Source organism: Tenrec ecaudatus, chromosome 1 (genome assembly GCF_050624435.1).
Source record: "Tenrec ecaudatus isolate mTenEca1 chromosome 1, mTenEca1.hap1, whole genome shotgun sequence".
Classification (NCBI taxonomy): domain Eukaryota; kingdom Metazoa; phylum Chordata; class Mammalia; order Afrosoricida; family Tenrecidae; genus Tenrec; species Tenrec ecaudatus.
The window spans coordinates 160,494,818-160,638,005 of record NC_134530.1 but is presented as its reverse complement, the minus strand read 5'-3'; the positions used below and the strand labels follow the sequence as shown (position 1 = coordinate 160,638,005).

General features: G+C 49.2%; 2 protein-coding genes and 2 pseudogenes across 3 annotated transcripts; 1 reads left to right on the top strand and 3 right to left on the bottom strand.

Moving 5' to 3' along the window:
• The first annotated feature begins 1,153 nt into the window (after positions 1-1,153).
• LOC142437442 (histone deacetylase complex subunit SAP18 pseudogene) lies at positions 1,154-2,015 on the top strand (annotated as a pseudogene).
• Positions 2,016-31,216: 29,201 nt separating this feature from the next.
• TUFT1 (tuftelin 1) lies at positions 31,217-71,672 on the bottom strand. Of its 2 annotated transcripts, XM_075562096.1 has the most exons (12): positions 71,543-71,651; positions 53,334-53,408; positions 52,849-52,950; positions 48,935-49,024; positions 47,860-47,949; positions 42,767-42,880; positions 38,013-38,141; positions 37,448-37,542; positions 35,395-35,500; positions 34,335-34,418; positions 33,197-33,306; positions 31,217-32,802 (listed from the first exon to the last, which is right to left on the bottom strand). In XM_075562096.1, exons 1-12 carry the CDS (start codon positions 71,600-71,602, stop codon positions 32,739-32,741), a joined length of 1,119 nt encoding a protein of 372 aa, XP_075418211.1. In that variant the 5' UTR covers positions 71,603-71,651; the 3' UTR covers positions 31,217-32,738. The 2 variants fall into 2 exon arrangements, with proteins under 2 accessions (XP_075418211.1, XP_075418222.1); XM_075562107.1 differs by lacking the exon at positions 53,334-53,408 and having other exon boundaries at positions 71,543-71,672.
• Positions 71,673-73,165: 1,493 nt separating this feature from the next.
• On the bottom strand, positions 73,166-97,518 carry CGN (cingulin). The gene is made up of 20 exons (XM_075540344.1): positions 96,657-97,518; positions 95,890-95,990; positions 95,681-95,750; positions 95,493-95,588; positions 94,623-94,750; positions 93,870-94,002; positions 93,352-93,564; positions 92,802-92,950; positions 92,540-92,672; positions 84,659-84,877; positions 84,160-84,366; positions 81,361-81,618; positions 80,129-80,299; positions 79,499-79,660; positions 77,610-77,699; positions 77,096-77,179; positions 76,888-77,006; positions 76,481-76,589; positions 75,210-75,373; positions 73,166-74,610 (listed from the first exon to the last, which is right to left on the bottom strand). The coding sequence occupies exons 1-20, from the start codon at positions 97,509-97,511 to the stop codon at positions 74,469-74,471; spliced, it is 3,603 nt and encodes a 1,200-aa protein (XP_075396459.1). The 5' UTR covers positions 97,512-97,518; the 3' UTR covers positions 73,166-74,468.
• On the bottom strand, positions 77,999-78,898 carry LOC142429247 (glutathione S-transferase Mu 5 pseudogene; annotated as a pseudogene).
• Positions 97,519-143,188: the final 45,670 nt, after the last annotated feature.

Below are 143,188 nucleotides of genomic sequence, written 5' to 3'. Positions count from 1 at the left end.
CAAACCTAGATCACATCCCCAGGCCACTCACTCACTACTATTCAGTCAATGCTGACTCCTAGTGACCTTCTAGGACAGGAGAAGTGCCTCTGTGGGATTCCAAGACTCTAACTGGGGGAGTAGAAAGCTTCGTCTTTCTTCCACAGAGGGGCTGGTGGTTTTGAACTGCTGACCTTGTGGTTAGCAGCCCAACTCGTAACTCCCCCTGCCACCCGAGCTCTTTTCTGCCCAGGCCAGGTGCCTGCAAGAAAGCTTGCTCCAGAGCCATGAGGAGCAGCACCACACAGGGCTTAGCATCCGTGAGCATGTAAGTCCACTTCATGCGTCGCCATGATTGTGTCACTTCTCTGCCGGCTCTCTACAACTGCAGGATTGCAAAGCCTGGCTAGCTTCACAGCCTGCCCCGTCTTCTGGTTGCCATACACTGTCTCTGAGATGCTGGGTTCCCACTGGGGGGGGGGAGTTCCCTGGTTCTGACAGGTACATTCTGTTTTCTCTTCTGGCTCCTTTCACTACACTGTAACACACACATACAGCATACACCTATGTACATACATGCACATATACATGTATATGTATTTCAGAAGACAACTCCAAAATATCATTCTTACCATCCTCCTAGTTGCCGCTCCCCAGGTAGTTATCGCTGGTGGGTGGTGGGCTATGTGTTGGACACTAGCCTCAGGGTCAGCAGTTCAAGCCTGCCTCTGCTCTTCTGGAGAAAGACGAGGTGCTCTGCTCCCGTAAAGATTTACAGACTCCGAGGTTAATACAAGACCCTATTATGTGACCCTCCTTTGACTCGTGTTAAATAGCTTCAGTTTTTAATATCTCCTGCTTTCTCTGTTTTGTTTAGTCATTATAGTTTTTTTCCTTCCTGTTTGTGTGTTATATGATTTTCTGTTTCTGAAATTCAGGATAGATAAAGCTATAGCTATATTAACCAGATTAATAATTACCCAGATTAATAACTACAGCAGGGGGGATGGGGGAGAAAAGGGGCATTAACAACTGAGCGTGGGAGGAAAATGTTCTGAAATTGATTGTGATGATGATTGCGTAACTGCTTAATATGATCGAATTATGAAGTTGTATGATATGGGAAGCATAAGTCAGTAAGACTATTTTTAAAATATTAATTCATGAAAGAAACATGTTTACAGCCATCGAAACCGCAGCAGGTAGCTCTGCCCTGTCATGTAGGGTCACCAGGATCCGCACTGACTCAAGGGCCATGAGTTGTATGTAGCTTTCTCCAGGGTTCTTTTTTTCAAACTCATGCTCAATTTTCCAAGAATCCTTTTCCTGGAAATCACTCCCCAGGTCCAGCTGGTCAGATGGCTCGGAAATGACAGACTGGGAGATCCCCAAACAAAAATACCGTGGGGCTCTGAGTCATGGAAAGGGATTCATGATGGGCTTTTGCATTGGCCCCTCCCATTAACTTTAATCCTTAATCTATTGATTAAGAAGCTGTGGGCTGCATGTACAGAAAATTCAAAAGTGGATTAATTAGGACTTGGTTCTCATGCTCGTGGCGGAGGAGGCCGGAGGAGGAAGATGGCGGTGGAGTCGCCCGTCACCCAAGAGGAAATTAAGAAGGAACCAGAGAAGCCGATCGATCGCCCAGAAGCCTGTTGCTGCAGGTCTCCCCACCAGCCACAGCCATCCCCCCAATGGACGAGTTCTTCTGCAGAGACGTGCTGCCCAGCGAGGTGCAGATCTACACTTGGATGGATGCGACCTTGAAGGAACTGCTGCGGAGTTTAGTAAAGGAAGTTTACCCAGAAGCTAGAAAGAAGGGCGCGCACTTCAATTTTGCGATTGTTTTTACCAATCTGAAAAGACCTGGCTATCGAGTGAAGGAAATTGGCAGCATCATGTCGGGCAGGAAGGGGAACTTCGATTCCATGACCCTTCACTCACAGAAGTTCCAAATAGGGGATTATCTGGCCGTAGCCATCGCCCCTCCCAACCAGAAACCCCCTCCCTCGGGGCACATGAGGCCATACTAAAGTGTATCTGCTGTGTTTTGAATGTATTTTCCAGTCAGTTATGTAAAATAAACCTAACTCTCTGCCTCCTTTGAATATTGCCATTAAGCCTTTAAACTTTCAACAAATTGTGATGCTTCTATTTAGGTTAGATTTGACTGTGTTCTGGGATGACCATTGATTCAAAGTCCATATTGTTTCAAGCTCTCCTGTAAAATAGGAAAAAAAAGTGCTCTTAGCATTGTGTAAAACTGCATTGTGAAATCAATGTGTGCAATTGAGAAAAAAGAGTGGATTAATTAATAATTCGTGATCAAAGTTTATCATCTCATATAAATAGCAAGACTGGAAGTAGGACTCCCGAGCTGGCTAGTTCAACAGCTTCTTCACATCATAAAAGATCTGGGTTCCATTCAGCCCTGCCAGCCATCTTCAGTGAATCGTCTGTGGGAGATGGATAACTGACTCCTCTCTTGGGAGGACCCCAGCTGCTGGGCTCCCTCTCGTGGGGGGACCCTGGCTGCTGGCCTCCAGGCCTGGCCGACACACATGGCCACCACACTGAGCAGGAGACAAAAGGAGTTTCTTGGGTCTTTTTGTAAAAGTGCAGAAGCTCTTCCCAGACGCCCCACGTCAGAGTTCTCTCATGGCTCCTGGACCAAACTTGTATCCCACGTCCCTCACAAAACCAATCATTGGCAAAGAGGCCGAAGTTACCCTGTTGGACTTCTTTGCCGGAGTGCGTTTGCCAGTAAAATCTGGAACCAAACCGGGTCTCTGCCAATGGGAAGAGGGAAGAGGGGAGGCGGGGACGGGAAAATGGATGGGGATAAGCAGCTGATTGTACCGGATGCCGCTACGTTCTCTTCCCCTTGGTGGCTAGATGATCCCGCCTGTAATAATACCATAGACAAGGGGCCAATTCTGCAGGGTGCAAGAGGCGAGCTCACGGAGGCAGAAAGCAGGGGTGAGACTGGGGAGAAATTGCGTTCTGGGCGCAGCAGTCACTGTGCAGGCGAGGATGACTATGGTGCTAGACTAGAGCACGGTGCCGGCTTCCCCGCATCGTGATCGTCATTAAGGGCACTGAATGCTGCACTTTAAAAGGGCGAAAGGAGCCATTTTTACATTACATATGATTTACTAGAATTTTAAAGAAACCTATGAGTCCATTTAAGATATAAAGCAAAGGAATTGTGATATATATATATATATATATATCACAAAATATGTATTATTAAATCCACAGTTCCCTGTCCTAATTGTAGGGTGAACTTGAGCCTGTTTTCCTCGGTGGGTGACGCCCAAGCTTGGTCGGTTTCCCAGCCGCCCCTACCACGCCCTTCCTCAGACTCCTGGTTGTTCTGACTGAGGTGTAAGTCAAGAAAACCCCACCCAGGAAAGGGCCCTCCAAGTGACTCCCCGACAGAGTGGAATCAGCCATAAGATTCACTCGGCTTTTCCTTGAGGTGACCTGCGCCTCTCACCTTTTACCTTCCAGCCCACATCCAACGTACCTGATGGTCCCCGCATCTGTGGCGGGGGGGGGGGGGGGGCAAGACGGCAGAGCGGAGGACTGGCAGCCAGAGAGAAGCACCAGCGGGTGCTGGCAGCTCTCTCCAAGTCTCCTTCCTGACAACCCATATGCGCTAATATTTACAAAGCCCTCAGATGTTTGCAAATGGGAGCAGGCTGTGAGGGGACACGCAGGGAGGTGGCAGCCTTGGCAGAGCCAGGCCCTTCCACGTGAACCCACGAAGCCTGCCCCCACGCCCCCGGCCCAGAGCTCAGCAAGCGGCCTTGCCCATTCAGGGTGCAGAGACCCAAAACCAGAGGCCACCCGTCCATCGGAAACCTGCTCACACCGACAGCTTTTCTGAAAAGAGGTCACACACCATCTCCCCGACCTCCTGTCCTAGGACTTAAGCACCTGAGCAGGAAGTCTCTCTTGCCCTGTAATCTTGTGTAATTCAAAGGTCTCCTGGCCACGCAGCCTCCATCTAGTTCTGCCTGGTGAGCGCCCTCCAACCTACAGACACCGAATGGCAGCACCTGGGTCTCTGCCCTCAGTCCCTGGCACCCAGGGAGAGGGCCCTGGGCGGCCTGGGTGGTTTGCCCTTGGCGAGCCCCTGAACGAAGGCCTGGAGAGCTGCTCCCCTGAGATGGCCCAGCTGTTCATGGTCACCGGGTCAGTTTCCAACTTCTCCACGAAGGCGGGGGTTTTAGAAACTATCTACATTGCATTTTCGATGAGAGTGTAAGAGCAAATTAGATTCCCATTCAACCGTTCCTGTACAAATGGTTCTATGCGGGGCTCCCCAATGCAGCACCCTCTCACCAGCTTTACCCTGCCAGCTCTGTTTACAAAGGACCCCCGTGGTGTGCTGGTGATGCATTGGGCCTTTAATGCCAAGGACAGAAGTTTGAAACCATCAGCCTCTCTGAGGGAGGGAGAAGGGGCTTTCGACTGCCATGCAGAATTGCAGTCTTAAGAGCCCACAAGGGTCCTGCTACCCTGCCAGCGAGGGTCCCTGAGTCCGAACTGACTTGATGGCAGTGGGTGGTTTGGGTTTGGCCCTCTTTGCCACAGAGCCCTGGTGGCGGGGCGCTCCTGGATAAGCACCAGACTGCTAGCGGCAAGGTAGGCAGTTCAAACCCACCAGCTGCTCCATTGGAGAAAGACGAGGCTCTCTAATACTGGAGAGATTTCACAGCCTTGGAAAACCCTGGACAGGGTCACCATGTGTCAGAGGCGACCTGAGGGCACGTCAGTAACCGCAGGCCCACGCACAGAGCGTGAGCATGCGCTCTTCACAGCGAGGTGTCCTCACCAGCAACAGAACTAGAGCGCTGATTGGTTTCACCCCCTCACTCTGGGGCCGCGGAAGGGTGGGTGGCGGGGGGATGAAGCTGCCCACCGCCTTATTCACCCAGCCTCCTTTCTGGACGTCTGTCACCTTGCCAGCTGTATCCTAAATGTACCACGTCCTGCCTCACCTCTTGGCTTTTGCCCTGTGGTTCCTTTGGCCTGGTACACGCCCCCTCTCCCCTCCCCCCTCCTTGCCTTATCCTTCTGGAAAGCTTTTCTTCGTTCTTCCAAACCCTTCTCAGATGACACCGGCTCCGCGAAGTCCTCCCTGACTCCCTCGAGAATTCCCATTCAGCGTTCCTCATCCCTCCTGGGTGCTCCCACAGCAGCCGGTACAACACCTCCCACACCGTGTGGTGACGGCTTGTTTTCACGTCTGCCTCTCCCACCAGACCAGAGAATCCCTGAAGGCCGGCGCCAGCCGAAGCTTCCTGTCTGCATGCAGGGGCCCTTACACTGTGGGCCCTCAGGCCAGGCCTGCTGAACTGAAGGGTTTGCTTTCTTGTACCTCCACCCAGGCCCCTGGCATCAGCTGCTCATTTCCCCCCTCCCTCTCCGCTCCCCCTCCCTCCTGACCCCTTGATACTTTATAAATTATTATTTTGTCATATCTTTCCCTTTTTTATATATAGCTTTCCCTTTCTGACGTCCCCCTTCACCCACTTTTCTGTTGTCTGGCCCCCAGGGAGGAGGTCACATGTAGATCTTTATAATTGGTTCCCTCTTTCCAACTCACCTTCCCTCCATACTCCCAGTATCGCCACTCACAACACTGGTCCTGAAGGGATCATCTGTCCTGAATTCCTTGTGTTTCCAGTTCCTATCTGTACCAAAGTACATCCTCTGGTCTAGCCAGTCTTACAAGGTAGAATCGGGATCATGATAGTGGTGGTGGTGGGGAAAGTATTTAGGAACTAGAGGAAAGTTGTATGTTTCATCGTTGCTACATAGCACCCTGACTGGCTCATCTCCTCCATGAGACCCTTCTGTAAGGGGGTGTCCAGTGGCCTACAAATGGGTTTTGGGTCTCCACTCCACACTTCCCCCCTCATTCACTATGATATGGTTTTTTGCTCTGATGATGCCTGATACCTGATCCCTTTGACACCTCGTGATCACACAGGCTGGTGTGATTCTTCCATGTGGGCTTTGTTGCTTCTGAGCTAGATGGCCACATGTTTACCTTCAAGCCTTTAAGACCCCAGATGGTATATCTTTTGATAGCCGGGCACCATCAGCTTTCTTCACCACATTTACTTATTCACCCGCTTTGTCTTCAGCAGTTGTGTTGGGAAGGTGAGCATCATAGAATGCCAATTTAATAGAAGAAACTATTCTTGCATTGAGGGAGTACTTGAGTGGAGGCCCAATGGCCTTCTGCTACCTTAATACTAAACCTATAAATATATGCACATAGATCTATTTCCCCATCCTCATATATAAATATATTTGCATATGTACATGCCTTTATTTAGACCTCTATAAATGCCCTTTGCCTCCTCCCTCTTTCCTCTATTACCTTTGACTTTCTTCTTGTCCCACTATCATGCTCAGTCTTCATTTGGGTTTCAGTAATTCTTATTGGTTACATTACCCTTGATCATGCCCTACCAGGCCTCCTGCACCCTCCTCACCACCGATTTGGATCACTTGCTGTTCCCTTGTCCCTGGGCTTGTTAACACCACTTCCTTTCCCCCAACCTCCCCCTCTCCCACGTCCTGCCGGAACTGTCAGTCCCACTGTTTTCTCCTCCAGATTGTTCATCCAGCCTATCTTATTTAGACAGACCTGCAGAGAAAATAACATGCACAAAAACAAGACAGAGAAAAACCAAGCAACAATATACAACAAAACAACAACAAACCAATAACAACAAAACACAACAGTAAATAAAAGCTTGTAGTTAGTTCAAGGACTGTTTGTTGTCCTTTAGGAGTGTTTTCCAGTCCAGTCTGTTGGGGCACCACGCCCTGGCCCCAAAGTCCACCTTCAGCGTTCCCTGGGGTCCTCGCCGCTCCATTCCCTTGCTGTTCTGCTGCACCCCCTTAGTGTTTTGCCTCAGTGTGGTGGGTTCCGATCGGGTGCAATTCCCATACTGTCTCCGGTGTTGTCCCCTGTAAGGCTATGGGTCAGTGAGGGGCGTCATGTCTCAGTGGGGCCAGCCATGTGGTCCTCTCTGTGGACTGACTGCTCTAATTGGGAACATCGTCTTCAAGGCCTGTTGGGCCAGGATGTGCTCCACTCTCCTCCTCCCCCTTCATCTGCTCCCGTGTGCTCCGATCAGATATGTCCCTCTCCCGGAGGTGCAGATTCAATGCCATCCTTTGAAATAAATTCTTCTGGGGGGAGGGGCCCCACAGGGTTTTCAATGGCTGTAATCTTTATTTAAATCGTTTTTTACTTTATTTATTTTAATCATTTTATTGGGGGCTCATACAACTCTTATCACAATCCATACATCCATCCATTGTGTCAAGCACATTTGTACATTTGTTGCCCTCATTATTCTCAAAATATTTGCCCTTGGTATCAGCTCCTCATTTCCCCCCTCCCTTCCTGCTCCCCCTCCCTCATAGACCTTTGATAATTTATAAATTACTATTATTTTGTCATTACTTACACTGTCCAATGTCTCCCTCCCTTCACCCACTTTTCTGTTGTCCATCTCCCAAGGGAGGAGGTTATATGTAGACCCTTGTAATCAGTTCCCCCTCTCTACCCCACCCTCCCTCCCTCCAACCTCCCGGTATGGCCACTGTCACCACTAGTTCTGAAGGGATCACCCGCCCTGGATTCCCTGTGTTTCCAGTTCCTATCTGTTTCCAGTTCCAGTGTACATCCTCTGGTCTAGCCAGACCCTCGAGGTAGAATTGGGATCATGATACTGGGAGGGGGGAGGGGAGGAAGCATTTAGGAACTAGAGGAAAGTTGTATGTTTCATTGTTGCTGCATTGCCACCTGACTGGCTCCTCTCCTCCTGCAACCTCAATGACTGTAGCCGTAAGGAAGGTGTCCCTAGATGAAGCAAACAGTTAAAGGCTCAGCAGTTCAAACACACCCAGAGACCCCTTGGAAGATAGGCCTGGTGGTCAGTTTCCTCTGGGGTGACTAGCCATTGAAGATACAAGGGTTCGCCTCTTTCCCTTGGAAGCAAAGGGGAAGGAAAAAAACCAAAGATTCAAAGAAGAATGAATCCACAGGCCTAAGGGATCAGTGCAAACCACAGTCTGTTCTAGCCAGAGACCAAAAGACCTAGATGGTGTCCCGCCACCACTTCTGACCTTTCTGACCAAGAACAAAACAAAGGTCCTAGTCAGAATGGGGCCAGAGCCCTGATGGTGTGGTGGTTACTTGTGGGGCTGCTAACCACAGGGTCAGTCGTTCGAAACCACCAGCCAGCTCTGTGGGAGAAAGACAAGACTTTCGATTCCAGTAAAGGGTCACCGTCTGGGAAACTCACAGTTTTATCTGTTGCTATGAGTCAGAAGTGGCTCTATGGGCGTGAGTTTTTGCATTCCAATGGGAGAAAAATGTAGAACAAAACTCAAATTCATTTAAGAACCAGACTTCCTGGACTGATAAAGACTAAAGGAACCCCTGAGGCTTCCATCCTAAGCTGTTCTTTTAACCCTACACCCCCTGCGCTTCCAGAGATCCCCTCTCAGTCAAAGCGTAGATGGGCCTCTACAATGAACACCTGGGAGGAATACGCTCCGTTTAACTCTAGGAGTGTGTTAGGCGGAGTTCTCTAGAGAAAAAGAACCAGGACCCATGAATAGAAAGGTAGATAGATGGGTTTATACATCAAGAAGGAAGATAACAGCTAATTAGTCCACACAGCAGTGCAGAGGGCTCAGTCCAACTCACATTTGTGGAGCAGTCAATGCACTGGAGGTCTTTCAACTTATGCCGGCTGCTGGTCCATGGCCGAGGACGCAGACAGCGGAATCTGCCCTCAGGATAAGCAGCATTGTCCGACAACAGCAGACGTGACAGGTGGGACAGCAGCAGCAGGAAGGTGAGCGGTGGAGGTGTAGCAGAGACCAGGAGCTCAGGATCTTCGGGAAGCAGGTCCCACGGAGCCTTGAGCTCCAGCGATGCACGCGTGGCCACAGGATCCCTGGGTTGGCTCTGCCTATGGGTGGTGCAGCACACAGTGCAGGCAAAGGACTAGCTCGGGCAGCAGTGTGCTGGTCTGATCACCAGGGAGAAAGCGAGAGAGGCCAGCACTTGAAAACCATTTATCTCAGTCTCCCTCCAATCAAGCTGCCACCTGATTGACAGGCTACACTCTGCCCACATGTTCCTACAGGAGCCAGGTGGGCACAGAAAACCAAATCTTCACAAAGAGACCAAACCGTCAACATTCACACAAAAGCAAAGAGGGGTAGAGAAATTGAGTGAATTTAAAAAGGACCCAGAGCAAAGCATCTCCATCTTGTCAATTCCAACCTGTATACGGTTTGGAACCCTATACAACCCTGTCAATCTCTGGGAGCGGATGACCTCATTCCCCACCCCCAGAATGGCTGGAGGCTTTGAGCTAGAACCAAATGTTGCCCAACCCTGCGTCACTCCCGTGGTTGCTACGTTAGAGGCCATGGTTGTAGTCACTGCATCATCCGTCCAACTTGTGTAAGGCCTCTCTCTGACCTTCTGCTTCACCTAACACGATGTCCTCCTCCTGATGATGCCCCAAACATGTGGGGGTGTCTCTTCGGAGGAATATTCTGGCCGTTGGGTCCTCTAAAACTGATCGGTGTGTTCATCTGGTTGTCTGTCATGGCAGGTTCGATATTCTTCGCACACTCCATAATTCAAACGCATTGAATCTTCTTCGGCCTTACTTTTCCATGGCCCCACCAGGCCCACGTGGACTCGAAGGCAGGGAGTTTGAGAGCTTTCTCACGGGCCTTCTGAAAGACCATCATGTCATCTACTGAGAGCGAGCGGCAGTCCCCTGGAACTTGGGGCAGTTGTAATGACTTGAAATGACTTGCTGCTGATGAGAGAGGCTGGCACTTGATTGCCTGAGTACCTGGGCTCTCTCAGGGAGATGGACGGTCAGCCCACCTCGCCCAGCTCATCAGAGCAGAAGGAGCTGGCTCAGCACCCAGCCAGGCTCGCCGGCTCACCAGGCTCGCTGAGTATTCTCCCTGTCCACTCTTTGGACACTTGTTAAGTCTGGCTAGTTCATCCTCTCCGGGGGCAAGGGGCCCCATGGCTGAACTTTCAGGAAGCTTCCAGAACCAATTATTTCCTGAGTATCAAATGGGACAAAAAATGAACTGCAATTTCTCAAGGCACTCAAGGTAAATCAGGTCTCACACACGCATGCTTTATAAATGAGGTTTAAAAATTATCCTTCAGCCTGTCGAGACTGTTACCAGCCTGTGAAATGCCCCGAGCCCTTAGAGCTCCACCCCTGACACTCATAGCTGTAGGCAACTTAAACTAGGACAAGGATATGCTTTCAATTTTTCATCCAATATTTACTCTCCTAGAATCCAAGTTCTTCTTAGGCTTTTTTTTTTTTTAATCTTTCTGGTGTTAGATCTAATTTGCAAAACTGCTGCCTTGCCTCAGCTCATCCCAACCTGGCTGGCAGACTCTGCTAAAGAAAACAGTTTGGAATTCACCACTTGAAACCTCCAGGGATCCAGGCAAGGAACTGAAAGGATGAGCGAAAAAAGGCTTGCTAGACTTCCCCAGGCCACCTGCCCAGGTGCACAAGGATCTGCTGCCCTCTAGTGGCTGTAATTCGGGGCGCAGTAGTACCTCCACGTGGCAAAAAGAAAAAAAAACCAAAAAACCCTTTCCTTATTTTCAGGTCACTGGCTGAAAGTGCTTGTCTTCTCTAAGCCCTCCAGCCCCCCAAGACATGAGATATTTCAGAGCTGAAAGGGACCTTATTCCAACAACATGTGCTTTTTAAAATTTTTATTTTAAAGAGAAAGAATCCGAGAATCAAAGATGAGGTCATTTATCAAATGGCCCACACCAGATTTAAATGCAGCCAGAAATAAAACTCCTACCCTCACCAGAAGACAAGGAAGGAAGAGGAAAGTCATTGTTTAAAATTCACAAAGATAGGGTGGTGACTGGGCAGTTGTGGTTCTTGGTTTCCATGCAGGAGACCTACCGTATACACTCGAATATAAGCCGCCCCGAGTATAAGCTGAGGTACCTAATTATTACCTGGGAAACCAGAAAAACTGATTGATTCAAGTATAAGCCTAGGGTGGAAAATGCAGAAGCTATTTGTGAGTTTCAATAATCAAAACAAATGAAAATAAAATTACTAAAAATTGAGACATCAGTGGGGTAATGTATTTAAATATTTATTTTAAATAAAAGGACAAGTCATTTAACATTAGTAAACCAGCACAGTAAGTGGAAAATAGGTTCAATAAAAACAATAAGGTATCACCAATTATACCTTAAGAGTACTATTCCCTGGGCTCAATCAGCAGCCAAGCTAAAATGTAAAGAGTTAAAATCCTTCAAAACCGGATTCCTCATCATCATCTGTATCCCAATGTAGAGCTTCAGCTGGTGTGAGATCATCATAGACACTGTCCTCACTGAGATCACCGTCATCACCATCACTGCTGTCATACAAAGCGCAGTCTTCATACAAAGCGCAGTCTTCACTGCCACCCATAGCATTACTAATACTACATTTCTGGAAGGCACATCGCACCATGTCTTCTGGAATGTCTTCCCATGCATCTCGAACCCACTTTGCTATTAACTCTATGTCAGGCTTCATGAGATTTCCTCCTTTTGTTAGTCAGTCTTGACCAGATAACATCCATTCATGCCACATCCTTCACACTCGGTCTTTAAAAGGCTTCTTCAAAGAGACACGTCATAGGACGGCTCTGATTGGTTAGATGTGAGTAAACAAACAAAGCCCTGCAGTGTCAGTGAATGAACAGCTGAGAAACTGCAATCACTCCTGAGAGAAGGGGGGAGGGGCAGTGAGATGTTACACCTCGCTGGGGTACCACTGACCCGTGTATAAGCCGAACCCCAGTTTTTCAGCACATTTTTTTTTGTGCTGAAAAACTTGGCTTATACACGAGTATACACGGTAGGTTCAATTCCCAGCCACGGCCCCTCCTGAGCTGTCACCCACCACCTGTCAATGGAGATTTGCTTGCTGCTCTGATGTAAAATAGGAGCCCTGGTGAAGTCATCGTGGCTTCTGCACTGGGCTGCTAACCACAAGGTCACTCGGTCAGACCCAGCAGCTGCCCCCAGGAGGAAGATGCTGCTGCCTGCTCCCCCACAGATCTAGTCTTTGAAGGCAGATGGGGCAGCCCACCTTGTCTCCGAGCATTGCTCTGAGTTGGAATCAAGTCAACGGCAGTGGATTTTCAGTAAGTTTGATGCTAAATGGGTTTCAGCAAAGCCTCTGGACTAAGAAGGACTGGGAAGAGAGGCCTGGGGATCTATTTCTGAAAATCAGCCAGGGAAACCCCTAGGAATCACAATGATTCCCTGAGCCCTGCGCCCCATCATCTACCCCCAAGGAAAGTAAATGCACAATGGGCCTTGGCTAGGAGCCATCTCTTTACCCACCCACCCCACTCCCCTGCCCCGCTGCTCCCTTTATTTTAACGGTGAGAATCTTCCCGGCAAAACGCCCGAGTTCCAGTGTGCACATGCGCCGTTCAGTGGCACTGAGGACGATCCTTGAGTTGTGCAGTCATCTGTACCCTCCCCATTCACGTAAGCTCACTGCCCGCCAAGGCTCCTATAGAATCTCCTCCCCCACACCACCCCAACCCAGCCGCTGCTGCCAATACGATTCCATCGGAGCAGTTTCACAAGAGCATTCTGTTCAAGGCTGGTCTTTGTCACTACTTCAGTCAGACCATTGTGTCGCTTCTCTGGGAGCATTGATTTCAGGGGTTGGTCCACCCTTCGAAGCCCCAGGAGGTGTAGAGTCCATGAGAATCTGAAATTCTGTTCTGCACCTTCCCTCTGTTGATCAGGATTCTTCCGTGGACTTTGTAGGCATTGTCCGGTTCTTCTGGCCTCCAGGTAAAGGAGCAATTGGCCAGGAAGGTAATTTCTCTACCTTTTAATATATTCTCCCCGTCCTAAAGACAGCACTCCCTAAAAAAAAAAAAATTAAAAAAAAAAAAAGACAGCACTCCCGTGTCCACCCGGATTCTTGTCCCAGCTTCAACTTCAAGTATGTCATTTCACTCTGTCTTGGGGCTCAGTTTCCTCATCTGGAAAATGAGAGCATTGTACTTACTAGATGGTTCCCAGTGTTACTCCCCGCCTACCCTGTTTTTAAATTTTATCGATTTAATTTTATAGCAGTGACAGTTATGATTAAAGTGTCCCTGGTCACAGACTGGGCAGCTGACAACAGCTCGTGTCACGTCCCCTTACTGAAGCAGACTGCAACACAGGACATGTCTGGGGTCACATGGGGGGGGGGGTCACAGCAGAGCGAACCAAGAAGGGAGCATACCAGACTAGCAGCTGGAGCAAGGCAGAGCTACAAAGCCCCTGAGGAGCCCCCAAGGCGGGCTCCAGGCTGGGAGGGGCAGCTCCTGGACTGCCATGAAGGCCAGCAAACAGACCGGGATTTTTGTATATTTCTTCTTCTTCTCCTTCTTCTTCTTCTTCTTCTTCTTCTTCTTCTTCTTCTTCTTCTTCTTCTTCTTCTTCTTCTTCTTCTTCTTCTTCTTCTTCTCTCTCTCTCTCTCTCTCTCTCTCTCTCTCTCTCTCTCTCTCTCTCTTCTCCCTTTTCTTTTCCTTCTTGTTTCTTCTCCTTTTCTCTTTTCAATCTTTTTTTTTTTAATCAGTTTGGGCTATGTCATAGTCAGTGTGCCTACCTCTATAGGATAGGCATGGGAGGCATGCCCCAGGAGAGAGCAGTGGGACCAATGGTCCTGGGAGACCTGGGGGGCGATGGTGGTGGGGGAAGGGGAGGTGAGCAGGCATCGCCATGGACAGAGGAACAACAGGGGTGTTGGAGTCAACAACAAGGAGGAGATAGGGATCTGAGGCGGGGGCAGGGGGTGTGTCGGAGCAACAGCAAACTAGCTAAGAGGAGGCACCAAGAGGCGGAAATAAGGAAAGTGACAGTGGGGCAGGAGGAAGGTAAAAGGAAGCACAGGAAGGACCAAGGAAGCAAAGCAATGGATAGAGGTTTAAACATAGCGGTGTACATATATAAATACATCAATCCACAAAAATAGAGGTATTGGCCTAAGTACATATATTTATACAGCAGTACACAGAGGTAGGGGATGGACTTCAGGCCTCTGCTCATACCCTCCCTCAATACAAGAACACTTTGTTCTAACCAATCGATGGTCTGAGATGTTCACCCTTCTGACACAATCGCTGAAGACAAAACAGGTACATAAGCAAATGTGGTGAAGAAGGTGGATGGTGCCTGGCTATTAAAAGATATAGTGTCTGGGATCTTAAAGGCTTGAAGTTACACAAGCCTCCATTCAGCAGAGAAGCAACAAGTCCACATGGAAGAAGACAGGGTAACAGGCATCAGCAGACACATAACAAACAAAATCATTTTTTAGAACGAGGGGGCTGGAGCAGAGATCCCAAGTCTATCTGTAGACAATGGGACAATCTCCCCACAGAGGGGTCACAGGGAAGGGATGAGTCACCAGGGTGCAGTAAAGCATCGATGAAACACACTATATTCCTCTGGTTCCTTGAGGCTTCCTCACCCCCCACTACCATGACCCATTGCTGCTGCTCAATTCAGACTAGACCGGAACATGTACACAGTAGGTAACAGATGGGAGCTCACGACACACAGAATCCAGGAACAGGAGAGGGACTAGTGATACCAGAAGGGTAGGGGGAAGAGGGAAAGAGGAGGGGAGGAAGGCGGAACCGACCCACGTAACCATACACCCCTCTCCAGGGGGAAGAACAACAGAAAGCATGGGGGAAGGGAGACAGCGTTGGTGTGAGAGATGAAAATAATAACAATGTACAATGTATCAGGGGGCTATGAGTGGGGGAGGGGAAAAGAGGAGCTGATACCAAGGGCTCGATATAAAGTAACTGTCTAGAAAAGAATGAAGGCAACATATGTACAAATTCACCTGATGCAAGTGATGTATGGATTGTGACAAGTTATGAGTTTAAAAAAAAGAAGTGTCCCTGAGTGGCATAAGGGTTAAGCACCCAACTATGAGCCAACTTCAAACCCACCTATAGGCACCTTGGAAGGTGGGCCCAGGGATCTGGCTCTGCAAGTGCACAGTCTTGCAAACCGGACAGTTCTATTCTGCACACTTGGGGGCGAGAATCTGACGTGTGACGAGTCACAGCCACAGTTTAATGGTGGGCCGCTTACCTCTTGGCACACAAGTACCTCGCGGGGCTTCCAGATGGTGAGTAACATGAGGACAAGGCTCATGCCTTTTGATGCCAACTCACAGGGGTCCTACAGGGCAAGGTGGAACTGCCCCGGTGAGTTTCCAACCCGTAACTGCTCACAGGAGCAGAAAGCATGGTCTTTCTCCCAAGGAGGGGCTGACGGTTTCCAACTGCCGACCTTTCGGATCACAGCCTAACGTGGAACCACTGTGCCCCAGGGACTCCTCTTTGACATAGGAGATGCTCAAAACATCTGAGCAATCACTGACATCCTCTGTGACTGCTACATGCCAGACATACTACACATGATCTGTACATGGGATTCACACCCTTGCCACTCAGGGCAGGTTGTGAAGCACAGTGCTCTGGGACCAGATCCTCTGGGACTGAATGCTGAGTCTAGACTTCCCTCCTTGTGAACCCTGGGCTGAGAAACGTGCTCTGTGTCTCTGTCACTGCCGCCGTGGGTTCCAGAGACTAACTCTACGGGAAAGGAAAGCCGCATTTTTCTCTCAAGGATCGACTCGGTGGTTCCAAACTGCTGACCTTGAGGTGAACAGCCCAACACAGAACGCACTGCCCCACCAGGCCTCCTTCATGAAAACTTAGAGATGGAATAACTTTTTCGAACCAACATGGCAGGTGAATGCAACCCAATCCAGGAAACCCAATCCAGGAAAAAGTGAATGAGCGAATGATATTCTTTCTTGCTGATCGTGGTGCTAATACTTGGCACTTGATTCAACACGAGGAAAGTGCTAGTATTCAGGATCCATCTCTTCCTCACGTCCTGGGACGAGTGGGCAGTGAAGCAATAAAGCAACCAATGGAGGAAACAGGAGATGCCGTCCTCGACAGAAGGGCAAACGCATGTCTCTTCTAACTCAAGGAGCACTTACGGAGCCCCGGCTACAAATGTTTGACCTCTTGAGCTGCTAACCCCAAAGTTGATGGTTTGAATCCCCCCCAAGGCACCTCGGAAGAAAGGCCTGGCCATCCACTTCTGACCAAACCAGCCATTGGAAACCCGGGAGCGCAGTCCTTCTCCGCTACCCAGGAGGCCATCACGAATGGAGGACTCTGAGCCCATAACCAGGAGCACGGGAGGACTAGGGCCGAGCCCTGCAGACAGGACTCTCGGACCTTCGGAATGAACAGATGCCAAGCCAGCGGCACAGAGTGGGGTAAGACGTTATCCCATGCCGAGACAGGGTGGCGGGATGACTCATCTTCAATGGGTTCAGAAAGGCTCGAGAATCCTGCGGAAGCTTCAAGAGGCAACTTGGGCTAGATCTTGAGTCTTTCCTCCAGGGGGCCCTCTCTGCCATCAAGTCCGTGTTGACTCACAGCGACCCCCTGTGCGCTTCCCAGACGGTAACTTTTCTCCCGAGGGGCTGTTGGTGGGCTTGAACTGCCAACCAGTCAGAGCGCAGCCCAGTGTGTAACCCCTACTCCCTGGCCCACCGCTGCTTTGGCTGCAGCCTTTGCCTTTTCGGTCTGGTGTCTTACGGTAACGTTAACAAGCAGAACATCACCTTCCACCTTTAGGGGCTAGAAGTCTGAATTCAGGGCAAGGGTGGGGGACCTTATTCTGCCAGGGGCCGTTTGGACATGTATAACATCACTCGTGGGCCAGACTGGCCAGACACTTCATGAACGCACCCTGAATGCGATGGCTGGCTGGGACGGCCTCTCCTGGGTGAGAGGACAAAGTGAGTCCCCTGGCAAAGAGAGAGACTGACACGAGCAGCACACGGCTGCGCGGAGACCGCCCGACCAGGTGGCGTTTGGTTTGGTGGCTCGCAGGAACCCACTGCAGGGCACCCAGCAACACGAGAACATCATTAGGCATATATACCGCATGCAACGTCGCGCCACAACTGGTCGGTATTATTGTGCTCAGACGTTCACCAGCACAACGTGCAAAGCTCTGCTGCACAGCAAGCTACGACATAAATCAATAAAGGGAAGGAGGTGTTGCCGCCCTAAGTCAGGGACTGCCCTGAAGGCCTCCAGACCTTTCTTCCGAGTGCTTCTGGCTGCAGCGGAGAACATTAACCGTTTGCATCGCCCAGGGACTTAAGTAGTCGGGAAAAGAAGTGGAGAGGCTCTGCTTACATGCATCTACTACAGCCCCTTTGCTTTCAGATGGGAAGCCCAGGCTCTCCCAGGCAAGGCTCCTTCTGTGTCCTTTCCTTCCCTGAACTTCCCGCCACTTTGCCGCTGGACCTCTGAGCTGAGACAGCTTTTAGAGGCCCCGTACCCCCCCCCCCGCCCCCCACACACGTTTTTCTCATTCCCTAGGATCTGTCGCCCGTCCATCTCTGCATCCCTCTCATGGCCCTACTTGTCCTTGCTCCTGCAGCATTTCACATATTCCAATATAATTAACCTACACCATGCTTCTCCCCGACCCCTCAACAATAACTAACGACGCCTGTAAAGCCGTTTGCCAAGTGTTATCAGCGACATCAGTGATTCCCAAAGTGGGCAGTACAGTTCCCGGTGGGGCACAGACACAATCCCAATCAAACCAACCCCACTGCCATGGTGTTGGGTCCAGCTCACAGCGACCCCAGAGGGCCGAGTAGAGTTGCCCTGGTGGGGTTCCGAGAGGGTCACTCTTTACAGGAGGAGAAAGCCTCGTCTGTCCCCCAGGAGGGCACTGGCGGTTTTGAACTGCTGACCTTCCCGTTGGCAGCCCAGCATGTAACTTCTGTGCCACCAGGACTCCTTATGGAACCCTCCGCGGGAGCTGCAAAGGCAGGGCCTAGACTTTATCCTGGATTGGGGACTATCATGCGAAAGTTGTTCGTCGCCAAGGGAGTGCTAAGTCGTTTTTCCTCTGCAAAGTGGGCAGGAGGCCAACTAGATTTGGAAGCTGCCGATTTCCGTGATACCTGACCTTTCTCCTGGGGCTGCACCGCCCCGCTTATCAGTTCTCTAGAAACAGGCCCCAGATTACCAGGTCACAAGGGGACGGCGTTCCAGGTGGGGACACAATTGCAGGGACCAGTGAACCAAAGCTGATCGGGCGAGGAAAATGATCAAGCCTTGCTCAGTGGAGAGGAGTGAGCCCTACAGAAGTCGTGGAAAATGAAGAATAAAAGTGACAAAAGACAAATAGGAAAGAAAAAAGTCCCCCCAGGAACGTGGTTAGCAACCGGCATATTTCCCCTCAGCCTTTTCAGGAGCGTCTGTCAGTTAGTTTTGCAAAGCTGCCCTCAGCGTCCCCACTCGTTTGCGTCCTACTTCTTCCTCCTTAACCTTCAGAGCACTGCCCCGCCCCCCCCCCCCCACGCAGACTCATCACAGAGAGCGACAGCGGCTGCACCCTCATTCACAGTGGGCACAGGTTGTTCCCCGTCCTCCTCTGTCCGGGTTGCTCTGCCACAAGCCTCCTGAGCCAGCCGAGAGGTCTGGAAAGACGGTGGGACTGGCGGAGACCCTCTGCTTGAAGCACCACTGGGCTTTGCTGTGACCTGAGCCAGTAAGAACGACCTTTTCCACTCTCACCATTGAAGTCACATGTTCTCTGCCGCCTCCTTGTCCGTCCAATGCAGGTCTCCCAGGGCAGGATTGCGCTGATCTTCCTCACTGCTGGGGCCTTGTTGAAGCCCAGTCCCCGGCAGGTGTCCTGCAGAGAGGGGCTTCTACAGAGCTTAGTGAGCAGGCGCAGGTAAGACCACAGCCTGCTGAGAAGCTCTTCGTTCTTCTCCAAACCATGGAGCTCGAGAGAGTGTCTCTTTTCCTATCTGTGTGTTGGAGCTTGGTTAGAACCTTGCTGCCTCATCCTCCTGGTCTTCTCTGGATCACCTGCCATTCAGAAATCTTATTTTTATGAGCTACAATGGTCCCATCAGGATGTCTACTACTGGGTTTCTAAATGTACGTGTGTCCTCTCAGAGTTGATATTCCACTGCAGTTTCTTCTATTTTTTCTATAGTGTTAGAATATTTCATTTCCTTACCTTGCCTAGAATTTAGTTAGGTGAACTGTTAAAAGTCAGTCCCAGGATGGTGCCCATGATTATGCTCTGGAATATTTCCTGAAAGGCTAGTGGTTCAATCTCCCCAGAGGCTCCGTGGAAGAGTGCCCTGGCAATCTGCACCTGCAAGGAACAAACAAACAGACAAAAAACAACAACAACGAACAACAACCCTCCCTGCCATCAAGTTGATTCCAACTCATGGTGACCCCTTAGGACAGGGTAGAACTGCCCCTGTGGGAGCAGAAAGCCTCATCGTTCTCTCAAAGAGCAGCTGGTGGTTTTGAACTGCTAACCTTGTGGTGAGCAGCCCAACTACACCACTGCCCACCAGGGTCTTGAGAAAGTCTGTGGGACTGACACACATGACTCAATGACAACTAGCAACCGAGAGTTCAAGTATTACTATTTTTTTTATCAATTACTCAAATGGCTTTTAACCATCTAATGAGTTGAAATGCTGCTCTTATCATTTTGAAGTGCTTATAGGAAGCAAGGTCTATATCTGCCTAGCCACACAGGAGCTGCTAACTGCAGTGGTGCTTCGAACTCATCAGCTGCTCTGGGGGGTGGGAGGGTAGGAGGGGGGCTTTCTGCTCTGATAAGGATTTACAGCCTTGCAAACCCTCAGCGGCAGGCCTCCTCTGTCCAATAGGCCAGCTGTGAGCCAGAATTGGCTCAAAGGAGGTGAGAGTTTGAGTCGACTAAAAAAGGAACCCTGGTGGTTAGCTCAGCTGCAAACCTGAAGGCTGACCGTTAGCACGCAAGGGAGGGTGGGGCTCTGCGGGAGAACGCCCTGGTGCTCTTTAACAAGCAACAGCTTAGAAAGTCAGGACGGGCAGTTCTGCTTTGTCACGTGGGCCGGGATGAGTGGACATCAATTCCACGGCACACAACAACCAACATCCTGCAAAACTGACAGTGTTGCTCTTGCCGACTTTTCAGTGGACTGCCAGGCCTAGTCTGCCTTAGTCTGCAATTCTTACCTTGCTGTTTGTCATCCGACCAGGTGTGCAGGGCGGAACTGCACGAAAGGGTCTTCAGGAAGCAGATCACCAGCCTGTCTCCCCAGGTGCCTCTGCGTGGGTCTGAACCGCCAACCTTTCAGCTCACAGTCGAGAGCCGCGCCCCACCAAACAATGTCTCATCGCCATCGGCGCTCTGTCTATAAAACATTCTTTGCTGTTCTCCCATGTTTATTCTTCCAGGTGAATTTTAAAAATAATTACATTCAGATCTAAAAAGATCCTACTGGGATTTTCACTGTAATTACCCTAAGCCTAAAAATAAATGAAGGAGGATTTTTTTTTTTCTTTACTAGGCAAATGTTTCTTCATGTAAGATTCAGGAGTGGGAAGCTTTTTCCTGCCAAGGGCCTTTTGGACATTTATGACATCATTCCTGAACCACACACACTGGTCAAACCTTGCGTGAACTCGCCCTACTGTGATGGCTGGAGCTGCTCCCTTGGGCCGGTGCCATGTCTGCGGGCACTGAGGGGGTGTTTCCCTCCCCTGAGTTAAGAGTTCTGTTTCTCCACAGTTTGGTCATTTTCTTCGCCTTGTCAATGAAGGTGTGCTTGTTTGGGACAGTGGATGCTATTTTCTTACTGAGACATTGCTGGCATACAGGGGGAGACTTGTGCTTTACCAGACAGACCCCCTCCCCCACCACGCCCCACCCCGTTGTCAACACAGCTCCCACTGGACCACTCTGCCTACTCAGGCAACAGGGAGAAAAAATTACACCTCCTCTCATGGGTCAGACTTTCATGTTTTAGTAAAATATCGTTTATTTATTTTTGGTGGCAATATACACAATCAAAACCAACAAGCAACCAACCCCGCTGCCATCGTCCTGACTCTGACACATAGACTCCCTGCCATCGAGTCGATACTGACTCACAGCGGCCCTAAAGGACAGGGGGGAAGGGCCCCCGGGAGCTTCCGAGTTGTAGCACAGTTTCCAAGGCTGTCACTGTTTCTGGGGGAGGCTGGCGAGTTCGGACCACTGACAGTGCACCGGCTACTCCATCAAGCGCACCACTGTGGACCTTTCTCTCGGAACCAGGTTGTGGTAGATACATAGTTGTTTGTCAATTTGAGGATTGAGAGTGAAGGGGTGGACTCTAGTCTGTCAATCGGATCATAGCCAATGAGACCTCTGTGTGGGCATGACTTTCTCCTGAGAATTCTGGGGAATCTGAAATTTCCTCCTTGGAGGCAGGAGACACCTCTCTCTGCCACTCCCCGGGAGACATAGCCGCTGACAAGACGCATGGACCCACCCTGATGCAGCCAGACCTAGGGACAGACATAGGGACAGACCCCTGCCAGCGCTGAGGTGCTTACAAAGCCACTGCATCCAAAGACTTTCTACCCACTGGCCTGTGATTTTCTACATTCAGCGTCATTGCATGTGTTTCGTGAGTCTGAAGAGGACTTTATAGATTGGTATCAGACACATGGACTAATATCAGTTCTATGGCCTTGGACTGGACTGGGTTGGGATGCTTTCTTAATGTACACTTGCTCTTGTATATAAACCTCTTCCTTACACACATATAGGTGTCCACGGATTTGTTTCTCTAGTCTACCCAGACTAGCACACAGGTTCTGTTGCACGTACACGATGCGTCAGATCCGACTTCAAGACTCTGGCACCGAACAACCCCTATACTGACAGTTTCCCAAGAGTGGTTCCAGGCTTCCCACCGCGTCACCTTTCTGTCTCGGCCACATCGGTTCCTCAAACCCACCAGCTGCTCCATGGGAGGAAGATGAGGCGTGCTCCTCTGGTAAGGAGTCCCGTCGCCGAGACCCACAGGGGTGGTTCTGCTCGGTCCCACAGGCCCTGTGAGTTGGCATGCACCCAATGGCAGCGGGTTGGTTACTGGGTTATTTAGGTTAGCGATGGCTTCTTGAGAGAGCTTCCATTCAAGGCTGAAAGCTAGTTTCCAGGCAGTGGATTCATGGGTTCTTCCAGTCTCAATGGCTCCAGTCTAAACGTTTATCTCTTGGAAAACAGATACCATTTTCCCTAGTCGCTTTTTTTTGGTCCTGGCTAACCAGCTCCTACTGGCAAGATGAAAAGAGTGTTTGTGGGGAAGACTCAGGGACTATGGTAGGGAGCATGGATTTGGGGCCGGTGAGGGACAAGAAGTGGGGGTTCTGTGAGAATTCGCTCCTGTGGCACTTCCAGGCTTCAAGAGATGGACACAAGCTAGGTCGTGGCCACCAAGAGCCGCAGGGTCTGCAAAGGAGGAGACATAAGGTCCGCTGGCTCCCTGGAGAGGAGGCAAAAGAATGGAAAGTGGGCTCAAAACTGACTTCAGGTTTTCGAACGTGAACCTCTGAAGAGGTTCTACTTAGAGAAAGTGAGAGAGGATGGAAAGGGGAGACGATTGGAAGGAAGTCCATTTGGACCTCCTGACCCTGAGGCTCACAAGTATCCCAGAGAGAGGTCTGCCCTGCCCACCAGTGTTCTTCAGTTTCTGACCATGACCTTCTGCGTGATCAGTCTGTTTATGCACACACAGATAGAAATGTGAAACCGACTAATTTCAGCAAACACCATTGCTTCCTTAATAGATCAGGGCAAAGAAAGAATTATTTCTATAAAATCAGACACCGTTCTTAAAACTATCAAACTTTGAATTTCTTGTTTCTTGACACATCCTCCTTCTAAGTTCATATGCTTATTTTTCTAAACTTAATTGTGAATTGGGAGGCTTGGCGACATGGGGGTTAGCTTTCTGGGCCCTGTGTAAAGAGTTACAGACTCAGACACCCACAGGGGCAGTTTGACTCAGCCCTGGAGGGTCCCTGTGAGTAGGAATCGACTCCGCGGCAGTCAAGAGTGTGTTTGATCATCCATGGGTGCGAGTTTACAGAGCAGATCAATTTCACATCCAACAATTCAAGCACCTTCTGTTTCCTTGAACTCATCACAATCCCTTGAGTGTAACATCACCCATCCCACCTCCTCTCTGTTTCCAGTCTCCGTTCTTCCTCCTTTTCTGGCTCTCTGAACTTCGTCCCTAGGTAAATGCTGCTCTCGTAACCCTCCTCGGTGAGGATTGTTCTGGTCTCTTACAGACCTGTCTATTGTTGGGCTGAAAAGCGAGCCACAGGGGAGAGTTCAGTTCCCGATCAGAAATGAGACCAAGGAGTTTCCATCGGTCTCCATCCACCCAGCAAGCCTGGTAGCCTTCGTGATTTGGGATGTTTTCCCCTTCTTCCCAGCCTATCCAGACCCTTCTAATGTGGCCCCTTGTGGATCCAAGCACCGTCTAATTTCACTGGAGGGCTTGTGGAGACTGATGTTGGCATGGTACAATGGACAAGCCATTGCCTTTCTTCCTTCCAGAGAGGGAGGGACCAATCGTTGTAGCTTAGATGGCCACTCATGAGCTTTTCCGACCTCGGTTACTCTTCCCCAAAGGAGAGGCCCAGTTGACCTTGTGTCCCGGGACTATGATCCTGAGCCTCAGGGCAGAGACTCATTCTCTCAAGGTGCTTGGTGATGGCCAAGACATGTTCATAACTTTAACTCTTGTGTGTGCCAACACATCCTTGGATAGAACGTCCAGATGTCCTTTGTCAGAATTACATAACGTTCTCTGAGGGGCTGATACAAAAGGAAGTCTGAAGGGTGAATGGAACAAGATTGCCCAATGAACTCCAAATGTAAGGTTTCCCGGGTGAGAAATACCTGGGTCCTTGGCTTTGCAGGAGAAAGAATTCACACCGAAGCCTGGTTTGTGATAGAGTGTGTTTTATGAAGGACAGAAGAAGTTTCAGGTTTTACGCAGGCCCCCTCAGGGCACTTCACCCCCACCCATGGAGACCTGAGGCCGTGGAGGAGCAGCAGCTGAAAAGAGGACGGTGGGCTCTGGAATACGGCTTTTCAGGGCCCTCCCCTGGAGGCGTGGTCAATGGTACTGGTCGACCCCATTGGCTGAATTAAGCCCACCTGGCCTAGATTGGGGCCCTCCCAGGTGTACTGGCTTCCTGTCTCAAAGACCTGAATGGGAGCATGCCCTCTAGCCTTACGCAGCTTCCAATTTCCCCCGTAAAGGAGGAGGGAGGCTTTGGCATGTAGAGGGACCAGCCCAAGCGCTGTCTCTAGCTCCCTCACACTAAGACAGCTCTTGCTGCCCTTGAATAAGCGGTGCGTTGTTGTGAAAGCGTGGGTGGGGGGGTGGGAGGGTTGTAAAATTCCTTGACATAGTTTTCCTAGCCTTTTGCTCAACAATGCAGTTTCCAGTTTTCTCAAAATGTCTTCCTAATAAGCCCCTGTGACTAGTATGTGTCCTGAGGACATCTCTTAAGAATAACCCTTCAGAGTCCCCAGACACAGTCCCTTATAGCCTTCCAACCTGACTGTCTTTCTTAAATGGAACTGGCTAGCAGAGCCCTCAGAAGCCTGTGATTTGATTGGACCTTTTTCTATTTCAAGAACCCCTAAGACAGCGGTTCTTAGGGGTCGTCAAACACCATCAGAAAACACATTTCCGGTGGTCTTAGGATCCGAGACACTGCTCCTCTGTCTGTCTCCATGCGGGTCTACCTACATGCAGGTACACCCACAGACGAGTACCCGGTGTGATGACATCATGGCACCAACCCCATCGCATACACCCTGTAAAAATAAAGGTGTATGTGACAGGGTTGGTACCATAATGTACTTATCCAGACCAGTCACACATGTGTAGAGAGCAGCTGCTGTGTTGAAAGCAGCAATATTGGAGGGAAAATGACACTTCATGAATTACAATCACTTGGTAAATGTAAAATCATGTACTATAAAATCATCAACAACTACTGCAAAAAATATATATCTGTACCATGGGAACTTAATCTCGATGTTCATCTGTCTTTTTATATTCAGCTGTGGTTGATGTGAATACTACCCCCTTGTGAAAGTAACAGGTATGTTAAAAAAAAACAACAGAATGATAAATCATAGGAAACTTTAATGAATTGTATTGACTGAACTATGCCATGTAGCATCTTTTGTATTATTAAAGATATTGTTATATATTATTTTTATTAGCAAAACCATCCCATGACAATGGATTGTGTGGAGAACATTAAGAAAAGAAAATATAGTGAAGATTTTTTACAGTATGGTTTTACCTCCATAATGATAGCAGGAATTGAGAAACCGCAATGTGTTCTTTGTTGTGAAGTTCTATGAGCCAAATCTATGAAGCCGAACAAACTAAAACGCCATTTTGGTAGCAAGCACCTGAGCTTTGCCGGCAAGGATGCCGACTATTTTAGAAGCAAAGTTGATGGACTCCAGAAAGCCAGACTTGACACTGGTGGCAAGTACTACAAACAAAACGTAGCAGCCGTTGAAGCTTCCTATTTGGTGACACTCAGAATCACCAAAGCTATGAAACCTCACACCACTGCTGAGGATTTACTGTTGCCAACGGCCAAAGACACTGTTCCAGTTATGATCAGACATGTCTGCTGATATTCTTGATCAGGTAATCCAGGCAATTAAATCTGCTCCACTGCCAATATTTAGCATCCAGCTGGATGAATCTGCAGACGCTGCAAACTGTTCACAGTTACTGGTCTACATGAGGTATATCAATGATGGCGATTTTAAAGGTGAGTTTGTTTTTTGCAAACCTCTTGAAACGACAACCAATGCACGTGATGTATTTGACACAGTTGGTTCATTTCTGAAGGAGCATCAGATCTCTTGGGAGAAGGTTCATGGTGTTTGCACAGATGGTGCTCCAGCTATGCTAGGATGTCCATCTGGATTTCAATGCTTGGTACTAATGAGTCACCAACGGTCATCAGGACTCACTGTATCGGCAAATGTTAGCAACGAAGACGCTGCCACAGAGTTACAAGAAGTAATGAAAAGCGTCATAAATTCCATCAACTTTATAAAGGAGAGCACTTTAAGCAGTCGCCTGTTTTGACAACTATGCGATGAGTTGGATGTGCTGAATAATGCTCTGCTATTTCACACTGAAGTGAGATGGTTGTCGAGAGGGAAAGTTTTAAAACGTGTTTTTGAGCTTCGTGATGAACTAAAAATGTTTTTAAATCAGAAAGCAAGACTGAAGTTCCAAGCACTTTTCAGCAATAAAAGTGAACTGCAGAAGATAGCTTACTTGGTTGACATCTTTGCCAGTGAATGAGTTTATCACTGGAAGGACCAAATGCAACATGCCTCGATTTGTCCGAAAAGATCTGATCAATCCAAATGAAACTTCAGGTTTGGCAAAAAAAAAAAAAAGGATAAAAATAAAATTTGCATGTTGCCTACCTTACCTGCTTTCTTTGAGGAACATGACACTGAACCAGACAAACGGATTACAGTGATAACTTCAGTGAAAGAACACACTTGCATCACAATTTCCAAATCTACCTGACACCCCATTTGCACTTACCAGACCCCATTCACAGTCAAAATAGAAGATCTTCTTAAGACCGCACTAGAGGAGTCCATTGAACTTATTAACAGCGATGCAGCGGGAACTGATTTCTCTACAATGTCAGTTACAAAATTCTGGATCAGGTGTTTGTAGTCATACCCTGTTCTGTCTGAGGCTGTGTTGCGTCTTCTTCTTCCGACACTATTTCCAACACTTTCTACAACACACATCTTTGTGACACAGGGTTTTCCAGCTTGTTGGTTATCAAGTGTAAATACAGAAGTAGACTTGCTGTGGAAGATGATCTTCATTGATCTTCCAAAACTGCCCCTAGAATTTCTGATCTGGTGACAAAAAAGCTATCTCAACCTACGCACTGAAGTTGACTTTTTACTCATATTGCTGCAAAATGTAACAATGTAGTTTACTGTTGTTATATTAAGACCGTTGCGAGGTAGGTGTTCAATAAATTCTCAGTAGAAAAAAAAAAAAGACCGTTGCTCATGCTACACCATGCTTCAAGACAAAACTTTCATTTATTTGTAATTAGAACTATATCACAATATACAATTACATATTGTTTTTGTGAGTAATCACTATGCTTCAATGATGTTCAATTTGTAACCATGAAAATACATCCTGCAGATCAGATATTTACATGACGATTCATAACAGTAGCAAAATGACAGTGATGAAGTAGCAATAAAAATAATGTGATGGTTGGGGTCACCACCACATGAGGCATTGTATGAAAGGGTCTCAGCATTAGGAAGGTTGAGAACCACTGGTCTCAGAGGAGCACTGGTGGCATAGTGATTATGTATTGTGTTGCTGACCCCCAGGCAGCGGTTAGAAACCACCAGCCGCTCCTCAGGAGAAAGAGGAGGCTTTCCACTCCAGTAGAATTACAGTCTCAGAAAGCCACAGGGGCAGTTCTGCCCTGTCCGGTAGGGTCACTACGAGTTGGAATGGGCTCAGTGGCAGCGAATGAGTCTAAGACAAGTGTGTTCCAGAGAGAACTTGTCTGCAGTTGACTGTTCACAGGGAGACATGTTTGAACACTTTTGGTTTGGAATAAACCCATGTATATATGAACTAGATCCTCATAGCAATACTTTTATTTGCCTTAGTATACAAAGCACTCTGACATTTTCCACTCCTTTCCATCTTGGGGCGGTGCCCTCCCCCCCAGGCTGGAAAGCACTGCTGCAGGGGCCCCGGGGGTAGGGGTTGGAGCATGGTGAGAGGGCGGTCCGGGCTGGGTGTGTCGTGTAGGCACCCACGGCACCAAACTGATAGATTAAGTCATGAGAACTAATGACTTCCTTTCCACCAGCTGTTGGATCCTGCCGTCTGAAACTTGGCGACCAATGCCCTGTCAGAAAATAAATTATCCTGCCACCAGCCAGCCTCAATCTCATATCCCAGAGGGCTCCGGGGGGGAGGTGTGGAGGGGGGCGTAGGTATCAGGAAGGCCACACACATCTTAAGACCTCAAAGCAGGTCTCGCTGCCAGCCCAGAGAGCACAGTGTGCTAGAAGTGACGCACCCTTATGAGTCATCTTGACCCACAGACTGGATAAGGGTTTTCTTTGGAGAAAGGAAGGCTGAAGAGTAAGGTCACGATAATTAGAAATGGAGCAGCGAAGATCGGGAACAATCTCTTCTTGCAGAAGCGTGGAAAAGAGGCCAAGGGCCCTAGGCAAACATCTGCTGTTGGGTCACAGCCTGAACACGCTCGGGCCCAAGCTGGGTAATGCTTGGCTCTGCAGAATGATGGAGCCCAGGGGGTGATTAGAGGCCCCGTGAAAAATAGCCCCACACAACGAGGAGGTGACCGAGAAGGAAAACTGCCGTTCTACCCCAAAGGAGAGCATCCTGCTTGAAGTTGTAGCTCATGGGCAGCACAAATGACGGAGCACTTGGGTCACTAGCCAGAAGGTTGGCAGTTCGGGCCCACCCAGACTCCTCGGAAGACAGGTCTGGTGATCTGCTCCCCAGAGGAGCCTTGCAAACCCCACGGAAGCACTGCTCTACTGTGTCCACTCAGGGCACCACTGGCATCAGAATCGACTGGACAGCAACTGCTGTCTTGTCTGAGCGTCTCCCTAACACACGTCTGGGAGTGTGTCCTCGTGGGAGGTACTCTCAGCAGAGGAAGACGAGCCCATCAGGTCTGGCCCTCAGCAGTGTCCTTTACAAACTCAAAACAAGTTGCAGTGTCTCCTTTGGGGGAACGAACATTGGGGAGCTGGGAGGCCTGGGGAGTCTCTGGGAGGCCAGGAGGGCTCCTGCCAGCGTCTTTTCCCACGTTGAGGCTGCAGCTCAGGTTTACAGGAGAATGTTGATGATGGCTGCATGTCTGGGCAGCTCCGAACACTCAGCTCAACGGATTGGCCTTGGTGGCAAACGGCCCAGGGAGGCCCAGTCTTCCCTCCCTTCACCAGACATGCGGAGCCGGCTCCGACAGGACACAGCATGGCGAGAGGCGGGAGCTCCCTGCTCTTTCCCAGGCCCTGGGCTCAACGATCCTTCTCTCCTCCCGCATTCTCCATCCCCCACTGAAAAGGCTGCTAAGACTTCGGCCGTCTTCTCACAGACTACATTCCCTTCCCATTCCCTGTTTTGTACTGGACATCTGGAACCATCCGGAGGCTGGCGCGGGGCCAGGCAGCGGTCCATCCTGCTGCACCTAGGGGTCCCACTTGACAGCCTCCCCACCACCATCCACCTCCAGTTGGTTCGGACGCCTGGTGACCACGTGTTGGAGTAGCAGCGGATTTTCCAGGCTGTGGTTATCAGGCAGTCTTTCCTGAGGGGCCGGTGGGTGGGCTCAAGCCGCCAAAATTTTGGCTAGTATTTGACCATTTGTACCACCCGGAAAGCTAACCCCTTTCCGCTGAGTCAATTCCAACTCATGGCGACCCCCGGTGGTGGAGAGGAGAACTGCTCTGTGGGTTTTTTCCTGGCTGGAATATTTAGGGAGAGGATTCCTGCCCGTAGTGCAATGGTTCAGTGCTAGGCTGCTAACAGAAAGGCTGTGGGTTCAGACCTGGCGGTGGCTCCAGCGAAGACCTGACGGCCTGCTCCCATACATCAGTCAAGAGCACTTGATGGGACGACGCTGCACTGTCACCGCGGGTCATGGAGTTAGAACAGATTCCATGGAAGTTGCCCAGAACCATCTTTAGAGAAGCAGATAGCCAGGGCTTCCTTCCGTGTTATCACAGGCTGGGCTTGAACCTCTAACCTCTAGGTTAGTAGTCAAACACAAACTGTCGTGTGCCACCCACCTCAGATCTGTTTCTTCTCCCTTCACTCACCCACCTACTGTCACTGAGTCAATTCCGACTCACGAGGTCACCTGTAGGACGGCATACAACCACCCGGTGGGTTTCGGAGGTGATAAGTAAGCTGTTACAAGAGCAGACAGCCTCATCTTTCTCCCAGGGAGCACCTGGTGGGTTCAAACCTCTGACCTTGTGGCTCACAGCCCAAAGCATTACCCAGTCTGCCACCAGGGCTTTCTCTTCCAATGCCTTGCTCGTTCCCCGGGCACGTCTCTGCTCCTTTCAGCAGGGGCCCAACAACCGAACTAGGGCCCTGGTGCTAGTCGGCCTCGACCACAGGGTCATCTCCAGCCCCAATCTCTGCTCATCTCCCCAAGCCTGGGAGTCTCCCTTTCCTCCCTGCAGAACAGCTTGCTCATTCATCTTCATCCAGGCTGGTGAGTCTGCCTGGCACCACCGCCAGCCCCACCCTGCTTCTACACGGTCCTGTTCTACCCGAGGCAAGCCCCATCCCAAAGGGATGGAGACTGCCTGAGGAAGAGTGCTGCTGGAGGTGTTAAAAGAGGTGCAGGATTTGGAGTGGAAGGTTCCCAGTGCATTCTGTAGCCTGGGTGTGAATTAGCTGAGAAGCAGGAGGAGGATGGAAAGTCCTACGTGAAAAAATGCACATGCTTTCAGGAGAGAGGGAAGCTGGAGAAGAGGATTAGAGATGAGGGGGCTACCGTCCCTGTTTCTCGGGTCCAGAGATGACCGAGTAAACTCAGCTATGCCCCATCCGGCCCTCTGGTCAACTGTTTTCTTGGCACGGGGGGGGGGGGGGGGGATGGAGTGCTAGACAATTGGACTAATGAGTGCCGCTCAGAGATAGCCAAAAACCAAACTCTGAGACAGCTGCAGTCGGCATTCCCCGTTCCATTCACTTCTGCTAAGGACGGGGCTTCATCGACACCACTGCTGCCGGCTCGGGTTCTCCGCAATCACAGTGCTTGTCTCTTACCAGCCCTTTCCTCCAAAGGGGAGCACACGCTGGCCACGCTTAGGGATCCTCCAGGCTCCCACACCATTCAGTGCCAGAGCTAATGTTTGGCGCCACCCCTCCCCGCCCCAGAGGACTGACCAGCACAGCTCTGCATGCCTCTAAGACCTCGAGCCTTGTATTGGTGATGCTTGGACCACACCTCCCAGAAGCGGCTAACGGCGTGACCTTCATCTTCAAGGGGGATTAAAGTTCTGCTCTTTCATCCTGCCCCACAATGAAGGAAACGAAACAGGCCAGGAGCTCAGAGAGGCATTAACATAATTTATTAAAGTCATTATACAAAGAATATGTCACAGAGGGGAGAAAAACAAAAATCAAAAACCAAATATATGTATCAGAGCTGGAAGGTTGCAGGGAGATCATCTGGCCAAATCCCTCATTTCACCATTGAGGAAGAGGCCTGAGACCCCAGCACTCCAGGGTAGACAAGGCCCGAGCTAGACACGCCCAGACCCACGGCTCTGGATTTCAGCCAAGTGGAGCCTAAGTACTCAATCCCTGTTTATGTGTAATGCGTCTGCTTCCACACGTCTCTCTGGAGGGCGGCAGGAAGAGCCCTGGAGAAAGCCGGGCTTGTGGGCCATCCAAAGCCCGGGCGACAGAGCAGGTACAGAGCAGGGGGGCAGACGGGCCGGGCAGGACTCAGTCCTCGCCCCAAGTCCTGGTTGTCCTCTTCCATCAACAATGCGTACACGCAGGACACACCTGGGGGGTGGGGGTGGCACCCTTGCCTTCCTGAGGGATAGGGCGGGGTTTGGGAGGAGGAGAGGTCCAGAGGAAGCAGCAGGAGATTCCAGTAACAACGTCATTCCAAAGTCCACACGTCCGGCAGGAAGGCTCTTTCCCCAGTTTGGAGCAAAATCCTAGCATCACGAGAGAAGGCTGCAGAACTTTGGTATCAAATCCATTGCGAAGTACACGCGAAAACACCAATAACTTAGAAAAATAAATACAACTGGGGTTTTCCGGGACCCAGAGGACACGTTTGCAGGCCCCAGTGGAGGAGCTCGGAGTGTGGCTGGCGCTGTATCTTGGGAGAAACCGGAAGCGGTCCTGGGAACCTTCACAGAGAGGGAAGTCACGCGTGGCTGTTCGTGGCCCAAGAAATTCATTCTGCTCAAAGCGCCGCCAGAATGTACACTCCCATCTCCCCAGAAAAACAAGCCCATCAAAGATGAGGCTCCCAGGCCCTGACCCTGACCAGGCCCAGGCAGGGAGGCCCGTGTCTGTCCACAGGAGGCCCAGTGCAGCCTGGGTGGAGGGTGAGGCAAACAGAACACCAAAGTGCTGGTTGCTAAGAACCGAGCAGGGCTTGCAGGAGCTTCACTCCTTGGCCAGGACACTCTGCAGTCACCGTGGACATCGGGGTCTTCAGCTTCTAGGGCTGAGGCAAATCTTGACACCACTCCCGAGCTGGTGAGGGCCTGGCTTCTGGGCCAGTGGGCCGGCCAGCTGTTTACAACAGACAGGAGGCTCTGCTCCAGAGAAAACTTCTAACTATGGCGCTAAGGAGACCGCCCTGGCTCCTGCTGGTGGGGCGACGGCTTCCAAAGGGCTGCGGTGTCCAGAGGAGGCGCTCTCCCTCCGCCTGCCTGGCATCCTGAGGAGAGGAGTTTGGACACGGGTCACATGAGCACGAAGCCCGGCCAGCAGTCAGGGAACAAGGGTCAAGAGTCGGCGCGAATGGCCTGCAAGCGTGGCAGGCTTCTCCACAGGCAAGAGGTGGCAGCAACAGCAGCGTCCACCACCCATCCCTGTCCACTTCAGGTTTCCACCACTCGGATGAGAGGCATGGGCTTGGGGCTGGGGGGCATGGATATCCTGATGCTGGAAAAGAGAGGTGCAAACACTTAGGGCTGCGTTGCTGCCCACCTTCCCAGGGGACCCCCTCCCATGTCTGCCCGGGCCGCCAGCTCTGCGCTGATTGCTGCTTGGGTCCCACATGCTTTGAGATGCTTCTTGCTGATGTCCAAGGGCAGTGGCTGGGGCCGGGAAATCCCTGAGACCTTCTCCCAAGAAACAGGCACACAGGATGCACATCCAATGTTTATCCAAGGGGTGGGGCATGCACACCCTCCTGGCCATGGCACCATCAGCCTCTACCTGAGCTGGTTAGAAAGTGGTTTTGAGGGGGAGGGGGGCAGTGGGGCAGTGGAACACCTGGGTATAGAGGAGCCTTGTCCCTGCCTATTCTCATCTGGGTGCCGGCCCCCGAGCTCACCTGCTCCGGTGGTCTGTCTTGGCCCCAGTCTGGGTGCTGAAGTTGCTGTGGTGCTGGTTGCTGACCTGCTTTTCGATCAGGTGTTCCATCCGGTCGTGCATCTCTAAATTCTGGGAGACAAGCCAGGGCGTGCGAATGGGCCCACTCCTCCATGGCCACCTGTTACCTTCAACTGGCTCACTGCAGCTTCCATGCCCCAACCCCCCACCCTAGAACCACCACGGGACACGCTCTCCCCGAGGCTGCTCCTCCCGGTGGCGCTCTTCTTCCAGGTCCTGTTCCGCCCCTGACCTCAGAGTGTGCTGCCCACCAACGCTGGGAGCCCGATGCTCTCCCAGGGGGCTGGTCTGCTGTGTCCATAGTCGGGCCGGCCAGTCATTTACCGCCCTTGCTGTTATACTATTCCATATTCTAGGGTCTTTAAAAAGTGTATTTTTCTATTTTAGGTCTTTTAAATATGTGCACATCAGTTGTCTATCCTTCCTCAGCACTTGTTCCAGACCACAAGCTCCCTGAAATAAGCAACCCCCTCTTCTCCCGTGTCTTTGTGTCTCTCCGCAAGTGCAAATTAAGCCAGGGAGGCAATTCATTAGCAACTCAAGCTCCCTGTCTCAGCTGTGGAAGAGAATCCTCTTAAAGCAGTGGTTCTCAACCTTCCTAATGCTGCGACCCTTTCATACAGTGCCTCATGTTGTGGTGACCACCCCCCCAACCATACAATTATTTTCATTGCTACTTCATCAGTCATTTTGCTACTGTTATGAATCAAGCAACTCCCATGAAAGGGCCGTTGGGGTTGAGAACCGCTGTCTTAGAGAATGCCGCCCATCTCCCTAGTCCGGTGCCATGGCTAGCTCCTCCTGTACGTGAGGCCGCAGGATGAGAATCCGGGGCTTGCTGCCATCTGGTCGAGGCACAGGGGCTTCTGCCAAGAGGACATGTCCTGTGAGAGCAGGGACAGGGCTCCTCACTTCCAGCAACCGCTTGAAGGCTGCCAGACCGTGTTTCTTCAGCCCACCACCCAGTCACTCTCTTGGGAGCAGCACCCCGACAGGTCCAAGGCCCCTTGGTAGCCTCCCTAATTCTGGCCTTCCCTTTGAGAGCCCACCCCTGGCCAGGGGCTGCCAGGTGCACACACCTCAGCCTCCAGGTAGGCGATTTTCTCCTTGAGCTCCTGAATGGCAGTGTCCTTGGCCTGGATGACGGCTTTTGAATTCTGGAGCTGCGAAGATGCGGGAGACACGGGGGCGCTCTTGAAATGAGCCAGCATCACACGCTCATCGGCTGTCGGCCCGAGGTAGGCAGAGCTGCCCCGTCCCAGGATTCTCTTGGCTTTTCTAGAAAAGCCTTCTATCAGCCAACATGAAGCTCCTTATGTGAGAGGTCCATTTCCCCGATCATCCAGATAAATGGACGATTCAAAAAGCCATTCCATGTGGCTTTGGGAAATACTAATTACTCAGAGACTGACTTACCGGAGCACCTCCTGTACGCTGGTCACAATGGGGACCAGCAGAGCACAAAACAGATGGGAACCTTGGCCCTTGCGGAGCTGACGTAAAGCGAAGAATACCGCCCACGTGAAAACGGCTGCCACCCTTGACCTGCTCACCGAAGGTCAGTGGCTCCAGTCCAGCCAGAAGTGCATCAGAAGCAAGGCCTGGAAATCTACTATCTCCCCTCCCCCCAAACTCCAATCAGCCTTTGAAAATCCTCTGGAAAGAGGCCCACATACTCAAGTGAACTCAGTGCCAAGTAAATCGGTTCTCATAACAATTCTGCAAATGGGGATAACCTGAGTCCACCCCGCCGGGGCTATGGCGGCCGCGGAGCAGCTCTGCCGCCGAGGCGCAAAGGTTGCGCACCCCTCTGCAGAGCCGAGTGCACCGTGACTGTTACTCACCGGCCAGCACTCTTCTTGGACGCATGGCCCCTAACCTGCTCCTTTGCTTTTCCCAGCAGAAAGCGGACATAAAGCAGAGGCCAAAAAACAGCAGAAGAAAGATGATGAGCGGAAAGTGCTCTGAGTTCTAATAACTGATAGCTATAAATGTTTTATGGGAAACACGAGTCTAAGGACCAGCTCCCTTGGAGAATAAACAAGCAGTGCTTAGACGCAGCAGAAGAGGAGGGCTAGACACTGACGCCGTGCCCTCTGGAGGAAGTCGCCCCAGGCAGGGCAGAGCAGATGCTCTTACCTGCTCGATCATTTGCCGGACTTTGCGCTGCTGGCTCTTAAGCATGTCATCCAGGTGGTGGATCTTCTCCCGCAAGCCAGCCACCTCCTTTTCCAGGTTAGCAGCCCTAGGGGTAAAGAGCCGGGGGCTGAGGCAACAGAAAGAGACGCCTGGTCTACCCAGTCACAGGAAGAGTCTTGGGCACGGGACGGTTCCATCAAGTGGGATCCCCGCTCTCTGATGCCCAATAGTCTGCCCCAAAGAGCAGCTGGTGGGATCCCTTAGAACAGCAGTTCTCAACCTGTGGGTCACGACCCCTTGGGGGGTTGAACAACCCTTTTGTAACAATAGCAAAATGACAATGATGAAGTAGCAACAAAAATAATTTGATGGCTAGGGGTCACCACAACATGAGGCACTGTGTGCAAAGGTCGCGGCATGAAGAAGGTTGAAGACCACTGCCTTAGGACAGCACATTGGGAGCACTGTCAAAGACTTTCTAGGCCAACGGAGGAAACTGAGGCTTAGAAAGGGCAAATCATTTTGGAGAGTTACAGAGGGCAAAACTAGGAGCCAGTACGTAGATGTTCCGGGGACTGCGTTTTTGTGTTAGCACAGGACGACAATTCTCTGTGTTAAAGCTGTCAGAAGGTAAGCTGCCTTACAGGTAATGAGCTTCCCCTTTCCTGGAAAGATTTGAGGTGGAGCTGGGATCACTATTCCAGCGCCAACAAGCTACCGGCAGGGGTTTTATTCTAGGAGGGAAATAGGACTTGAGGATGTCAAGCTTTTCCCGACTCCCAGACCACTGCTATTTCTTTTGCATCTTCTGAGCCACAACCCTTAAAGATCAAGCCACTGGGAGGGTGTCCAGCAGACTCTGAAGATCTGCCGGTCCCCAGGTCCTGCAAGTCTGCCCGAAGAGCTGACAAGTGCATGCTGCTGAAAGACAGGCTGAGTGGGGTGGGGGCAACCCAGCAACCGCTCTAGGCCCAGGCTTCCACCCTCAACTTGCCATCTCTTCTGGTTGAGAAAATTCCCAAGGCAATTTCCCAAGCCTCTGCTTGGGATGGTCCAGTCCTGTTGGATTCCCCTGCTTCTCGTGCTTGTGCCCAACCCCCCCTAGAGGAGGGGATGCTGAACAGCTGCGGGCCATGCTGGTGTGAAGATGGGTCAGGAGACAGCCTGTGATTTCACGCCGAGCAGGCTTAGGTGTAGTGTACCCAAAAGGTGAGAAACTGCCCCCAAAAGACGGAGTGGTCCCAGAACCCAGCGGTGACCTGAGTCTTAGCAGGCCTTTTACGGAATGTCTCCTGAACTACAAAAGGCCCAGGCGGCCCTTACACTGATGATCAGACTCTATGCTGGCATTCAATTCAATCCAATTTACCACTGGGGGTCTTATGGAATTGCCAACACCATTCAGGATTCCCAGGTTCCTGAGGGGCCAGCAGGGGCCAGTCTCCGCTCTGTAGGCTTCCTGGGTCTGGAGCCTTACTCTGCACTGAGGGATTCTGCCCAAGTCTCGACCCTGGGTGTTGGGAGGAACCTGGGAGATGCCCTGCCTGCTGCTGTTGCCTGGTGGGGAGATGGGGCAGTGGCACGGTGTTTTTCTGTTTTGATCCAAATTAGTTTTCAAGTGACAGGAAGTTCATAATCCGTCCTGATAAAGCCGCTGATGTGATTTTTATAACAGGATTGATAGAAAAGTATTCATTTTTTGCCCCCGGTTTACAGTTGACTGTTTGGTTGTTTTGTTTTTTGGGGGGGGGGCATCCAGTCGGATGAATGAGCTGCCTTGGCAGATGCTTTAGTTCAGCAGCTCTCACTGAGCCTTCCTTCTTTCTTCACGAATAACCTTCTCCAGAAGGTTCACACTAAGACCTTGTCTGTGGCTTTGGGTTCTGTGGAAAGTGAACTCCCAGAGCTGGCAGCTGCCCAAACAGCTCTCCTGGGAGGGGCCCGCCCTGGGCAAGCATGCTGTGAGTCAGGGGAGGCAGATCTGACGTCAGCCCAGGTCTGAATGCAGCTCCCCCCGCCCCCGCCCCAACTTCCCAGTGAGCAGGGCCCTTACTTTTCTTGTTCCGCTCGGCAGTCTGTGCTCTGGGTGCGAAGTTCCTGCAGGGCCGCCTCTCCTACCCTGACTTTCTCCAGCAAGTCCTGATGCTCCTGGGGGCGCAGGGGGTGGGGGGGGTCAGAGGAAGGAAAGTCTAGGCTGAGAGGATGGCAAGCGCTTCGTTATTTGGGGGGAGATGGACAGCAGGGTCAATGCTCAGCCTCGACTTGCCTGGGACGGCTGCCAACGAGCAGCAGGCCAAGCTGGTTTGCTGGGAGCCCTCCCCTATCAGGCAGAACCTCTCCCAGCCTCCCTGCACAGAAACTCCCAGCCTCGCCCAGCAGCTTGAGGGTGAGCCTGGGCGCCCATTCCTCAGGTCCACCTGCCAGCCTTGGCTTTCCAGCCCGGAGGAGCCAGGCGGAGCGGCTGCTTTGAACCCAAAAGGGGCAGCTCTAACAAGACCCCACCTGGGATGGAAAGGGTTAAACGCTAGGCGTCTGCAGCTCTTGCCTCAGTCACACCTTGGGCCCCTTCTCACCCCAGGGACCTCTCACTAAAAAGCAAAAGCAAGGCCGGCAGTTACCATCTCCATGCCCGACAAGCGCCTCTGCAGCTCTCCGATTTCCACGTCCTTCTGCACCGCTCTGTCCTCCTCTCTCTGGAGGGCCACGTTACTCTCTTCGGCGTCTCTCTGGTACTGGCTGAGCATGACCTGTAACACGGCACACAGCCCAGACCCGACCCTCACCATCGAGCCCATTCTGACTCCGCCCACGGGCTACAGAACTGTGAGCCACTGGCTTCTGGGCAGGCAGCTGACCGAAGCAGATCACCAGGCCTTTCCTCTGAGGCACCCCTGGGCAGGTTCAAAAGCCAAACCCTCTGTTAACTAGTGTGTGTGCCACCCTAGACTGCTGACACAGGGCAAGGGGCTGCTACATTTGGGCTGGGGCGAGGGCAGTGGCAGAGAAAATAGGTTAGAGGAGGCTAAGTCAAAAAGTATCACCTCAGACTAATTGAAAGCCTTTAGGAAATAGATACATCAAAATGTGAAGCTACTGAAGCTTGACGAAGCCTCCACCCGGTCTGCTCACTGGTGAAGGTGGTGCCCCGTCTCTCTCACGCTGCCTGATGAAGTGACAACACGTCCAATTACGTATGGGATGCCCAAATTACGCCCAAATTGTCAAGATTCGTTGAGTTTGGGGAACAAAAAGCAGCCGGGCAGGGGCAAGACCAGGGTTGTAGGGTGGATGAAGTAGGGCCTCCCAATTCCCACCGGACAGCGCTTGGTGCACAGCTGTGGCAGGAAAATACCTGAGCACAACCTCCCTGGCCTTGTCCCCCTCAGTGCAGTTTCCAATGTTCCTAAAACTTCTCCCGGATGAGCCCCTATGATTCATCTTGTGCTCATCAAGAAAACCCACCACCAAGATTCCCCTGTACTCTGGAAAACCTCCCACTGCCATCAGGGGCAGGATGCCACCTCCCAGCGACCCTTTAGGGCAGGAAGGGCAGGGCTGCCCTGGGGGCTTCTGAGACTGGGACTCCTGATGCAGGGAGCAGAAGGCCCCATCAGCCTCCCTTGGAGTTGCTGGTGGTTTTGAACCGCCGGCCCTGCAGCCCAGCGTGCAACCACTATGCCACCAGGGCTCCTAGAGTCCCCCCAACCAGCCACCGATCCCCTTCAGGGCTGGCTTCTCTAGCCAGATTCCCTCTTTGGATGGGACCCTGTCTTTGAAGGCGCCCCAAAGTGATGGAAAGCTAAGTGCAATCCTGAGGGGCTTGCCTGCAGCCACTCCCCCAGTGTTCAAACAGGTCTTGTCTGGAATCAACCTGTGCATGTATGAACTGGAAGCCCATCGGGCTCGCCCTCCTAAACCTCGGACAGGAAGGGGGGCTGGTGCGCTCGGGGGCAGTGCCACAGAAAGAGGGCGCCTCTGGTGAGCTCACCCCTCGCTTGCTGCGTAGCTCCGAGGGACTCAAGCTCAGAGCTGATGGGGCGACACTAACGTCCCATGTCTCCAAGCATCCTCTAATGCCGCCCCAATGTAACCCAAACTTGGGAGATGGGTGTTCTTGCCAACTTCCAAGGCAGTGAGCCCATGGAAGGCATTCCAGCCCGGTTCAGAGGCAGGAGGGCCCAGGTACCGGGAAGAAACTCTCTCATCAGATGAGAAACCCAGCAGAAGCACGAGGAGCAGAATTTCAGGGCTAGACAGGCCTGGTCACTCGCTCCCCTTCCTCCACCTGTGTCCTGCCAACACCTAGTGATCCTCCAGTCTCTGGTCAGAACCCCCCCCCCCCCGAGCCTGCCCCCTCCCCTGAGAGCCTTCGGGGCCCTGGGGGAGATGCTCTTCCTCTGTGTATCCGCAGGGAACATTTCGGATTTGGCCTGCCCCTGTGTGCGCGCCCCAGGAGACGTCAGCATCCATAAGAAGAGTTCACATCTAGTGACTGGAGGAGCTAGTGCAGAGGCCGGTACGTCCCCATCCCACACAGCCCAGATTGCCTCCCTGGTCACGTTCCGGGAAACAATCCAGGTGACCGCTGGCCAGCTCTGGGAAAGCCGAAGGCGAGCAACTCTTCTGCCTGGCTCCCCCCAGGGTCATAGTGGGGGGGGGTGGAAAGGGTAGCGCAGGGTGAGGTGTGACGGGACGCGTCTGTGCTGCACACCAGCCCTGCTCAGAACAAACCGCGCTGCAAATCCTGCCTGGCAGCAGCAGCCAGCAGAACGGGAAGGCCAAGCTTCATGGCAGGTTCTTGTCACGGTAACTGACCATCCTAGCCTTCCTACTCCCTGGTTCAGAAAAGTCACCCTGTTGCCAGAGAGCTTACTGACCCCAGCAGACAGAGTAGGACTGGCTGCCACCCAGGTTTCCAGGAAGGGACGTCTTGATGAAAGCAGACCGCCTCATCTTCCTTGCACAGAGCCACTGGTGGGTTCAAATTGCTGGCCTTTCGGTTTGCAGCCAAGTGCTTAATCACTGCGACACCAGGGCTCCTTTCAGAACCGCAGACAGGACCCTAACTCAGGAGAGGGATGGGGAGGAGCCATCACTGGCCCACAGGAACCCGGGACAGACCAGCCCGTGGGCAGGGACTTCATGGTGCAAGAAGCCCAGTGTGCCCCGGCTGATGTGAACCCGGAGCCTCCTGCGAACGGGGCCTGGGTGCCACCACAAAATGAAAGTGCAGGCTCCTCTCCCACCTCTGTCCCCAGTAGCTCCAGCCAGCTCCGTCATCACAGGGTGGGGTAGGGCGTGTGCCAGCCCCTCCCAAGGGCCAGACCCACCCCAGCAGCACCTCCTGTTGCCAGTAGAGGCTGTATTCCCACGGGGGCTAACTAGCCTTCCGAAAGCCCCCAGTGGGAAACAAACCAAGAACTTCCACCGCTTCACAGTGCCTCTCCATCCAGACATTCTTTCCCCGAATCACAGGCTCAAGCTCCCCTTGCTCCGGGTCGGCTCCAACAAGGGAGGGAATAGCTGGTTGCTAAACTGGTAAATTGGCGCCTCAATTATCCAAGAGGGGGCCTCTGAAACAGCGGCAGCAGACTCCTTTTACGCGCGGCAGTTTGTTCTGAGGCCACTGGTTCAGCTTAGGACTGCCCGTAAGTTAGAAATCTGCTTATCAAACGGGTCACCGAGAAAAATACGGACTATACGCCCAAAGCCCTTTGCTTAGGAAAGGGCTCTCACAAAAACATTTCTTTCACTCAAATCACACACCAAACTTGTGCACTCCAGTTCATGAACCCTTTTTACAAAAGCGGGAAACGAATGGTCCGGGAGGCGACTTCTTCAAAGAAAACTCTGACTCATCGAGAGGCGGTTTATCAGCTAAGGCCCTTTGTTCCAGCCCAGTCCTGCTCGCTGACACACTCTCGCCGGTGCCACAAGAGGCGTTCAGACTGGCCGTCCTCTCTGCACCAGGGCTTCAAACCAGTTTGGCCTGGTTTAGTCACGGCTGACGAAATGACACCAGAGCAGCTACAAGGTTTTAAGATGCGGCTGAACCAGAATGCTAACCAGAATGGGTAAAATTACAGGTCAGAGTTAGAAGCCCAATCTCCCTTTTAGAAAACATGGGCAGTGTGAGCGTTGTTGCACAGCCGCCAACTGAGTTGAAAGTGAGTGTCCGGCTCAAAGACGGCGGCCGACCCCAGCATTTCCAATGTGTGTTGCGCCCCACGGTCCTCGCCATCCTCCAGGGCCCACGTCAGACTCCCGAGGGGCCTCATTAGGCCTCTTCTAGGTCTCCCATGCTATGGCTCTGACCTGCCTTTTAGTTTCTCCCCTAGGACAGGTACATTTATTATAGAACTGAGATGTCTACAGGCGGGTTAGTTCAAACTTGATATAATCCTACATCACCTGGTGTTGCAAGCTATCGCAAGAGATTGAAATGTACCAGCCTGTATGTTTTCCCATTCTGATCCACATTCTGGATCACCCAACGTTTAGAAAGGCAGGTCTGTCCCAGTTTTACTTCTGATTGAACCGGTTCGAAGCCCTGCTTCCCACCAGCTCCTGGCATGCCTGAGCAGGCGATAATCCTATTATTCCATACCTACAACGTGGAAAGCACTTTACAGGAGGATGAACAATAGCAGATGGGTCATTTCAGAGTGGTTAGGGGAAACACACCCGGTGCCTGCCCAGTGAACCGCACTTGATAATCACAGCAAGTTTCTGGAGACCACGGAAGACCTCACACATTGCTAATCGGAGGCGACTTTCACTTTATTTACAGACTTCTGTATTTTTTTTTGTCTGTTAATCTTCTATAATCCCCCAGTGCTGCTTTTGTAACAACAACTAAGATACGCGTTCAAGATTACAAAGCTCTGAATAAAAGCTGAGACTAGCGCAAAAGCCCTCTGATTGCGGGCGTATTCTTCCTATTACAACACGGGTTCTTCCGCTCGCCCAGCCCGCCGTTCCCAAGGGCCCACAGGACCCATGCATGCTAGGGAATGGTGAACAGGGCAGTGGGCCTTGTCCATGTGGCGTTTCAGGCCCACCAATTCTTACTGGGATGCATGCAGAATTAGCTTCTGAAGTATCTGCTGTCCCAGCACCAACCGCCCAACTTCATTGGCGCAAAGCATCAAGAGCTGACCTCTGAACTGTGGGCCCATCTAGGGCGGCAACCACTGTACATGTCTAGGAGAGGGACAACACACTGAAGGTGGCCGAGGCTCAAAGCGTGGCCTTTCTGCTTGATGGCATCCAGCCAGGGAGTCACGGAGCCCGTGCCGAGAACCTCATTGGTGACACCTGCATCCAATCGCCCATCCCTGGGAGCACCTTCTGCCCAAATCCCAAGTCTCACCTCGAAAGCCACCCGGTCTGACTGATGCTGCCGCTCAGCCTCCTGCAGCTTGGCAAGCAGCTCCCGCACGGTCCTCCGCAGGCTCTCTGCATCTTCACTCATGTAGCTGTCCGTCTGCAGCCAGAGCAGAGGGCAAAGTGAAGTCGCCATGCTTGTGACTTGGTGAGAGTAGGTCCTCCAACCACCTGCTGGTTTGGACCTTCACCAAAAAATTCACCTTGTGCACCAATGAGCTCTGAATTATCCCTACAAAGACCACCCAGTTTTCCTAGGGCTGTGTCTGTACTTTTGTACATGTGTGTCAGCCGATGGATGGGTATGGCCTGCTTCCTTCCGTTAGGCTCTGAGAGAGAACAGGAACCACATCCCCTTTCAGAGGAGGATTCCCCCAGGGCAGGGGCCACGCCTCCCCCTTCCCAAAGGAGTATCTTTCATCGTTCTTGGTGGTGAACGCAGAGATCGGCATTGAGAGTTCCGAAGGATGGGCCTGTTCAGGGCAGACACACACAGCTGGTCCTGGAATCTGATGTGATGTAGGAAAAGGTGCCTCATCGTGGGCTACCGCTCAGTCTCTCCCAGTCACACCCAATCGTGAGTTGGCAGCTGTGGGCTGAGCTGGCATGTAAGGTCTCGCCCCCATCTGGCACCAGTGGAGCATCTGCCTCAAGAAGTGGCTCCTCTCCCAGCACCTTCACACAGAACACAGGGCTCTGTGGGAGGGCACCAGGGTCCTGACTGCCTACTGGGTTACCTGCCTTTACCTGCGTGCACAGCAGTGAAAGGGCTGCCGACCACACCCTGCCTTACAGGCAGCCTCAGAACTAAGATCGTATCCAGCAGGGCTTTGGAGAAACAGATAAAGCCAAGTACTATGATCATCTGTTGCTGACAGCCTGTCAACTAGGTGAGTCACTTGATGGGAAGAATTCAAATTGTCCATAGAAAGCAAGTGGCCGGAGACCACAACACCCTAAGCGGAGTTGTCAGGATTTATCTGCTCAGTCCCCTACCTGCGCTCCTGAGCTACCAGGTGGATAGGAAAGCTCTGAAAGGCTCCTACACTGAGACTGACCATTCGGCGCTATTTCAAATCGTCTTTCCAAGGCTATTCAGCGCCAGGGCAAAGCCTTGCAATAAGAAGTTAAAAATGCAAGCCGTGACACCTGACATACACCGGTTAGAAAACACGCTAGATTTTAACTTCGCAATAGGGCTGAGAGCATAAAAACATGGTATTGGGTAAAATCAACAACAACAAAAAAAGCAGCAACAACAAAAACAACAAAGCTTGGGCACTCATCCATCAGGTGAACTGAAAACACAACCTTATGTCGTTGTTGCTGAGGTGCCATGGGCTAATGCGTGCCCACTCCCGGCGATCTCACACGGCAGAGGGCTTTCAGCTGCCCGCAGGGGTCTCTAGGCTGTCGATCTTATGGGAGCTGATAGCCCAGTTTTTCTCCCACGAACACACGTGGCTCTGAATGTCAACCTGTCTCTTAGCAGCTGAGCACTGCCAGGACCTCTCCCCTACTTCCTAGCCGTATTTCAAGCCGTATGAGGAATATATTAAGGTGGGAGGGGGTTAAAAAGAGTGAGGGATGGGAATGAAAAAGTTAAAAAGAAGAAAAAGCACAGCCGGTGAGAAGCATTGGTGGCCAATAACCAACACGTGCTAAAATCGGATGGGTACATCTGATTCACGCTGCTCTTAAGGGCCCAATTAAAACCCAATCCCAAACACCCCCAGCCAATCAGGGAAACACAAACAAAGAAGCACCGTGCACAGTTGTTCTCCCGCGGCGAGGTGCTGCTGAGTTGGTTATAACTTATGTCGGAGTTAGGTGCCTAGAGTCGGTTCTGACTCAGCGACCCTGCACGCCACAGAAAGAAACACCACCGTCCAGCCCGGTGCCACCCTCACAGCGGCCGGAAGAGCCCTTTGTCACAGCCACGAGGCCAATCTACGGCACTGACGGTCTTTCTCTTGTCTCATGACCTCCCACGTGTCCTTCTCCAGAGACTGGTCTCTCCTGACAACGTGTCCCAGTGCGTAAGGCACAGTCTTGCCTCTAAAAAGCTTTCTGGCCGCACTTCTGATTTGTGTGTTCTTTGGCAGTCCACAGCATTTTCAATATTCTTCCCCGGCACTGCCATTCAGATGCGTCAATTCTTCAGTCTTCTTTGCTCAATGTCCAGTTTTCAATGCATACGAATTCACTCACTGCCATCCAGCTGACTGCTATGCATAGCGACCTCATAAATGTGTGCTGGAGTAGAAAGCTCAGCTGTCTCCTGTGGAGGCTGATGGTTTCAAACTGCTGACCTTGCGGTTAGCAGCCCAACTTGTAAACCATGAAGCCACCAGGGTTCCTTGCACACATGGTGACGAAAAATACTATGGTTTGGGTCAGTCACTCCTCAGTCCTCAAAGCAACATCGTTGCTTTCTGACATTCTAGCAGCACATTTTCCCAGTGTAATGCACAGGTGGATTTTGTAAGTGTTGACAGCGGACCCACAGAGAATGAGATCCTCCACAGCTTCACTCTTTCTCCAGTTATCATGATGTTGCTTATTAGTTCATGTGTGAAGACTTGACTCTTTCACTGCTTTTTAAAATGTTGTTGTAGATAAAATCCATATGGTCTAACTTCAATATTGAAAAAATACTTACATTAAAGGAGAGCTCACCAAACCGTGCTTTTTGCTAAAGAGATTACAATGGATATTTCTTCTTCTTTCTCTTGTGTTTCTGAGTTTCCCAAATTTTCTCCAATAAACATGCTATCTTTATAATTATAAAAATATAAATGCAAATAAAACTATTCAAAGAAAAAATGCAAATGTGACTTCTTAAAAAGTACAGTCACAGAAGGAAAACACCGCAGTTGTTCAGAAGCAAGTTTAAAATAAAAAATGACAGATAATTAATTTGCCATGTATTTGTGAAAAGGATGTGCATACTATATGCATACACCTATATGAAAGGGGTGGCTGTTTCCATCTATTTGTGGAAGAGCTCCAGCCAGTATCTCTTTTCATTCTATTTTTCCATGAACTTTTTGAAGTTCCCTCATCTATATGGTGTGTGTGTGTTTGTGTATTAGCATGTACACACGCAAACGTAAGGTATTTAAGTATGTCTATATATAGACAACCACTCTAAACTACTGATACTCAGTGTTGAGTAAACATTGGGATCATCTGAGATGCTTTCAAAAGTACAAGTGTCTATCTCAGATCAATTAAATGACCGTTTTGAGGGAGAGGACACGGATAGATCCTTTAAGGCTCCCAATCCAAGTGTCATCAGCAGATTCCAACTCCCAGCACCCTTTGCTGTGTGAGAGTAGAACTGTGCTCCAAAGGGTTTTCCATGACTGGTTTCCTGATGTAGTCTGCCAGGCCTTTCTTCCGAGGTATGTCTACTTGGTCTCCAACCTCAAACCTTCCAGTTAGCCGCTGAGGGCATCAATCACTGTGCCACTTCGAGAGTCCTGAAACCTCCTGGTCGTCCCAATGGACCGCCAGGGGTGAGAAGCACAGGACTAGAAGGCGCCCGGCAGCACATACTGTCAAGGGATGGAATTAAGGAAGGAGAGTTTTCATTTTTTCTGTTTGTCTACCGAGGGAGCTTTTTACAGCAGGCAAATATGACTCTTGTATTTAGTGAAAGAGAGAAGGTGCAGGACACGGGAATCAGGAGGACGACGCCCTTCCCTGACCAGAGGCAGACACTGTGGCTTTCCTTCTCCTCATCTTGGGTGAGTGGTTGTACAAGCTTGGGGAATGCTGACTAAAGTTACTCGGCTTCTCTAGCACCGCCTGTTTAAAGAAAACTAGAACACTAGTTCCAGGCCGCTAAGGAGGCAGCAATCTATTCCTAAGACCTCAAATCTCACAAAGAAAGGAAAGAGGGGTGGAGGGCAGGAGAGAAAGAAAGGAGAGAGAGAGAGAGAAAGCACGCGAGAGAGACAGAAAGACAGACAGACTTCCAGTGCTCCCCGGGAAAGTGGGTGAGGGCTTTGCGGGGAACTGCCGCAGCCATGTAGGCAGGGCCTGGGAGACCTCAGGCGGAAGCTTCAAAGCAGACAGGAAAATGCAGGAGGGGCCCTAGTCACTGCAGCCCAGAGGACACAAGCAGCGGCCTGCCACAGTTTCCCTTGCCCCCGGGGATCCTGACAAATTTTGACAAAACATAAACCAAAAAGGGAAGCAACATTTGCCAAAATTCTTTCTCACCTGAAGGCTGATTATTCATCACAGGATTGTGCAAACAGGGGGTCTGGCCTCTGGGGCATCTCTGAACAAAGCAGGTTCTTCCTGCCACCTAGCCAAGCCCTCCCACCGGCTAGATGGCAGCTCAAGCAGTGAAAAGTTCTACCTAAAACCCAACCGGAATGAACCGGGACATGCCTTTCACACCAGCCGAGGAGAGGCCCCAGGTGAAGAGGAGTAGGGACAGGGCCTGCTAGGGAAAGACCCTCTCATCAAGCCAGAATGTAATTGAAGGAACAGGGCTCAGAATCCAAGACGGGAGGAGGTGGGGCCATGGGACAATTCTGTCTTCAACTTTGGGGAAGGGGGAGAAAGCAGGGTCAAAGAAGTATCCATCGTAGGAAGAATTAATCCAAAGGTTCAGTCTAGTGAGCATGCCCTGATGCTCTTCTGCGTCCCGGGCCCTATGCCAGGGTACAGACACAGAGGGCCAAACGAGCACAGACAGCCACATACCAGCTGACAGTCTGGGCCAAGGCTGCCAGTGTGCACGCAATACAGTGCAGTCTATTGTAAGACTCTTTCACCGCGGTGTTCATCCAGGGTAGAGGCTGTGTCTATGAACTGAAGGCACTGGGATGTACGTGCATTCAGTTGTGTGCAGGGTTTTTAGGCACAGCTGCACTTGCAGAGAAGCCGGAAAGGGGAAAGTGTGTGCCTGGCTGCCAGGCCTTGCCTGGGCTGAGAGTGCTTGGAGAAGCCAGCATTTCTGTGTCATCTCCTTGGGCTCTGGGTGCTTAGTAACTGAGACTGCCTGGCAGAAAGAGCCCCACCTCCTCAGCGGGGATGCAACCAGGGAGCGCTTCCTGTTACCTGTATCTCCTGTTGATGGAAAGAATCTCCTGGATCTCTGTCAAGCTTGCTACTTATATCTTCTCGGAGCTTCTGCAGGCAGCTCCTGGCCTAGGAAGGGAGAGTAAGCAACCTTACCTTTGAGGCACGGAATGAGAGCACGCCTGCTCAGCCCCTTGCGGGCCTGGCTTTACCCCACACTGCTCTGGGGCAGGCATGGGCAAAGGAGAAACCCTGGTCACGAGAGCCGACAACCAAGTTCTTCCTGCACAAGCAGTAGAAGAGGCACCATCTCTGCTTTGGTGGGACAAACGTTCTAGTTAAGGAGACAAGTCTAAGGAAACCAAGTTCATGGCCATTCGGTTGATTCTCTCAGAGAGAAGCCTGTAGGACAGACTAGACCTGCCCCCGTGGGTTTCTGAGATTGTAGTCCTTTAGGGGAGTAGAAAGCCTTTGCTCTCTCCCTCGGAGAAGCTGGTGGTTTCGAACTGACAGCCTTGTCGTTAGCAGCGCAATGTGGAAGCGCTACGCCACCAGGGCTCCTGGAACGGCAAGTAGCAAGGAGCATGTGCAGCAGGGCAAAGCTTAAGGAGGCCTGGGGGAGGTGGGCTGAGGACAGCACTGTGGTTGATGTCGGCTGCTGCTGAGTCAGCCCCGACCCAGAGCCGACCGAACCTGTGCTCCATGAGACTGGCCCCGCGTGAGCCGGAGGGTTTTCCTTAGCCCACTTCCAAAAGTCGATGGGGGGAAGCCAGGCTTACTATCTCGGTCTGGAAGCTCCGCTGAAACCGGTTCAGCAGCACACGCACCTCCACTGCCACATAAGGGGACTGCCCATGAGGGGCACCTCTGCTCAGCTCGGACGCAAAAATGCTCCCCGACCCCGGCGGGCCCCAACAACAGTGCTAGTGGTCTTCAGTAAGTACCTGCTGGCTCACAGGTTGGGGCCCAGGCGTCAGCAACGATGCCTAACACACGGGAGAGCATGGTGGCACTGTGAGTTGTGCAGGCAGCAGTAGGGAGAACACCAGCACCCACAAATGAAGGGGGTGTAAGTCGGGAAACAGCACTTGCCCGGGGAGAAGGGAGGGCTCACCTCCTGGATGTATTGGACCTCGCTCTTCAGCTGGTCAATGTTCTTCTCATGGATCATCCTGTCTCCAGACCTGCCCCCCTTCAAGTACACCTGAAACGGTGAGACACCAAGTGTCAAGTTAAGTTAGTTTCACCCAAACAGGTACAGTCTCCTATGCGGCTGGTGGGAGGGAACTTGGTTACCACCTTTCCAGGTGGCAAGTTGGTGATTTGGATCAGAAGGTTTAGGAATGGATTACCTCTTTGACCGGGCAAATCTACAGCTGGGCTTCAATCCTAACGACATACGCTGAACTACAGGATGGACAGTGTCATAAGCACTCGCCCACAGACAAAGCTGGGGGGAGGTGGTGGCTGGCAGAGGCACCCCACACAGGTCACAGTGGGACCTTCTGGGGTGCACGGTTGCTTAAAGGGGGTTTCATATTTTGCTTTGCACACCATGCTTGACTCTGCTGCTGAGAAAATAGTTCTGTATCGTAAAAGACCCCAAACCATGGCCAACCCGTCAATTCCTACTCATATGGATCCTACAGGGCAGAGTAGAACTCCTCCCGTAGGTTTCTCAGGCTGCCAATCATGGGAGCAGAAAGCCTCTACCTTCACCTGCAAAGTGGATGGTGGGTTCGAACGGGTGACCTTGCAATTAGCAGGCAAACGTGTAACCTACTACACCGGGCTCCTCTGATAAAAGCCAGAGAAGAGAATAACAGCCAGTGAAATGTTGCGATGGCCACTCAGAACTGGAAGCAAGCGAAATGTCCGGCAATGTGGATTAGTTAAATGTCTCCTGGTCCGGTTCTATGGCACAGAGGTGAAGTGCTCGCTGCTAACTGTAAGATCAGCATTTCAAACCCAGGGCTGCTCCCTGGGAGGAGATGTGGCAGTCTGCTCCCATAAAGATTTACAGCCTTTGACGCTTTATGAAGCAGTGATACTCTGCACGCATGGGTCATGATGAGTCATCATTGACCCCACAGCAATAGGTTTGGTGGTGGTGATCAGGGTTTGATCCTGGGGCGGGGAGAACGATGAGGCTGCCTGCTCTTATGGAGATTTACAATCTTGGAAACCCTAATAGGGTCCTATGGGTTGGAATCAACTCGATGGCAGTGGGTGTGGTTTGGGGTTTATCAAATAGAAGACTATGTAGCCATTTAAAAATTCTAAATATTTACGCCTACTGACACAGAAGATGTTACACTAGCTACACCATTAGGTGGAAAATGAGCAAAATGTGGACCAGAGTACCTAAGAGGAAGAGATTTGGTGGGGGTTGGGGGGTGGCATGTACGTGCGTAGGCTTGTGTCTGGGAGGATACACAGTAAGCTGGTAACAATGGTGGTTTTAAATTGTCAAGGGACCGGCAGTGGCTTTTAGGAAGACGGGAAAATTAACTAAGGACATCCGGTATGAAAAGGAATATGCAAAATCATCTCTATTTGAAAATATCATGATCTTTTTAATAGCCTATCTTAAAGATCCCCAATTAAAAAAAAAACTATTAGAACAACCTGTTTAGCAAGGTCACACCAGAAAAGATCAACAGAAATGAGCCATATTCCTCTACCCTAGCAATGAGCAATCCAAAAGTGGAAAAGTCAATTCTACGTAGAACTGCACCCAAGTGAGTGAAATACTCAGGAATAATTTTAACGCAAAAGAAGGATCAGACTTGTACCCTGAAAACGACAAAACACCCTTGAATGAGAGACCCACATAAGTGGAAAGACTATTTGTGTCTGTGGGTTGAAGATTTGATATCTTCCAAATTTATCTATAGATTCAACAGAGTTTCTCTCTAAACCCAAATGGGCCTCTCCTAAAATTCATACAGAAATGCAAGCTCAAAAACCCAAAATAATTTGAAAAGGATCGTCAAAGTTCTAAGACTAATACTTTCTGAATTCATAACCTGTTTCCTCACACGACATACAAAATAAAATAAACTAAAATGGATTCTAGCTCTATTGTTAAAAGTTATAATTTTAACTTTGCAGAAAATACAGTAGTACAACCTTGTGATCCTTCTTCGACCACCACCACCAACCACAAAGGCCACCGAACCCACTGCCATCGAGTGGATTCTGACTCATAAGAACTCTGTAGGTCAGAGATGAACTGCGCCTCAGAGTTTCTGAGACTGTAAATCTTTATGAGAGTGGACAGCCTCATCTTTCTCCCACGGAGCAGCTGGTGGGGTTCAACCACTGACAGAGTTCAGCAGCCAAGGCTTGCCCATCAGTCTACCAGGACTCTAGACAGAAAACACACACACACACACACACACACACACACGACAAATTAGATTTCAACAACTACAGGATATGCTTAAAAAGAAAAATAAAAGTTTTGTGTTTCAAAGAACAGCCTAAAAAAGCGAAAAGACAATTCATAGGATGGGAGAAAATATTTGTAAACCATGTCTAGTATCAGAATACACAAAATAAGTTATAAAAAATTATCTTTTTTCTTATGGGCAAAAGATTTAATTAAGCATTTCTCCTAAGAAAACATACAAGTAAGGAGTGAAAAAAATCCTCAATATCATTTGTCACTTGGAAAACACAACTTAAATCCCCCATGAAGTTAACCCTTCACACCCAATTTTATAAAAACAGAAATAGTGAGGGGGGAGCGGGGAGGGAGGGGAAAAAAAGAGGACTTGATGCAAAGGGCTTAAATGGACAGCAAATGCCTTGAAAATGATGAGGGCAAAGAATGTATGGATGTGCTTTATACAATTGATGTATGTATATGTATGGATTGTGATAAGAGTTGTATGAGCCCCTAATAAAATGTAAAAAAACACACAAAAAAACCCAGAAATAGTAAGGTTGAGGAGGATGGAGAAATGGGAGCCTTCATCTATTGCAGGCGGGGTTGTGAAATGGGGTCTCCACTGTGGAAGAGTTTAACAGTTCCTCCAGAGGTCAAACATGGAGTCACCACCTAGCCCAGCAGTGCACAGAGATGTCAGGACGGCGCTGGTCATGATAGCCCCAAATGATACCACCCACATGTCCATGGGCTGAGGAATGAAACATGGTAGGCACACCCTACAACGGAATGACACCCCGATCCATGGTAGACAAATCCTTAAGTGAGTGAAACACTGACAGCTGCTGCGCCTCGAGTGACCCTTGAAACCATTAGACCAAATGGAGGCAAACAGGCACATCAGACCCCGTGTACTGTGCTATTCCGTGTCCATGGAATCTCCAGAGAGTACAGTAGTCGTTTCCGTAAGCTGGGGTCAGAAGGGAATGGGTGTGAGAGGGGGAGCAGACCCAGGATTTCTCTTGGGGATGGTGAACACATTCCAGAATCTGAGAGTGTGGCGGGTGCACCCCGGAGCCCTGGTGGCACAGCGGTTCACACCTCCTCTCCACTCCACAGGGGCCAGCCTGGGAACCCTAAGGTAGTGCTCCTCTGTCCTTATAGGGTCAGGGGTCAGCATCGAGGACGACACGGGTTTGGTTTCTGCTGGACGGTGGATGCCCAATGCCATGAATATGCTAAAAACCACTGGACTGCACGCTGTAAATGGGTCAATTGTATGGCATATGCTTTCCAAGGAAAATATAAGATCGTTTACTTTTAACTGAGTGCCGTAAGCACACTCCCGGCCAGTCTCCATGTCCTCCAAGGGCTGACCTCGAGCTGAGCGGTGAACGTGAACGGGGACGAGGAAGGTCGCCCCACCCTTCCCAGGCCCTCATTCGGTCCACTGCACTTGTCACTGCAGACAGACTTGGGTCTCCAGTGCTAATTAAGATCTGTCCAAGAGATAGGCAGGAACTAGCATCTCAGGTCGGTCTTCCCACCGTCCAACCACAAACTCCCGGGGGCAAGGCCAGCCACTCCCTCGTGCCCATGGGCGGAGCGGCAGGACAGAGTCCAGGGCGGCTTACCTTAATGACCTCCTCATGTCCATCGTTGGACGCCACTAGCTCCGAGGCCAGAGACGGACCAGCTGGGCGGCTGGAGACCATGGCATAGGTCTTCCTGCCCACCTGCCGGAGAAACAGAGGAATGGTTTAGAACCGTGGCCGGCCGGGGGCTCCCAACCTTCAACCAGTGCACAAGCCCTGCTCCTCGAGAGACTCGAGAGGTTAGTCGGATTTTGCCACCTTAAAACTGTATTTCAGAACCGCGACCGAAGCCACACCGCAGCCAGAACACTCGATGTGGAGAAGGGGTAGACATCCCCGGTTAGTTTTCATTCCCCTGGCGTCGGTGTCCCCACCCCTCCCAGCAGGATGCGATGCAGAATTATTCAGCCGGGTGTGTCGGAAAGGGAAGGGTCCCAAACATGCAGCAGCACAGACACCTCCTCCCCGGAAGCGCGGGGGTCAGGGCCCAGAGGGGAGGTCTCACCCCACAGAAACCTCGATACCTTCTGGGCTAAGTGTTCGAGTTCATCTCCTGTCAGTTCGCACTGCAGAGTCAGCCTGAGAATGTCCACACTGCCCTAGTGAGGACAATGACAACAGCCCTTGACCCTGCCGGTCCACAGACACAAAGCACTCGCCTCGCCCGCCCTGAGGAGTGGCCCTATCGTCATTTCACGGGACGGGACAGGGACAGTGAGGTCAGAGAGGTGATATTAGCTTGCCCGTGGTTGTGGGACGTCTCTGGGGGCCAGCTGACAATGAAAGCTCTTTCACGGGTGCAGCAGAGATGGCACACTGCCCAGCTCCAGGGGCTGCCACCCTGCAGGGACGCCTCTGCCCCACACCTGTCGAGCTCAGCCCCTCGGTGGGGCAAATCCCTGCTTCTGATACTGTGCCAGGACGTGCCAAGACTAGGGGACCCGTCCAGAACCAAACGATAGGAAAGGAACCGAATCGGAGCTTCCATTTCCACGAGCCACACAGAAACTGCCCAAACGCAGGCAGGTGAGATACGAGGTGCAGTTATCCAGAGATCCGCCTAATCTCAGGGGGTGAGCAAGGTTTTATCTCACAAGTCAAAGGAGGTTTAAAAGGAAACAACAAAGACTTTGGGGGGGGGCGTGTGGTGGCAGAGGGATGCTCGGGGAGGAAAGAGGTGTTGAGTGGGGACAATGGGAGGCTGGATATTTGGGGAAAGATGACAACTCTGAGGGTAGGTCACAAGGCAGGGGAGCCCAAATCCTGCCACAGTCATGGAAAGGGGTCAGGCCACGTTAGGCCTCTGTGTCCACCTGAAACGGAGGGACTAGCCCTGATGAGACCAGCACTGGGTCTGGGGAAGAGAGGGGCACAGTGAAGCAAACGCCAGTGGTGGGCAGGGGGGCACGCCGTTTAATTCTGCTACATGGAGTCACTGAGATGGAAATGACTGGATAGCACTCAACAATAACAAAGTGTGAGTAAGTTCTATGACCACATGACAGTGGGGCACGTCACCTCTCCCGGCAGCGAAGGGAAATGGGCATGGAGTACCCAAGGCTGGAAATGACCTTGAGGTCACCTGCCCTGCCTTACTGCATAGGTGTCATGGTATTGCTAACGGGGTCTGGTCTGGTTTTGCCTCTGGATTGTGCACTGGGTGAATGAAGGTTTAGAGAGCAGATCCCTTTTCCATAGCCTTTTGTTTCAGCTCATTGACTGCCATCTCCACAATGCAGGATCTCAGCCCTCCTCACGCCTGGGGGTCCCGTTTCCATTTCTTCCTCCCTAGCCCTCCTATTCTCTGTAGGCAAATGCTGCCCTTTGGTCTCCGCCGGTGGACTATTCTGAAGTCTGTGGACCGCAGCATCTCCCTAGGTGTCTGTAAGATGGATAAAGGAAAGATCGGCTGGACCATCAGAGAGTGCGGAGGAAAGTTCTTCAGGAAGACAGGCGGTCTTCCTGTGCACGAAAGAGCAAGTGTTGGAGAAGAAATCCGTCTTTGTGGCCAGAATCTTAGGGCTTGGATCACTCCTCTGTAGAATGGAATCCGGACAGAGGGCTGCTGAAAGTCAACTGAACATGCTGGGAGGTGATTCTCAGCCCTGTAGGAGCGGGCAGGGCGCTCTAATGGTCGGCCTCCTCCCACATCCCGGAGTGAACCAAAAGTAGGAAGGAGAGAAGACACGCCCACGGTGGCCCGTAAGTCTCTCCAAATCCTGGCAAGGCATCTCCTTTAAAAAACAAACCAAACCGCTGAGTCCTCCCACACAGAAGCAGATCCTGGTGTGGTGCTCCAGGCTCGCCAGGGTCTGGATGGACCCCAACTCTTGCTCCCGCGGCAGCACCCCACTTCCAGTGCGGCCCGTGCAGCCTCACCCCCTGGGCCTTGGCGCCCATCATTTCCTTTGCTGTAAATAGCCTCCTGCCCTCCCCCCCACCCCCCTGTTCACCTGGGACACCTGTAAGTCTCAAGAGTCCGTTCAAATGTCATATCTTCCACAATGCTTCCTGGCATCCAGTGGGAAACGCCTCTTGCCCTCCTTAAAATCTCCCTGAGCTTCAGGGGCCCTGGCAGCTAGGTTCCTTGTGCTCCATGAGGACTCACCCCTCCCGCCAACTCCCTGAGGGCAGGTGCGCTGCCCCAGGCCTTTCACACAGGCAGGTATTTTTGAGTAGGAACTGAATACACCACGGGGATATTATAAAAGATAATGATTTCAAAATAGCCCAAGTGCCTGCCTTGTGTTTTCCTCCAGGACACGAGCATGTGCTTGGTGAAAACATAGCCCCGTACCTGGAGGCACTGGGCAAGGCTGGGGCATCCCCCAGTCAGAACAAAGGCGCTATTAGGCAATAGAGAGCAGGCCTGGTTTATTCCACCAACCCAGGCACTCTACTGAACAAGCAAAGACAGCTGGGTTGGAAAGGGGCCTTGAAAAGTCATCTCACCCATTATTGTAAACACAGCTTTTAAAAAATCCATTCATCTTTCAGGAAACAAGGTTCCGCCCATTCCTCAGGGATTGTTGTTGGCTGTGGACGCTTTGGAGCGGATTGCGGTCACACGGACCCACTGTGACAGAGGGGCTGACTGTCCTGGAGGGCTTCCTCTGGACGTCACCTTTCTGGACGCTTTTCTCCCACGAAGCTATCAGTCGCCCCATGCCTAACTACGTCCACTACACCCGCACAGTTTTCCTCAGGGCTAAGCTCCTCTGTGACCTCAGGAATCCTGTAATTCCATCCTTCTGCCAGCCACCGGGGAAGGCAACGGTGTGTGGCTCAATTCTGGCCAATGTGATGTGACCATAAGCCGGCTGAGGACAAAAGACCATCCGTCCCGCTGGAATGTCCCCCTGGAACGTCGGCAGCCAACTGGTGACCCAAAGTGAACCTCGCTCGAAAACTAGGCTGACTGACGGACGGACGATGGCAGAAGAGGAAGGTGGACTCAGGAGCTCTGGCTCCTTCGTGACGCAGCTGAGTCTGAATGACCTAACCCCGGAGCTGCCCGGTCTCTCTCGTAGGATGCCTTCCTGCTGGAAGCCACACCTGGAGCTGGGTTTCCCTTCAACATACGGCAAAGCACATCTCAGCCACTGGCCAAGGAGTCTGTTTCCAAACAATACTCTTAGCTGCCCCTTTAAAGGCTTTTTGTTTAACATACACATAAGCACTCTTCCTTAATCAAGGAAGGTTTGCCATAACACTTAACTTAAGGAGTCCAGGTGTCCCAGTGGTTAAGTGGTAGGCTTCTAACCGAAAGGTCAGCTGTTCAAATCCACCAGCAGCTCTGCAGAAGACAAGCCCTGGTCATCTGCTCCCATAAAGATGAGAGACCAGGAAAGCCAACAGCCGTTCTGCTTTGTCATAGAGGGTCCCTGTGAGGTGGCATCACTCGACCGCATTTAATACGTATTTACATAGTTACAAAGATAGGAACTCAGTTGGATGAGCTCATCAGCCAAGGGGAGAGGACACAAAGATTACCCCCAAGGGAACCCAAAGGGCAGCCGGTTCCACGTGGCCACAGGAGGGCACTGTGAGTTCAAGTCCACTCAAAAGCACCCAGGACAACAGTCCCTGAGGAGTGGGGTGGCATCGCTTTCCCGGAAGGTGAGTACATAAACAAACTAGGATGCATGTACACAAGGGACCACCGTGCAGCACTGGGACGGCAACAAGGAATTCGCGAGCTCCCCATAAGCCACCTCTTACCATGGGCGAACCTGGCACGACGCTGGGTGAAACTGGTCAAGCACAACAGGGCAGCCCTTGTGTGAGACCACGAGTACAAAGAGTGGAGAAAAGGCTTTCCCACTGTAGTTGAGGGCAGGGAAAGGAGGCGCTAGGAGTAGTGCTAGCATTAAATACTGTTCTATACCCAACCCTGCAGTCACACTGACCTGCGAGCAGCTGCATGGACAGGCGCGCCGGCTGAGAGGAGACGCCATGAAGATACAAAGGTTTGACAGAGGACACTGCATGGTAGTTACATTTGTTACAACTCAATCCACCAGTGGGATGGAGCACACAAAGAGCCACGTTAGGAACGCTGCCTGGATAAAACCAAACACCTTGCGGGAACAAGCTGCTGGGCCTGGGGGCTCTGGACCATAGACTCCGGGACCCTGAGGTCAGCTGGCATCACAGTCCACAAACACAGTACTCTAGATGCTACTTGGTGGAGGTCTTAAAAGTTCCTAAGTGGACATCTAAGGTATGCCTATGGATCTTCTCGGTCCAGAGGAATGGAGAGATGAAAACAGAAGTTGCTTGGAAAAGTATTTCAATGGGATAATGGTTCACAGAAACCTCAGCTTCCAAGACCCCGAGACCAGAAGAACTCGCTGCTGCCTGGCTCCCACTGCCAACTGCTCTGAACACGACCACAGCAGAAGGTCCGAGAGAGAGAGAATGGGAGAAAACTGTGGAACAAAACTAAAAACTGTAAAGAAAACACACACACACACACACACACACACACACACATCAGATTTACTGGTCAGAACCCCCAAAAGTATGACCCTTAGTCACCCTGCAGCTTTGAAAATAAACTCCCCATGTGGCTCAATTTGCCCCACACTACAGGCAGGTCAATAAGGGGAATAGGCGCCCCTTAGAATCATCAAGCAGTAGAGGTCAAATGCGCAGCCTTGGCCCTAGGACAAAGTTCTGAAGGGATGGAAACAGGATCCACAGAGAGAAAGTGGGATAAGTGATGCTACATTGTGGGGATTCAATGACATGAAACAACATGTGTATGAATTATTGAATGGAAAGCAGATGCCTGTAAACCTTCATCTGACTCGTAATAAAAGGTTTAAAAGAAAAAGAGGGAATAGAAAAACCAGAAATAGCGCCGCACAAATGTGCCCCACTGTTCTCTAACAAAGGCACTGTGGTGGTCCTGCCATTGAAGCACATGACGGGAGTTACATAATCTGCTGTCAACCTGAGACTTCCGAGTGAAGCGGTTGAGGTTCAGCCTGTCAGTCAGGTCGCAGCTGGATGGCCTCATTTGGAGGTGCTGAGGAGATCAATAGCACACTAGAGGCGGGGCACACACTCACTCCCTGTGGGAGCACATGGCACAGTCCTATGACAAGCTGTCGTGTCACTCTGAGGGAAACTCAGTCGGGCACAGCGGCACACCTCTCAGTGCCTGCAGGAAAACACAGTGACAAGCCCAAACGCTGCTGAGGATGTCACCAAACTAGATCACAAAGCCCTTGCTGATGGCATTCAGATACAGCCCCTCTGGAAGCAGTTCGCCAGATTCGTAAAAACTAAGCATGCGATGATCACCTGGCTGATTACAGGCACAGCAAGCTGTGTACGAGAGGTAGAGATGCCGCCCAGGCCGGGCTGTCTTGGGACTGGGATCACGCCTGAGCCCATGGTGGGCAGCTCTACCCCAGGTCATCTCCCGGGAGGTGGCCCTCTTTGTTGTTGACCCTCTACTTTATCGAGCACGATGTCCTTCTCCAGGGGCGTGTCCAGTGGTTCTCCAACTTCCTCGTGCCGCGACCCTTTCATACAGTGCCTCATGTGGTGGTGACCCACAACCATCACATTATTTTCGCTGCTACTTCCTGTCATTTGCTACTATTATGAATCGTCATGTGAACATCTGATATGCAGGATGTATTTTCATTGTTACAAACTGAACATCATGAAAGCATAGTTATTTATCACAAAAACAATATGCAATTCTATATTGTGAATATTTATTTCTAATGACAAATGAAATGTTGTCTTTTTTAAAGCATGGTGTAGCATGGATAACCGTCTTCACACCGGGTACTCGCATCTGCATGTGGGCGGACTCGCCTGGAGACAGATAGCGGAGAGGTGTCTTGGTTCCTAAGAACATCAGAAATATGGTCTTAGGCGAGCCCTGGGAAAGGGTCGTTCAACCCCCAAAGGGGTCGTGACTCCTAGGTTGAGAACCACTGCTCTAGTTCTTTAATACTTCCTCCCCACTCACTATTGTGACCCCAGTTCTACCTTACAAGTCTGGCTAGACCACAGCATGTCCACTGGTACAGATAGAAACTCTCGACACACAGAATCCAGGACAGATAAACTCCCCAGGAACAGTAATGGGAATAGCGATACCATGAGGGTGGGGAAGGGTGGGGGGGAAAGAGAAAGAAAGGGGGAACCGATTGAAATGATAAATACCACCCCCCCAATGAACAACAGAAATGTGGGTGAAGGGAGACAACTGACAGTGTAAAATATGAAAATGATAATAATTTATCATTTATCAAGCTTTCACGAGAGTGAGAAGGAAAGAACAAAGATGCTGATACCAAGGGCTCAAGTAGAAAGAAAATGTTTTGAAAATTATACTGGTAATATATGTACAAACATGCTTGATACAACCGATGTATGTATTGTCATAAGAGTTGTTTAAGAGCCCCCAATAAAATGATTTATTAAAAAAAAAGAAGAGGAACAAACAGGGAAGGAACATGTAAGACATCAAAAAGAAAGGAAGTGATGTGAGGAGGGTGTAGGAGGCCAGGTAGGGCTTGATCAAGGGCAATGTAACTGAGAGGAATTACTGAAACCCAAATGAAGGCTGAGCATGATAGTGGGACAAGAACAAAGTAAAAGGACAAAGAGAAAAGAAACTAGGAGGCAAAGGGGATTTATAAAGGTCTAAATACAGGCATGTACATATGTAAATATATTTATATATGATGATAGGGAAATAGATCGATGTGAATGTATTTATAGGTTTAGTATTAAGGTAGCAGATGGACATTGGGCCTCCACTCAAGTACTCCCTCAATGGAAGAACACTTTGGTTCTATTAAACTGGCATTCCATGATGTTCAACTTCCCGACTGCTGAAGACAAATGGGTGCATAAGCAAATGTAGTGAAGAAAGCTGATGGTACCCGGCTATCAAAAGATATAGGGTCTGGGATTTAAAGGCTTGAAGGTAAAAAAGCGGCCACCTAGCTCTGAAGGAACAAAGCCCACATGGAAGAAGCACACCAGCCTGTGTGATCACAAGGTATCGAAGGGATCAGGCATCAAAGAACAAGAAATCATATCATTACGAATGAGGGGGAGTGTGGAGTGGGGACCCAAAGCCCATCTGTAGGCAACTGGACATCCCTTTACAGGTTTTCAGGGAGGAGACGTGCTAGTCAGGGTGCAGTGTAGCAACGATGAAACACACAACTTTCTTCTAGTTCTTAAATGCTTCCTCGCCACTCCCCATTATCATGATCCCAATTCTACCTTATAAATCTGGCTAGACCAGAGGATGTACACTGGTACAGATAGGAAATGGAAACACAGGAAATCCAGGACAGATGAACCCTTCAGGATCAGTGGTGAGAGGGCGATACCGGGAGGGTGGCAGGAAGATGGGGTAGAAAGGGGAACCAATCACAAGGATCTACATATAACCCCCTCCCTGAGGACGGACAACAGAAAAGTGGGTGGAGGGACTTCAGACTTCAGAGAGTGTAAGACATAACAAAATAATAATAATTTATAAATTATCAAGGGCTGATGGGCGGGGAGGGAGGGTAAAAAATGAGGAGCTGATATCAAGGGCTCAAGTAGAAAGCAAATGTTTTGAAAATGATGATGGCAACAAATGCACAAATGTGCTTGACACAATGTATGTATATATGTATGGATTGTGATAAGAGTTGTACAAGCCCCCAAGAAAATGATTTTAAAAAAACATAAAGGAAAAAAAAAAGGGAGAGAAAGCCCTTAGGCACCCTTCAGGTCTGGAACTAAACTCACCCCCATGTTAGACTAATCAACCATTGAGTTCAAAAGGGAAGCATTTATCCAAGGACAAGCACAGGGGTTAGAAAAGGAGGGATGGTAACAGGGGGCATGCGGGATAGGTGATGGTACATTTAGGAGCCCGCAATGGATGAGTTTACACTGCCCTGTAAACCTTTATCTAATTCACAAAATGTTAAAAATAGCAAAAACAAACAAATAAAAAGGCATCCCAGTTAATTGGCCTAATCATATGTTTAGTACTCTGTTCTACCTCTGTTTATTGCATAGTGCCTGGGGTCTTAGGCACTGCACCATCTGTCCTAGGCACTGACATGGGTCTTGATTTGCCTAAATCGGCAGAGAAAAGAGAATCAATAATAGGAGGATATAGAATATGTGGCTACTTATCTCATGAACATGCTGATCAAAGATTCTATAGAAGAGTCCTGATCAAAATGAGGAACATGTAGACCAAAATTTCAAATCTTCAAGGACTCCAGGATTGCTGCAGCTAGAGGCTGGATCAAGCCCTGAAACCATCGCTGTAGATAATGTCTGGAGGAACCCTAGTGGTGTAGTGGTTCCACATTGGACTGTGATCTGCATGGTTGGCAGTTCAAAACCATCAACAACTCCAAGGGAAAAAGACTGGGCTTTCTACTCCCATAAACAGTTACCGTCTCAGAAACCCACAGTGAGCCCTATGAGTCAACATTAACTTGATGGCAGTGAGAGAAAACCTTTAGACAGTAAACAAACAAACAAACAAAATCCCCTAAAGTCTTCTTAAAACCAAACAAGAGTTTAGCCGAACTAATACACAATATCTACCTTGAATATTCTATGCTCTTTTAAGAGCTATCTATGCGGGATGGGATCAATGTGGCAATAGCAACGAGAAGCATTAGACGGCACCGAGGAGGCAGGAGTGCATGGTAAGGGGGTGAGAATGTCTGCACAACTCCATGACGGAGTTGGTTGGTGTCTGCTTTGTTGTGTATATTCTCAACAACACAAAGTTTTGTAAAAAGAAAACGCAGTACCTTGAGTCAAGTGCACCTTAGTCTTCAAAGTGATATCTTTGTTCAACACTTTAAAGAGGGGTCTTCTGCAGATTGCCGATGCAATACAGCAACGGTTTATAGAAAAACATGGGAGAGCATCTTTATGACCTTGTCATTGGCTAAAAAACAAACACGGCACAAAGAATCCTCTCCTTAAAAGAATTAATACCTTGGACTAGATTAAAACTTAAAACTCTTTTAATTAAAAACAAAAATAAAAAACACTTAAAACTCTTGTTTACCAAAAGACACCACCATCAAGAGAGTACTGGTGAGGGTGGGTGTAGATCTCACGACCACCCGGAGAAAAGGACCTGAAGTTTCAACTCGCTTTGTTTGGAAGAAACCCTTGCGTGTGTGACCTGGAAGCCCAGTAGCAGTACGTTTTAACTTACCCTGGTATTAGTACAATGAGCTATATTATTCTGCTGTAAAAGTAAATGGACAGCTACACCATCAACATGAATAAACCTCCAAAGTGAAGTTAATCATCAACATGAATAAACCTCCAAAGTGAAGTTACGTAAGAAAGCACCCACCCAGTGGACTACCAGGCAGCACTAAAGAGGATGAAACTGCCAAGCATGCCTGCCGTGGATGGAGAAGATCGTATGCTGAGCAAAGTCCGTCCATCACATAAAGACGAATATCGTATGAGGTCACTGTGACACGAGAAAAAAGGTTTCCCAGAAGTTTTTAAAAAAAGAAAAAAGGTTTCCATACCCAAAGAAACAGACTTCAAAGGTTACGGGGGCAAGGGCAGAAAAGGGAAGGAAGCAAAATTAAAAATAAAATAAATGAATCCATTTTCCAAGGACGAGCTACAAATGTCAATAAGCACAGGACAAGATGTCCAAAGTCATTCCAGGGAAAGCATAAAAAAAGTATCAGGAGAAAAAGCCTTCTCAAAATTTTATACACACACACATATAAATTACTTGCAATTAAAAAAGGAAAAATAAGCTGCGGAATATGGATAATACCACGGAATAAACCCAAACTCACGGTCACAAGTCAATTCTTTACGGGAGTAGAATTTTTCGTCTTTCTCCTGTAGATGAACTCCTGGTGCATTGGTTATTCACTGGCTGCTAATCGCAAGGTCAGCAGTTTGAAATCACCAGCCACTCCATGGAAGAAAGATGAGGCTTTTTACTTCCATTAAAAGCAATAGTCTCAGCAATGCACAGGGGCAGGAGGGTCGCTAGACAATATCATATATATATATATATACATACATACATATATATATATATATATACATATATACACATCCCAATTCTGCCAGACTAAGCAATATTTTCTTTGGGGTTTCTCTTCATCAGTAGTAAAATTATGATAATAAGAACTGGGAGAGAGGGGGGAAATGAGCAGCCGATATTAAGGGCTAAAGTAGAAGGCAAATGTTTTGAGAATGATGATGGCAACAAATGTACAAATGGATGGATATATGGATTATAATGGGAATTGTATGAGTCCCCAAGAAAATTATTTTAAAAAGAAAAACTGATCACTTCTGTGGAGCAGGAGGAGGGATATGATCGGAAAGGGACCCTTGGGATTTCAAAAGTCCTGGTGAAGTGCTGTGCTTGAGGGCCTGGGTGTTGGGGAAGCAGGTGCCCCTGTGACTGCTGTGTTTTACACATCCCCATACACGCCAGTCTTCTTGCATCATGGGAGAGCCACTGTGACTTCCTCCTGTTGTAGATCCTGCCCAGAGTTCCGCCAAGCCCAACTCAACGGCAAACTGATCCTGGTGGTACCCAGGATCAGTCAGGAGGCCGGCAAGTCACCTAATCTTCCATATCCTCAGCTGGAGCACACATTTATAAAAGTACTTTTGGAAGTCGATTTGGCAATATGAATAAAACTGTTAACTCTATGAACCCTTTTACCTAGTAATGTCACCTTTAGGAATCAGTCCTATGAAAACCCATGCACATTTGCCCAAAGCCATGTGTTCTGTTAAGACAGCTCCAGCAACACTGTTTACCATCATTACAAACTGGAAACAATGTAACTCATCTCAAATAGGTAAATGAATAAAGGATGGTGACATGTATACCATGAAATGCTATACTGATGACAAACCTCTGTGAAAGGCAAGTCACACATTAGCTGACAAAATATGGCTTCTTGCTCATTTAACGATGTACGCACATGTTCATACTAGTCACTGCCAATTCCTACGTAGAGCAATTACCGTGCCAAGGCCTCGTTCACAGCGCTTTGTACATGTAACTCATCTGTCCTCACAACACTCTGTGGTAGGTATGAGGACCATGGCCAGCGTCCCCATCCTACAGGCAGGAAAGCCGGCACAGAGGCTCGGTAGCCAACCCAGGGTGTCACAGCTGGTAAGGGGCGGCGCCAGGATTCACACCCAAGTCACATGCTCTTGAGTCTGCTTCTAACCACCAAGCGACATGGCACCCCTTGGCAGTCAACTCACCCACAAAACACAGAGCCCACACACACCAGCCACACTATGTAGGGGAGGAGCCAAGGAGGCTTTCGGTCCACAGATGTCCAGTGCCTGCAATCTGAACTACAAAAACATTTTCCAGCACACCAATGATAAGATACATACCAAGAAAGCAAACAAAAGAAAGAGCACTGAAGTTGGAGTGCAGAGGCTGCTCGGAGTCCATACTGACACCCATAAGTTCCTCGAGCAGTCCCCCCGCCCCCCCCTCGTTAGCTTGTGGAGTCCATACTGACACCCATAAGTTCCTCGAGCAGTCCCCCCGCCCCCCCCTCGTTAGCTTGTGGCGCCTCAGTTCTCTATCTGTCAAAGAGGGAGAACGCCGGCCCAGGCTTATTCTTCTGACGTTGGCAGGCTAGGATCGTTTGCAAATGCTTTGCAAACCACAAATCGTTGCACAGAAGCGAGGCACCATTCTTTTCCAGGCAGTTCTGGAAGAACCGCAAGAGGTGGAAGACATACCCTGTATGTAACTCAGGCTCCCTTGGGCCCTTGATCTTCCAGAGGATCCAGTCTGCAAGCTCACAGAGCTCGCTCCACCGGCCCAGCCCACAGCCCAGGAGGGAGAAAGCCAGAGCCCCCCCCACCCCCACCCCGCAGCCTGGTGCAGTCAGGGCAGTTCTAGATCTGGAGTGGCCCCAGGGCTACGAGCAGGCCCAGGGAGGGGGTGGCGTTGGGGATGTTCCAAGACTATCTGGCAGGCAGGTCTCCACCAGGGACTCACAGAAGGGCAAGATGGGAAGTGGGGCCTTCTCTGGGGGGGGTGGGGGGAGGAGCTAATCACAAGGTAAGTAGCCTCTAACCTCATAAACATTCTTGGGGAGAAGCCCAGCTACCTCAGATTACAGGCTGCTCCTCTTGTCTGTTCAAACAAATCTCTGACTGTGACTCACACCTCACTGTGGGCAGGGGGTGGAGGGCCTGCAGAGATAGGGAGATGGAGCGATCAGGGTGATAAAGGAAGCCCCCAGAGGGTCTCACCTCAGGCCTCTGGGAAAAGATGAAAGGCCTTGGTTTCCCTGCTCTTATTCTCCAAGTTTAGATGGAAGCTAGGACCATGGGGTGGGGGCATGGTGTCTCGGGTGAAGTCTAGGTTCTTTCTAAGAGATAAATTAAGGACTTGGAGACTGCCCTAAGTTGATCAGTACCCTGAATTCACGTTACCCTCCCACTCTCCCATCCCTTTGTGCCCACCTGCTCCCCACCCCAGGGATAAGGTGTATGAAACCACCCACCCCTCCCAGGTCTAAGGCCTGTGACACTGCTACCACAACCCGCTCAGTTTCCCCACTCTGGAAACCAACTCTCCAGAAACCAGCAGGAGGAAAACAAAAGTTGAAAAAGAGAGCCAGGTGGGGTCGTGAGGGGCCAAGCCTCCTCTGCGGACTGCCTCATCCGGCCAGCACCGAGCCAGCCCCTCAACTTGGCCCCTTCAAACGCAGCCGGCTCACAGGTCTCCCAAGCCTCGATCTTGGCTTCCCCAAGCCAGAAATGCCCCTTTGTTTGAGTTCGCACAGAGAACCATTCTCATTCCTTCTCACAAACAACCAACCAAACAGATGTTTGCTTTGTGTCTGGCCATCTGCCCAGAGGCGATGGAGGGCTGACTGGATGCTGAAAAGACAAACAGGGAAGCGGTGGGCACCCCTCTCTTCCCTGGAGCCCGGGGCGTCTGGATGGGGAGGAGTAAGTCCTAAACCTTCAACTCTCAAGGGGCCCCCCTTCCTGCGCCAGTCTCTCTTCAGGAATCCCACCCAGCACGTAGCCAGCTGGGAACCAGGGGCAAGTCCCTTAAAGACTCCTCCCTCACCGGGTTGGTGCAGGAGATCCTGCCCTTTCTGGCCGCTATCTCATTTTTTGTCATTTCTGTGTCCCATATAGTAAAAAAAACACTTCCCTCTTCTCCATCCATCCATCCATCCATCCATCCACTCGACCCCTATCTTCTCCTTTCCTGCCCTTGCCATCAGCTAAACCCAACTAAACAGCCTTATGCCTGGGGAAATTCAGGTATTTCACAAGACTTCTCATTGTGACCCAAAGACACGTCCAGTAATTACCAGCAGGCAGCGAAGTTGGTCCCCACCCGCTCCAAGCATGTGTGTCTAGAACCGAAACTGCCTAGGTGCACACCCCCTCCACCCCGTAGAAATAGGGCGCCAAATGCCTGGTGATCCTCTCTTAAATCCTCCTCTCCCTCCCCCAGGGCCCAGGATTCCCCAAATTCCTGGTAGGCTGTCTTGCTCCTGGAAGTAGCAGCCTGGCAGAGGATGGAGGAGATGGAACGGTTTGCAGTGGAGGCGAGTACAGGCTGACACTGGGGCAGGTCTCACGGGTGGAACAGTCACCAAACTTGAAATGCTCCTCCGCGCTCCTCCCCACCCAGGTGTCCAGAGCCAGGGCCTCCACCATGTTACAATGCCTTCATTCCTAGAGATGAGTCTTTTAAAACGCAAATATTCTGACCCCACGCTTCCATTCCCAGGCTTCTCTCTCCGAGAGGAATGCAAGCAGGGGTCCATACAGAAGTGTGTACACGGGCGTTCACGACAGCACTGTTCGTACTGACCAGAGTAGAAACTGCCCAAATGTCCACCAACGTCTATCCAAGAGGAATGTATCTGTGGTGGTGTGTCCACACAAGGATTACTCTGCCATAAAAGACATGACGTGCTGCTCTATAGTACAATGGATGAACCTTAAAAACATCGAAGCAAAAGAAACCAGTCACAGCGGATCACCTTTTGAATAGTTCCATTTATATGAAATGTCCCAAACAGGTAAAATTATGGGGATGGAAAGCAGATAGGTGGCTGCTGAGGGCTGCAGAGGTGGGAAGGGGGTCAAGGGGGATCCTGGGGGATGGGGAGTGACTATGAACGGACGTGTGGTTTCTTTTCTGGGGGTGCTGAAAATGTGCTGAAACCGACTGTGTGATAGTTGCATAGCTGTACACGTGTATTAAAAACCACTGAGTCGTATGCTTTAAATGACTGAATCGGATTGTCTAAGAATTCTATCTCAATGAAGATGCTATTTAAGATATAAAAAAATAAAACAAGGACCATGGTAAACAATACAGTCAATTACAGCTCTGGTTTAAGTTTAAAAAGGAAAAAGAGTGGGGCTCAGGAAAGACTTGGCATTGAAGTCATTCTGTTTCTGAAGTACTGAAGGAAAAAGGGCTCAGCCTGCAGCTCATGAAGTCACCACAAATCCCCCCAGGCATCCTGAGAGCCCCTCTGACTGAGACCAGTCACCACAGGGAAGGCTGAGAGATGGACAAACAATGTGACTAACCCAAGGAAGGGCGACACTGAAAGGTTGCTTCCAGGGAAGAGCAAAGGGCACAGCTGCTTTGGCCATGAGGTCAGAGGAGGAGGAGGAGGAGGAAGTGGAAGAGAAGGAGGAGGAGCTGAGGCCAGAGCTGGATGGTGGTAAAAGGGTGCTAAAATGAAAAACGCGGAGCATCACCTTGTCTAAGGCGAGTTCCGGCTGGATTTGGAATAACAGAAGTGATGTGGGCCCTCACCTTGGGCTCCCCCCCACCCTGAAGACCCTCCACTGGACCAGGGTCCAGGATCAGCAAAGGCCAGGGAACCTACCGATGTCAACATGCTGGGAAGGAGGGAGCTTTGACCACACTGGAGTTTCCAGACTCTTCCTGCATCCCCTCGCTAGGGTATTGGAGGGAGAGGAGAAGGCACGGAGGGTGGTGGGCTAAAATAAGCTTGTCCAAGGCAGTAGCCAATGAAAACCCACAGCTGACATCCCAAGGGAATGCACACTCCAACAAAGGTGGTGGTCTGCCAGGTGCCAGGCACGGTGCCCGGTGCTTCCGGTGCACGATCTCACTTACCTGCACAACAACTGGAGAAGGGGCCCTTATTAGCCCTGTTTCACAGGTGAGGAAACAGAGACTATTGATTATTGAGTAACTTAGCGAGTGGTTAAGTAATTTATCAAAGCGATTTTAAACGCCCTTCGAGCCGTCTGTAGCTCAACTTTAAACCACTGATAGACAAGCCTGTCGGGTGAGCAAGCCCACCAGAGACATGTGCTCACAGGAACAATGAACCAGGTGAAATCAAAAGGCAGCATGGACTCAGGAGGTCAAAGCTCAGAAGGCAGGAGGGACAGGAAAAGGAGGGTGACAGGAATGGTCACCGAGCAATGAAGTGGACGGAGCACCGTGACAGCGTGAGGGCTGCAACTGACGTCACACAAGAAAACACAGGCAGGAACTGTTGACTGGGAAATCAGTTTACGCTGTGAATGGCCACCCAAAACAGGCAATCTGAGGTTTCTTGGAGGTGTAACTTACTACAGTGACTTGCAATTTTTAAGAACTTAAATCAGCACATGTTACATCCTGACCCTAAGAAACACACAGACTATTAAGTGCCCACATGCAGGAGAAAGACAAGGTTTCCTAACTCCATGATACAGTTTAAGTCTCAGAAGCCCACAGGGGGCAGTCCTACCGGTCCAACAGAAAGGGTGGCTATGAGTTGGAATCGATTCGACAACAGTAAGCTGTGCACATATACATATATATAAATGAAAGGAAAGTTTTGCAAAAATCACTCATTACAATATATTCTGAGTGTTGGTTTCATTTTAGCACTCTGTAGTGCTCATTCGGGCTAAGTTGACTTCAGGGCCGTGAGTTGGTTATGATGTGTAGATTGAAATGCCCTGGTCTCTCGTACCTGCTAGATCTGCCTCCAATAAAAATAATCCTGAGCGTGCATTAGGTCTACTTTCGTATCCGTAGGTGATAAAGAGGTGGCCTGGCTGGTGGTAGAACATCCACAGAATTCCAGGGTCCTGACTCCCATTAGGAACTCCAGTCAGCTCAACTATCTACACCGCCCACCCCAGAAGAAGCATCTGTCCATTGACCCACTTGCTCACGCACTTGAAGCACGCACCAAGCACTCATTCGATGCTGTGACACAGCAGGTTCCGGGACAGTCCTGAGCCATAAACTACTGGCAGGCTGGCTCAGAGGAGAGGAATCCAGGACAAAGCTTCTTTAGGGCCCTTCGCCCTCCTTAACAGCACAGGAATGTGACAGGTCAATTAGGGGCAATGAGTTATTTCATTCCCAGATTTGGAGTAAACTAGCTCTCACGTCCATCGCAGAAAGACAACATAAAAGGTTATATCTTTCTCTGAAGCTAATCAGATTGGCTTCAAACTAATCCATGGCTGGAGACAGTCTGAGCTCCTTGCTCGCTGCTCTTCTGCTCGACCAAGGGAAACCTCCAGGGACAGCAGTGGGTGTTGACACATTCTCATACTGTCAGTGCGTCCGTCTTAGACTTCTTCCTGGAGCTGTGCAGCCGAGCAAGCAAAACCAAGTCCAAACACCCGCGCCTCTCTTTACCTCATGCTCTTGACTTTGCTTCAATGACTGCAAAACACTGCGAACAAGAACACATAGCTCACCAGGCCTTGAACTCCTGGCTGACGGTCGGTTCCGACCCGCAGGGTCTGACAGCAGGGCGGGATGATTTTTCCCTACCGCCTCAGAGTCCCCACAGCTAAGGATGAGGTACACTCCAGAACCCGGGGGTGGGGGCCTGGAGCTGAGCAGTCCGAATGCCCGAGCACTGAGATGTGCTACAAACACCGACAGCCTGGGCGGGAATGGAGAAGGAACTGGACACAGATCATCTGTGCGCTGAACCCGAACTGAACAGAGCACGATTCTACAAATATTCCTTGAAGCAGTTGAGTTAGGGCTTCCTCCAGGGCAGGCTGCGGCAAGTTCAGGGGAAAAGCTACACAGAGGGGCTACAGGGAGGGCTACAGGTGGCTCGCGGTTCACTACCCCCTACGAAAGCTTGGAAATAGATGAAACTGCACACGCCCACTCTGGGCGAAGTTCACCAGAAGAGCCTGGAAACGCTTACCCTCTGCCTCCCAAGACGGAGTCCTAGTGGCACGGCGGGTTAATCGTTGGGCTGCCAACCTAAAGGTTGGCGGTTCAAACCCACCAGCCCGCCCCAGGAGAAAGAAATGGCAGCCTGGGGAGCCCGGCGCAGTTCTACTCCGCCCTATAGGGTCACTGTGAGTCGAAATCGACTGGAAGGAAGGCTTGGGGTAGCTGGGGTAAGCAGGAAAGTATGGGCTAGCTAGCTGGAGGCCATGGAGTGAGGGGGTAAGGTGGTCTGTCTCTTCCCTGCCTTTTTCATCCCCGTCATTCCTCACACTGGAGGCTAAAGACGCAAGCAAAACCAATTAACCGTCCCGCGTACAATCCGTACACGGAGAAGGTGAAACGGGCGGGAGTGGGAGGATGGGGTTGAAATCTGAGCAGCAGGGACTGACCCCGGGCCGGCCCAGGCAGGAAGCCCTAGTGTCCTCTGCGAACGACAGAGGCCAATATCTGCGTATTTTGAGCCCCATCGCGTCCAAGTCTCCCACCCTCGAGTCCAAACAGGAAAAGCCCCAGCAATTCACTCTACCAACTTTTCTTGTTACTGATTCTCCCAAAGCACCACGAAGTTCTTTGGGGGTTCTCTGAGGCCACCAGGAACCAGGATCCCCAGGGACGCCTAGTCCCCCGCTCCGAGGCAAAAGATCCGGAGATCGTCCTGAGAGCTCGCTCCCAGCCGGCGCCAGAAACGCGCCCAGGGCCGGCCGCCCGAGGGCTGGCTTATCGCCGGCGCGCCCTGGCGCCGAGGCCCGGCCAGCAGCCGCAGCGGCCTCCGCAAGCGCGGGGGCGTCCGAGCCCTCGAGCCGCAACCACGTCTCCGTCCCGCGACTCCCCGGAACCGCCCCCGCCGCGGCCCCGCACCGGGCCGGGCACAGTGCCTGCAGCGAGCTCCGCGCCGGGCACCGGCCGGCGGGATTCGAAGCCGGAACTGCCCAATGAGGAGGGGGTGCGGCCGCTCGTTCTTACCGCGCTCGGGGTCTCGGGGTGCACGTCCACCAAGGTACACCAGTCCCGCGCCCCGTTCATCTCTCCGCACAGACTCACTCCGACGTGGGTCCCCGTGTAACTAGGCGGGCGCGTACAGAACCGCCCCCTAGTATAGGTGCGTCCGGGGCGTGGCCTGGCGTTAGACCACGCCCCAACGCGCCATTCACCAATGAGTGGGCTAGTACGATTGATGGGGCGGGGCAAAAATTCTTCGGGATACGCCCCATCGCCTCTCGCTTCTGTTTTGTAAGAAAGTGGGGGCTTTGGCGCTACCTGGGGTTGTTTAAGCATTTTGCCTAGCGTGTGGTTTCATCACAAAATATAAGTCTTGCTGAATCCTTTCAACCCCAAGATCGCCTTGGTCAGAGGGAATATCTCCCCTTAGGGGATGAGGTATTGGAGCCCTCAATAGCTTCCTTCCAGCCAAGCTCTTATGGAGATCAGTCTGTAGTTCTGTGGAGCTGAACAAACCTTTCCTCCTTTGTGATATTGTCAGCACCAAAAGGCCAGCTCACTCAGACTGGCCTAAGCCTGTCTGGCAGGTGCCCTTCCTTGGCAGGAAGCCCAGGCCAAAGTCAAAGCCAGCTTGGTTCTGGGTGGGGCTTGTTTTGCAGAAGCTATTACACCTAAGCTGCCCTTATATGGTTGAGAGAGGCGGGACACATTACCTTAAAAGGAATTGGTATTCTTCAGAAATTGATGAGCATCATCTTCTCTACTGCATTTGCTCCCAAGCTAGGCTGGCAGCTTGGTGGTGGCCTAGCACTCAGTTGGCCCAGTGGGTGGCAGCTCCTTTAGGCAACAGTCCACCGGGATGGACAGCAGGCAGAATACCTTACCAGGTCTGGTTGACTCTGGGATAGACCAAAACCCAAACCAAACCCACTGCCATAGAGCTAGCAGATCCTGACTCAATGCCTCCATACATGGTTTCCAAGACTTACATCTTTTCTTACTGGACTAGCCAACCTCATCTTTCTCTCAAGGAGAGACCGGCAGTTTTGAACTACTGACCTTGTGGTTAGGATAGGAGCCCAACACTTATCCCACTGTGCCACCAGAGGTCCTTCCGAGATGGATAGTACTCCTTGATCTAGCAATAAGCTCTGTGAACTGATTCCCTCTTCAAATATTGCCAAGGACCAAGACGGGGGGAACTTCCCTATCTAGGTCCCATGTCCGGGAGGAATGAATGGGGATATTTATACCTAGGAGAATGCTCCGCACAGCTCTTTGACCTGAGAATAAAACCTAATACAGATGTTTGCCTCTAATCCTCAAAGGCATTTCCTGGCCCTGATATTCCCAAATCGCCAGAGGGTATCCTTCAGAGAATGGGACTGCTGGAAAACCCCCAAGTTCCCTCCACCCTCAATCTCATCTGTTCTGTTGGGGTTTCTGAGAGTCAATTTGTAAGGTGAAGAAAACTAATTTTATTTTCTAAACTGTATAGTTAAAAGGCTTCTTCATAAAACCGGAAGCACCAAAGATACCAGAGGGAAAAAAATGAGATGAGCCAAGAACTTTGGTATAGATATATAATTTTAATATATGATTTAAAATAAACTCCCAGCTGGATTGAATTGAGAAGATCTGATTTGCAGATGAATGGATGAATTTTTGAAAATCATGAAATTACAAGTCATCATTGAGCATGGCCCTCCTCCTCTCCCCAGCTTCCTACAGAGCCTGCTTAGGAAATGAGAGAAGTGAATCATCCCCACTGCCTCCACCCCACCAAGGCTTGGCTCTCCCCAAAATCCAAGAGAGAACTAAAGCCTCTATTGCCTCTTCCCGGTTCTATAGTCAAGAGTCGGCCCCAGGCAGGAAGCCCTGAATTAGGGCCAACCCCAAGATAATGAAGGCCGTTGGTTCTCTATGGAGGTGGGACACAGATTTGGCCAGGGAAGCCACAATGAAGGCCACAGGGATTAAGACCTTTGCTTTAAATCGTATATAAACAGTTGTCAGGGTTCCCAGGGGTAATCACGTTATAATCACATTCGTAGTGACAGAAGAGGGGGTGGGACAGAGACCCTGAACAGAACCAGGGACCCCACCCCCTCGATCACAGCCCAACTGAAGTCCCTCCTGGAGGGGCTGGTGGGTAGAGAAGCCGGGAGCTTTCCGGGCCAGTCAGTGGGGCAGCCAAGGGAAGACTGAGGACCCATGTTGCAGAGACTGGTCTTTGGAGAGGTATGAATGTGCAGGTACAAAAGGCAAGAAGAGCTGCCTTATCGTCTCCCCCCTGGCGTAGGCACTGAGAGGCAAGAGGGAAGGTAGAAATGGAGAAGATGGGAAGGAAGAGGAGAGTCCTTGGATCTGCAGGCCGGAGAGGAAGGGGAGGGGTATGAGGACCACTTCGCGAGCCCCATAACTGTGCAAAGAGAAGCAAATGCGAAGTGGGTAGAATCACATTAGCATGTCCATGACCCACAATGTGCCCCCCTCCCCGCCCGTCCAGAGAGGGAGGGAAATGGGTGTGAGGAATCAAGGAAGCAGAATCACATAGGGCATTTCCCTGAGCCTTTAAGGTTAAAAGCTGATGAAATACAACTTTATATATATGCACATATATACATGGCAATGTCTATCCCCTCATATCCTGCTCAGTCCTCCTCAGCCCATATGCTGAGAATCCTTCCAAGAGGGGGAACCGGGAAGGGCAGGCAATTAAGGAAGGACTTAGTTGGCCTAAAATACTCGCACCTCCAGAGGAAGGAAAAGTCCGTCCATCAGCTTAGCTCTCAGATCTTTTTTTTAAAACCATCAATCAGGCCTCTTCCTATGAGCCACCTACAGGAAGGAGCCATGCAAGGCTGGGCAAAGTGCACAAGACAGGGCACAACAGGACGGACCACATTAGCCCTCAGGCCTGGTGTCTGGGCCCCGGTGGCCCCATCAGCTAACAAGAACTGGTCTGCAAGTTGCTCTCTGTGAGCAACGATGCGATAGACGAGGGATCGTAGACACTGTCAAATTCTTCATCTGAGCTTAGTCCTTCATGTTTGAGGGTCGTCTCAGCAGCTGAGCGAGCAGCTTTGCGCCTGCGTCGAGAGAGAGGGGGAGGACGATGAATGTACAGGTGTGCTTTACACAATGGATGTATGTATGGACTGTAATAAGAGTTGTATGAGCCCCCAATAAAATGATTTTTAAAAAAGAGCTATAAGAGTCCCCAATAAAATAATTAAAAACAAACAAGAGAGAGGGGGATACTGGTGAGGGAGGGAGAGTAGAAGAAATGAGGAAGCCACCAGCCACCCCTTTCATACTAAACTCAAAAACTCACTCCCACCAAGGCCATGCTGACTCATAACGACCCTGCAGGACAGGCGAGAACTGCCTGCCCCTGTGGGTTTCCCAGACAGCGGCTCTTTATGGGGGTGGAAAGCCTCATCTTTCTCCCTCAGAGTAGCTGGTGGTTTGCAATGACTGATCTTGTGGGTTTGCAGCTCAGCCTGTAACACTACAGTAACTCCCATTCTTCTGGGGCCTAAAGCTACTCACACGATGCCCGAACTACTCAGAGAATTGGGCGGAGGCGGGGCCTATAAGATGGGGAGCTACGAAGAGGCGGGAATCCGTGACTATCCACAAAGCCCCTCCTTAAGGAGAGCCCCACTGCGCGGTGGGGCAGCCCTACCAGGAGTCCTTCTCCAGGGTTTTGATGCGGGCCTGGAGCTGCTCGTTGACCTCATGCTGCTCCTCCAGTTCCCGCTGGGCCTTCTTCCTCAGGTTGTCCAGCCGCTCAATTTCTTCCTCTGCCTCATCCACCTGCCGCTTCAAAGCCTTCACCCGCAGGCTTAGCTGGAAGGACACCAAGCCCCCACGTTAGGAAAGCATCGCCACCTGGCCTGGGGCCCTCCCTTGAAGCACTCTTGACCAAGGACTACTGTTCTCTGGAAATGTTCTAACCAAGGGCAAGCGCCCTCACCGTCCCTTCCTCAGTTTCCTCACCTGCTGACCAGGCAATACCTGCCCTCACCTCGTAGGGTGTCTTGAGGATTTCTGAGTGCAGATGCTTAGAGAACCTAGCATGCCAGAAACACTCAACGCATGTGCTGGCTACAATGAGCCTTGTCCCGGGGCGGGAGTGGGGTGGGGGGTGGGGAGTGGTGGAGGTTTACACGCAGTTAATGTGCTTGTCTGCTAACCCACAAACTGAGGTCCATCAAGAGCAGCGGTTCTCAACTTGTGGTCGTGACCCCTTTGGGAGTCAAACGACCCTTTCACAGGGGTTGCCGAAGACTATCGAAAACACATATTTCTGATGGTCTTAGGAACCGAGACACCGCTCCTCTATCCGTCTCCAGGCGGGTCGGCCCACATACAAGTACCGGTGTGAAGACTGCTACCCATGCTTCAAGACAAAATGTCATTTATTTGTCATTAGAAATAAATGTTTCACAACATAAAATTACATATTGTTTTTGTGATTCATCACGATGCTGTCATTATGTTCAATGTGCATCAACGAAAATGCATCCTGCATATCAGATACTTACGTGACAGTTGGTAACAGTAGCAAAATGACAGTCACGAAGTAGCAATGAAAATAACAGTATGGTTGGGGGTCCCCACCACGAGGCACTGCATGAAAGGGCCGCGGCATCAGGAAGGTGGAGAACCACTGCTCCAGAGGCCGTGGAAAGAAAGCCTGGAGCTCTACTTCCAAACCCTATGGAACACGGCTCGACTGACACACACGGGCCTTCAGAGGTTGGAATCCATGCAACAGTTTTCCAGAAAGCCCAACTTCCTAGCTGCTTCTTATCTCATCTCCCGGTGCTTATTATTTATTTATTTTAAAAGTATCAGCGTGCAGAAGACAGAAGATGAGGGGTGTCCTTGCCTTCAAGTGAACACACAGTGCGTGCTTGCCACATGGTTGACGACCTGGGTGGACGTCCCTACCTGGTCTTTCTGGTCGTTGACATGCTGTCGCTCATCATCAATCTGGATGGACAGCTCTTTAACTCTCCGTTCCAGCTTCCGGTTGCTGGACTGCAGAACTGTCTTCTCCCTACGGCAACGGGGTAGTGGGATGTTCATGGCCGATGCCATTTCTAAACGAACCCATACCTGGGTCCCCGACTGCATCCAGGGGTTCCCCTCAGTCCCGAACCCCACCACTAAACGGGGAAGAGCCCAGGGCAGAACACGGAACTGGGGAGATGGAGATCATTCCTACCACTCCCTCTGCTGTCAATCAAGGAAAAAGAGATCCCCAGTTGGCCCTGTCTGAGGGAGAGGGTGGGGAAAGCCCACAGGAAAAGAACACAAAGAGGGGGGTGAGGGGTGGAAGGACAAGCTCGCGTCACCTCTCTTCAGCCTGCAGTCGCTCGTGCAATTCCTTATTCTGGGATTCAAGCTGGGAAAGGCTGGCACTGGGTTTCTGGAAACCTTCTGAGCTGGCCAACCGGCCCTTTAAGTCCTTGTTCTGAGAGACAGGAAGGCCCCATGGTTGGCACTCCACTGCCAGTCTACCCAGCTCCATGGGACTGGGACTCCCCTCTTCTGCCCCCTCACCTGTCGCTCCAAGGAGATTTTATCACACTCCAGATCCTGCCGAGCAGACCTCTCATGCAAAAGCTCTGTCCTCAGCTGGTCCACCTGGTCGGGGCAGGTACAAAGAGCCAGACTTGGGGAGGCCGCAGACGAACCGCAGCTGGAGCAAGGGCAGCAGGGTAACTGTGGGAGGGTCTCTGAACCCCAAACCCAATATTGTCCAAGCAATTAAGGAACCACAGCCAATTTCAGGGGGAGGAGCCCAAAGAACAGCATGTGCCTCTTGGTCTCACCAGCAACCACGTCCCTTCTGAGCCACAGGAGGCCCGAGAGTAGGCTGGGCCACCAGGACACCTGCTTCCTCTCATTTCCACCCAAGAAAGCCCACCGGCCCTTCCCAAAGCACACAGCACCCTGAGGTAGAGCCACCCATGTGTGGATTCTATAGCCAGGGCTCTCTGGACTATAAAAGCTGGGAGGGCAGGTTCTACAGCCAGAAACAGATCCAGACGGGCTCAAGTAAGGAGGCGGTTACCTGGTCCCGCCCTCTATTGACCCGGTCCGTCAGTAGCTCCACCGTGTTCTTCTCTTCATCTAACTCTGCTTCTAGCCGGGAGACTTTTTCCTGCAGCAAAAGGGAAAACAGGTTAACACGACCCCAAATGCCAGACCCTGAGACACTCAGACCCTGGCCTCCACAGATGTGCTCTCATCTCCAACCGAAAAATCCCGACTCCCTGCCATTGAATTGATACTGACTCAGAGTGAGACTACAGGACAGGGCAGAGCTACCCCTGTGAGTTTTCCAGGCGGTAACACTCATCTCCACAACCTCTTAATCCCAGTCCCTGCCAAGAGCCAGCATGGAGCTAGTGCTCTCTGCTGGCCAGGTATGGCATTAAAGGGGAGTGAGGCGTGTTCTCATTAGTGCTCTTTGCCTGGAAGACAAACCCCAGAAGCCATTCCTTATTGGGGGTAGTTTAGTGGTTACTGGGCTGCTAACTGCAAGGTCAACAGTTTGAAACCAGCAACCGCTTCATGGGAGAAGGATGAGGCTTTCTATTCCCATAAAGACTCGCAGTCTCAGAAACCGACAGGGGCAGTTCTGCCTGTGCGATAGAGTCTCTATGAGTCGGCATTGCCTCAATGGCAGTGAGTTTGTTTCCCAAGGCACCCAAAGGCCTTGCAAAGCAAGTAGCACAAGCTCGGCCTCCTGCTTGGCCCCTCTGGCTGCCCCCTGGGTCACCGTGTTGCTGGTGGGCACCTTGAAGATCAGACTGCATGGACGCAGCCATTCCCTCCAAAGCCTCCAAAGGGCACATGAAAGCCTTCAGATTGGGGAACTCACCCAGGCACTAGGGCTCACACATGCAGTTCTGGGCTAAGGCGTCACAGGTGAGGAAGTCCACAGAGGTGAGCTTTTGCCATGCAAACCAGGAGGATTTCCCCGGGAGCCAACTGTTCCAAGCTCCGAGGCTCCCCCTTGTCATGGTCAGGGTCGTAGCACATCCGGAGAGGCTGCACGCGGAAATCCATGATTTGGTTCTCCATGGCTGTCCGCCTGAATCTTCTCTTCTTGCCTCACCACACACAGCGTCCTTGCGAGCGATGTAGCGCAAGATGGCACTGCCCTGATGATCTTGGCCTTCCCATCCACAGGTAGGGCAAATTAGGAAAGTCCAGGTCTAGCTTGATTGAATTTCAGATCCAGTTATTGGCTTCGATCACAGGCAAGGGCTTCTCCTCAGAAGCTGTCTTGGTGAACTCCAGGAGCATGCGGATGGCATGCTCCAGCCCGCAGCTAGCCCGGTAACCCAGGAGCATGCGCAGCTAGCCCGGTAACCCAGGAGCAGGTGGAGCGAGGATCTCATAGCGCTATGGTGCCTCGGGAGGCCCTGCCACTCTTTACAGGAGCAGAAAAATCTCGGTTTTCTCCCTTGGAGCGGCTGGTGGCTTCTCACTACTGACCCGTGGTTAGCAGCCCCACCACCCATAACCACTACGCCGCCAGGGCTCCTCGTCAAGTCAACGCTGTTGCCAACATTACAGCCATTGAGACCCATCAGCTGTGGGCCGTCAGTGGCCAGTTCCTAGCAGAGCAAGAGGAGCGCTGGTGACGCTGTGGTGAAAGTGCTCAAATGTGAACCAGAGGGCCACAGCTTACCCCCGAGAGCTTCTCCAAGGCAGAAAGATGTAGCATGTGTTTCACTTGAAGGTCGACAACCTGGGAAACCCTCTGGGGCAAGTCTCGCCTGTCCTATAGAGTCGAAGGAGCTGGGAGCCGCTTGCTGGCAGTGAGTTTTCAGGTTTTAGTACAGGAGTGTCTGCATTCTTTTCCCCATGGTGGGTCCCACCTGTGCCAGAACCAGTCATTCCCCCCCATCTCCCCCCACACCCCCTCTGCTCAGCCCGATATGTCCTCACCTCGAGGCCCTTCAGTTGCCGGGTCCTGTCGTCCTGGGAGCGCTTTTTGTTCTCTGCCTCCTGCTCCAGCCCCTGCAGTCGCTGGGCCAGCAGCTCCTTGTCCAGCTGGGCCGTGTCCCGCTCGGTCTGGGACGCCTGCAAGGCCTGCCGCAGCCGCTGGGCCTGAGCAAAGGGGCAAAGAGCGGCAGTGCCTGGAGTGAGAAGCCAGAGGCTGGGCGTTTGGGGGGGGCGCGTCTGCCCCGGGGAGAGAAGTAGTCGTTATCACTGAGACCCATTGAACTGCCAAACGGTAGAAAGACCAAAAAGCAGCTCAACCTAACGTTTTAAAAATGTCTACACAAGTTGGAATCACCTGGGGAGCTATTAAAACTTGAGCTGATCCTGAGCCCCACGCCCAGAGATTATGATCATTATGAATGGTGGTACTGAGTGCAGTTGGCAATGTCTGTAGCCAAGCGGGCTACCACGCCACCCCACCTCCAACTTTAGTATGTCACCGCAAGCAGTTACCCTTAAACCGGGCCCCAGGACACAGATTTGACCAAAAGGCAACCAATGACGTCTTCAAACCAAGGACATGGGGATGCTTCCCACCCTCCTGCCACCGAAGGGTGACTCTTTAGCTCCTACCTCCTCCTGCAGCCGGCTCAGTCCCCCAGTGGTCTTCTCAACCTCGCTGGCCCAATCCTTGGCCTGGCGCTGGGCGTCTGCCACCTCGCGCCGGGCCTTTTCCTTGTAATCTTCCAGCTGGGCCTGGAGCTGCTGCAGGGCTTGCTTAGAGTCCCCCCCGATCTGCTCCAGCTGAAAGCAGAGCAACACGCTCTCAGCACCGACGCTGCCACCGTCTCGACTCACATATTCAAGAGTTGCCCTGAGTCCCGAGCCTGCTCCTTCCTGAACCAGGCTGCCTGGGGTCAAGTCCCAGTTCTGCCACCAACCAGCTGTGTGAGAAGAGGCCAGTGACTTATCCTTTGGGGGCCTCAGCTCTCCATCTGTAAAGCAGCCACTAACAATGACGCCTACCTCACAGGTGGTGGTGAGAATTGCGTGCGTTCACGGGATTGGGCACACGGTGCCTTAGTTCATCAAAGTACGGAAAGGACTTCGCCCAGTGCCTGACACAAAGCAAGCCTGAAAGAACCCCAATTCCAGCGAACCTAGGACATCAGCTGTCGTAAGAGACACCCCGAGAAAGACCCTCCTGCCCACTGCACGACGGCAAGCCACCACCCCATTTCAGATGCGCCTTCTTGAGTGGATGAAATAAAGCCCCGCTCTTACTTTATCGAGTAAGAGATCGGGGGAGAAAAAAGGGGCAGGAGACTTGGAGGAGACCCTCATCCCCCCCCAACCACTTATTTCCCTTTTTGCTTTCTCCTTCCTCTCCACCAAGAAAACATGCTACCGATGAAGAGGCCTGTGTGTAGGGCTTGGAGCAGCGGTTCTCAGCCTTCCTCAGCCGCCACCCTTTCATGCGGTTCCTCATGTGCTGGGGACCCCCAACCAGAACACTGTTTTCGTCGCGACTGCAAAACTGTCATTTTGCTACTGTTAGGAATCGGGCAAGCTCTGTGAAAGGGTCGCTCGGCCCCCTCCCCCCCAAAGGGGTCAAGACCACCGTTGAGAACCACTGGCTTATAGGCTTTAAAGTGGCAAATATCCCTGCCTGGGGGATTCTCCCAGGAGCAAGTGGATAAAGGGCATGGGGGAGGTCAAAGAGGAGGAGCAACAGGGCAAGGAGGCCGTCCTGAGAACGTGTGGTCACAGCCACCTCAGCAATGAGTTGGTTCACTTCGGAGTTCCTTCGCCCAGGCGCCTCGGCCAGGCTTCTGTCTGCACCGAGTCTCTCCCTAGGGGCCCACCTCTTTGTTCAGTCTGTCCACAGTCCTGTCCAGCAGACGTTTCTGCTCCTCCAGCTCGGCCTTGCCCTGCCGGAGGGCCTCGCGCTGCTTCCCCTCTTCCTCCAGAGCCCGGTTCAGTGCCTGCCGCTCCTGCCCCAGGCGGGCCAGCCCCCGCTGGGCCTCGTCCAGCCGGGCCTCCAGAGCCCGCTTGGCTGCTGCCAGGCTCCCTTCCTCCTCCTGCACCGTGTTCAGGGCCTCCTCCAGCCGCTGCTTCTCTGCCTGAGAGGGAGGACGTGGGGGGACAGGGTCAGGCTGGAAAGAGCGAACGCTTGGGCTCAAGGATCCGAAGGCAGGGAGGAGGGGCGTCTTCCGTGGGTGACGTTCAGATGGGGTTAAGCTGCAGCGAGATGCAGTTAGATGCTGGGTGTCCTGTTCCCCACCGCAGCACTGTTCCCGACAGCAAGAAGATGCAAGCCACCTCAACGCCCCGCCGTGGAAGACCAGACCTGGACAGAGGAACTCTGGTACACACACACACACACACACACACACACACACACACACACACACACACACACACACGGATGTTAACGGAGAGTGATGAAACCACAGAGCACCTCGTGCCACGGATGGATTTAGAGAACACTGCGTTGAGTGAAGGTTGTCGATCACAAAAGGACAAATATTTTTTAGACCATGTTATGAAAGGTTAAAAAAAAATCGGGGAACCGATTACAAGGATCTACATATAACCTCCTCCCTAGGGGACGGACAACAGAAAAGTGGGTGAAGGGAGATGTTGAACAGGGCGACATAGGACAACATAATAATTTATAAATTATCAAGGGTTCATGAGAAAGGGGGAAGCGGGGAGGGAGGGGAAAAATGAGCTGATGCCAGGGCCTTAAAGTGGAGAGCAAATGTTTTGAGAATGATGAGGGCAATGAATGTACAAATGTGCTTTACACAATTGATGTACATATGGATTGTGAAAAGAGTTGTCGGAGCCCCTAATAAAACGATTTTATATATATATATATATATATATATATATATATATATATATATATATATATATATATATATAATATAAATCACACCCACAAACCTTAACAACAATATATGTGACATTTTTCCAATGCTGTTATAGTAATTATCTCATTTTTCCTGATAGCAATATTTTTACTCAATTTTACACCATAATGTAAATAAAGAGAATCATACGTCTTAAAAAATCAAGATAAAGGTTTGTCTGACCAAGAGACACAGACTTTGATGGTTACAAGAGGCGGAAGGAGAAAGGAAGGAAAGAGAACAAAAAGCTGCAGGGTCCAAGCCAAACTCACTGCCGCCAGGTCCATGCTGACGCACAGCCACCCTCTAGGACCGGGGAAAACGGCCCGTGGGTCTCTGAGTCGGTCACTCTCTACGGGAGTAGAAAGCCTCATCTCCTCCCATGGAGCTGGTGGCGGGTTTGAACTGCTGACCTTGCTACGTGTAACCCACTATGCCACCAGGGTAGCCAGGTGCTACCTGGGACGAAGGAGAAGATAATGTCCTACATGAAGAGCACAAAAGTGGGGGTGGGGAGCAGGGGGGGCTACTGGGAGGTTTGATGAGTTGCTTAAATTGCTAAATACAAAGATCAAGATCTGGAATAGAAACCCTGTGCTCCAGCTACTGCACAGTAAAAACTGACAAAGCCAGATGCTAACTGGAAGGTTGGCAACTCAGGTCTAGCTAGAGCAGAGGTTCCCAAAGTTATTTGGCCGTGTCTTTTTCAGGAAAAAAAAAAAATCACTCAGTACCCCAGGTGCTTAAAAACTTGTATCCTATAATCCATGATCCAGGATAAAGTGTAGTGTCTACTCTTACAACCCTGCTGAATCATTCCAGTCCCCGCCCCCAGTATCGCCCATTGGGGAAACACTGAACTAGTCACCTTGGAAGAGAAAGGCCTGGTGATCTACCACCTTCCCCCCCCCACACCAAAAGCAGCTGTGGTAGTTACACAATCTGTTGTCAATATGTTAGTATTAAGAGTGAAGGGGTGGAGTTTAGCCTGTCAGTCAGGTTGCAGCTGGATGACCTCATCTGGAGGTGCTAAGGAGATAAATAGCTCACTGGAGGCGGGACACTCACTCACTCCCCACGAGACTTTGCTGATGACGAGCTTGATGGAGCTCCGCTGAAGCAGCCAGGGCTCTGGAGCCGGAAGAGCCACATGGAGACCCGTCAGCGCTGAGATGCTTCTACCACCACTGGATCCAGAAGACTTTGCACTCACTGGGTTGTGATCTTCCTGCTCTTAGTGTCATTGCATGTGTTTTGTGAGTGTGAAGAGGCATTTATAGATTGGTATCAAACATATGGGATGTATGGACTTAATCTGTACTGGGCTGGGATGTTTTCTCAATATCCAATTGTTCTTTTATATAAAGTTCTTTCTTATGCACATATGAGTGTCTACGAATCTGTTTCTCAAGTCTACCCAGACTAACACAGCAGCTTTTGGGGTGATCTCACATCAGACTGGACTTACTGGTAACTGGGTAACTGGGCAGGTGGAGGGAAGGGAGAGAGCGATCTGAGGGCAGAGCAAACGGGCCAGTTTAAAAACAACGTAGAGACAGAGTGCAAGGCAAGGGCAGAAGACAGAGGCAGAGAAGCCAGTGCAGAGGCGGACCATCCTCCCCACAGTCCACTGCGGGTACAAGGCCACGGTCAAAGTCAGGATAAGCAGTCCGTAAGGATAATATAACATGGGTGCCCATGGACCGAACCAGAAGAGAAGGCAGCAAGGCCCGCAGCTGCACTGACCTCCAGCCGCTGCACCTTGTCCCGAAGTCGTGCCTCCACCCCTTCCCTGCCCTCAGCGAAGCCTCGCGCCTCCTTCAGCTGCTGCTCCAGACCCAGGATCCGGCGCCGGAACTCGTCGTTTTCCTCCTGGGTCTCCCGAAGCGTTGCTTCCACTGTTGTCCGGCGCTGCCCCAGCACTGACACCTCCGCTTCCGCTGCCACCTTAGCCTGCGGACGGGTCGGAGAGCGGAGGCTCAGACCGCTGGGCCCACGGGGCAGGGCGTGCTCCTCCAGGGAAAGGGAGGGTGGTGGTGCCAGCCGGAGGCCACCCTGAGAACCCGCCCCTGGAGGACAGAAGGGCACACAGCTGCCTCCTGCATGCCAACTCCTGGCTAGTCTGCACCACACACTTGGCATCGAGGGCCTGGTTGGTACATACCCACGAGAGGCCATTTCCATGCCCTCTGGCTCATCAGCCCTCCAGACCCCTCAGCCTCCACCTCGTGTGCCCTGTGCCCACTCCCCTTGCCTTGGAAGCCTCTTCACAGTCCTGCCTCAGTTGCTGGAGGGTCTTCTGCAGCTGCAGGTTCTGCTGTTCCAGCTCCCGGCCACGGTCTGCCTGCCCGCTCAGGACCCCCAGCTGCTGTTCCAGCTCTCGCTCGCGGTGCCGCCCGGCCAGCTCCTGGCTCTGCCGCTCTGCCCGCAGCTCCTGGAGCTCCTCCTGGGTCTGGCGCAGCTCCTAGGACGGAGGGGGAATGGTGGCAGGGCACTGAGAGCCGGACTGGGTACAAGCATCCCTCATGCGCCACGTCTGGTCCTAGAATATCACTGAGGAGTCTCTCAGGCCTTTGCTGCTTAACAGAGAGATTTTAGTATTAACAAGCACTGGCTAGATTTTTGCTAAATCAAACTGCCCTGTAAAAAAAAAAGCTACCATACTTTATGTCATTTTATATTCTATAAAAGCCTAACTAATCAGTGCTCTCACATCCAGAGAAGGGTTGACCGCAGAAGGACATGGGGAGGAATTTTTGCAGGGCGGTTGGAACTCCTCTGTAACTTGATGTGAGCAATGGATATGCAGCCCTAAAGCTGCCCAGATGTTGGCCGCTAACCACCAGGTCAGTGGTTCAAACCCACCCACTGCTCCGTAAGGTTGTCTGCTCCTGCCAAGATTCACAGTCTCAAAAGCTCTAGAAAGGGTTACTCTGAACCAGAATGGATTGACACAGTGCTGCTAGAATGGGCTCCAGCACAGGAACAGTGGTGAGGAGGGGGCAGGCCCGGGCAGTGTTCTGTTCTGTGTGCCCAAGGTCTGCTATGGGTCAGAACTGCCTCGATGACACTGAACAACATGAATCAGAATTGGCTTGGGGTCATGGTATGGTTTGGTTTCGGGGGTGGGGAGGGATTGTATTTGTCAATGACCTAGAACTGTGTAAAATTCACCAAGAGTGAGTTTTATCGTATGTTAAAAGATTTTAAAGTTTACCTTGGGATCAAGAAATTGGAGCCCTGGGGTGCTTGCCAACAGCTCAGCAAGGCCACAGTCCCCGCTGTATTCAAACCAGCTGTGTGGATACCAAGCACCAGCACTGTGACACACCACAGGGATAAGGAGGGGGCATACACAGCCCCTGCCTTTCCAGATCAGGTAATCCAGTAGGGCCCAGAATTTAGTAGGCAGAAATGGTGAAGAATGAATAAGGGAGTTCATCAAAGGCAAAGTGAACAAGAGACTAATCACAGAGTTCAAAGGGAGAACTCTTGCTTGGAAAGATGTCAAGGTCAAGAGGACACTACTAAGCCTGGACAGATGGATAAATAAATTTGGGAAGAGGGGAGGAAGAAGGTGGCATTCCATCAGTGCAGGTAGGAGCTACATAAGTGAAAAGGGAGAGGTGGAGGCTTGCATGGGGCATGCGTTGTATATGAATGGGAACTAGTGGAAGGCACAGCTTGTCCCTAATTAAGATTCCCTTGGATCATTAAATACGAAAATCACATAGCTTCTAGCCATGGTTTTCATGCTAGCTAGACATCCAAATGGTTCAACACTTCTGAGACTTGATTCAAAGGTCATGAGGGCTCAATAGATTCTGATCAAAAGAGGGGAAAATATGGAACAGAATTTCAAAATTCTTATAGAAGGCAGATGTACTGAGCCCATTGGAAATGGGTAGATCCCCCAGATCTATGGCCCAGAGTTAATCTTCTTTAAACCTGAGCCACGCTTATCCCATGAAGTCATCTTTAACTACACAGTTGAGCTCAATTAGTAACACATGCTGGCCGTGAGCTGCACACGCTTTTGAAGATTATCTTAGATCCCATGGACACCAGCAGTTCAGGAACACAAGGAGCAGCTGAGAGGACAGAGGCCACGGTCATGGTCACTAGTGGTGAAACACCAGAAGTAGAGATAGCAAGGACGGTGACACAATGGGAAGAATGTAACCAATGTTGTGACAACGATGTATGTTTTCCTATGTATTTTCAACAAAAACAATATATATATTGTTTTAGAAATATATATACACACATGGGAGCAGATGAAGGGGAAGTAGGAGAGAGTGGAGCACATCCTGGCCCACCAGGCCCTGAGGACGATGACCCCAATTAGAGCAGCCAGTCCACGGAGAGGACCACATGGCCAGTCCCACTATGAGACATGAAGCCCCTCACTGACCCATGGCCCTGCGGGGGACAGCACCGGAGACACAGCATGGGAATTGCGCCCGACCTGATCCCGCCACACCGAGGCAAAGCACTGGGGGAGTGCCGCGGAACAGCAAGGGAACGGAGCAGTGAGGTCCCCAGGGAATGCTGAAGGTGGACTTTGGGGCCAGGGCGTGGTACCCCAACAGACTGGAAAGGAAAACACTCCTAAAGGTCAACAAACAATCCTTGAACTAAAAAAGAAATATATATACATAATACATATATATATGATTCCAAAACTTGGGAAAAATCCATTACCTTTTAATTCTATTTTTCCACAAAATTTTAAAAGTATCCTACTAGACCAGTGAAATAGAAATAAGGTCCAGAAATAAACCCAGAGTTTATTTGCAATAACGGTGCCAAGCCCATGAAGTGGGGTCTAAGTTCTCTAGCAGATGGTGACAAAAGATGAATTTGGATGCCTACCTCACCCTAAAAACAAAAACCAATTCAAATGGGATCAAAGATGTTAAACAGTACATTATTTATGTTTAAAAAGAAAACCTCGTTCCTTTGTGAACTTGGATTAGACAAGAGTTTCTTAGGTATGAAATACAAAGCACAAACAACCAAAGGGAAAAATGTGTAAATTGGACTTCATCAAAGTTTTAAACTTCTGTGCATCAAAGACACACTTGATTGTAAACAATCAGTTTACAGAAGGCCAGTGGCAGCCCAAAATCCACGCAGTGTCTCCTCCACATAAACCAATCCTCTGACCATAGTGGAGGGTGTGAGCAGCCTGGTTATCAGACGAGAGGATAACAGTACATATAGTAGGTTAAAATGTAACATCTTATTTGAGCCCCTATTTGAATCAATTAAAAGCTGTATCAAGATAAACAAGCGGCCATCTAGCTGAGAAGCAACAAAGCCACATGGAAGAAGCACACCGGCCTGTGTGATCACAAGATGTCGAAGGGATCAGGAATCAGGCATAAAACAACAAAAAATCATATTATTGTGAATGAGGGGGAGTGCGGAGTAGAGACCAAAAGCCCACCTGTAGGCAACTGGACATCCCCTTACAGAAGGGTCGTGGGGAGGAGACGAGGCAATCAGGGTGCAGTATAGCACCAATGAAACGTACAACTTTCCTCTAGTTCTTTAATGCTTCCTTCCCTCCACTATCAGGATCCCAATTTTCTACCTTACAAATCCAGCTAGACCAGAGCATGTACACTGGTACAAATCAGAGCTGGAAACACAGGGAATCCAGGACAGATAAACCCCTAAGGACCAATAATGAGAGTAGCGATACCAGGGGAAGGGGAAGGTGGAGGGAGAAAGGGGGAACGGATCACAATGATCTACATATAACTCCCTCCCTGGAGGATGGACAACAGAAAAGAGTGGGAAGGGAGACACCGGTTAGTGGAAGACATGAAAAAAATAATAATTTAAAATTATCAAGGGTTTGTGAGGAAGAGAGGGTGGGGGAGGGAGGTGAAAAAAAATGAGGAGCTGATACCAAGGGCTCAAGTAGAAAGAAAATGTTTTGAAAATGATGATGACAATAAATGTGCCAATGTGCTTGACACAATGGATGGATGTATGGATTATGAAGAGTTGCATGAGCCCCCAATAAAATGATTTTAAAAAATAAATAAAAGTTGCATTTTTTTAAGTGAAGTGGAAATGCACACAGATTGAGCCTCAAGTGAATTCTCTTTGAACACAGAGCAGGGGTATGTGTGAAAAGACTGGATGTCATACAGAGTGCATGGCAAAGGGGATTATGCAAGATGCTGTCAGATTAAAATGTAATATTTGATCTCCCTTTTACCTCACTTTAAAGTTGTTCTAGTTGCGAATATTTGCTGCTTATATTTTCCTATTAATTTTTTATCTATTTTATTTTGATATTGTTGTTAGCTGTTTTGTTTCTTTGCTTGTGTTTTGTATGTCTTCCAGTACTGAAATTCAGGAGGGGTGAATCTATAGAGACAGTAACTGGATTCATGGTTTCTTTGCGGGACTGAAGGGAGGTTGGGGGGCAATGGGGAGCTAATAACAAGGAGGACAAGAAAGAAGAAACGGTTCTAAAATTGATGTGCTAAGAATTGTACAACTCTTATAATTTTACAATTGTATTTTATGATATGTGGTTTATATCCCAATAAAACTATTTAAATAAACAATTAAAAGAAGTTATGAAAGCGGGGGAGAGACACAATTGAGAAAGTAGAATGATAATCCACAAAATTAAGTGGAAAAAATATTTGCAAATCATGTATCTGATAAGGGAGCTTTATCTAGAATGCAAGCTCTGCCTCATTTAAAGAACACTTGCAGCCCAATAATTATAAAAAAACAGTTATAAAATGAGCAATGGATCAGAATAGACATTTATCTAAAGATAAAATTCCTGACTAATAATCATGAGAAGATGCCCAACATTATTAGTAATTAGCAAAAGAAAATTAAAATCATAATGAGATACTACTTCATATCCATGCAAAAACTCAAAAACGAACTATAACTCTTTACAGGAGTAGAAAGCCTTGTCTTTCTCTTACGAAGGAGCTAGTGGTTTCGAACATCTTAATCTTGAGGTCAGTAGCCTAAATGCATAACCCACTCTGCTACCAGGTACTCTGTCTGGCTCATACCCACTGAGATGAACAGATAACAAGTATTGGTGAAGATGTGGAAAACTTGGAACCCTCACATACTGCTGGTACAAAGGTAAAATAGGGCAGTGGCTGTGAAAGAATCAGGCAGTTGTTCAAAAAAATAAGGCAGCAAAGCTTTGGGACCTAATTTTCTTCAATGATGGATTGTCAAATACAACAGTGAGTACACAAACAACAGGCCAAAGCCACACAAAGGAAACAAGCCCTGTGCTGGAAAAGGGAATTGGCTGATTTCAAAATTATTGAAAACGTAAAGATGTAGCACAATAAAGGCTGGTGCTGCTCTGACATATATCAAACAAAATGAGCTTGATTCTAATTGTTTAGCTATTAGCTACTTGAAAAATGCAGAAAGAACCCAATTAGTCTAAAGAATCACATAATAATATATAGTAAGTCTTCAAGGCCAGACACTAAAAAAACTCATTACAAAAGAAAAAACGGCAACGTATAGTCCATGTTAGACTTAGTAAGTTTATATAATGTATAATTTGTTTACTGATTTTAATCTTGATAAAATACATGTAATGTATGACGCAAATAAAACACTAAACCCAAGAAAACCCACTGCCTCGTGTCGATTCTGGTTAAGACCCTATTGAGGGTTTCTGAGACTGTAAATCTTTATAAGAGAAGAAAGCCTATTCTTCTGGTGGATTTGAACTGCCTACCTTTAACCCACAGCACCACCGTGGCTCACTACTTAATGCCTTTTAGCTCTTGAGCATTCCCCAAGTTGAGAAATTAACGGCGCTTGTCCAGAGGTAGGTCCCCGTTCACTGTGTCAGCTGGTATAGTTTACAGACTTCACACGCTCCCTGGTTCTTGATAACTTCAAAACAATATAGTCAAAATGTTCGCATAGTTTCCTCATCACCACTTTCAGGAGCTTCGTTGAGAAACTAAAATTTTACATTGCATAATAACACCACCAGACCAACCACACTTTAACTTAATCTTTTCTCCATATTTTTTGTACGTTCAGAATTTCATTTCTCTGGAAAAATCATCCCGTAGTTATGTTTCTTTACTTGTTTACAAATATAATTAATTTGCTTAACGAGTACTAAGTTTCTGTCTGGGGCCACGTTTCCAAGTGGGCAATACCACCACTTGGTGGGTGCTGGAACGGTCCGGTGGGGCTGCAACAACAGATGGGCACACTGTATCCTGGATTATGGCTACAGTGCAAAAGATTTTCCTTGCCAAGGGAGCAGAGTCGCTTTTGTTTTTGATCTGAAGGGGTGGCAGGCTAAATAAGTTTGGGAACCTATGGTTTAGGGTGATGAAAAACATTTAGAAATGGATAGTGGTCATGGTCACATAATGCAGTTAGCCTATTAAGGTCACTGTTGTTAATACATGAGTAATTAAAACACATTTTTTGTTACACATAATTTACCGCAATAAAATTAGAAAATATATGTAATTATCATTGGCTTGCCTATACAATTAGTCAGTTTTATAGGGGCAGATGTAATAAACACCAAAAACCAAACTCACTGCCATTGAGTCAATGCTGACTCATAGCAACCAGGAGGGTCAGGGTAGAACTGGCCCTGTGAGGTTCTGAGGCCGTAACTCTGTATAGGAGTAGAAAGCCCCGTCTTCCTTCCATGGAGCATGCTGGTGGCTTCGAGCTGCTGACCTTGCAGATTACAGTCCAAAACATAACCACTTACACTGCCAGGACATGACAGACAAGCACTGATCAATTAACTTGCTAACCAAGCACCCATTGAACAAACCAAGGAAACATAGATCTAGAAGAATCCTCCAAATAAAACCAAATCCAATGCCGTCAAGTCTACTTTGACTCATGGTGTCCGGTGCAGGCTTCTAAGGCTGTGAACATTTAAGGGGAACAGACAGCCCCCACTTTCTCCTGAGCAGTGGCTGGTGAGTTTAAAGAGCTAACCGTGTGGTTAGGACAATAGGAGGCCAAAAATGCCCGTCTCCATAATGAATGGAAACGCTTTTCAAAGTTGTCTAAAAAAATTAGTTGTCCTATTAATCCCTATTAAATGAAAACACTAAAGGATTATGAAGAAATGATTCATACATTCACCTTCAATTTTAGGATCATTGGATATATCGTACATAAAAATCTGGCATTCATTGGAGGATAAAATGAGGATTTTCTTTAAAAAAAAATTTTTTTTAAAGAGGACAACTCTTATCCCAAACGTCAAGTGCTGCAGGCCCATCAGAGGGCCGTGCTAACCACAGGGATGCACAGACGGAACCCTGGGAGCGCCGTCCCCGAGCCCCGATTCTGTACTCTTAAACAGCCTTCAGATTACAATTTGGCTTCCCATGTAGGTCAGCTGGCCAGGCCAACACAAACTTTCCAGTTCATGTGACAATAGTTCTTGTGATTCGTTATTAAGTTAATAATCTGGCCTCCGAACTGTAAACACTGACTTCACTCGTGTAGCTCCTGAGTCCTTTCTGAGAGCGCCAATTCTTGCTATGCCGACTTAATGAAGGGTCTGAGCCTACAAAAATGACCCTGGGGTTTTCAAAATCCAACCCAATGCTGCTACCAGGAGGTCTCTTGGGAGGCTGCCAACTGTCTGCTGGCTTTGCTCCACGCTGGCCTCGGGGAGCTTTCTGCTGGAAATGTTTCTGCTCAGCCAGGAGAGAGACGAGCTCTGCTGGGGTGGACGGCGTGTGCCGGAGCTCCAGCTGAGCATGGGCAGGCAGGGTGGGGCCTGCAAACCGAGCACACCGGAGACACCACAGCGGGGTGGCGGCCCTCCTGGGTAGCAGGGGTAGATGACCCAACAAACAAGTTGTGCCTGAGCTTAATAGTTCTTAAGCGAGCAATTCCAACCGAGAGATGCTGCTAATTAGTTCATAGTGAGCAACTCCACCTGAGAGGGGCAGACTGGAAGCGTGAGCCCCGTTAAGCCTGCGTGAGCTCCACTTATTTTAAGTCCAGGTAGACGTGCCTATTGGTTAGGCCGCCTTGGTGAGAAAGTGAGGAAGGTCGGTGCCTTTCACCACAACCGACCTCCTCCCCGCCACCTTGCAAGTACCTTCCTGAGCTTCTCCACCTGGTGCGTGTCCCCAGCACCTGCCCGGGCCTGCTCCAGCTCCCTCTGCAAGGCCTCCGTCTTCTCCCCGAGCTCCTCTTCCAGCTCCTCCTTCTCCATCCGCAGCTGCAGGAGTCTGAATCCAGGAAGAGGGAACAAGTTCAAGTCACTGGTCTCGAGGCCGGCTCACTGGGTACCAACCCTCAAAGGCAGGCAGATGCGGAGAGTCAGGGAGGGGGCGTGGGGAGAACGAGGGAACCCTTACTCCTGCTTGGTGGCTCTAAGCTCCTCCTTGTTCTTCTGAAACATGCTCTGCCAGTGGCCCGTCTCCTCCGAGCTCTCCTCCAGTTCCCTCTGCAAGCCTCGAAGCAGGGATGACATCTTCTGCCTCTCAGCCTCCGAGGCTGCATGGTCCTAGGGAAGGGGCGCGAGAGGGAAAGCTCACTTTGAACCAAGATATCGGTGCGTAGAGGGGGCGCTCAGGCCCAGAAGGCACCCTGCCAGCCTGGAACCCCAGTGGTACCAGGTGCAGTACCGGCCGAAGGCCCTCCCAAGTCACACCCTGCCCCTTCATCTAAAGGAAACCTCCCAGTCTCTTCCCCACCTGGCCACAATACACCCTCATCGCACTCTGGCCTGTGCTCTGCTGTCACGGTTTCTAGCCCAGGTTCTCACTACATCTCCCATGTGTTCTATATGGTGAGTTGCCAATTACAATCATGAAAAAACCAAAATGGCAGTCTCAAGACCCCAAGGCAGGCTCCATCCCGGCCTGTGTCCATGTGGGTGGCCCAGACCCTGCTGTTGGCACATGCCTGGGTAGCATCCTGCATGCTCCGGCGAAGCTGCTCTGTGTCTCGCTGGTACTGCTGCCGGACGTTTTCCACCTCCTGGTCACGGGAGGCCACCTCTTCCTTCAGGGCCCCTTTCAGGGCTGTCAACTCCCGCTCCCGCAGCCTCAGCTGCTCCTCGACCCGCTGTTTCCCCTCCAAGACCTCTTCCAGAAGCTCCCGGGTCTCTAGCAAGTCCTGGGGAGAAGGAGGGTGGAAGCAGAAGGTGGCCACATGAGGATCGTCTATCCACCTGTTCTTTCATCCTGCAAACAAAATACTTACTGAGCACCTTCTATGTGCCAGTCAGGATGCTTAGTTACAGCAAGGAAACCCACTGCTCTGGGCTCCCAGCCCAGCCCACCGCACTCCACCACTGGGTCTGCCTAAAAGCACACTAATGGGAATCCTTAATAAGTCAGCTGCTCCCCGGACTCGGGAGAAACTGTGGGTGCGCGACATGAGGATGCTCCAGGTGTAAAGACCCCCATGCCGGCTCTTACCTTCATCAGCACCTCCTTAGCAGGCTCTGGCCCCTGGGCCTGTTTCAGCTTGTTCTTCAGCTCCATCACCTGGCTCTCCAGTCCATGTCTTAACCGCTCGCCCTGGTCCAGCAGGAGCTTCATGTTCTGGAGTCTAAGAGTTAACAATATGTAACCTTTTTTTGAATGAACACATATGTAACAATATGTGTCAGGGGGCTTTGAAAACTTTACCTATCTTTCAAGTATTCCTTCCTGTCTCCAAGAGGCCCTGCTCTGACCACCTTTTTTTTTACTGTCAACCTACTTTATTCTGCTCGGCATCCCCTCTGCAGGTTGCTTACCTGACACCTTTATTACTCGTGCTCTTTTCTAGAAACCTAGTTTCTAGAAGGAGGAGGGCTCTTGATCTGCCTGGCTCCCTGGTGGACGCCAGTGCCTGCCCCCAAGTACTCACAGTGACAGCGTCCACTGCACGAGGGAAGCCCACACTTCTCTGTGTGGCCAGCACTTACACGCCCACGTTACAGATGAAAACCACGAGCCACAAAGGCAGCCCAATGGGGCTCTAACCATTACATAACCCACCCGGCCAAGAGGGTAAAGAGATTCTGGCTTTAAGTCGTCTCTGCCTCTTCTAGCTTCTGGAGGTTTCCTCTGCTTCCCTGAGCATCTAGCTCAGGGCATCCAGCCCTAGCATCTGGCTCAGCGATGGGCATCTAGCTCCAGCAGGCCTTGCCTAGCAGCCTCCCAGGCACCGGACGGTCCACTCACTCCTTGATGCTCTGCTGGGCTTCCCCCTGCCTCCGCTCCTGCAGCTCCTGCAGTCGGCTGCACTCCTCGGCCTGCTCCTCCAGCCGCCGCTCCAGCCCCATCCGGAACGACTCGAGCTTCTGCCGCTTCTGGACAAAGAAAAGGAGAAGATCGCGGCTGGTAGGGTGGGCAAAGCCGCTCAGAGGGAGAGGCGCTGGGAAGGCCTAACGTGCATTAAATGTTTGCTGTATGTCAAGCCAGGAGCCCTGGTGGTGCTGTCGGTTAGGGGTGAGGCTGCCAACTGCAAGGCTCACTGGACTGCTCCAGCACCCACCAATTATCTCTCACTAAGCACCAATGACATGCCAGGCAATATGAATATTGTGGGGTGGAAGTGGCATGAAATATAAATATAAATAAGATACATAGGCTCTGGACTGAAATGGACCTTAGTTATTTAACTCCTCCAAAACGACATTCACTTAATTATCACAAATGACTCCAGAATGCCTGGATGACACGTTAGCCAGGGTACTGCCTAATACAAAAATCATATTCGATAAAGGGCAGCTACTACTTTTGTCATCATCAGTGATGTTATAAGTGATTAAACTCCCCCAGTGAACAGAGCGATTGGAGTCTGTGACTTCGGCATTTGACATATAAGGAGGCAGAGACGAGGAAATGGAATGGGGAGTCACTGGCCCCTCCTGTGCCACCTCTCTGAGCTTCGGTGAGCCCTCAGTCCTCGCTGGCATCGTGCCCGCCTCTTGCCTCATAGGACACAGAGGGCTGCTCCCAGCCCTCAGAGGCGCCAGTCCAGTCTACTTCCAAGTCCAGGCGGTTGCCTTGGGGACCATCATTGCCCCCCTATCTTCAACCTCTCCTCACCTTCACTTCTTCATCCAGCTTTTGCTGTAGTGCCTCCATTTTTCGGGTGAGCTCGCCCTGCCCTGCCAAGGCCTTCGAAGGATCAGGAGAGGCCATCTGCCAGAGACATGGGCAGGGAGAGGGGAGTGAGGCCAGGGCCTCCAGGCTCTGCCCCTGGCCCTGGTCCCCGCCCAGGAGAGGCCACTCACCAGCAGAGGCTGCATCTGCTCCAGCACCAAACTGACCCTCCTCCTCACAGAGGTTTCACTTTCAGGACTTCTGGAGGGCGAAAGAGCAGAGGCAATGGTTAGCCAGGAAAGAGGCGGCCGGGATGAGGCCAAGGGCAGGGAAGAAGGGGATAAAGGCAGAAGAAACACAGAAGTGATGGGTGCCTCCGCTGTGGGGTGGCCCTACTCACCCCTCCCTCAGGATGCCGTAGATGGTGGCCTTCACGTGCTCCACGCTGCCCGGTGGGGCTGCCTCCTGCTGGTCTCGGAGGAGGTCTGGGGTTGATTTGAACTGTAAAGACAGAAGCCCAAAGGACTAGGAAGATTAGGCCAGAGCTGCTTGGGGTTTAGATGGAGGAGTGGCACTTGGGCGAGAAGGCCTTTCACAACTGGCGAACCAGCCTGCAATGACGGCACAGGAGGCAACCCTCCTGAAGCCTGTGCCTCAGGCCGGGAGAGGTCCAGGCAGGGGCTTCCTCTTGCTACTGCTGCAAATGAGACGTTCCCCGGCATGCAGGCTCCACCAGCTGGGAAGCTGTGTCCCCAGGCGTGTGTCAGTTATGCTAGGCAATGCCCTGGTGTTTGTAATGAATGGTTCTGTCTCAGAGTAAAGGCAGTCTCACTTGGTTGCATTCCTGAGTGGGAGAGCCCCAACCAGCCAACAACCCTCCCATCCTCCAAGCCCAACCAGGGGCAGACTGGCCAATGTTGGCGACAGAGCCACAGTTCAAAGTTGGGGCAATGACAAATGACTCCCCACACTTGTGGACCAGGACTTCACGGCCCTGTTTCCTTTAGAATTTCACCCACCAAAGTATGGTGTGCATGTGGAAACCACCCACTGAGTGGCTGGGTGACGTAAAAGAAAAGGCCTACGTTATCTGAATTATCAGCCAGGGCTCCCGGGGCTGGCCAGTGGGGTGCAGGGGAGAAAGCTGAGGCAGGCGAGAGTTCTAACCTGCAGCAAAGCGGAGTCTGGCGCTCTCCCACGAGACTCCTCAAAGCTCTGCAGGACCCACTCCTGCGTCTGTTGGGAACGGCTCAAGCCACTGAAAGAGCTAGGGCTCTGGGCTGGCTGTCTCGAGCGGTCGTACTTTGCGCCGGGGGGCAGATGAGCGGGAGACTGCCGCTCCGGATCCTCAGGCGTATCCCGTGGGAGTCGGCTGTCCAAGCTCTGGCTCCGCTTGCGCTGCTCGTGGGGCAGCTTCCGTGGACGGCGGCCCGTCCGGCCCCGGGCCTGGCCCCCCAGGTGACTGTCAAACTTGTTGATGAGCGAGTCCACTGAAGACAGGGGAGCCGTGTCGATGGTGTTGCCCGGGGTGGTGCCCTGAGGGGCTAACTCCAGCAGGCTGGTGCTCCTGGTGCTAGGGGCCAGAGGGGCAGGGCCCGCCAGGGAGGCCTGGGACTGGGAACGGAGGAGTCTGCCTTGCCAGCCAGCCGCAGGCTCCTCATCGGAGGCACTGCCCTGCGAGGCGGCACGGACACCCTTGGCCTGAGAGTAAGGGTTTTCGGGGAGCTCCGAGTCTGAGCTCAGAGCTCCTGGGGCCCCTTGGTTGTTAGACCCCTTGATTTGGACCCCAAAAGAGTCACCACCCTTCTCCCCACTGTTGAGCACCACGAAGGGCTGCCCCGCGATGCCCTGCACACGCACGGCGACCCCATAGCTGTTGGCTCTCGCGTCCTTGGCTGGCCGTCGCCCGGCTCGGCGTAGGGTGCCCGGCTCGGCACCACCTGCTGACTCCGTGATGAAGCGAATCTGCACGCCGTGGTCGAGGGGGCCCCGGGGTTCGGCCATGGTGGCGGCCTGCTCCATGGTAAGAGGAGTCCTGGGAGAGAGAGAAAGGCATTTCAACACTTTCCATGTAGACTTGACTTCGAAATCCAGAAACCTCCACCTACCTAGCTTTTGTGGGGCTGCAAGTCTTGTCAGCTCCTTCGCTATAGAACAGAGGTTCTCAGAATTTAACCAAGCAATACACTCACCGCCCCACCCCTCACTGCCACGGGTGGTTAATTCCAACCCATCATGACCCCAGAGGAGAGTGGAACTGCCCCAATGGGTTTCCAAGACTAAATCTTTACGGAAATAGAAAGGCTCGTCTTTCTCCACCAGAGGAGCAACTGATGGTTTCAAACTGATGACCTTGAGCTCAGCAGCCTAAGTGACCCACTGTGCCACCAGCTCCAACAGAATCACTAATGAGCCAAACCCAACCCACTGCCATCAAGTTGATGCTGACTCACAATGAGCCTCTAGGACAGGGCAACACTCCCCCTGTGAGTTTACAAGACTGTACCTCTTTACGAAATAGAAAGCCCCATCGCCCTCCCAGCAAGTGGCTGATGGTTTCAGACTGCTGGCCTTTTGGGTATTGGCGTAATTCCTAACCACGACACCACCAGGGCTCCTCACAACAGAACCCCTAGGAAGGCTTTCCTCATAAACATAGGTGGCTGGACCCCAGCCCCAGAAGTCCTGATTCAGTAAGTCTGGGGTGGGGCCTGAGTATTTGCATTTCTAATAGGCCCCCAGGAAATGCTGATGCTACTGGTCCCGAAAGACTCTGGAGCAGTGGTTCTCAACTTTCCTAATGCCGCAGCCCTCTCATACAGTGCCTCATGTTGTGGTGACCCCCCCAACCATAACATTACTTTCATTGCTACTTCATCACTGTCATTTTGCTACTGTGATGAATTGGGCAACCCCTGTTAAAGGGTCATTCAACCCCCAGGTTGAGAACCACTGCCCTATAGAGTCGCCACGAGTCGGAATTGACTCAATGGCAGTGAGTTTGGTCTAGATGAATCCGTGTCTTCTGCGAGAGCATGTAAGGTACCTTGGTTTTGTCAAGAGTTTGCAATGTGTGCTTGCTATCCGCACACAGATACCACCATGTCCCTCTGCTCTGGGCCTCCCCTGAGGGCAGACTCTCACTCCTGCCTGACAAGGCACTTTCCTCCCATGTCCAGACTCATTTAAAATCAAATAGAACCCCTCCCCTCCAAGTATACCACCCCATTTCTGGGAGGCTACTCAAACAAACGGATGCCTCAAACTTGAGGGTCAGGGACAAGAATGAGAGAGTGACCGGCTTGCTATTAATCCCTTTTGAATTTGGAACCACCTGGATGTAATATCTAAGGGAAAAATGAAATAACGTTTGAAGTGAGCCAGTCCATGGGGTAGACTATGCGCCACACACACCCCCGCCCCCGGAAGGCCACTATCGATCGATGACCGACAGGCCTGCTCCCCAGATCCACATCACCCAGCTCAGAGATAGCATATGGGATGTATTCCAGGCAGTCTCTGTTTGCAGAGACTCCAGGCAAAGGGAAAAAACAAACAAAACCCAACTTCCCCACCCTTCTGCTTGGCTCCACCAGAACCTAGCACCAACTTGGAGGCGGTGTCTGCGGCGTGCCAGACAGAAACACACACAGGCAATTCAACCTCCCTGCAGAGCTCTGGGCCAAGGAAACTTGGCCAGGTCCTGCAGCACCCCGTTCCACCCCTCCCCACCCCAGAGTAAGATAAGGAGCACCAGGCCTGGAGGGGGGGAGGGGGACACAGCCTCCTGAGGAAACGCACTCCCAGCATTTCCCAGAGAAGGGAACAGGGCAGGAGGAGCCGGCTAGTTGGTTGTTAGCAGTGGCTCTTTGTCTTTCGGGCACTGGGTTTGTATCTGAGGAAATGAGCACAGCGGTCTCCTCCAGCAGACAGTGAGAGGCCTGGGCTTTGGCCATGGACTTCAACAGGTCCACGGACACCTTAAAGCCCATCTATGGACCCTTGAGGACCCCCAGTGTTCCATTCTTCAGGCACTGGAGAGGAGGCTTAACCGCCCACTGACCCCGATACCCCAAACAGCAAGATATGGCATGGGCAAGGGCTAGACCAGGGTGCAGGAAAGAAACTAGAAGGCAAAGGGCTAAGTTCACCAAAAGCCCCCAGCCAGAGCCAGCTCGGCTCGCCGGAGAGCCCTGGCCAGAATGGTCAGAATCCAACTGAGCCTATGGTCAGAATCCAACTCTGCTTGAGGTATATAACTTGGGGAATTGCTACTTTTTTTTTAATAACAAATGCTTACATTTTATTTGACTGCATTTATGAAAATCACAAATTTTCTGAGCCTCGGTTTCCTCCTCTGCAAAAACTGGTAGAACGCTATCTCACCATGTAATGCCCTGTGAGAATTAAGTTGGACAATCAAAGTCCACAAAGCACATGCCACTGTCAAGATCAAGTTGCACATGTAAATTTTGTTCTTTCTTATAACTGTGTTCGACTGACGGTAAATGCTGCCTTCACACATGCCCTCCCCACCAAGAGAAATGTCCAGCCCTCACTTGGCTCCTGGTTTCTTCAGAGAAGATGCCCCTGGCCAGCCCTTCCTCCAAACTAGGTGGGAACCATGTATAGAGCCTCTGCAGTTGCCCTTTGGAGAGTTCATCTCAGTGTATTTGTACCTATTTATATATATATATACCTTTACTGGGGACTCTTACATCTCTTATCACAATCCATAATTCATCCATGTGTCAAGCACATTTGCATATATACTGCAATCATCATTTTCAAAGCATTCTCTTCCCACTTGAGTCCCTGATATCAGCTCCCCACTTATTCTCCCTCCCCCCCATCCACCCTCCCTCACGAACCCTCGATAAGTTCTTACATCATTCTCCATCAACCCCTCACCCACTTTTCCATTGCTCATCCCCCTGGGAGGAGGTTGTAGGTTGATCCCTGCGATCAATTCCTTAATATCTATTTTTTGAAGGGGTTCTTTATTTCCTGTCTGTCTCTGCCACAAGAATCTAGACTCCTGGAGGGCAAAGACCATGGTGCCCCCAATGCCTGTCACATGGTCTAAAACCAAAATCTATTGCTGTTCAGTCGATGCTGCCACCTAACAGCGCTGCGAAAACAGAGCGGAACTCCCCCGACAGGGTTCCCAAGGCTGTGTGTGTGTGTGTGTGTGTGTGTGTGTGTGTACGGACTACCACAGGGCTTGTGGGCTCAGACCCCCAGCCTCTCAGTTAGCAGCCGAGAGTTTAACCACTGGGGTACCATGGTAGGCGATCTTGATATACATTTGTGAAAGGCTGTTCTCTAAATCAAGGCAAAATTGCAGAGCAGGAGGGAGACTGGTCTGGGGGCCCCTCGCAGTCACGTCTCATTTTCCCTCATAACCCAACCTTTCCCTGGCCTGGACTCTTGGCCCTACTCATCCACGATTTCAGAACCAGAGGTGCCTAGACTGCCGGCGCCCAGAAGCCACATGATTTATTCAGGGCGCAGCCCTACCCAGCCAGCGTACCTCCTGATCTTCCAGATCCAGGTCAAGGACGTCTGGCCTGGGCCTGACAGAGCATACCGCCCCTTGCCTGAGAGCACGAGGTGGTTGAGAGGTAAGACCCAGCAGTCCCCCTGCACCAAGTGACTCCCTCACCTCCACTATCCTCAGCCCTGGGACCTGTGGGTCAGGGGCCAACACTGGACGTATCTCTGGAGTGGGTCAGAAAGCAGGGCTCTAAATGATTCAACATGGAACACCGGAAACCTACCCGCCTTCAGTTACAGAGGGCAGCAGGGCGGGGCCAAATGGCCAGGGCAGCCAGCCCAGAGACAGGTAAACAGCCATCTCACACAAGGCAACATGGAGTCCAGAGCCTAAGCGCTCACCAGATGCCTGACCCTGCTGCTCCCTCCCCTGGCACACTCCCAGGGCTCTCTCCTCACCAACTGCACTCTGGGAAGCGATGCGGCCACAGTCAGTTCTGCTCACTCTGTCTGCCTCTGCCAAACCAGCTGGCAGGGAGGGAGGAGGCACCCTCTACCTGTCACAGAGCCTCTTCTCCGCAGTTACTCATTAGCCTGCCCTGCCCCAAGCCCAGGACCTCTGGCCCAGTAAGTAGTTGGCTGGTATCCAACGATCAGTAACAGGGTCCCTGGACTCCTGGGGGGCAGTGGAGGTGGAGGTTTCAGGTGAGGAGCCACATGTTGGCAGATGTGGGCAATGAAAGGACTAGCAGTCTAATGGTTAGACTGGTTCTTTCAGATGACCGAAAAGGAAATGGTCAAAATTCAGGGCAGCTCAGTGACCTTGGCCATTTGGTCCCCATTTTCTCATGAAGAGTCATAGAATAAAGTTTCCCATGGAAAACAAAAAAAGAAAGTTTCCCGTGGATCCAAGAAAAAAAAAAGCCCCAAGTGGACTCGACTTTGTCCACTGAAAACACCGAAACCTGAGAGCTGGGCTTGGCAACTTGGCCAGTAGTGTGGTGGGGAGGGGAGGTGAGAGAACAATAAGGAAATGGGCCCCTGCAAACTGGCCCAACGGGTTTAAGAGGCACGAGGAAAGGGAGGGCCAGGGAGACTACATTGGCAGCTTGTAAAACAGACCAAAGAAATTCCACAGGCCAGAGGAGGCAGAGGGACAAGACTTGGGCAGGGGCTCATCCAGCCCAGATGCCAAGGCCAAAACTGGAAGGGGATGGAAGGTGAGGAGGGGCCAGGCAGGAGGAGCATATGCACAATGAACCTGGGGAGTGAGAGGCCAGTGTGTGACAGGAAGGCTTCATCTCCTCCTCCACCTCTTCCCTCTCAAGTTCATGAGCGAGGCATTCCTGATCCCACACTCACTGGTCCAGCCACCTCGGAGGTCCTGGGCTTTCCCCTCCCTGGCAGACTACACCCTCCCATGCTTAGTGTCACTCTGCACATCCTACTGGGGCGATGCAGCCTGGGGAAAGCAGAAAGAGATTCTAGGGCAACAGAAACCTCCTTTAGGGCCAAGCAAATCTCTAGATGAGCAGTCCCTCTAGAGTCAGCTCCCCAAACTCCCAAAGACCCAGGATGAAAGAAGAGATGGAGAGGCACGTGTGGGCAGCCAGTACAACATAGCGGTTGCTAATTATTTCCCAATTACAACAACTTTCTCAGACAGGGCATCAAAGGGGCCAAGCTAAGGCTAGCTCAGCTTCCCTTACCTGCCTAAGGCAAGGAAATTTGCCTCATAAGCCTTGCCTGTGACCCAAGCAGAACCTCTCAAATGGTCAGGAATTGGGAGGTGCTCATTCCCCTCGTCCTGTGGTCTCCTGAGATGCCCCCCCCCATTTCCTACAGCCCTCTGTAGGCCAGGTGTCATGACCAGAGGTCAGGATACCCCCTAGGGTCAGAGGGAATAATGGTAACTGTAGGAGGCAACAAGGTAGCTGGGTGGGCTCCCCAAACCTCACCCAAAGGTCTCCATTTAGAATGCCAGAAGAAAGTGTGTGTGCTGGGGGTACTGGCATCAGCCTGGGGAAAGAAGCTGTGTTTCCATGTCTGCAGGGCCCCAGGTCCTAGGCTTTCTATCCACTATCTCAAACACTAGCTCAAGGAAAAACAAAGCGGGACAGAAACTGAACCCACCCCCCTGCCTCGTTTCACAACTAGCAGAGATGAGGTCCTTTCTTATCTGCCACTGTGTTCACATGTAGGTGAATGCTGTCCGGAATGATCCCACATCTCAGAACCACCCCAAAGCGAGAAACCAGGTGTCAACAGCCCGCTCAGCCCGGCAGAGGGAGGTTCAAGGAAGCAGCACCTGAGGGAACCCTGCCCTCACTACCGAGAACCTCCGGCAGCTCTTCCCTGGGCCCCACAGGGACGGACTCTTTCCCCACACGGCCGCAGTCTCCAAGAGAAATTCGGCCCCTGGGGCTGGCGTCTGACCTCCAGAGAAAGCCTGGCCTTGAAATGCTTTCAAGACCTAAGAAGAATCTTACCCTCAGGTGCCCCTCACCTGGTACCTTTCCAAAAGCTACCTGCCCCAAGCCCCTAGGCGCAGTGGCCAGCACTTAATCTGTCCGCCTACCCTCCCCTGACCTCCCCTCCTCCCAGCTCCAACTCAGCACCTGTGCCCGCGCAGGGGGCTATCTCCGGTCGCGCCAAGCCCTGCCCCCCCGGGATACACCTGAGCGCCCGCTCGCCTCGCAGACGCCCCGGTCGCCCGCTCACCCTCCCCCCCCCCCCCCCCGCGTTCACTCACCCAGCCGGGCTCGGCGCTCTCGGGCTCGCACTCCGGGCTCGGGCTCCGGCTCTGGCAGAGCTGCACGCGCCGCTCCCCGCCCTCCCTCCCTCCCTCTTGCTTTCTCCCCCTCCCACCAACCTGTTACTCCTCTGCGGAGCTCCACCCCCATTGGCCGTCACCGCCCGCCCCGCCTTACCCTGCCTCCGATTGGTCCGCGGCCCGCGAGGGGCGGAGCCGCTACCCGTGCACGGAGCGGGAGGGGGAGGACCCAGAGCCGGGGTCGCGGGCTGGGAAGGACTGGAGGGAGCCGGGTCACGTGGGCCGGCGGGCGCTCCGGGCGGGGCGGCGAGGGGCGTCGGGAGGCCATTTTGGGGGCGTACGGGTTGGCCGCCGTGACTGCCCCCCAACCCTGTGGGGGTGGCCTCGCCCGGGAGCTGCCTTGCATACCTCACCTCTGGTTTCCACCGCGGCAATCTCCATCCAGAGCCTTCGGTCCGTCCCTGACCTCCCTGGAAGCCTGAATACTCTCCGGTCACTTTCTGCAGAGAAAACCTCCCTGTCTATCTCGGGACCAGCGCCGCGTCCACCCCAGCTCATCACCCTTCTCCCCACCATAAGCCAGAACCCCAAACGTGGATGCTTTTCTCCTGTCCTACAGCCTGGCATTTTTCTTCTTCTTCTCCAGAACACGTTACCTTCTAACTTAATATCTGATCTAATTTCTAAAATCACATCCATTGTCTCCAGCTCTATCAGCAGCACTAGGATCCTTTTTGTTCGCGACCGAGTCCCAAACGCCTGGAACAAGGACCGGCAGAGTCCAGGGCGCTTAATAAGTGCTGGTCGAATGAATGCATGGGAACGGAGGATGGGAATTTACTTGGAAGGCACGGTTAGGGAGAGAGCTCATTCGACACGGAAAGATTGCAAATCTACCTCCAAACAGCCTCTCCAGGAGCGGGGAAATTGGGCCACGGCTCCACAAAAGGACGGTACTCTGCAAACGACAGGGACTTGGCTAGTAATACCAGCTGCGGTGAAATAGCGTGAAAACTGGCGTCCCCCCCCCCACCCCAAAATAAAAGAAAACTGGCTTCCCATTGATGTGTTTAAAAGAGGGAGATTGATTATGGTCACCTTGCTGGGCCCTGGATATTGTTCTTATTTGTTTGTTCAACAAATAATTATTGTGAATCTGTTTAAGGCGGGGGTGGGGGACAAATAAAACCCATAAATACCTCCTTCCTTGCTTTCCCCAGAGCTACTTCTCTGCCCCTCCCCCAGGCGTTCAGAAACTAGGTGTGGGTCCCTGAGGGTAAAGTCCACCCACCCGCCGCTTAGCCCGGCCTCTGCATTCCACAGGAAGCCAGATGCGAGGATTAGAATCACCTGATGGCCCCAGGCCCTGGGAGAAAGGACGCACAAACTAGCACACACACAAAGGCGGTGGGGGGGGGGGCAAAAGAGGAAGTGTCTCACCCAGATCGAGTTACCAAAGAGTGGTTTTATAGATTTTTTTTCTCACTTGAAGAATGGGTTTGTTGAGTTGGTCTTGCCGCGTTGTAGGTACCGATGAGTGCTTTCTGACTCTTAGCGACACCAGAACAGAAGCATCCTCGGGTCCTGTGCCATCCTAACAGTTGTTCTGTTTGAGCCCATTGTCGCAGTCAGGACGTTACTCCCTCTCATCTAGGGTCTTTCTCATTTTCTCTGCTTCTACCAAGCATGAAGTCCTTTTCCAGAGACTGATCTCTCGCGAGATCCTGTCCAAAGGAGGAGAGAGCCATCCCGCCATCCTTGTCTCCAAGAACGATTGTGGCTGTCCTTCTTCCAAGACAAATTAGTTTGTCCTTCTGGCTGTCCACGGTACTTTGAAGATTCTTCACCAGCACCGTAATTCAAAAGCATCGATTCTCCTTCAGTCTTCCTTATTCAGTGTCTAACTTTCACATGCAAAGGAGGCGATTGAAAATACTGGGGTTTGGGGCAAGCCCACTATGTATTTGAAAAGTAAAACCTTCTAAGGTCTTCTGGATAATACATGAATAATTAGGATAGATCCTTTTCATTGAGTCAATCCCTACATATAGCAACCCTATACCCCCCAAAAAATAAAATAAATGTGTGTGTGTATATATATTTCAAACCATGAGTCAATTCCAACTCATAGTGACCCTATGGACAGAGTGGAGCTGCCCCAGTGGGTTTCCAAGACCGTAAGTCTTTATGGGAACAGAAAGCTGCTCTTCCCCCCTCTGAGTAGCTGGTGGTTTCGAATTGCTAACCTCATGGTTAGCAGCACAATTCCTAACTGCTAGAACACGGTAGAACTGCTCCCTAGGGTTTCCGCCACAACAAAGGGCTGCCCCATAACAACACTGGTGAGGATGCTGCTGGAGCAAGACAGGCACCCAGCAACAACTGGGCTCCTAAAGCTAGAAAATTTTGAAAAAGAAGAATCCATCCTATGAGACAACACCAGGCAGCCTTTGCCCAAAAACAGAGTTCCGAAGGCCGAAAGGGTCAGAAAAGGATGCATGGAAACGGGAAGCACAGGGTGCAAGTGGGAAGGGTGCTGTTACATTGTGGCGATTGCAATCACTGTCATGAAGTGAATGTGCAGAAATTGTCCAATGGGAAACTGAGGCGCACTGTAAACTTTCACTCAAACCATAATAAAACTTTTAAAAATTAAAATATTTTATTGGGGGCTCTTACAGTGCTTATAACAATACATCCATCCATTGTATCAAGCATATTTGTACATATGTTGCCATCATTATTTTCTAAACATTCACTTTCTATTGAGACCTTGGTATAAGCTCCTCTTCTCCCCTCCCCCTGTGACCACTTGATAAATTATACATTATTATTTTCATATCTTACATGGACCGCTGTCTCCCTTCCCCCATGGTTTCTGTGGTTTGTCCCCCTTGGTGGGGGGAGGGGTATTATGTGTGGATCATTCCTCCCCTCCAAAACTTTTTAAAAGAAATCAATGCCAGAGGAAAGTCCCCCTTTCGCAGGGACTGAAGTACTCTCCTAGGTCAGTATGGTAAATGCAATGGTAAGGCTTTGGGTGCTGAGCATTCAGTGATAGCAAGTGGCGGGAAATTCCAGGGCCACTCACACAGACACGCTGAGCAATTACTCAGTACTACTCTCTGCAGCTTTGGTTGCAACTACTCTGCTCTTCAATATCGGTGAGAATATGTTAGACCAGTGATTCTCAACATATTTCTGATAGTCTTAGGAACCCAGACACCGCTCCTCTATCATCTCCCGGCGGGTCCACCCACATGCAGAGACGCCACATACGAGTACCTGGCAGAAGACTGTTAGCCATGCTACACCATGCTTCAAGACAAAATTTCATTTACTTGTCATTAGAAATAAATATTTCACAAGATATAATTACATATTGTTTTTGTGATTCATCACGATGCTTTAATGATGTTCAATTTGTAACAATGAAAATACATCCTGCGTATCAGATAGTTACAGGATGATTCATAACAGTAGCAAAATGACAGTGACGAAGTAGCAACAAAAATAATTTGATGGTTGGGGTCACCACTACATGAGGCACTGTATGAAAGGGTCATGGCACGAGGAAGGTTGAGGACCACTGTGTTATACTAACACTCGGTCCTTTCTCAGCTTGAGTAAAATGTCCATTCTGTGTTCTGTTAGGGACTTCAATAAGAACGGGTCGCTTTATATACCCTACCTACCTTTTCCTTCAGCACCCCAACAGTCCCCAGAAGAGAGTTCATTCTTCCTGACCCACACCTGCCCTCCCTGTGACCCGGAGGCAGGGCTGAACGGGTCTTGTGTGAACAGCACTGAGCCACAGCATTGGGTCCAGAGTCCGAATTTTGTTTGTAGGGAAGCTTGAACCCTAGCCAAGTCTCCTGAAATCTTTGGAATGCAACTTTCTTCTGAGAAACTCAGAAGACAGCAGCTAACTTCGTGCCCCTGTCTCCTAGCCTGTTACCTCCAGGTGGGCACCCCGGCAGGCAGACATAGCCACGGTGCTCCATAGCCCGAGGGCTGAGTCACTCTCATAAGGAAGCGACTCATCGCCAGCCACGCTCCTGAGTCACACTATACTCCCTAGCCCCTTGATGGCCCCGCTGCCCCACCCCCAATGAATGCATGTTCAAAGTCTCCAGGGTACATTCAAAATAAGAGTTTCATTGAAAAGGGAAAAAGGAAAAGAGCAAGAAAGGCTACATAGTTGCAGTTCCAGGGACATGACGAGGAACATGACGAGGAACCATACTTTGGTTTCTGCGTTGGTGAAACTCCAGGGAGACAGCTTTCCTCCACGCACCCAAACAACAGCTGATTCTGCTTCCCATCTTGCTTTCCTTCCCTCACCAGGGAAGGAGACAGAAGCTTGGCAGCTTAAGCCCATACACACAGGCTGGGAGCCCCCAAATCCCTCCGTTTCCCTCATTCCATTCTGGTAGAGTTTCAGCCGTGTGCCTCTATTCACCGGGTCTGTTTACGTTCGTTAGCTGATCTGTTTCCAGAATACACACACATGCGATAGAGTCAAGAGTGGCCCTTCTAGCCATAATTCCTTATGTGTTGGATTATCATTCTGGACTCTGTGAAGGAGTTCTCTGTTCTCAGATGAAGGTGGGGCTAAACCCTGACTGGGTGTTACGGGCTGTCCAGTGTGCCCTACTCTCAGCAAAACGTCAGGCTGCCCTCAGCAGCCTCACAGTTGATTTTATGTTTGCGCCCGTTATCACAGTGTCCATCCACCTTGTAGAGGATCTTTCTCATCTTCACTACCCCATCCGCTGTACCGATCATGATGTCCTTCTCTAGGGGTTGGTCTCTCCTGAGAACCTATCCAGTACAGGAGACGAATCTCACCATCTTTACCTCTAAAAAGCATTCCGGCTGTACGTCTTCTTCCAAGACAGATTTGTTTGTTCTTTGGGAATCCATAATACTTTCAATATGCTTCGACCTAACCACAATTCAAATGCATCAATTCTTCTTCAGTCTTCCTTGTTCAATGTCCAACTTTCACGTGCATAGGTGATTGTTGAAATAGCATGATTTGGTCAGGTGCACCTTAGCCCTCCAAGTAACATCCTTGCTTTTCAACACTTTCCAGAGGGCTTGTGCAGCAGATTGAGCCAATGCAATGTGTCATTTGATCTCTTGACTGTTGCTTCCATGAGCATTGATTGTGGAGCCAACCATGATGAAATCCTTGACCACTTTAATCTTTTCTCCATTGATCCAGTTGTGAGGATTTGGGTTTTTGTTTTGTTTTTCACATTGAGTTGTAATCCACACTGAAGCCTGCAGTCCTTGACCTTCATCAGCAAGTGTTTCATGTCCTCCCCATTTTCAGCAAGCAAGTTTGTATCATCTGCATATGGCAGATCACTAATAAGCCTGCCTCTAATCCAGATGCCATGTTCTTCTTCATGTAGTACAATGTTTCTGATTAGTTGCGCCACATAGAGGTAGAATAAGTATAATGAGAGGATACAATCTTTCCTGATTTCTTTTTTTTTTTTTTGCATTTTATGATCTTTTTTTTTTTTTTTTAACAATTTATTGGGGCTGATACAATTCTTTACACAGTTCATACATATACATACATCAATTGTATAAAGCACATCTGTACAGTCTTTGCCCTAATCATTTTTTTCTCTTTTCTTCTTTTACATTTTATTAGGGACTCCAACAACTCTTACCACAATCCATACATATACGTACATCAATTGTATAAAGCACATCCATACATTCCCTGCCCCAATCATTCTCAAGGCATTTGCTCTCCACTTAAGCCCCTTGCATCAGGTCCTCTTTTCCCCCCCGCCCCTCCCTCCCCTTTCCCCCCTCCCTCATATGCCCTTGGTAATTCATACCTCGTTATTTCTTTCCTGATTTCAAACCATGTAGTATTCCCTTGTTCTTTTCCCACAGCTGCCTCTTGATCCATGTACAAGTTCCACATGAGAACAATGAAATGTCCTGGAATTCCCATTCTTCTCAAGGCTGTCCATAGTTTGGTCTGGTCCACACAGTCAAAAAAACACAAGTAAACATCTTTCTGGTCTTCTCTGCTTTCAGCCAAGAGCCATCTGACATCAACAATGATATTCCTTGTTTCAAGTCCTCTTCTGAATCCGGCCTGAACCTCTGTGGCAGCTCCCTGTCAGTGTACTGCTGCAACTGTTGTTGGATGAACTTGAGCAAAATTTTACTTGCACGTGATATTAATGACATTGTTCTGTGATTGGAGCCTCCTATTGGGTCCCCTCTCTTCAGAATGGACAAACGTGTTTCACGAATGCTTTCGGTGAAGTTTGAACGTCTTCCTTCTTCCAGCAGCTCATCTGCTTCTTCTTTTCTATTCTTGGGGGTATGGTCTACGAAAAGACAACCACACCTTGATCAAAGCCATTCCTCAGTGTAGAAGAGTCACCTGGGACAGAGACAAAGCACAGGACCATATGGTAGAGTATGTCCAAGACCTCTGTCTGAAGTGGCCATCAAGACCAGATGCACCAGAAACTGTGGCATGGACACAGAGCAGCAAGCCAAGACTATGGTGTACCTTCTCATCTGGTCCAAGACTGTGGGACTGTGAGCCAAAGCAATAGGTGAGCTGGCTTCCTGGCCCATAGAGGCAAAAGCCAAAGGACCATGTGGGCTAAGAGCCTGAGGATGGGATAGTAACTTGACTGCTGGCTGATGAGTGGTGTTGCTGCGGACCAATGACTGGGTCCTTATGGTTTCCTGATCCTGATTTGTGGTAATCTATTAACTTCTCTAATAAATTCCTGTAGTTGTGAGTTTTGTCTGTGAGTTTTCTGTGGTCATTGCAACAAATGCTTGCACACAGAATGGAAATAGAGCGGTGGGGAGGAACAGTTGATTGGACCGTGGAAGCATGTCCGAGTCCTGCCTTGTGGCAATAGGGAAGCCAGAGGAGGTCCGATCCTGCTACCTCCATTGCCTTTCACTGAAATGCAAACCAAAAGGCAAGCTCACTGCCACCAAGTCTCTTCCTACTTACAGTGAACCTATGTGTAGAGGTTCTTTACAGGAATACACAGCCATATCTTTCGCCTGAGGAGACACTGGTGGGCTTGAACCACTGACCTTGCTCAACGTCTAACCCACAGTGCCATTAGGGCTTCCAAAATATACAAAAAGGCTTCAAAGAGTTTGTGGAAAAGTGGAATTGGAAGACGTATGGAAACATTTAGTCCAATGGACTAAAGGATCTCTCAAACATCAACCTGCAGACGACTCAGAGACCAGCAGTAACTAGATGGTGCCCAGCTACCACTACCAGCTACTCTGAAATCACGTTAGGAGACCCGGGAGAGAGTAGGAGACAAACGTGAACCAAGACTCACAATCATAAAAGAGGAAAAGCTTACAAATGGGTGGAACCCCCAAGACTCTGGCCCTTAGTCACCCTTCAGGTGTAGAATTAAACTCACTCCCCTGTTAGAATAATCAACCATCTAAGATCAAAAGGACAGCATTTACCCAAAAACAAAGTTCATAAAAAAGATGAATGGAAACAAGAAACACAGGGAGGAAATGGGATAAGTGCTGGTATGTTGAGGGAATTGTAATGAATGAGTTGAAAGGAAATGTGTAATAATAGTTGAATGTAAAACTGATGGTCTGCTCCATACACCCTCTTCTAATTCACAATCAAAAGTTTTTTTTAAAGAATATGGTCAGTATCAAAAAAGAAAGATCAGAATTTTCCCATGAGCTTTTTGAAGCCCTCTTGTATGTGTATAATTTGTTGCTGTCCGGGGTCGAGGAGTCTGCTCTCATTCATAACAAGTCTATCGACAACAGAAGTACACACTGCCCAGTTCTGAGCCGTCCTCAGGATTTTTGTTCTGTGTGAGCCCATTGCTGCAGCCACTGTGTCGATCCATCCCATCAACGGTCTTCCTCTGTTTTGATTGACCCCCCTACTTAACAGAAAGCATGACGTCTTTTTCCAGGGCCTGGTCTCTCCTGATAACGTGTCTAAAACACGGGCGAGGAAGTCTCTCGACCCTTGATTCTAAGGAGCACCCTGGCTGTCTCTCCTTTGCGACAGATGTGTTTGCACTCTGGCAGTCCCTGGTACTTTCTCGGCCAAGAGCATAATTAGAATGCAGCAATTCTCCAGATTCCAGATGCACACGAAGCCCCTGAAAATACCATGACTTGAGTCAGGCGCACTTAGTCCTCAGCGGCATCTTTGCGCTTCAGCACTTTAAGAGGTCTGTGTAGCAGGTTTACCCAATGCAACATGCCCTCTGATCTCTTGACTGCGGCTTCCGTAAGCATTGACTGTGGGCCCAAGCAACATGACATCTCTGAACACTTCTTTTTTGTCATGATGTTGTCTAATGATCCGGGAGGATTTGGACTTTCTTCACACTGAATTATCATCCATCCTGAAGGTTTATAGTCTTTGATCTTCATCATTAGGTGTTCAAATCTTCCTCATTTTCAGCAAGCCAGGCTCTGCAGCAGACTCTGTGTATTCCAGAATGTTAAAGTGGACCTTCCTGCAATCTCAAGGCTGAGCTCTTAAAATAAAACGATGCCTCGCTTATGGAACTCAATTTGTTCCAAATTTGTGCTCAAACGCCAAAAAGTTCTAGAACCGAACCTATTTTTCCCAAAATAAATAAGGAAAACCCAACGAATTGGTCCTGAGGCCCCCAAATTGCTCTACTAAATTCATTTTTCCAGGATTTTAAATCACACGGAGGCTTTTTGCTGCTGTCTCATCACGGTCTGGGAGGTGCTATTGCCATTGAGTTGTTATTTCTCCAAATTAACAGACATTTTCCAACCTCCTGGACGGTCTGGTTCTTTGTTTCATGGTTACACCTTTCGCTTCCTTTAGCCGCTTTAACCACATTTTTTTTTAAGGTTGATAAAAGTCGATTTAGTCACGTTGTTACTCAGCCGCGACCTGATTCAGATCTCGCAACCGTTTCTTTCTTTAACGCCATCACGGTTCGCTCCGTTTCCTCTTCGCTTTGCTGCTCGGATCACCAACGTTCTTTGAGCCGAGGTTATGATATTTTACACAAATCAAGCGCACACACTCAGAAAGCACAAGGACAAAAGTTTTCACGCAACAGCACAAGTGCTATACGTTATCTGAGCGAGATCCACAAGTCACCCCTTTGTGTCCAAGGCCATGAGACTCCTCTGCCCAGAAGGGTTTTTTCAAGTTGAATTTCCAGTTTGACTATTGAGCAAAGTTACAAACACCTAACAGGGTTTTTCCCCAAAGGTTGCTGTTTGAGTCGTGGAAAGCTCGAGCTTGGAGCCGTTCTACAACTGGGCTATCACTGCCGTCCAGCTTCTCCAGTGATTTGCTTGGCCTGCAGCTCTAGTAAGCATGGTGAGAGGATCGAGCCTGACACAAACTTTTCCAGGTTTCAAACCACGCAGGTTCCCCTATTCCGTTTGCATAACTGCCTCTTGGTCTCTGTGCAGGTTCCCCACGCCGCAATCAAGGGTTCCGGAATTCCCATTCTTCTCAATGTTATTCTTGGGGTGATCCACACAGTTGGTTGCGTTCGCATATCAAAACACAAATCCCTGTCTTTCGGGGATCCTCTGCTTTCAGCCGTGCTGCATCTAGCCCTCTAATGTCATCTAGCCCTCTAATGTCATCCAGCCCTCTAATGTCCTCTTCTGAATCTGGCTTGAGTTTCTGAGCTTTCTGTCGATTTACGACGGCGATCATTGAAAACTTATCTTCAGTAAAGTGTTACGTGCATGTCATGTAAGGATATTGTTTGATGGCTCATCATAGAGTGTCTTTATCTCTCAGAGTTGCTGTGACAAATGCAGGCAGACCTTGAGATACAAACATCCAACATAACCTATGACCAGCCAACCTCCATAGAGCTTATTAGATTAAAGCTTGGGGTACTTACAATGGTCCATAATAACAAATGAGAGCTACTTTGCAAAGGGCATCAAAATATGATTAGTATTCCTGTATTATTGTTAAAGATGTTTTAGTGTACCTAGAAGTGTTCTTTTCCATGGGTTTTCTTTGCTATGTTGATGTTTCGTTTATTATTAAAATAAGTATTTTTAAAAAAGAATTATTAGATGAGTTTCATAGTAAAATATTAAGTTAAATTGTACTTTCTTCAAATCTCAAATAAATTGGAAGCATACAAATATTCTTCATTAAAAAATTTTTTTGTAGATAAGAAAGAGCTTTATATAAAAGAGTAATTCTATATTAAGAAAACATCCCAGCCCAGTCTAGATCAAGTTCATAAGTCTGACATTTGCCCATATGTCCGATACCAGTCTGTAACTTCCTTTTCAGACCCCCGAAACACATGCAATGATGCTGAGTGCAGGAAGATCACAGACCAGTGGGTGGAAAGTCTTGTGGCTCCAGTGGTGGTCGAAGCATCTCAGTGCTGGAATGGGTCTCCATGTGGCTCCTCCAGCTCCAGGGCTCTGGCTCCATCAGTGTAGCTCCATATTGCTTGTCAACAGGAATGTCGTGCAGGGAAACAAGTAGAGCATATCTGGCTTCCAGTGAGCTATTTATCTCCTTCCCCCCTCCAAATGAGGCCATCAAACTGCAGACCTGATTGACAGGCTACACTACACCCCTTCACTTTTTTTTCTCTCTCTTAAAAAAAAATAGTTTTATTAGGGACTCATACAACTCTTATCACAATCCATACATACATGAATTGTGTAAAGCACATCTGTACATTCATTGCCTTCTTCATTAAAAATTAATCAAAAAATTAATCAAGTAGAATACAGGGTCTTAATTTTGATTCTTGAAATGTATTTTAAAAATAATTTTATTGGGGGCTCATATAGCTCTTATCAAAAATCCATCCATCCATCCATTGCATCAAGCACATTTGTACATATGTTGCCATCACCATTTTCAAAACATTTTCTCTCTTCTTAAGCCTTTGGTAGCAGTGCCTCAGTTTTTCCCCTTCCTCCCAATTTTCCATGTTTTTTAATGTGTACAATATAAATTTAGCCTCAGAAACTCACAGGGGGAATTCCACCCTGTCCTACAGGGTTGCTACGAGTTGGAATCCACTCAATGGCAGTGAGCGTGATAAGACAAAGGGTTGACTGGCTGATGGTAGATACACACCTTCCCTAACTGTCCCAACTAATACATATACTTGGATGAAAGCAGATTGAAGGTTGGAACTCGTTCATAATCCAGGCACTGCCTGGACCACAAGTGGGTGGCTTTCATGAACGGAGATTTATTTTCTCATAGTTGGGAGACTACAAGTCCAAACTCAGGCCAAGGCTTCTCTAGGTTTCCGTTTGTCTTTCCCTAGCGTTGCTGCCTTGCTTCTGTGCCCAATCTTCCCTTTTACATCTCAGAAGTGATTGGCTTAAAACACAGCCTGTCCTGATGTGTCCTTAGCAAATGAATAAAGAAAACCCTGTTCACAAATGGGGTTCACATCCACAAGTCCTTATCTCTTCACTGCCGTTGAATTGATTCTGACTCAGAGAGATCCTACAGGACAAGGTAGAACTCTCCCTGTGGGTTTCCAAGATTGTCACTCTTTATGGGAGTAGAGAGCCTCATATTTCTACTGAGGAGCTGCTGGTGTATTTGAACTTCCTACCTTTCGATTAGCAGCCCCGTGCATAACCCACTACGCCACCATAAACACAAGGGTAGGATTTACAACACATATTTTTTGGAGCCACAATTCAATCCATACTGCTGAGGCAAGATGACATATGGCAACAGCCCCGGACTTGGAGCCAAACGACCTGATACGGCAGCCAAGAAAGTGTGCTGGTCAGATCCCTTTAAACAAACTGTCAGGAGCTGTCAGCCTCCAGCCGCAGGACCTTTGGGACCTCCTGCAGCGTCCAACCTAAGGGCCCACTCCCCAAGCCAATGACTGAGCCTAGTAGGTCTATTCTTACTGGCACCCAGTTGATTGTCACGCACAGCGCCCTAGACCCCACTCTGGGCACACTTTGTTCTGGAGCTCTCCTGGGGAGGCTCTGCATCTCCGCGAGAGGCGTTCTTGGTCCATTTTTGCTTCCTGCTTCCTTTTCTGTGGCAGGTGTGGCAGATCTCTATCTGAAGGCTGACCCTGCCCGGTCTTCAGCCCTGCTTCGCTGTTACAAGTAACCCCATAGCACAGAGTACAACTGCCCCGAGGTTTGCCCAGGCTATCATCATGATGGGGCAGAGTGCCAGGTCTTTTCGACCATACAGCCACATTTGGGTTCAAACTGCCTATCTTTCAGTTAACAGCCAAGCACTCAACCACTGTTTTCTTTGTTTTGTTTTTTAAACAATCATTTTCACTCGGTAAACCTCTTGCACTTCTAACTTTGCTTCAGTATCTGCTTCACAGACCACTTTGTTGACTCTGTTGGTACCAGAAGTGGTCTGAACAAGCAAGCAGTAAGGTAGGATTAACAGAAGCCTAGGTAGTGACGTGGTTAAAGAGCTTGGCTGCTAACCAGAAAGCTGGAGATTGGAAATCACCAGTAGCTCTGTAGGAGAAAATTGTGGCAACGTGCTTCCATAAGGATTTACAGCCTTGGAAATGCCACGGGTAAGTTCCTGTCTTACACGGGCATTATGAGGAAGCATCGACTTGATGGCACTGGGTTGGCTTTGGTTTTTCGGGTTTGGTTGTTGGGAGACGAAGTGTGGAAATTGCATTACTCATCGCCTCACTGGCAATGAAAACCCATCCTTTTGATGAGTGGGTTTTGAGCTTGCACTTAACCATAGGCCCCAATCCAAGAACAATCAGTTCTTATAACATGGCCCTGCTCAGTATTTACCTTTATGAAGCAATCACTGAAGATATGAGTGCTGTAGCAAAGTACAGTGAAGGAAGCATGGTGACCGGCTACTAGAATGAATGGTGTCTGGGGTCTTTACTTCTGTCTTCAAACAAGCAGCGGTGTAAGTGAGGTATCAGTGAAGTCCACATGGAAAGAGCACACTAGCCTGTGTAATCCAAGGATTGTAAATAATAAAGTCCAAAATCAGAAGAGAATTGTATCAGGGCTGAAATTTGGAGCACCCAATTGCTTCATATGCATGTGAAAGTTGGATACGGATGCACTTGAATTATTGTGCAGAAGAATCTCGAAAGTACCATGGACAGATCTGTCCCCGCAGAACTACAGCGAGAGTGCTCCTTAGAGGCAAGAATGGCAAGACTTTGTCTCGCAGGCTTTGGACATGTCGTCAGGAGAAACCAGTCCCTGGAGAAGGGCAGCATGGGTGGTAAAGTAGAGGGACAGTGAAATAAAGAAAGGCCTTCAAGGGGATGGATTGACACCAGAGCTGCAGTGCTACCCTCCAGTGGAGGACCAATGTGAGGACGGAGCAGGACCAGGCAGCGTTTCACTTTGTTGTGTAGAGGGTCGCTATGGGTCGGAACCCACTCAATGGCACCTCACAACAACAACAATTTACAGAAGACTTTGGATGACAGTGAAAACCCGAAATCTATCTGCAGAATAGATTAACCCTCCATTGAACTCCCTCAGATCATTGATCAGGGAGGTGAATCGTCTTGCCCTCAGACAGAGTGCATTGAAAAGTGGATTGATGCACATAGAGTTAAGTTCAAAGGTGATATGTTATCGTTTACTCTCCCTTTTGACTCATTTTTAATTTTTTCTGGTATTTATTATCTTCTCCTCTCCCTTGGAGTGAGGCTTCTCTGTGCTTTATTTTGTTGCTATTGTTATGGTTTGGGGTATGGTTTTCTTTATATAAAATCCAAGATAGACAATCCTTAGAGACAGTAACTAGATTAGCAGCTCCTTAAGGTTAAGGCCAGCAGGTTGGAAATAATGGGGAGTTAATGATAATAATAGGTGCAAAGAAGATGTTCTAAAATTTGATGATGATCACACAACTCTTCTTCATATATTCAAACCATTGAATTGGATGGTATGCCAATAAAACTGTTATGGTTCATTAATTAATTATTTCTTAAAAGAACCTATCCTGGATGATATGTAGCATACAGACAGTCCCTGGGACAAGCCATTTCACCGATATTGACTTGGGGAAATGCTCCGATGGTCCAACTATACAGGCATATGGGGCAGGGAGAGGGATAGCAGTGCCCAGAGCACAGTGAATTGTCTGGGTGTTACTAAACTGCACTGAGCCCGGCCCAAAGAATGTAAGCCGAGAGCCACTAAGCAGCATTGAAAATGAACTGTGAAGGCAGAGCCTCTTTGGTAGCTTAAAACAAAAAAAGCTGAAGATTAAACTCGACAAACTTGGATTTCAGAGTCTAGAAGTCTGTAATCAAGGGCAAAGCGCAGGTTGGGAAAACCTGGAACCCTGGCACATGAACTTGATAACTAGGTAGATATCCCAGTGGTTTTGACTCCGAAGACTCTTCAAATGCTACGGAACTGTAGGAGGGGGCTCACCCCACCTATTAAGAGCCAGCCAACACTTCCTGCATATGGGAAGACCCCTCAGAGGCCTTTCCTCCATCAAATCTGCTCCTAGCTCTGATTCCGATGGCCAGGATCATCGCTAATGTAAGTTATAGTAAAATCTAGCGAGAAAATCCCGGCCCTGATAAGAGAAGGCGCGATGTCCCAAAGTAGCTGCAAGAATTGGTAGACGGGTACTGGTCAGAGTTGGGAGACTAGAAACTAGAGTCCGAGGGGACCTAAGTAAAGTGCTGAAATTCGAGACTGATTAAGAGGGACTTGACTTAGGGACTGATTAAGAGGGACTTGACTGGCTGGGGTGGGTGGGGGTGAGATACAGGATGTACTCTCCTTATCAAGTGACTCCTAGACGCCTGGAGGAAGTGATCACCAGTACAGAAGAGTGAGCTTGCAATGCCTGAATTGGCATGATGATTGGTATCAATGGCTCCAAGAATGGCATGCTAGAGTCAGTTATGAGACTGGAGGCCCTCCATGGAAAGCCCAGAGGACACCCCATTTACCAAGGCCAGCACGCAGGTGCTGCAGAGAGGAGTGTCAGCATCGCTGGGTTCAGAGGTGTCATTCTTCTCCAAGTCAGGACTGACAAGAGGAAGCGCGGCCACAAAGCGTGGCTCTTTTACGTCAACAGGGGCGATGAGGTCCAGAAGTCATGCAGTCTGCCAGTCGGCGGCGTGTTTCAGCTATGAAAACGACTGGCAGCTCAGAGGGACAGCCAAAGGGGCTTGGCATGAACAGTGGTTAGATGGTTTCTGAATCATGACGTCTTTAAGGGCAACACAGATGGACTGTCAGCCAGGGTACTGCTTAATATGTGCAGTCAAAAGTCAGCAGGAAAGGATGGGCAGGAGGCAGATGACGAGGTCTCACTTAAAAATAACAGTCCTTTGCCTGTTTCTGGTCCCAATTCAGTTGTCAGAGGTAAACTCATTAACTGAGAGGCAGTCCAGTCCCCAGGACCTGCTACACGGTGGCAAGGCCATACTCGTGCTACCATGATGCCCCAGTCCTTCCTAACAGGGACTTACAGCTATTTACTCAGATGCGTCGTACAGCACCCTCAACGAGCCTGCTCAGAGTGAAAGTAACAGAGGTTTCTTCGGGAAAAGAGATGGTCCGGATCAGGACTAAAATCCTGCCTGCAAGTGAGTTTAGGTGCACAACAACCCTCTAGGAAGAATAGAATTGCCCCCACAGGGTTTCGGAGACTGGATCCTTATGAGAGCAGACAGCCTCATCTTTCTCCCACAAAGCACTTGGGGGGTTTGAACAGCTGATCATGCAGTTAGCAGTCTAAGGTTTAACCCTACTTCCCTACCATTTCAGCCAGGGAAGATGTCTAAATTCCGAGTGAAAACAACTGCTCTGCCAGACAGTGAGGAAAGATACATTTTCATAGAGTCTGAGCAGGAACTACAGAAAACAAACTCAGGGCACTGAGTCCATTCCTACTCCCAGCGACCCTGTAGGGCAGAGTAGCATGGCCCCTGTGGGTCTCTGAGACTCTAACTCTCCATGGGAGTAGAAAGCCTCTTCTTTCTCCTGAGAAGCAGCTGGTGGTTCCGAACTGCTTGCCGTGTAGTTAGCAACCCAACCTGTACCCATCAGGCCTCCCTCGAACAGGAACTGAAAGTTACAAACTCATAATTGCCCGGGAAACAGAGGTAGAACTACCTCGCTGGGTTTCTGAGACTGTCACTCTTGTTTTTTGAGGGTTTTTTTTTGAGTTGGTAACTCTTCATGGAGGAAGAAAGCCTCATCTTTCTCCTTCGGAGTGGCTGGTATTTTCAAACCGCCTACTTTGGAGTTAGCAGCCCATTGGGTAACCACTATGTCACCAGGCGTACGTTACAAAGTTTTATTTTACGTAAGGATTTTTAATTAATTAGTTTATTTATTTTTAACCATCTCACTGATATACAATTCGCATATCATACATTTCAATGACTCAATCGCTTTCTTAAAAGTTGTGCAGCCCTCAGCGCTATCAATTCCAGGATATTTCCTCTTCCTGGTACTCACAGCCCTTCGCTCTCCATTTCCTACCAACCTCCCCGCCATGTCCCTGGAAGTCATCAATCCAGTTGTTTCTCTATAGGTTTGCTTATCCCAGGCTTCATATACAGAGAAAGACACAACATCAAAACAAACACAAACAGCCCAACGACAATGCCAGAATGGAACAGAGAAACCTTAATCAGAACAAAGCAGAAAATCTTAACAACTGAAACAATTGTACATTGGGTCAAGAGGATGATCGAATGACAAGGTGTCACACTTGGACGCAATTACAACTGTAGCCATCCACCCTACAATGTCCTCTGTCTGACAATAAGACCTTCCCCATCTCTGGTCCATAGTCAGAGGGGATTCAGCGAGGCTGAATGTGCACGGGGTGGGGGTGTGGCGCGTGGGAATGAATGGGTCTGGGGCTTTCCCTGTCATCCACAGACCTCTGCAATCCACATGTTCAGAACTTAAGCTCTAATGCAGGCCCCTCCTCTGATTTTGGTTTTTGTTATTTACAGTTCTTGGATCACATAGGCTGGTAGGCTTCTTCCACGTGGAGTTAGCTGACACCTCACTTAGATGACTACTTTTTTTAAGACAAACTTTTAAGACTCCAGACACCATTCTTTCTCATAGCCAGGCACCTGCTGCTTTCTTCACCACACGTTGTTGCTACAGCACCCATATCTTCAATGATCACTGCTTGAGAGCTGGGATTGAGCAGGGCCATGTCAGAAGAACTAATTGTTCTTTGGGGCTACGATTTTGAGTGCTAGCTCAAAGTCCAGTCATATATCTATGTCCCTAGTTCATTTTAAAGATATCTTTATTTTGTTAAAGGACATGATAAATTATCTCCATGGGGTACATGGTAGCGCTATTGATATTACCAGTAGTATAGAATTTAAAACACTGTTAAAAATAAGAGAAAGTCTACATGCATAGGATAGTGTTTTAGATCCAAAATGGTTGATCTGTATAGATTAACAACTTAGATGACTGGACACCACTTACACAAACAATGGGGGCTGGAGATAGGGGAAAACTTTCATTAATGCTCATTCATAAAGGTAGAATATATGGAAATATCACATATATGTTAGTCTTGAGTTGCCATTTGTTGGGCACCCTCCAAACAAGACTGTTTAAGCCAAGTCCAGTAACGTCCTCATCCATAGCCTTGGGTAGCACTTGTCTGGTCCTTTCACATTAGGGCATTTCAGCCTTAAGTCCAAAGAATATTTCAATTCCTTTTATCTGCTACCAATGTGTTTAGGGTAAAGCGCAGTTTGTTAGTGGGAATTCCAAATTGGCTCCTTCTCATGTGGTTGATGAAGGATATTATGCACCTCGAAAGGACAGAGTTAAGTCCTAGTTGTCTGTGGTAGATGACCTGGGTTACCAAGGGCTGGATAAAAACTAGGTCATACGTGCCTAATTAAGGATACGACACTGAGTTTTTTCTCTCACTGGTGTTCTATACATACTGTTGAGCATTTACACACACACACACACACACACAGTGGCTTACCCACCGACAGAAGCGTTGTCGTCTTCTATGAGACAGCCATGCCCTCCGCCCTGCCACCTCTTGACTTGGATTTCCAGTGAGGTTCATCGATCCCTCCTGTAGGAGTGCCCCCTAATGTGGGATGACTGCAAATAATGTTCTATGACAGGAAGTGGACCGGTTGGTCTTGTCCCTCTCCCCGCATCATGAGAAACTGACTCGGTGGAGGTGAGACCTCCCCCATGGGGGTGGTTTCCAGATGTACCACTAAGGGTTCTTGAGCTTGATCGGAAGGCACGCCTCCTTGTTGCCTGGGAAACCAGAACAGAACATTAGATGACCTGAGAATAGAAGCCTGCCTTCATCTTGATGTTTATCCTGACAGTGGTGGTCTCATGCAGTATTCGTCCTTCTGTGATAGACGAATTTCATGAAGTATTTTGATCATGGACTGAGGAACCAGAGGGAGAAAAATGAGACTATCTGTTTCATAAAACTCACAGGGTTTTATGTCCCACGGGGCCTCTATGAGTCAGAATTGGCTTGATAGCAGAGTTTGGTTTTGTTTTTTGAGGTTGCAAATATTTAAAAGTTGGCCAGTTAACAAATGTTTATCAAGCATCGTCTATGTGTCAGATACATTATTCCTCTTGTGACTGTAGCAAATCACCACACATTCAGCAAGCTCAAACAACATACATTAGTATCTTATCATTCTGGATGTCAGACATACTAAAATCAAGTAATTGGCAGGGCTCTGATCCTTCTGTGAGTCTAGGAAATAATCCATTGATTTGCCTTTTCCAGCTTCTAGAAGCTACCCGCCTTCTTTGGCTCGTGGCTCCCTCTTCCATTTTCAAAGCCAGTAGCATAGCATCTTCATGTCTTTCTCTCACCCACTGACTGACCATCCACATCTCTTCTGACTTCAAGCTGCCTTCCTCCCTTTCAACAGACCCTTTTGATTATAATGGACCCATCTGGATAATCCAGGATGATCTGCCCATCTCTAATTCCTTAACTTAATCATAGCTGCACAAGTCCCTACAGTCAGGATTTGGACATTTGGGGAGGACTATTATCTACCCTATTCCAGGCACTGGTGGTACAATGAAGATAAAATCCCTGCTCCCAAGGAGATTGCCTTTCAAATGGAAGAAGGGTCGATCCTTCAATGAAGACTTTCAGATTCTGGGAAGTGCCATGAAGATGCGTTTGAAAGGGTGACGTGATGGTGACGAGGTACGGAGAGCGGTCTGGCAAGGTCCCCCCGCCCCAGGAGGTAGCTTGTGGGCTGAAACCGGAATGATGATCAGGTCAGCACCCTTGACTCCATTGCCCCTGAAATTCTTTGGAGATTTTTGGTGAATTGGGGGCTTCTTAATGCAGGAAGGAAGTTGACTTTTATGGTCCCCACTTACCAGTCCGGTCTATGAAGCAGACAAGTCACAAGTCACAGGGTAAATATTGATTTGTCCTTCTACCTCCACCCCCTAGAGATTTTAGTCTCCAAGCCAACAGCAAGGACCAAACTTGCTTTCTCAGGATTAGGAGGAGCCCTCAGTGTGGTTCTACACACGTTGTCTGGTGCAAACCTGTGGCAGTTATACAGTAAGATATGTAAGAATGAAGGGGTGGAGTCTAGCCTGTCAATCAGGTCACAACGTAATGCCTCCTTATGGGAGGGGCCTTCTGATGCCTCTCTTCCTCCCTGGAGGTGGGACACTCTGTCTCACGTTCCTGTTGACAAGCCACATGGAGCCCTGCTGATGGCATCCAGAGCCCTGGAGATGCTTCCACCGCCACTGGATCCACTCACAGGCCTGTGATCATTCTGCATTCGGCATCATTGCATGTGTTGCATGAGTCTGAAGAAGAATTTACAGACTAGTATCAGACATATGGGCTAATATCAGACTTCTGGACTTGATCTGGACTGGGCTGGGATGTTTTATTGAAGCATAATTACTTCTTTGTGAGAAACAGAAGGTTTTCTCCCAAGCTGTCTCCCCCAAATATATGCCAAACTTAGCTGCTTGCGAATGACCATACACTTGGAGGTCATCAGGAGTAGATCAGGGGTCATTCTCCCTAAGAGTTATGAGCCATCTAGAGCAAGCAGACACCACTGTTTATCCCACAACAAGTAGGGCCCACTCCCTTCTGATAAGGATAGTAGTTGTCTGTTTCCTTGTAGGAGACACCAGAGAGGTCAAACCCGCCCAAGGATGACCAAGGTTAGGCTGCCATCCTAAATCTAAGATCCATCCATCTTGTCACATGTATATCCCCCAACCCTCCTCTTCCTATTGCGTGTATTTCCCTAGACCACCCCCTTTCATTGCTCTATAAACTATAGCACAGCCCCTTCCTGTGACGTGGGTCCTCACCTGTAATTAGGGGGCTTGCATGTCCCCAGAGAATATAAAATCCCGGGCTAGCATTAAAGATTCTTTCTCTCCCTCTACGTGAACCACCAAGTGGGGCTGAAGTGAGCATGCTACCATGAATTGTGTCTGACTCCATTTATTTCAATACTTCTACTCTATCTCTCATGCTCTCTATGACTTTACTATGATCTTTACTTATTATCGCTGTACAATTGCACCTACCGGACCCGTAATGATGTGTTAGGGGCTGGCTTCCCCTGACACTTCTTGATATAAAGTTCTCTCTTACACATATGAGTGTCAAGGAATTTGTTTCTCTAGACAACCTGGCCTAACACAAAGCCCTAAAAACAGACACCCCAGAGGTTAAATTTGGAGTAATTTAAGTCCCTCTTTCTATTTCTGTCATCAAGTGGATGCCGACTCACAACAACTGTTTAGGACAGGGTAGAACTGCCCCTGTGCGTTTCTGAGACTCTGGCTCTTCACTAGAGTAGAATGCCCCATCTTTCTCCCAAGAAGCAGCTGGTTGTGAACTGCTGATCTTGTAGTTAGCAGCCCCATGGGTAACCACTATGCGACCAGGGCTCCAATTTAAGTCCCTAGCCCTTGAAAATAATTTTGAAAGCATTTTCAGAAAAATGTAAAGCAGGTGTTTCTCGGCAATAGCCTTGGTCATTACTGTGTCTTGGGGGCAAGGAATCCAGGTCCTGGATCAATCTACAAGGTGGTATTCCTTACAGTTTTTAGAGGCTCAGGGACCCTCAGAATGGGACCCCAGGACCAGCAGCGTGGCAGAGCCCTTGGCTCCCCTGGGAGACTCAAGTTGTCTTTCCTCTGAGACATGAAAGGGAAGATTTTCTGTAGAATAAAGGGAATTTGGGGAGATGGAGCTCCTGAGTGGCGGGTTAGCAGGCTCACCTGCTGACAGTTGTGGTTCAAGCCCACCCCAGGCGCCTCTCAAGAAAAAGTTGATGTCCTATTTCCATAATATCAGCCATGGAAAAATCCCATGCAGCACAGGCCTGCCCTGGATCAGCTGACGGCAGCTGGTTACTGGGAAGCGAGAATAGTCCCAAGAAGAGGGAGCCAGCTGGATTAACAATTGCAAAAGGGTTCCATAAAGAACACAGCATTCTCGCCCCGCTTTCCTCTTCAGCCCTCGCTTTCCTCTTCAGCCCTCGCTCAGGAGAGGGAGTGGCTCACGGGCCGGAATTCCACAATGGCACTCTTTGTCGCCTGTCTCCTTGGCTTCTCATTTGCGTTTCCAAAAATAATTATTTGATTTTGTTTCACAATGGCCTCCTCTCTGACTGTGAAGATGAAGTCGATATATCTCTTTATGCTAACAAACCGCGTCATTAAAATAAAAAGCTTACACACTAGATTCTTTCCTGTGAGATATAATAGGCAGCCAGTGCACGGCATGTGTGTGAAGTGCACCATTTGATCGTTGGGACGTAGGTGTGCTGGTGTGGTGAGGGGCTCCCAGTCGAGTTAGACAGCTCGTGACTGCGGTGACAGAGGAGTGGTGCAGCACCACGGGGTTCTTCTAGGCTGGCGTCTTTATGTGAAAAAACCACAGCTCTGTCTGGTCCTCCACGGAGCAGCAGGTGGCTTGAAACCGCCGCCTTCTGGGTAGCAGTGAGTGCTTAACAGTTGAGCCACCAGGCTCCTTTGACATGCAAATACATCTGTGAAATTATCGGCACAATCATGAGAGTAAACAATCCAGACACTGGAAATTATCCGCGTGGGAGAAGTGGGGGAGGAGGGGGCATGTGCACCTGGGTTTTGACCTATTAATCAGCTGACAGGTTTTCCTCTAAGTAATGAAGCAAGATGAGTCATTCATAAAAAATAAAAATAAAATGTCTATACAAGTGAGCAGGAAGAATGAAGAAGAAAGCACCACTTCCCACTCAGTTGGCTGGTGATGAGTAACTCATTAACCTGAATCATGTCACTACATTGTCACTGCGCAGGGCTCGGCTGGACGGAAAAAGGCTGGGAAATCACCCGGCTGGCGTCCCAGGCCAGCGCTTGGCTGGCCTCCAGGAGAGCAGGCGAGGGTTTCTGTCCTTCAGCGATCCATCCTCCTCGGGTACCATAATCATTCAGCCCGGGGTTGTCAGGCACGAGTTCCTTCCCCACTTCTGGCCTCTCACTCTTCAGAAGAGTCTGAGACAGGGAGCCACAGGCAGCTCGTCACACAGGTGGCTCTGAAGGAAAACTGAAAATGAAAATAAAACGATCAGAGTTTCATGCAAAGGCTATTATTCAGAAAATAGTGATTTCATTATTTTGCAAAAAGTGTATTTATGATTCTCGAATAAGTTTTAAATGATTGTGTGGGAGAGATTGGCTCTTCTGTCTCAAAAGTGTACTGGGTGCTGGCCAAGAAGAAGGGTTATCCTTCATATCAGGGCAGCCTCTCCTCCTCCTATTTCATCCCTCTTGAGTAATATTTATTAAACACCTTCCAAGTGCCAGGCCCTATTCTAGGCACCTGGTGGCACAGAGGATGAAGCACTGGACCGCTAACCTCGAGGCCGCAGCTCAAGCCCACCAGCCACTCGGCAGCAGTCTGCTTCTGTAAAGTTTGGCTTGTTGGTTTTTGTCTGTTTTTAGTTTGGCAATTTAATGGTATTTCAGTAAAGACAATTATCTCAGTCATTTCTCTCCCAATCTAACCTCAAGTAAATATTTTCATGTGGGTCAAAGAAAAGAATATGTAGGAGAGGGATATTGTTTAAGCATAAGCAGAAAAATGAACAAACATGGAAAGTTTGCCTACATCAAAGTAAGGGAAATTCATGTACCTTGATATAATTAAATCATGTAAGTAAGAACAAATCGTTCTACATCCGCTTCCTTTGCTCTACTTGGGACTTGCTCTAAACTGAGATGCAAGTGAGCAAAGCATCCGGAATCATTGCCGATTAAAAGAGCTCGGAGAGCAGCGGCCCCAGTAAAACCGGAAGCCACGTCCGAATTTAACATTGTGGAGTTTTCAAGGAAATCAGTATGTTTTATGTTTATTTTGTTCCTATGCTTTTTGAGATGGATTTAACTGTCACATTACGAAAAAAGTTCACGTGGGGTTTGATCAAGTGCAATGTAGCCGAAAGAAATTACTGAGAGCAGAATGTAGGTCAAACATGATAGGGGGACAAGAGGAAAGTAAAAGGAAATAGAGGAAAGAACTAGGAGGCAAATGGGCATTTATAGAGGTCTAAATACAGGCGCATACATATGTAAATATATTTATATATGATAGGGAAATTGATCTACGTACATATATTTATATGTTAAGTATTAAGACAGCAGATGGACATTGAGCTTCTTCTACTCAAGTCTTCCCTCAACAGAACACTTTGTTCTAATAACCTGACATCCTATGACGCTCAACTTCCCGACACAATCCCTGAAGACAAAATGGGTGCACAAGCAAAAGTGATGAAGAAAGCTGATGGTGCCTGGTTATTAAAAGATGCAGTGCCTGGGGTCTTAAAGGGTTGAAGGTAAAAACGCAGCCAGCTGGGAAGCACACCAGCCTGTGTGATCATAAGGTGTCTTCGACAGGATCAGACATTAGAAAATCCAAAACAATTATGGCAGTGAGGGGGTAGGAGTGGAGACCCAAAGTTCATCTGTAGACAACTGGACAGCCCCTCACAGAAGGGTGACAAGGAAGGGATGAGCCAGCCAGGGGAAGCACTGAGGAAAAATACAACATTTCTCCACTTCTTTAATGTTTTCTCCCCACCGCTATCATGTCCCCAGTTCTATCTTACAAATCCGGCTAAACCAGAGCATGTACACTGGTACATATAAGAGCTCCCGACACACGGAATCCAGGACAGATAAGCCCCTCAGGAACAATAATGGGAGTAGGGATACCATGAGGGTAGAGGGAAGGTGGGAGGGACAAAGAGAGAACTGATCACAATGATTGGTGGATAACAGCCCCCCAGAGTGACAAACAACAGAAAACATGGGTCAAGGGAGACAACATGGGTCAAGTGTAAGATATGAAAATAATAATTTGTCAAGGGTTCATGACAGTGGGAGACAGGGGGAGGAGGGAGGGAAAAAAATGAGGATTTGATACCAAAGGCTCAAGTTGAAAGAAAATAATTTGAAAAGGATGATGGCAACTTAGGTACAAATATACTTGATACAATGAATGCATGGATTGTTACAAGAGCTGTAAGAGCCTCCAATAAAATGAGTAAAAAAAGAAAAAAGTTCTTAAACAATACAAAAATACCAAACAAAAGGAGAAAATAGCACCCTAGACCCAACATACAGAACAACAAATATAGGCTCAGAGATTCCATAAAATGTTTGAAGATGTATTTTTCCTCCTAACTTCAGTATCTAAATGTGCTTTTGAGAAGGCCATTACGTAGACATTTGCAGTGAGACACAGTAGTCTGTTCGGGAGAACAGTAGTGAGGTCAAATGAAATTGCAGCTCACAAATGAAGAACCTGAATGCACAAATGTACAGGAAGTGCATCTTCCTATCCCATCCCCACACAATATGATTTTCTTTTTGGGGTGTTCATGCCTTCTGAAAAATAAAACCAGCCAACATTGCAAGCCATGTGTACATTTAATGTTTTGGGTGGTGTTTCATATTTTACTGCATTTTTTGTTGTTATTTTTAATTCTTTTTAAAAATAATTTTATTGGGGGGCTCGTACAATTCTTATCACAATCCATACATACTTCCATTGTGTCAAGCACATATGTACATTTGTTACCATCACCATTCTCAAACCATTTGCCTTCTACTTGAGCCCTTAATATCTGCTGCTCATTTCCCCCTCCCTCCCCACTGCCCCTACCTCATGAACCCTTCATCATTCATAAATTATTATTATTTTGTCATATATTACACTGTCCAACATCTCCCCCCACCTTCTTCTCTGCTGTCCCTCCCCCAGGGAGGAGGCTATACGTAGATTCTTATAATCAGTTCCCCCCTTTATTTTTTTAAAACGTTTTATTAGGGCTCATACAACTCTTATCACAATCCATACATACATCAATTGTGTAAAGCACATCTGTACATTCATTGCCATCATCATTTTCAAAACATTTGCTCTCCACTTAAGCCCTTGGCATCATACAGTTCCCCCTTTCTACCCCACATTCTCTCCACCCTCCAGGCATCGCCACTCTCACCACTGGTCCTGAAGGAGTCATCTGTCCTGGATTCCCTGTGTTTCCAGTTCCTATCTGTACCAGTGTGCGTCCTCTGGTCTAGCCAGATTTGTAAGGTAGAATTGGGTTCATAATAGTGGTGGGGAGGAAGCATTTTTAAGAATTAGAGGAAAATTATATGTTTCATTTTTGCTACCCTGCACCCTGACTGTCTTATCTCCTCCCCACAACCCTTCAGTAAGGAGGTGTCTGGTTGGCTACTGATGGACTTTGAGTCTCCACTCTGCACTCACCCACATTTACAATGATAGGCTTTTTTGTTCCTTGATGCTTGATACCTGATCCTTTCGACAGCTCGTGGTCACACAGGCTGGTGTGTTTCTTCCATGTGGGCTTTGTTGCTTCTGAGCTAGATGGCCGCTTGTTTATCCGGTATTTTGTATTTTAAAAGGAACAGTTTCCTCAAGTTTGGCTGGAAATGCTTTCAGAACTCGCTAGTAACAGAAACTAAGAGATGCACATTCAAAATACTTTGGTAGCAAATGGTTGTTGTTCTTTAAGACTACTTTATGGTTAAGACACCATTCAGGTACAGTGAGCAATTTCAAATATTCAACAGTTTACATAAAATATCCACACACAAAAACGGCTACTCTTAAGAGCGAAGCATCTGTACTTACTGATAGCAATGCAAAAACCACGTTAGGGCTTGAGACAAATGCCCATCGGGGGAAAGAAGGCTGCATGTGATTTTATCGAAATTTGCTTTCAGTTAATAGTCCTGGAACATTTCTCTTCCCAATATAACACTCCCTTTCAATGAGGCTCTTCCTGGGAGCCAGACAATTTATAGAAGGGAGTTAAATGAGAGAGTGATTACTTGTATTTTGAACCAGCTTAAGTAGACAATAACTTCTGTTCCCTCTTTATGTGCTAACAGTTACATCTAAAAACCATATGCAATTCTTTAAAAGGAACCATTTCTGATTTTCTTATGATCTGTAACCTTTGGAGTCTAATCACACGAAACGACACAATTAGCAAATGTCTGGACCTCTGTACAGAAAACATAAGTTACCTCTAATTTCAAACTCGTTTATTAGTGTACCACTCAAGCTTTAGCTCTAAAGAGTAAGAAACAAAACACAAAAGCCTCTAAAGATAGTCTCACGGCATTCTTTTAAAAAGCAAACTGTTTGTTGTCACTTGCCCCCCACCCCACACCCCAATTGTAAAACAGATCATTCAATCGTGTTGGTGGTGGGATTTTATATGTTGCTCCCATGCTTCAGGTTATCATAACACACATGCTTTCCTTTGTGGGAGGAGTGTGGTCCTGCTGCTGAGGGTGTGTTCCTTCCCACACTCTTCATCCTCCTCCTCGCCGCTGGTGGCGCTGAGTCTGGAGCACCCGCTTCATCTTCATTACAAGCTGTGGCTGCTGAAAGCACTGGGAGCGGGAGTTGGCGCTGCTCCTGCAGGCTCCTCCAGCGCCACCAGCTCCATCCAGCTCCTTGTAGATTCTCTGATCCCGGCTTCCTGCCACCATTTTCTCACTCAGCCTCTGGCTGGTTTGTTGGTTATTGTGATGTAAGTAAAAGTTTCCACAGCAGATCATCAGTCTTACAGTCAACAATTTATACGCATTGTTTCAACTCATCCATGACCGTCCTCTCAATGAGCCCTCCCTTACCCCACCCCTCCCAATGCTTCCGTTCTTCCTGCTTTCCTGGCCCTCTGTCCTTGGGGAAATGCTGCCCTTTTGATCCTAAATTATAACAACACAGGAATGAGTTCCGTTTCAGACCTAACTATGCACCTCTAAAGATTTATAATATCAGAGGGACTGATGACCCCGCAAGCCAGATGAAAGAACCTCTTAATGACGAAAAATTGAAATTACAAAAAATCTGCCTAACCTTGCTCCAAGAGAATAGTTGTGTTGGGGAAAATAAAATTAAAAGACTTCTTAGGGGGAAAAAAGACTCTAAAAACAAAACAAAATAACTGCCACCTCCCAGATTCAGACTACAATTCCAACCATCCCTGAAGTCAGAAACAGACCGCATTCCTCTGGAGTAAACAGTTGTTTCCCAGACTTCTGGATCAGGCCTGTGTAAGACAGACCTCTCGACCCAGCCTGCATTTACTCTTAAATTTACTTCTCTATCACCCGTTTCCATGCAAACAAACAATATATATTTGTTGTAATTTTCTTTATACTAATAGTCTTTCTTTTAATAAATGCTTTATTATATCATTAGAAAAAGATTTACAAGATCAGAAGCAGTAAGGAGCAGTTCAACTCGTTCTTACAGGGTTGCTATGAGTCAAAATTAACTCCAGGGCAGCGGTGCGGAGGGACTGTTAGGTGAGGCTAGCCTGGTGGTGCAGCGCTGAAGCGCTTGGCTGCTAACCAAAAGGTCTGTTTTGAACCCACCAGCCACGTTGAGGGACAAAAGACCTGACGTTCTGTGTCTGTGGCGAGTACAGAAACAGAGACCCTATGGGGCAGTTCTACTGTGTCCTACGGGGTTCCCAGGAGTCAAGATGTGAGTGTGTGATAAATCGGATCCACGGAAGGACAATGGGTTGGTAAACTAAGAGTCTCAGCAAAGGATGGTTGGAGGCAGGGGGTAAACGGGATAGGGCTCTCAGTTCAGTGATTTGCTGATTCTGTGTCCTGGGCACAGCTAGCCAAGATAGGGCTTTACTCTCATTAAAAATAAATAAATGTTGAGAATGATTGGGGCAGGGAATGTATGGATGTGCTTTATACAATTGATGTATGTATATGTATGGATGGTGCTAAGAGTTGTATGAGTCCCTAATAAAACGTAAAAAAAGAAAAGAGGAGAAAAAAATGATTAGGGCAAAGACTGTACAGATGTGCTTTATACAATTGATGTATGTATATGTATGAACTGTGATAAGAGTTGTATGAGCCCCAATAAATTGTTTAAAAATATATAAAAAACAAACCCTCAAAAATATGAAAGCAAATATTAAAAGAAAAAAAGAATAAATATATGACAAAAAATAATAATAAAATAAATGAAAGTGGGGTGTGGGGGTCTCACCAGAGTCCAGGCAATTCTAGGTCATGGGACCATGTGTTACAGGTGGAATAGCTGTGTGTGCTTCTTTCTCAGTGGTTGCTTTTGGCTGTCTTCTTTCTTGTTCTTTTTAAACATAGTTCATTGTTCATTATATCTTACACATTCCAATAAACCAGTTCACATACAATTCTGTTGTAAAATCCCATTGGATGTCCCTCCTCTCACTGCCCCTCCCCCCATCCTCCCGTATCCTCGGGGAACCACCACTCCTGTCACTGGCGCTGAGGGGACATCTATCTTGACCTTCATGTACTGAGCGATCCTAAATATACAAGTAAACATACACAAATCTAACATGATCAGTGAGCTAAAACGCAAGAACCTTACTAGTAAGGGGTGGAAATATTAAAGAACTAGAGGACAGTTAATGCGGTTCATCAGTGACATACTGCACCCTGGCTCCCTCATCTGCTCTGTGTCGTCCCTTCTGAAAGAGACTGACCAATCACCTTACAGGTGGATTTTGGGTCTCCATTGCATTCATGTCCCTTCACATTTGTTGCTTGTTTTTGAATTTCTGATACCACTTCCAATTGACACTTCAGGATCACAGAGGCTGGTGTGCTTCTTCCATGTAGGCTTTTTTGCTTCCCTGCTAGATGGCTGCTTGTTTAATTACAAACCTTTATGGTTCCAGACTCTATATCTTTTTCTTTTTTCAGATTCTATATCTTTTGATAGCCAGGCACCATCAGCTTTCTTTACCACATTTGCTTATGCACCCATTTGTCTTCAGTGATTATGTCAGAAAAGTGAGTATCATACAGTACCCCTGTGTAGTTTCCTTGACTGTAATATTTAAGAAATTAGATCACCAGTTGCATGAATAGTTCCTATTAGAAGAACTAGTGCAAAGATAGTCTCTATGTGGTAGAGGTTAAAGATACCCCAAATGTCCAATTTTTCCAAACTGCTGTACCACTCCATCATCTGTGATTTCAATTCCGCCTCCTCTCAGTACCGTCCCTCCCATTTTAGGATCCCATAATTTGTAAATCGCTGCAACAGCTTATAACACACAAACCACCAAGGAAATGGCTTATTGGTTGTGGAGTCTGGCAAGTCCCAAATCTATGGATCAGGGGTTAATCGAAAGGATTTTTTTGCACTGATGTGACTACAGGAGCCAACAAACCCAAATAGACAAGTCAGAGGACAAACTGATGACTCACAAGGCTGCAGACGCTGTCTACTCAGGAGGGATGATAGGCTGCTGTCGTGGGAGCATCAGGGAAACAGCTCATGCTGGCAAATTGCAAATCCATGGGTCAAAGCCAGCTCACAAGGCTACAGAAGCCAGGGGCCCATGTCAGACAACAGACTGAGAGCTGAGGTCCCAAGCAGTGGAAGGCAGATGAAGGATTCAAAGCAAGAGAGAACAGTTTTCAGCAGAGCTTCCAGACTAAGAACAGACAATGAAGAAGTACTTGCCGGTCCGCTTAAGAGGAAGGAGTCATTGTGTGAGCAGAACAAGGGAATATGGCATGGTTTAAAATCAGGAAAGGTGTGTGTCATGGTTGTATCCTCTCACCAGACTTGTTCAATCTGTATGCTGAGCAAATCGGCAGAGAAGCTGGTTTATAAGAAGAGTGTGACATCAGGGTTGGAGGAAGGCTTATTAATGACCTTTGAACTGCAAATGACACAAGCTTGCTTGCTCAAAGTGAGGTGGAACTGAAGCACCTGCTGATGGAGATCAAGTGGATTCCCACTCAAGGTAAAGAATCCCAAAATCCTCACCACTGGACCGTCATGATCAGTGGAGAAAAGGTTGAAGTTGTCAAGGATTTGTCTTGCTTGGATCCGCAATCAACGCTCATGGAAGCGGCAGTCAAGAGATCAAGAAGTGCATTTGCATTAGATAAATTTGTTGCACAAGGACCTCTTTAGAGTATTGAAGAGCAAGGATGTTACTGTGAGGACTAAAGTACGCCTGACCTCAGCCACGGTGTTCTCCACTGCATCGCATGCACGTGGAAGCTGGACATTGAAGGGGGACGACCATACAGGAACCCGTGCGTTTGAATAGCGGTGCTGGAGAAGAACAGTGTAGGCAACACTGACTACTAAAAGCACAAATGGATATGTATCCGAAGACGCAAGGCCAGAGTACTCCTTGGAGGCAAGACTTCATCTTACATACTTTGGACATATTGTTAGGAGAGATCAGACCCTGGAAAAAGACATCGTGCTGGGAGACGTAGAGGGACGGCAAAAACAGCGGAAGGCCTTCAACAAGGTGGGTTGATACAGTGGCTGCATCGATGGGCTCAGGCATAAGATCAGTTGTGAGGCTGGTGCAGGACCATGCAGTGCTTCATTCTGTTGTGCACAGGGTCGCTGTGGGTCGGAGTCGACTCAAGGGTATCTGAAAACAACAGCCGTAATTCAAATGCCTCGGTTCTTCTTTGGTCTTCTTATTCAGGGTCATATTAGGGAACTGAAAACACCCTGGCTTGGGTTTGATGCATCTTAGTCCTCAAAGTGACAGCCTTGCTCTTCAACACTTTAAAGAGGTCTTGTGCATCAGAGATGCCCAAGGAAATGTCTTGTTTGATTTCTTGACTGCTGCTTCCATGAGTATTAATTGTGGATCCAAGTGAGATAAAATCCTTTGCAACTTCAATCTGTTCTCCATGTATCATGATGTTGTTACCTATTGGTTCAGTTGTAAGGATTTTGGTTTTCTTTGCATTGAGTTGGAATCCGTATGGAATGCCGCAGTCCTTGATGTTCATCATCAAGTCCACCTCACTTTCACCAAACAAGATTGTGTCATGTGCACTTCAAAGGTTGTGAATAAACCTTCCTCCGATCTTGATGCCACATTCTTCTCCAGATTAGTACAGCTTCTCTGATTATTTGCTCAGCATACAGCTTGAATAAGTCTGATGAGAAGATAGAACCCTGACACACACCTTTCCTGATTAAAAAATAATAATTTTATTGGGGTGTGTTAGACAGGGTTCTCTAGAGAGATAAAACCAGATTGCTGATAAGTATTTATATATATATACACACACACATATAAAGATAGATATATAACACAAGAAATGAACAGTTAAGTTATAAACAGATTGATATATAATATAAGAAATGAACAGTTAAATTATAAAGCAGTACAAATGGCTCAGTGAGAGAGTTGTGAGAGAGTTGTGAGACACTAGCAGTCCTTCAAGTCTTGAGGGCCATCAGGTAGTTTCTGTAGAGAGAGAGAGCTAGGCTATCCCAGCACAGGCAGCAAACAGCAAGGCAGGTCACCAACCGTCAGCCAGGTCATCAACTGTCAGTCCTCAGCTCCAAAGATGTAAATTTCATTCGTGTGGTCTTAAAGGGACCTCAACTTACAGCGACACAATCCAAAGGCTAGGCGTCCCACAGGTAGTGTACCCTTTAAATTGAGGCACAGAACAAGCAAGGCAGCCGCACCCTGGTCCAATGATTAAAGAGCTAGAGACAAGAAAGGCGAGGCTCACTGAGCCACTTATCTCTCAGCCCTTCAATTAATCCCACTTGTGTTTATCAGCCAGGCTGGCACAATAAACTATCTCATGGGGGTTCTTACAACTCTTATCACAATCCATCCATCCATCCATTGTGCCAAGCACATTTGTACATGTGTTGCCCTCATCATTCACAAAACATTTGCTTTCTACTTGAGCCCTTGGTATCAGTTTCTCATTTTTCCCCTCCCTCCCTGCCCCCACCTCATGAGCCCTTGATAATTTATAAGTTATTATTATTTTGTCATGACTTACACTTTCTGACATCTCACTTCACCCAATTTTCTGTTGTCCGTCCCTGAGAGAAGGGGTTATATGTAGATCCTTATAATTGGTTCCCGCTTTCTACTCCACCTTCCCTCCACCCTCCTGGTATCACCACCCTTACTACTGGTCCTGAAGGGTTCATCTGTCCTGGATTCTAGTTCCTATCAGTACCAGTGTTTCTAGTTCCTATCAGTACAAGTGTACATCCTCTGGTCTAGCCAGATTTGTAAGATAGAACTGGGAACATGATAAGGGGGTGGAGGGGGAAGGAAGCATTTAGGAACTAGAGGAAAGTTGTGTTTCATCGTTGCTACACTGACCCTGCCGTAAGGGGATGTCCAGGTGCCCACACATAGGCAGTATTCCTTTGTCTTGTTGGGAGGACTGCCTCTTGACCAGTGTCCGAGGTTTTACGTGAGTACAATGTGGTGCTCTGGGGTTTCCATTCTTCTCAATTTATCCATAGTTAAATGTCCTTGCATAGTCAACAAGACACAAGTAAACATTCTTCTGTTATTCCCTGCTTTGAGCCAAGATCCATCTAATTTCAGTAATGATATCATTTGTTTCATGTCCTCTTCTGAATCTGGCTTGACAGATTGCTGGCAGCTCCCTATCAGTGTACAGCTTCAACCATTGTTGGATGATGCTTTGCACATTTTACTTGTATGTGATGATAGTGTTCTATAATTTGAGCATTCTGTTGGGTCGCCTTCTTTGGAATGGGCACAAATATGGAGCTCATCCAGTCAGTTGACCAGGCAGCGGTCTTCCAAACGTCTTGGCCCAGACTAGCGCATCCTTTTGGTGTTTCACCAGCGTGTGGAAACATTTCGATTAATAGTCCATCAATTCCTCAAACATTTTTTTCACTAATGTCTTCAGTGAAGCCTCGACTTCTTCCTTCAGTATCATGAGTTTTGCTCATGTGCTATTTCTCTAAATGGTTGAACGTGAACTAGTTATTTTTGATATAGTGAATCCGTATTCCTTCCATTGTCTTTTGATGCTTCCTGCATCATTCAATATGTTGCCCATAGAATCTTTTAATATTGCTACGCAAGGCTTGAATTTTTCTTCAGTTCTTTCAGCTTGATTAGATGCTGCGTGTATTCTTCTTGTATGGTTTTCTAACTTCAACTCTTCACACCTTTCATTATAATACTTTGTCTTCTCGAGCTGCCCTTCGAAATGTTCTGTTAAGGGCTCTTATTCTATCGTTTCTTCCATTTCTATTAGTTATTCTGTGATCAAGAGAAAGTGTCATAGTCTCTTAGGATACCCATTTTGCTATTTTCTTTTGCTCCTGTCTTTTTAATGATCTTTTTGCTGTCTTCATGTGTGGTGTTCTTGATGTCATTCCACGGCTCGTCAGGCCTTCAGCCATTAGTGTTCAATGTGTCAAACTGATTCTTGATTTTTTTCTTGAAATTCAAGTGGGATATATTCAAGGTCATATTTGGACATGTTTTAATTTTCTTCAACTTCCACTTGAACTTACATATGAACAGTTGATGATCTGTTCCACACTCAGCCCCCGGGCACATTTTAGATGATAATATTGAACTTCTCCATCATCTCTTTGCACAGATATTGTCAGTTTGATATGTGTGTATTCCATCTGGAGAGGCTCAAAGTTTATAGCCAAAAAATTCACTGCCATTGAGTTGATTCCAACTCACAGTGATCCTATAAGGACAGAGTAGAACTGCCCTGGTGGGTTTCCAAGACTGTAAATCCTTCCAGGAATAGACAGCCTCATCTTTCTCTAGTGGACCTGGATGAAGGCTTCGAGCTGATGACCTTGAGGTTAGCAGTGCAATGTGGAACCACTGTGCCACTCTCTGCCACGAAGAAGTCATTGGACTTGCAAAATTCTGTCATGTGATCTTCAGCTTTGTTTCTGTCACCAAGACCTTATTTTTCCAACGACTGTTCCTTCCTCTTTGTTTCCAACTTTCACATTCTAATCACCAACAGTTATCAATGCATCTTGATTAAATGTTTGATCAATTTGAGACAGAAGAACATGGAATTCTTCAATTTCGTCATCACTAGTTTTAGTAGTTGGTGCATAAATTTGAATAATAGTTACAGAGACTAGATTTCTTTACATGTGTACAGGTATGATCTATCATGCACAGCATTATACTTCAAGCTAGATCTTGAATTGTCCTTTTTGATGCTTTTTGTCTTGCTGGAATAGTAAGCCATATGACTGTCTGACTCAAAATGGCTAATGCCAGTCCATTTCAGCTCACAAGTGCCTGGATATTGATCTTCATGCAGTCCATTTCATTTTGATGACTTCTAATTTTCATAGATTTATACTTCAAATATTCCAAGTTCCAATTATTAACAGATGTTTACAGCTGTTTCTTCTCATTTGAGTTGTGCCTCATCAATAAATGAAGATCCCCAAAGCTTTACTCCCTCCATGTCAGTACGGTCGACTCGACTTTACTGGCATTTCTTCCTGGGTCGTATTCTGAGTGCCTTCCAACCTGAGGGGCTCATCCTCTGGCACTGCGTCTACAGTGTTCCACTGCTATTCATAAGGTTTTCAGGGGACACGTCCTCAGAAGTCTGCTCTTAGTCTGGAAACTCTACTGAAACCTGGCACCGTGGGTGAGTCTGGTGGTATTTGGAAGACCAGTGCCATCGTTTCCATGATCAAAGCACCACACAAGCCACCACAGTACAGTACACGGACAGACAAGTGGTGGGCATAGGGGCTAGAATTTACTATACATCACAAAATTGAGGACCGTGGCTAGAGGGCCATATTAAAAAATTACCTGCACTGCAGACCACCTCGGTTCTTCTATCCATTGTCCTTTTCATAATTAAAGGATTAAATTACTCTTCCCATTCATTTTACAAGTCCCAAACAGTCACTAACATGTAGACCTTCAGTAGCAAAGACTCCTAAGGATGCAATTACATATCAGTCTGCTTCAGGAGTCTGTTGGATCTGGTCAGGTTCTTCAAATGTTTGTTTCACCTTTCCTGCCCCCTGACACAATTTACCTAAAAGAAGACGATTCCCTTGCTCTGAGTCTCTTGAAGTACCATCATAATGTTAGATTTCTGTTGCTGCATGATCCATTTATCTCTTACCTTGCCTTCATCTGTCACTTTTCCTTCTATCTTTTTTTTCCCACACCAACAGCCTTACATCATTTATTGTTAAACTTGATTAGGAAGCAAAAAACCAAGGAATAAACCAGATTATTTGCCAATAGAAGTTCAAGTCATCAGATGGGGACAAAATTTGAGCCTGGGAAAATGCGGCCATGTGTGCCACCCTTCAGGGGGCTCCTTACAGCCCCAGCTTGGTTCTCCTCCAATGTCTTCTCTTGGAGTTGTATCTGATTTTATTACCGGTTTTCATTCGAATCCATTGGGGAATGGACCGATTCTGCTTCTGTTTCTTGGCCAGGAATCTCTTGATCCTGAAAGTCTTATGAGACGACATGGTGAAGTCGGAGCACCACCACACTTGGGCTGGCAGAGAAATGGAGAGCTTTCCTTCTATCTTAAAAAAAATCATTTTACTGGGGGCTCTTACACCTCTTATCACAATCCGTACGTCCATCCATTGTGTCAAGCACTTTCATACATATGTTGCCATCATCATTTTCAAAATATTTTCTTTCTGTTTGAGCCCTTGGTATCAGCTCATTTTCCCCCCCACTCTCCCTCCCTCATGAACCATTGATAAATTATAAATTATTATTATTTTCATATCTTACATTGTCTGCTGTCTCCCTTCACCCACTTTTCTGTTGTTCATCCCCCTGGGGTGTGTGTAATATGTTGATCATTGTGATTGGTTCCCCCTTTCTCCGTCACCTTCCCCCTACCCTCCTGGTATTGCTACTCTCATTATTGATCCTGAGGGGTTTATCTGTCCTGGATTCCCTGTGTTTCCAGCTCTTATCTGTACCAGTGTACATGCTCTGGTCTAGCTGGATTTTTAAGGTAGAATTGGGGTCATGATAGTGGGAGGGGGAAGCATTTAAGAACCAGAGGAAAGGGGGAAGGAAGGGGGAAATGAGGAACCGATATCAATGGCAAAATGAGAAAGAAAATGTTTTGGGAATCATGATGAAAACAAGTGTACAAATGTGCTTGACACAATGGATGGATGGATGGATTGTGATATGAGCTGTGTGACCACCAATAAAAAGATTTTTTAAATAAAGAAAGAAATAAGTACAAATAAAAGTAAAAAAAAAAGAAGAAGAAGAAGAACTAGAGCAAAGTTGTATGTTTCATCGGTGCAATATGCACCCTGACTGGCTCATCTTATGACACCTCTGAAGAGGATGTCCAATTGTCTGCTGATGAGTTTTGGGTCTCCACTCTGCCCTCCCGCTACTATCATTTATTTTTACCCAAACTTTTCTACCTTGGGACGGGAGCAGGTTCGTTTGCTGTGCTAATTTAGATGGTGGGAACAACACCGGTCCAGTAAGTTCTTGTTCCTCAGTCCACTCCCTTTCATCTTGCATGGGGTTAAATAGGCTCTACACTAGTGAGCTATCTCAACCACTACACAGTGTGGTAGAATTCGCTGTAAAATCCAATTTTGGCCAACTCAGGGAAGGTACAATCCATCCCATCAGGCCCTTAGGAGTCCTGTCATGCATGTGCAGGGATGTAGTTCCAATCTCTTGCTAAGGGAATCACCCCGCTTCCAACACTCACAACTGCATCCCTGGTCCTGGGACCACAGCATCCAGCAGAGAAAAAAAGAAGCAATTCTAGGTGATGTAGGAAAGAACTGCACAGTGGCAGCCCCCCACCCCACCCCATCTTCCTTAGAGCGGGGCCTCCCTCCCCCAGCAATAAATGTAAGAGTCTGCCCAATAGTCATTCTCTCTTTGCCTCCTTCGTGATGAGAGGGAGCACACTCTCATGAAGTTATGTGAACCAGCACTTCTTGCCTTTACCTTCCCCATTTTAGATGATAAATGCTTCAGTTGCCCGTTCTAATTTTTTATCAATCCATTACTCTGAGGGGGAATGCAACATGATATGGTCATTTCGTAAGAAGGTTCTTGGCCCATTGTTGCCCCCTGTAGGTTGTAATGGGTGTGCTTTAGTCTGAAGAACTAGAACCTGGTGACCCAATGGTACAATACGTTTAGTTCCAATCCCTCACTGATTGATGTTTTGGGCATCTTCATTGGTCACAAGATACGCCAAGACCATCCCAGAGTAAGTCTTATTCGTCTGAAGACCATTTGTAGCCACCTGGTGCCACTGATCTCATTGGTCCAATATCATAAAGCTGCCAGCTTGTGCCAGGCGTCCTCTCTGTAGGGACTCTATCCTGGTGTCATCTGTCAACGCTTCTCTTCTTCTTTTTCAATGTCAGAGCAGTCCTTATTGGCACTTGTGCCTCTGAGGGTCCGAGGGTCAGCTCTGCACTGCTGCAACACCCCCACTTGTGTTCATTGCATGCGCTCAATCGGCACCGCCCGGGAGCATAGCAACGTGTCCACTTCAATTGTCTTCTGCTCTAGGAAGCCAGTTCTTTTGATGGGCATTAAGATATCCGGCTGTAAAGCACCCTCTGAAATCCCAAAGAGCTTTCCATGAGTAGCCTCTTTTCCCAACAATCCAACCCTGGGTTTCATAGAGTATCCCCTTAATAATCCAGTTTCTTATCGCCCATTTGCCTGACTGTATAGTCAGGCTGTTGGCCACTGCCCATGCATTGGTATAAATGCGAACACATGGGCTCTCACCATTCAGGCCTATCATAGGAAGACAGACAGAATGCAGTTCAGCTCACGGAGCTGACCACATCAAAGGTCGGCCATGAATCCAGCAGAACCCAGTCCTACTCATAGGGCCCTGTCCCTGGGGCAATGGGGTCTAGCAGCTTCTCGGGTGATTTCAGGGTAGCACCTGTTCGTGAATCAGGGGTGTCTCCCGGCATGCAATGTTACTATATTAGCCATTTTCATGATGGAGATATTGTGACATCGCCTTCATTATTAGAACGCTTTTCCAACATCACTGAAGCAAGCTGTTCTAGGCATTTCAGATTTCAAGGTGATTTTATGTCCTGTCCATCAACGCCCAATGCTAGCAAGTCATTTTCTTTCAAGTGGTGTGTGTCACACTGTAGCATTTGGAAATGTTCTTGTCCAGGATCCCATTAGTCACCATAGGACAGCACTCAAGGGGGTTGTTTGTTTGTTTGTTTGCCATAAGTCTGCATAAGCACACGAGGCAGACAACTTTGAGATGGTGTCTGAATGTGGCTCATAAGATCCTAAATCCGACATAGCCTGCTTTTGCTGAGGTCCCACTTTAATATCGTTTTCTTGCAAGTGGCTTTATCAAAGGGAGCCAGCAATGTTTCCAGATGCAGGACAGGTGTCCTCCAAAATCCAAATAGACAAACCAAATTTGGGGCCTTCTACTTAGTCTTGGAGTTAAGTAGTGAAAACCACTTATTCTTGGTTGCCTGTGGAATGTCACGGGTAGTTCCTACCCCCAGTATTCCCAGGAATCTCACCATTTTGGCATGGCACTGAATTCATTAACGAGCTTCCGTTGGTCAGGTGGCCCACCACTGTCTTCAATCTGCCCTAGACTGTTCGTCCTTGTTTGATATTAACATAATAGCATGGCTGTAATGTCTAACTCCACTGGAGAGCTGTACCACGCTCACGTCCTTCTACCCGCACTGTAACAGGAAGCCAGCGAACACAGATCACTCTGTGGCAACACATCAAAAGTAGATCGGGATCCCTCTTAGGTGAAAACAAACCGTGGCTGATCTTTTCTGAGGTTAGGATCAAGGACAAGGCTTTTGCAAGATCAGTTCCTCCTTGAGCCTGCTATAATGTCGGCACCTTTGATACCATGTCTGAAACAACTGAAGTCACCGTCAGCACTACTTGATTTAGGCCTGATAATCTGCCGTCAACCTTCATGCCATCTGCCTTTCTCACGGACCATCTCG

Coding starts and splice junctions, on each gene's coding strand:
- TUFT1 (XM_075562096.1), bottom strand. CDS start 71,602: ATGAACGGGGCGCGGGACTGGTGTACCTTGGTGGACGTGCACCCCGAG. Junction 53,409..71,542: donor ACCCCGAGACCCCGAGCGCG/GTAAGAACGAGC, acceptor TGTCCTCACTAG/GGCAGTGTGGACATTCTCAG. Junction 52,951..53,333: donor TCGAACACTTAGCCCAGAAG/GTATCGAGGTTT, acceptor TTTCTCCGGCAG/GTGGGCAGGAAGACCTATGC.
- CGN (XM_075540344.1), bottom strand. CDS start 97,511: ATGGAGCAGGCCGCCACCATGGCCGAACCCCGGGGCCCCCTCGACCAC. Junction 84,878..92,539: donor AGGTGGAGAAGCTCAGGAAG/GTACTTGCAAGG, acceptor CCTCCGTCCTAG/GAGCTGCGCCAGACCCAGGA. Junction 74,611..75,209: donor ACCCTGGAGAAGGACTCCTG/GTAGGGCTGCCC, acceptor CTCTCGACGCAG/GCGCAAAGCTGCTCGCTCAG.